The 143,023-nt window shown below is 43.9% G+C and overlaps 3 protein-coding genes across 3 annotated transcripts; 1 reads left to right on the top strand and 2 right to left on the bottom strand.

Moving 5' to 3' along the window:
• The first annotated feature begins 23,842 nt into the window (after window positions 1-23,842).
• Window positions 23,843-74,169, top strand: TBC1D8 (TBC1 domain family member 8). The gene is made up of 20 exons (XM_075135873.1): window positions 23,843-23,969; window positions 38,116-38,226; window positions 42,678-42,796; window positions 44,652-44,880; window positions 48,515-48,755; window positions 56,072-56,279; window positions 57,465-57,659; window positions 58,927-59,103; window positions 59,514-59,664; window positions 60,537-60,751; window positions 61,624-61,741; window positions 66,029-66,314; window positions 66,828-66,957; window positions 67,256-67,354; window positions 67,916-67,984; window positions 69,342-69,582; window positions 70,850-70,915; window positions 71,537-71,626; window positions 71,769-71,869; window positions 73,174-74,169. The coding sequence occupies exons 1-20, from the start codon at window positions 23,843-23,845 to the stop codon at window positions 73,645-73,647; spliced, it is 3,447 nt and encodes a 1,148-aa protein (XP_074991974.1). The 3' UTR covers window positions 73,648-74,169.
• A 609-nt stretch (window positions 74,170-74,778) lies between these two features.
• On the bottom strand, window positions 74,779-80,310 carry RPL31 (ribosomal protein L31). The gene is made up of 5 exons (XM_075135862.1): window positions 80,195-80,310; window positions 79,361-79,477; window positions 77,597-77,722; window positions 75,377-75,489; window positions 74,779-74,850 (listed from the first exon to the last, which is right to left on the bottom strand). Exons 2-5 carry the CDS (start codon window positions 79,465-79,467, stop codon window positions 74,819-74,821), a joined length of 378 nt encoding a protein of 125 aa, XP_074991963.1. The 5' UTR covers window positions 79,468-79,477; window positions 80,195-80,310; the 3' UTR covers window positions 74,779-74,818.
• A 2,499-nt stretch (window positions 80,311-82,809) lies between these two features.
• NPAS2 (neuronal PAS domain protein 2) lies at window positions 82,810-136,897 on the bottom strand. Its single transcript, XM_075135851.1, has 20 exons — window positions 136,851-136,897; window positions 131,459-131,607; window positions 128,199-128,290; window positions 124,840-124,929; window positions 118,942-119,062; window positions 117,811-117,924; window positions 108,542-108,660; window positions 106,374-106,456; window positions 105,373-105,479; window positions 104,019-104,166; window positions 103,334-103,415; window positions 102,500-102,641; window positions 101,661-101,767; window positions 101,410-101,502; window positions 95,396-95,542; window positions 89,250-89,444; window positions 87,870-88,054; window positions 87,181-87,273; window positions 85,344-85,530; window positions 82,810-84,171 (listed from the first exon to the last, which is right to left on the bottom strand). The coding sequence occupies exons 1-20, from the start codon at window positions 136,880-136,882 to the stop codon at window positions 83,989-83,991; spliced, it is 2,469 nt and encodes an 822-aa protein (XP_074991952.1). The 5' UTR covers window positions 136,883-136,897; the 3' UTR covers window positions 82,810-83,988.
• Window positions 136,898-143,023: the final 6,126 nt, after the last annotated feature.

The raw sequence follows: 143,023 nt of genomic DNA, 5'->3' as shown, positions 1-143,023 counted from the left end.
AAGGAGGGCTTGGAAAGTCCTGAGAGCAGACACTGCTTCTGCTGTCTGATTCTTCTAGTACCAGCACTCCTCCCAAGTCACCCAGCCCAGAAGACCTTGGCTTTCTAGTTAGCCGTGCTGGTGTAAGAGATGGGATTCAGTTTCTAAAATAATACCAGTTGAAAGCTAGTGTTCTGAATATAGACCAATAGATGCATTCTTTAATTCACATTGATGGGAAAGAAACCAAGATATAAGAGGTGCAAAGTCTTCACGTAGATGTACACATGTTAAAAAATGACGACTTTGGGGAAAAAACAGGGTCTGCAGCCATGTGAGGTGTGATCTGAAAGCCTTGTTGATAGAACAGCTACTCACCAGCTGACTAGATCACAGTGAGAGGTCTGCTTGCAAGATACGCAGCTAGAATAGTAAAGCAGATGGAAGAGGATGCCAGTGAGCTTCCTGCCATGGCCAGCGGATTCAAGGAAACAAAGGAGTCCTTGGAAGTTTGGGCCAATTTAGAATTTACTAACAACTACAGCAAAGACTTTTAACTGTAAGATTTAGGAAGAAGATCAAAGGATTGCAAATTCCTGAGGAAGTAATCTGTGTAGGTGTACAGTAGGGCTAGCTGGAGAACTTGGGAAGGCATGAACATGAACAAGCGCTTTCCACCCTTGTGTTGCATAGAGAGAAGTTGAATATCCTCAGTCAAATAATGTGAAAACTCAGTAGTTTAGAGAGGAAGACTCTTTGGGAGAAGAAGGTTCCTCATAACTCATATGGATTTCTCTATACATAGGTAGAAAGATGAACTTCGTCAGCTGACTTGAACGCTCAGTCTATGAGAAGACATTTCAGTTTACAGAGGAGCTGAGGATATACAGAACAGGCCAACTTTGTCTTCCTCTTTGTCTTGCTGACCTGTGGAGAAATTGTAGTTCTCTGTTCCTGTCAGAGGCTTGGTTCTGTGGGGTTGAAGAACCATTGCAATAGATTGGGAAGGTGAAACCATGTCAGTTGTCTGCAGAGTGGAAAAGGCCTAAGTGGCTGTTTCTGGGTCTCTTTTAAACCTGCTAGAGAGACTAGGAGACATGGTTCAATACAGAAGACTTGAGCGAGTGACAGCTTATTGAAGTGAAACTAAGTTTTCCTGATAGGAGTGACTGGTCTAAATGAAAGAAACTCGTGTGAGTAGCTGTGGCTATAAACATCCATAACTGTACACAAAAACATAAGGGTGATGTTCATCTAGCTCAGCATCTTGTCCATGACTGCTAGCAGAAGCCTCTAGTGTACACTTGGCTTCTGGCCATCTGCCATTTAGGTACTTCCTGAGTTGAAGGTTGAATGCTCATTGTTGTGATTCCCAGCCCGGGTGAAATTTTCTTCCTTGAGCTCAACTTAAGTGCTCTGTGAACCCATTTATATTTTTGGCGTGCAATGAGTTCTGCAGTTTAAGAACCATATTGTGCAAACCAGTACTTCCTTCCTCACTCTGTTCATTGCTCATCAGTCTGTGCCTCTCTTATCATGTGTTACCTCGGTTGTTCCTCTCTAAGGTCATGTCCCCTTCTGTGGCATCCTCGTTCTGCCATCCTTGTTGCCCTTCTCTTTCTTTTTTACTTCTGCTGTATCCTTTTTGAGGAGGAGGGACCAAACCCGCATCCAGTGTTCAAGCTGTGTGTCCCATAGATTTATACACCTTGATAGTGTGAGTCCTGTTTATTTCTCTTTTCCTTTTTCATGTTGTTTGCTCATTTGAGCTGTGAACCTGACACTAAAAGAACTGTCCTCGATGACTTGCTCAGCAGGAATAGATAGGTAGCACCCACCACTACCAAAGGGAAGGATTCCTTCCCTTTCCACCCCACCCTCATTGCGGTATTTTACTTTGCATTTATCAAATACTTGCTTTAACTGCCATTTCAATTCAGTCATTTAATATTACGAAAATCTCCTGCAGTTTTTGTTTTTACAGTCCTGAATGATTTTTTCTTACCACAAAACTTAGCATATACCCGGGAAGACTGCATTATCCGTCCCTTTATGCACACACAGGGGGGTTACTCCTCAGTCTCGCCTTTGTGCACACAAGTTCTGGGCATTGCTGTAGTTTCATGCAATTTTCTCAGTACGTAAATTGGACTTGGTGCTTTATAATTTGTTGGATTATCTCCACGGCCTTTTTAAAGATTGGTTTCAGACTTGCCATCCTTATTTCCTTCATACTGAGACCATTTTGGTGAGCAGGTTGCACATAGCAGTTCATAGTTTAGCATCTTCACCCTTTAGCTGATAAAAATCTCTTGGGTGAATCCCATCTGATCCTGGTGATGAACAGTGACTCATTTTATGCATTTCATTTCACATCTCTTACTAACACTTCACTGTGAGACAGTTCTCTTCAGTTGTACCCCATCAGTAAAGGTTCTTGTCTGGGAATGTCTCCAAGACCCCATGTAGAGATGCAAAGAATTAATTTAGCTTTTCTCCTATAGCCTCCTTCCTTGAGGCTTTTGTATGTTGTGCTCATCTGTTGACCTCAGACTGACCAGCAGATTTTCTGTTTATGGTGTGCTGGCAAAAGTTGTATTTGTTCATTTTTGGAATGAAGTTTATTGTTAGAAATTATCACACCTAAAATTGTGCCTTAAATTGAGGATTGCTGGGTCAATCCACAGTCAAATAGACCTGTCCAGGTGGTCTTTTTTGTACAGCCTGCTCCTAATAACAAACTGTGCTGAAGACAGCAGAGCAAAAAGAAGAAACATGGTTAGAAAAAGAAAGCTGCCTCTCCTTTTCCTATAAATTTCAGAAATGTAAACTGGACTCTTGGATAATGTACTTACTGGAATAATGGATGTAGAATTGCAAAAACGGACTTCAGAGCAATAAAAAGTTTCCCCAATGACTGAGATAGCAAAAAAATTGTCTGACTCATATGTGGCTAATGCAGCCCTCTGAAATTATTCTATCCAAATTAAAAGGTTTCTGGTCAGAGCAGGAAAGCTAACAGTTTAGAAGATGGAGTACTTTATAGGAAGTGGGATGGGCACAAGCATCAGTTGACAAAGGGGATTCTGAAGTCATGATTTTAAAACAGATTGCCATTTCAGGGTAGCAAAAAATTTAATCTAAGAAAAAGATGGGGGTAAAATACTCCTGGGGCAGGAAGTGTAGTAAATGTGCTGCAAAATAGGGTTTCTGTAACTGCACAGGGTGCTATGTTTCGTGGGCATCTGACTGTGTTGGATATTCTTGGGCTCAAAACTTGTGTAATGAGGAAGGGAGAGTATGTGATACTAGTGCAGACTCAAATACATGAGTTCTCAGCCCGATTTGGTTTCTGAAATGGATCACATTACACTCGAGGAGGAAGGTTGGGGCCCAGCTACCTCAGTGGGTCTGGGGGAGTCGGATTCCACAGGAGGTACATCACTGCAGCACAGTCTCGCGGTGTAAGGGGAAGGGTTCAGTTTTCTGCCTTTGCAGAACAGCTCCTCTGGGACCAGGCTGAGCATATTCCATTTCTTTTAGATGGCTTATAGAATAGCTATTTAATGGTCAATAAAAGCATAAAATATAGCCATCATTCTTTGTGTTTGGGTTTGAGTAAGAACCTCAGTAAAAATCCTGCTTTGAGTTCCTAAAGAGGGATAGAGGGATTGGGGCTATACTTAAATTACTGACTCTCCGTCTCTTTGTCTAACTCTGTCCTGTTGGCTCATAAATGCTAATACAGATGTACAGATTCCAAACTGAAAGTGACACAAACAATCTAGCTTGGCAGGTAACCCTTTGCAAATACAAATAAACCTTTACAAATTATTGAGTGTTAGTATGCAATTGTTTTAGTATTTAAATGAACACCAGCCTTTGATAAATTGTAATTGTTACTGGAGAATTAGATCCATGACCAAAGGAGCAGATTCAGTTTGATTTGATTTGATTTCCTGAGCTAAGGGAAAGGCCGTGTAATTTAACTGTAGAACTTGTTTTTCCTTCTTTCCTTATTAAAATTGATTATGTTATTGTTTGCTATTGTATTTCAGATGACAGCCAAGGAACACAAACTGCATTGTGGGCACTAGGAAAAAAACCACTAATGAAGGAGCAATAGAAAAAGACAGCATTTGGAAGGAGAAAGAAAAAGTGGCAAAGATGTATTAAATTGACTTGCTGTGCAGCAAGTATTTGAGTTTCTTCTAGCAAAGAGGCTGAATACTTAGGAAACAACTCCCACCAGCATATCTTTTATCCCACATTTCATTTGGGAAGGACACAGTGGGAAGGAATTAAATCACACCTTAAAGTCAAAGGGGAAATTAAAGCACTTCCAGATTGTTCTGTTTATTCTCATGAGACTTCTCTCTTGTACACAAATTCCTTTCTATAATAATTTAAGTGACCCATCCCATCTACAGTGTATTCTAAATAGCAACAGAGCAGACAGAGGAAGGAGTAGGTGCGTTTTGTATGCATGTCTTCATGTGTATCTTTCTAGCGAGTATTGCGTGTTTTTCTTTCTAGTTCATTTCTTCAATTCAAAACACAAGATGGGACCACCAATGCAGGAACAGATTTTGTTATTCCTGGAGAAATCAACAATATTGGCACATTAACAATGCCTAAAATCCTTCCTGAGTAGCTGCATGAGAACGCATCTTCACTTGTTAGTCAGATCTCAAAGATGCCAAGGGATTCTTGGATACAGCTTGAAGAGCACTTAAGAAACACCAAAAATATCATAGCATGAATGGCTTCATAAGTGTTGAACACTGGGTGGCTTAGAAATAAACATCTTTTTTGCTGAATTCTTTAACTATTGTGAATTTTAGTGATACCTCTGCATTTTAAGTCAGTTTTCAAATGGTGGATGCTCACACATATAAATTAATGTTAGTCCACTCACTTGGTTTCTTGAATGTTGACACTTCCAGAAGAGATGGTGCTTTGACCCCAGTTAAAATCAATGGTGAAACTCCAGCAGGGTCATATTGGCACGTAAAAGGGCCATACAGTGTGACTATTTGCCTATATATCTTTACGTAGACCCTTCTTCTGACTAGGAAACCCTTCCCTGATAAGTCAGAAATATTTTTTCCTCAAAAAATTATTTGAAGCAAAATGATATTTTCATTTGTCCTTTTTTCTTACTGTTTAATCAGACAGGGATTTTTTAAAAATCCATCTGTAATTCTAAAATAGCTGAGCACATGTTTTGTATAAAAACAGTATATGCATTGCTCGGGAACTCTTCACTGTGAACTTTAATTTGAGCACTCAGCATTTATAATTTGAGCTATACAATTGCACATCTGACTCAAATAGCACTATTTCCATTCCCGGGCTCGATGACTTGATTTATGCTTTATGTTTCTGTTTTAATCCAAAATCAATTTCCGTTGAATCTTTACCTATGCAGATGAAATTGCAGGAGGAAGGACTTTATGCTTAAGCTACAAATTCGAAATCCACCTTCTGAAAGAGTATTCAATAATTCAGAGCTGGTTAGAGAGCTCTTGTCCAGGAAATGGGAGATTCAGGTTCTCTTTCTTCCTCTGCCCATAGAGTTTTAGACTCCAGCCCAGGCTATGGCTATTAGGAGCAGAGGGGAGGGTTCATCTCCTCTGGCTGAAGTTACTGTGCTTTGTTTACAGGGATTAGAGATTCACTGCAAGGGAAAAGGAGCAAAAGCAGGGTCTGATGGTTTTAGTGAGAGTGTGCTTGGTGAGATGCAGGATGGTGGTCTGTTTTCTAGTCCTGCTCCGGGAACAAGGCAAGCGTGTGCTCAATGACAATCAATCAGGTATAAAAGCATAAAATTACGTGTGTGTAGGGACTGGAAATCTGTTGTCCCTCTTGCCCATTTAAACTCCCAGCCATTGGGAGAGTCACTTCTTCCCATTCTTTCCCTTTGGAAAGAAAATTTCAGAAATTTAGTAAGGAAGCTCTCTTTCTCTCATATGTATTTAATTGTATATGTACATACTTATTCATGTATAAACATACACACTCATATTTAAATATTAAACCAAAAGTTTCTCATTAGAAATCTATTTCAGATAGGGAAGAAGTAGGTTAGAGTATCTGATGACGTGACACTTTTCTGCATGGCATTTGACCAGAAAGATGCTTGGAAAAGCTGATTTTTAAATGTGCTTTTAGGACCTGATACAATCCTTTTTGTGCAAGAAGGCAAAATGTCAGTAGTATTTTTAGGGGCATTACTGAGCATTGTGGTATAGTGATATATATAGACAAGACAAAGAGAGAACCTCAAACTACAAAGACCCATTTATAAAATAAAAATATTTGATGATTTTGTTTTCCTCCAGCAGTGGTGCAGCTCCACTGATTTGTATCCTCAGAGTTCTGCGTCATTCATTTTCTCGTGTTCCCGTATGTTTCAAACACCCAGTGAGCTCTTGGCTTTCCAACTGCCCTGAAAGTTTCTCTTGTGCCTGACTCTTTATTGCCTTCAAGTATGCTGCACATCCTCAAAGTGTCTTGTTATTCATCCCATCTCCTGTTTTATGCTGAAAGCTTTTAAATACATTTTAATGATGCATAACAGCAATATAATCAGCCTAATAGCATGCTATTGATTTTCATTTGAAACACTGACATTTGAACATTTCAATAGCCTTTTAACAGCGTGTATATTTAATGTGATTCAAAGACAAGGCAAATGCAACACAATATCTGTCTACTAAAAAAACTCCACAATCTCCATCTACTGAACGTCTCCCCACCTTGCCTGCAATCTGTTTGTTGCAATCAGCTGCCTTAGAAGTGCATAATTTTCAGTGTCTTAAAACAAGCAAGCCATAATCCTTGGTACAAGGAAATAAAAAGGAAAAACACAAAATCGCTGTATCCAGACACAGCTTTGCTTATCTGCTCAGGTCACGATGAAGATATTAATGATCCAGATCCAGTCAGCACTGTCAGAGAATGCAACGTGTTAGCGCCATAGCAAAGTGAACTGCCCAAGGATGCCCTCTAGATAGGAGACAGCTGAGTTATGGGGCACCCTAACTCAGGCTAAGTGGGTGGACTAAGAAACACAGAAAAGAAGGATGAAACCGGCAAACATACGCATCAATGTAAAATAAGATAACAGTTCCCTTTTGATAAGTAACTCAGTAGTTGCAGTTGGAGAGTACTGTTTTCAGGAGAGGTTTCTGAGAAGTCAATGAGCAAGATGTGAAGCAGCCATACAGTGCCCTGACTAGCCTGCGTGTGTGACTACTTGGACATAAATCTAACAGCAGCGTTGCCAGGCTGCACCAGCCATATATTTTCCTTGTGTTATAAGTTAAAGGTTCAACAAGGCCAAGTGCTGGGTCCTGCACTTCGGCCACAACAACCCCAGGCAACGCTACAGGCTTGGGGAAGAGTGGCTGGAAAGCTGCCCAGAGGAAAAGGACCTGGGGGTGCTGATTGACAGGTGGCTGAACATGAGCCGGCAGTGTGCCCAGGTGGCCAAGAAGGCCAATGGCATCCTGGCCTGTATTAGGAATAGTGTGGCCAGCAGGAGTAGGGAGGTGATCGTGCCCCTGTACTCGGCACTGATGAGGCCGCACCTCGAATACTGTGTTCAGTTTTGGGCCCCTCACTACAAGAAGGACATGGAGGTGCTGGAGCGTGTCCAGAGAAGGGCAACGAAGCTGGTGAAGGGCCTGGAGCACAAGCCTTATGAGGAGCGGCTGAGGGAACTGGGGTTGTTTAGTCTGGAGAAGAGGAGGCTGAGGGGAGACCTCATCGCGCTCTACAGCTACCTGAAAGGAGGTTGTAGCGAGGTGGGTGTTGGTCTCTTCTGCCAAGTAACTAGCGATAGGATGAGAGGAAATGGCCCCAAGTTGCGCCAAGGGAGGTTTAGATTGGATATTAGGAGAAATTTCTTTACTGAAAGAGTGGTCAGGCGTTGGAACAGGCTGCCCAGGGAAGTGGTGGAGTCACCATCCCTGGAGGTATTTAAAAGACGTGTAGGTGAGGCCCTTAGGGACATGGTTTAGTGGACATGGTGTGTTGGGTTGATGGTTGGACTCGGTGATCTTAGAGGTCTTTTCCAACCTGTATGATTCTATGATTCTATGATTCTAAAGACCTTCTTTTTCTGGTGTTGTGACATGTTTTTTCAGGGAGTGTTTATAACAAACGAACACAAGTCAAGTTGGCATCAAGTATTAACCTTACCCTTCTGGCTTTTCACAGCATCACTCATATTCTTTACACATCAGTTATCTGTACGGCAACATAAATGTGCATGACACTATCAAGATATTAGGAAACACAGTTTCTGTCCTATGGCAGAACATTGAACATAAGGTTGATTGAACATAAGGTAATACGGAGAGAGAGAGAAAAGCAAAGGACTGGGGAAACAAGGAAGACTTACGCTTTTGTAAGGTCTTCAGTTTGCTTGCTTTCCCAATGTGCAGCTGTTGGTTTGTAACCACATCAACCAAGGGGATCATCTGACAAGTCATGACTCAGACTTTATTGCAGTTGAGTATAATTAGACAGGGTTTTTGCTTTTGAGCTTAAAAAAAAATCAGCTGCTTTGAGTACCATTTTGTTCATTTTTCCAATCTCTGTGCTTTGCCTTCAAGATCATGAGACTATTTCTAAGAACATGTAAGTGATTTTGAAGTCTAAGATGCTTTTTGAATTAGTAGTAGTTCCCAGTATGCAAGTTAGGCTAAAATTAAGGTACACGATTCTCAGAGGTTGCCTAAGAAATTCAAAACTATTTAACAAATGAGGTGCCTAAGACAGGCATAGGCACATGTTTTGGGATTAAAATTTAAGTAAAGTTCTATTTCTTCCCATACCAGAGACACTGACTTCTAACTAGTGACAGAGATGATGAAGACGACCATCTTCATTTGGTTGACAAATCTGGAAATGGGGAAAAATAGATAGTGGTAGTAATGAGTATCTTTGCTGAAAGCAGTAGAGTGGACATGGGTTTTAAACCAGTCTGAGAAGAAATCTCAGATGCATATAATTGTAGGCAGAAGAAATGGCTGTTATTTTATTTAAGATAGGACACATGAACAGTCTCCTGGAAGTACCTAATTCTCTGACTGCGGAGGGATTGTAGAATGATTAGCTCAGATGTCTCATTTTTGACCTCTAAGTTAGGACAGATCAATCCCATCCCTAAAGTCGTGCTGAATACCCTGGGGAAGTGAGATCAAGTCTGAATCTGAGTTGAGGCTAAGTCCTGGTAAAAGCCCCAGTTATACTTGCAGGCAAGATATATGTTCCTTTTCTTATTTTCTAATGGTGTATTGCATCCCTTTTTCCCAGACTGTGCTGGTCTTCCGTATTTTAAACTTAAATTCTTCAGGGCAAGGACTGCCTCTAGTGACATGTTTACATAGTCCTCAGTACAGTGATTGCTGGGACTGCAAAGTGTCCCCGTAATGGAAATTCTAGCATGTCTCAGGAAGAAGGGGCTTCCGTGCATAGGCCACTGAAGCAAAAACTAAAAGGTAGTGCAAAAGCAAAGGAGATGGACGATACAACCCCTTCTGTTCCCGCTATGAGGGAAGTCCCCCTCGGCTCCTGCTGTACGAACCTTTCTCCTGTTAAGTATTTCTATAAAAGCCCAAGTGCACAATGCTGCCAGTTCAATGAAACCGAAAGGTAGTAAATTCAAATCTTGTAAACAAAAAGCAATTTATATACAGCGTGCATAAAAAAACCTTACTGCCACAGACTATCGCCAAGGCCAAGGTTGTAAGGAGGCATACGACATTTTCAAAGATAACAAAAATGTCTAGTATAAGTGCTTCTTCAGCTTACACAATCTATTAATGATGGATGAGACCTTTTTGTGGAGTATTTCCTCTGAAGTAGCTAGTCTTGGTCACCATCAGACAGGAATCTCTGGACCATAAATCCAATCAAATGCAGCAATTTCTGTGTTGCTCACTTACACCTGTGAGAGTCTGCTGACTTCAAAGTGCACAAAGGATTTGGTCTAAAGCACAGCATCCATCATCGGTGCAGAAGTGCATTCATTCTGTGGTGGTGTGAAAAATTGCCCAACGGGTAGTTGGTTTGCAGGCCAACAATGTATACACACGGGTAACGTGGCGTTGGTGTACAAGACCCTGCATTCGTTGCTGTGCTGTCGTATGTCTAAAAGGATCCCAGGTTTTGAAATTCATGCACCTCCTGCTCTTCCTTTTAATTCTTTGCTGAAAATCCAGTGCAAACTTCCTCTCCCATCCTGACTATTTATAAGTATACATAGAAACAAATGTTTTGTAAAGATGTGAGAGACATTCTGCTTTATTCCCAGGGGCAAATAAAGCCTTTTATTTTTAGCCCAGTTTCCTAAGGAAATGAGACTGATGCAATCACATTGTCTGTCTGTCTGTCTGTCAAATCAGCCGCCTTCCCCCCTTCTCTCCCCCCATCAACTTCTGACCATTAATCTTTCAGCCAGATCTGACAGAGAGGCAAAATTCTTTCAAAAATGTTAAATGCACAGAAGTTTTATGAAAATCAGTGGCTGGGCCAGAGGAGAGACGTTACCAGTTCCCTCACTGGAGAAGTAAGTACTGGTTGAATTCAGCGGGTCGGCAGCGACACACTGGGAAGTCACCTTGTGCGTGGCTGTAACGCTGCCATGATGCGTGTTGTCTCCCGAAGGTGGAAGAACGAGAGGGGCTGGGGTGGCAGTTCAGAGGTACTTCTGGAGGGGCCCTCCTGGGTATTTGGCAGTATTTTAGGGGTGGGGAGAGAGAGGTGGCCCAGGGGAAAGGAAGAGACAGGGCTGTTGGACCTGTGGGGGCAAGGGTCAGAGCACACCTGGGGTTTTTCTTTGTATCCCAAAGTGACTGAATGTTAAGGTCATGTTCTGGGGAGCTTCTCAGTGGTGGCTCAAGGAAGAGGGTGGAAAAGAAATGCAAAGCCAGTGCTAGAGGAGTGGTCATCACTGGCTTTGTCATTACCTGACAAGTCTTACCCAGGTAGTTCCTGTCATGGAGAATTAATATGCACTGGAGAAATAGGGACAGGTTCACATCTAACCAGTCATTTGATAAACCCCTTGCAAGTGCATGTGCTGCCCCAAATGGAGAGCGCAGATTTGCCCACATATTAAGTTGTGGGCAGTCTCTGAGTTTTCCCAGTGTCACGAACATAGCAAGTATATTCAGACCAAGGCAGAAGCCCATCCTGTCCCCTGGCTGCCTGACCACTTGCCTGTTCCACTGTCAGATGTGGTCCTGAGCAGCGTGTGTGTTTCTGTGTTGTAGGGAAGTATATAAATATACATAAGTATGTATTTACTCTACCTGTGTTTGCAGTGATGTCTGGAAAATAGTCTTAGATAAAGCTAAGATTATAAGGCTAGTGAACATGAGTTCATGTTTCCACTGTGAAATACATATTCTCTTATATTTCAGCATCACAGCGTTGTCCCCAGTGACCTGTATTTTTAAGTCTCGGTGGCAATGGAAGTGTGTAAACACCTTGGAGATGTGTAGCATGATGCCACGTTACGGGAGAAGGGCACACAGCTAAAAGGAAAAGCAATTTTGGTTTTTAAAAAGCTTGTCCAACTTCGTTCGACATCTGCTAATGCCTTCCAAACCCCCTTATTGTGATGTTTGAGCATTATTTTTATTATGGAGAAATTGGTAAGATCATTTAAGAGACTAAGCTTCCTTTAGTTCCTCCCTATTCAACAATATGCTGGTCAGCAGACAATGTTTAAACATCTTTTTAGCAAAGACATAAAGTCTCTTGTCACAGCTCTGGGAAGCAGCTGCTTCTGTTAGGGAGCTCCAACAAATCAGTAACCTAAAAATCTATTTAAACCAGTGTTGGTAACATGGCTTTTCTTCAATTGCCCTACCCTTTCTCACTAAACCTGAGCTACTTGTTTCTTAAATTCTTTCAAGCCTAAATCTGAAGTATCTCCGAGTGTCTGGAAACTGCTGTCTTGCAAGGGATTCGGAACAGGCTAATGGGTAGAGATGAGATAAAAGAGATACCACAAAAGCAGTGACCCTGTTGTGATGATCAATGTAAATCTCCCCCACACCCTTAACAAAAAAAGAAGCTTTCTTAGTAGAGGGAGTAGAATACAGTTTTCTTCTTAGATAAGATGACAGGGCAGGAATCTGTTGGGGGGGAATGAAGGTTCCCCATTCTCCTGCAAATGCTTAGTGATCTTGGACACAGATGCAAATTATTTCGAATGTGGGTGGCCTTGGAGTGCATGGGAAAGAAGGAAGAGTCAAGAAATACCTACAGCGTGAAACTCTTCCTCTCACATACACAAGCTGCGATGCACACAAGTGCACAAGCATGCCACTTGCAGTACAGAGATACGAGACTGTGGCACCCCTGATTTCTCTTGCTGTCCCTGCCTATCACAGAAGACTGGCGTCCTTAACTGACACCCTCACAGAACCTGTGAAGGTGCAGAGTGCTGTGTTAACACAAATGGCACGGAGCACACTGGCATCCAAACAAGTTTGAAGGCTGGGCCATTTTGCCTTCAGCAATTGAAACCATTCTGCAAGTATTTAATATATAATTAAACCTTCTTTTCCCAGCAGGTGATCTGACCTCAGCATATCACTTTGTGTGCCAGGACAGAAGATGGTGAGGTGGGTCAAATAATGTCATAATGGGCAGAAACATTCTATTATTGGAAATAAACTGAGTCCCTTCTCCAAAGGGGAAACCCTAGCTTTCCTCGGGATCCTTGTTTCATGCACTATGCATCCCGTGCTTGTGTCCATAAATGTTTCCCTGTGATCAGCCACCATCTGCAGATCTGTGTCCCTGACTGCCAGTCATTCCTGTGTTTCTTGCAGAGATCACACCAAGGACACACGCATGCAGTCAGCGTAGCTGGAAACGTGCGCTCTCCCTCAGCCAGCTACTATTTCATGTGTATTAGCCACCGGAGCCTGTGGTTTGGCATCAGCAACCACAGCACAAACATCTTACTCTCACAGCGTTAGAAGTTGTCTAATCAACATGAGAATGGTTACCTAAGCCCGGTGCAGCCAACCCCCGGTTAGTAGTGATGGTGCACTGGCCCCCTTCCCTGGTTTATTACAGCACCTGTGGGTCAGAGCAAGCTCTTCGCAGGGCTCCATGCAGGTGGCTTTCCCTATGCAATAACTCTGTAGCTGCTGCTCATCACCCCTATCTAGATCTTGATGCAATTTCACAACCCTGTGGCACCAGAGACCTCAGCTGGCAAGGGCTGAGGCAAACAAACAGCTGTCTCCCTTCTGCTACGTCAGCAGCACCATTTCTTTGCCAAGAACTATCACCGTCAAGTAAGGGTTAAAAAAAAACACTGCTGAAATGCCCTTCATGGCCAGAGCCTTCTGTGTGCATCCTTCTGAAATAACATCACAGTCCAAAACAGGAACAGCCCATTCACTGGTGCAGGATCCATGTCTGGGCAGCAGCTGGAGAGGACACAAGGGAGAAAATGCTGCATCAGAAATATTTTATTTTTGGTAGTTTAATAATGGACTAGGAACGTCTGTGAGCAGGAGTTGAGGAAAGACAAACACGTCTCTCCGCAGCACGCAGTGAAACAGTTCCTTAGGTAGTTCATACCAGTGATGCTTTGAAGTCCTAGCCACCCTCCCAAAACTCCTGGCGTGGACTTGCATATAGACCTTCGAAACAAATGTGTGCTTTCGGGCAAGTTTGGTTTGTCTGGGTATCCACACCCATCTATGTAAGCCAGGGTAAAGCCTACAGCGAGAAGCGGGCAGAGGTCTAACTTGCCAGAGCTGCCAATGTGCGGCAGGACTGAAAACGTCAGGTCTTCTGAGTTCTAGGGCTGCTTCTCAGCCAAAAAAGGGCAAAGCACTAACACGACTAGCTTAATGTTGGTTCCCCCGTTAGCTCCCTGCTTTCTCTATGTAGCTATACAAAGTGGCTTTACGGATGTACATGTTCCTGTATTTTTGCAGATATGTTCTTTGTCTTTAGAAGATGGCATGCCCCAGCAAGCTCCTCGGTTTACAACATCCTTCCTCTGGCCAGAAGGAGTTACTGCAGCTTCCACAAGCCATGCTGGGGCCAAGTAAACTTCATGTCACGTTGGCACAAGGTAGGTGGGCTGAGAGCTACTATAGGATAGTTTGATAGCATGAAAATGCTTCTGAAAATGCTTTTTTGTTAAGGTCCTGAGTCTTGTTCCTGGAGAATATAGCCCTTCTGAGACAAGCCACTGTGTCCTTCAGAAGCCTTAATCTGTGCCAGGAACGGATCAACTCACATACACCTACCACTGCGAGTACAACCTTGTAAAAAGGAGCACAGAGAAATGTCAATACTGTACTTAAATAAATGGTTTCAACAGGAAAAAGTGAGTTTGCTCAGTGCGGTTTATTTATGATCTGAAGATTCAGAGCATTTCAAATGTCTACTTGATCAACATTCAGAGCATTTCAAACGTCTACTCGATCAACAAAGGAAGAAACCAAATCTGTATTTACACAGTCTTGTACCAACCTCCCTGTTCCCAGTAACTCTTAAACCTGTGGCTAATTTCAGCCAAAGGAGGGAGAGGGGCAGAGGCCTGGAAGAGATGGAGCTGTACAAGCTCCGTAGCTGGAAGCTTGGCAGGGGAGTCTGCCCTCATTTTTGCTCTTCGGACTCTCGAGTCTGACCAATTTTCCTGCTCTCACTTCTTGGCCACTCTGCAGCTGTCTCGGACCAGCCAGGCCTCAGCACAGAGGAGTCCGGGACCACGCTGGAAGGAGGGGAGACAGGAGGCATTGCTGGGAGGGGTGACTGAAGGTGTAAAGGCAACGTGGGGGCTACGGGGAGACTATTGCAGTGAGGGAAGGCAGAGAGGAGAGCGGAGGCTGTTACAGGTTTTGCTGGTTCTGCTGCCCGCAAAATCCTCTTCTTTGACATGTGAAAGGAATTAATAAATAATCAGTAATACTCGGTGCTTTTCAGTTCCAAGTGTTTTATAAACATTAATGAACCTTCATGAGCTGTTGGAGAGGTATTTAAGCCGTATTCCATTTTCATAGATAAGGAGATGAAAGCTCTGGCTTAAGTCCAGGGTTTTCAAAAGCAGAAACTACTTTTAAGAGCTCCCCTTGACGCTCAGCACCAGAACTCCAAAGGGATTGATTTCACAGTTGCCATCATTGTCAACTATATGCCGATTACTTCTGCAAAGCTAGGTCTAAACCTGCACATTCAAAAGCAGCAATAGCTTCTGAAAATTCAGGCTCTGTTGGCTTTTTGGGTTTTCCCAAAGTATATAAGGAGAGACTGGTTTATGAGAGAAATAGATATGTAAAAACAGTTTAATTTGTTACTACTTCACCATGACAAGAATGGAAACAAAGACTTTGTGGGCTTAAAACGCTTACAAAGAGGGAAAATAAAACAAAGATTAAAAGAAAAGACTTCCAAGTAAACGCATTCATCTATGCAAATGGGAAGGGAAGCAGAGCATGTTTTCAAATCTTTCCACATCTTCCGTAAAGACTAGGCAGATGGTTTGGGTACATTTCTGTAAGTGTGTGATGAATATTTTATTCCTGAAAGGAATAGAAAACATGGATGTGTATGTAGTCACCAGCTTTGCTGAAGTGAGGGAGAAACAACGCAGGACTTCATTAGAAACCATGTGAATTGGTAGTCCAGAGAAGAAAAAAAATATATTTTGTTTATAGGAGTATAATAAAAAGAAGAAGAGAGAGTTATAGTTATTTTCTTTGGAGTGATGCATTCTCAATTTTAATTGTTCTGTGGCCATGTTTGTTTCAAAGACTAACGTCTTGTTTGCCTACCTGCAAAAACACAGGTGGTGAAAAAGCCTCCAAATTCTGTAGAATTGGAGGGTGTCACATTTAAATTTAGCCAGCAGCCAAAACAGGAGGAAATCACAGAGCTTTCACACAGATTATAGCAGTCAGGTAGAAGCAGAAATGCAGTACCGATCAAAGAGAGCAGATACAAACCCAGTCCTAGGCATGTGCAGCACGGAAAGTGGAAATTCTGCCAGCTTTCTAGGCTGTACTTCTAGCGAAGGCGGATTGTACCTAGATCCAGCAAAAGACAGCTGAAATCCCACTGCCCATCTTCATACAGAAACAAGACGGGGCACTATGAACAATGCTGGAACAACTTTTGGAAGTGGTTTGGGTTTGGGTTTGGGTTTTTTTCCTAAAATCACCTAACTATTGCTGAACTCCTGAAGACTTTTTGATCTTGGAAGATGAATTAGAATAAGGATTTTGGATCAGGAAACAGCCCTGGAGGAAGTTGCTGCTAACACTGGCCGCTCCACTTCAGGCTTCCTTTGAGACTGCCTAGCACGAGTGAATGCCAGCAGCTATGCTTTCAGTAGCGTGTTAGTGCAGCAATAGCTTTTTCCTATCAAGGTCATTTGCTTTTGCTGGTGAAACACCACTGCCCTACAGAAAATTGCAGTTAGAAAATGGGCAGGTCAAAACCTCTGTTTAGGAAGTTTTGTCATCTCTGCTCTGGGCTTTTCACCTTGTCACAGGTTGCGGAGCCTTTGCATCTTTACCTCTGATTCTGCCACCTTTGTTCTTAGCACTGCTAATTTGTGCGGTTGTTCAAGATCCCGTATCATCGAGTTTAACTCATTACATTCCAAAAGGTATCAAACCCACTGGCTGCTTCCTTCCTTCTCCTTAAAGAGTTCCAATGCATTTTAGGAGGCCAGCTCTTCCATTCCCACTACATCGTAGTGACTATGCCATGCCAAAAATAAATGGTATTCTTGGAATGCAGTTTCTTATATAGGGCTGGGCATTCTTCTCCTTTTATAATTTCATAGTGTCTCATTTCAATGTCATAGAATCATAGAATCATAGAATCATAGAATAGTTGGGTTGGAAGGGACCTTTCAAGGTCATCTAGTCCAACCCCCCTGCAATGAGCAGGGACATCTTCAACTAGATCAGGTTGCTCAGAGCCCCATCTAACCTGACTTTGAACGTTTCCAGGGATGGGGCATCTACCACCTCTCTGGGCAACCTGTTCCAGTGTTTCACCACCCTCATCCTTATATCTAGTCTGAGTCTACACTCCTTTAGTTTAAAACCGTTACTCCTTGTCGTATCGCAAGAGGCCCTATTAAAAAGTCGGTCCCCATCTTTCTTATAAGCCCCCTTTAAGTACTGAAAGGCTGCAATAAGGTCTCCCCGGAGCCTTCTCTTCTCCAGGCTGAACAACCCCAACTCTCTCAGCCTGTCCTCATAGGAGAGGTGTTCCATCCCCCTGATCATTTTCGTGGCTCTCCTCTGGACCTGCTGCAACAGGTCCATGTCTTTCTTGTGCTGAGGGCCCCAGAGCTGGACGCAGGACTCCAGGTGGGGTCTCACCAGAGCAGAGTAGAGGGACAGAATCACCTCCCTCGACCTGCTGGCCACGCTGCTTTTGATGCAGCCCAGGATACGGTTGGCCTTCTGGGCTGCGAGGGCACATTGTCGGCTCATGTCCGGCTTTTCATCCACCAGTACCCCCAAGTCCTTCTCGGCAGGGCTGCTCTCAATCCCTTCATCCCCCAGTCTGTATTGATACCCGGGGTTGCCCCAACTTGGCCTTGTTGAACCTCATGTCAAACTGGGTGATACATAAAAGTCCTGAATGGATGGGGTCTATCCATAGCTATGTCTTTGAGAATGAAAATGCCTGTGAGACAAGGGGTCAGGCCCCTGGAGGATGTACAGGGAGGGTAATAGGAGAAGTACTTTCTTCTTTCCATGATACTAGCATTCATCAACAGCATCTCCTCTCAGCTTCCTGGGGTCATCACCAATGGGGTTGGACAAACTGTGATGAAGAGAGGTCTTCTGCATCTACTACAGGTGGAGAGGAAAGCAGGCGTGACTCAATTCTGGTAGAGTGCAGGAGTATTATTAAGCATTGGAGGGGGATGTCAAGTGATTGGCAGGGCAAATCATGGTCACAGTCCTCTGCTGTCCTTTGCAGAAACAGTGGCCGTGAAGCCCTTGCCTGGGTTTCCCCTCTATCACCTGCGTGTTCTGCAGGGATTTACTGTATGAGTACAGGGCTAAGGGACTTTTTTCCTCCAGTGTTTTGGAGAACTGGAAGTTGAGGGAGACAAGAAAAAAGCTGGAGAATTACTGCCTTAAACCACATGCATGTATTATTTTAATTACGTGTCCTGAGAGGAGCTGTCTTCTTAGGAAATATTTGTCAAACACCTTGAAATGCGATAGTCCTTCCAGTGTCACAGTAACTGTGTGGTTCCCAGAAGGGGTTTGGCAGTCCTAAATGCAGAAGTGGGTTTTGCAGCTGGAAGTCAGAGAGTGATGCTGGAAGTAAAACAAGAAGTGGAATCAGCAGCACAAACATTTTGGATGTTGCTGTCCTAAGTAGTTCATCAAAAGACCTAGTACTGAATGAGTTTGGCCAGCTGAAATATAAAAATGCACATTATAATGTTGTTGATGGGGAAAAAGCCGTGAAATATTATTGCATAAAACTGTGAGTCAAGACCTCTAATCTGTTTTTACAGTGTTGCCTGTAGCTTGATTGCACTTGGTCCTGATAGTGTATTAGATCTTCTTATACCTTCATTATTACACAGGCATTAATTTAATCAGAGATAAGAAATGAAACCTCTGGAATTAATTACAGGTCGTAAGAGTTTTGTTACTTTACTAGAGCAGGAGGGAAGACAAAAACATGTGGACCCATAAACATTAACTGGCTTTTGCAATCCAGTCATTACAGGACGAAGGTGGTGAAGATGAAATAACTTGGAAATGTAGCTGAGAATGCTCAGGCACTTCCACAGCTTCCTCAGTGTGGAAGACCTCGAGTACCTTTGCCATCTCCTGGATCCTTTCAAACCTAAATGCATCTTGTGTTTGCATCTATTTAAAAGATCTAAGCTTAAGAATTGCTTTTGCAGATTACTGGGATCTGATATGTCTGCAGGAGGGGTCTTTGCAGCGTGGTTTCAATGGAGGCATGCTGCCAGGAGTTGGGAGCTGCGTGTGGATTACTGTGATTTCCCTTTGGGCCTTCTCGTTTCTGCCAAATTTGAAGTGGACTTCTTGCAAGTGAGAAGCAAACGTGGCCCCTTTCCAACAGGACAATGTCTGGGAGGGTGTCTGACCTGAAAAACCTTGCAAAAGAGCCTTTCAAAGCATCTTAAAAAATCCCCTCTTGTAGGGGATTCCTTGTAGTGAAGAAAGTAATTAGCTGGGCATAGGAGGCAGAGGGCATCTTACTTGGTTGCCTAATCTTTCTGATCCTAGAGTTACATTAGAAAGTAACTCCACCTTATATGAAATGATCCATCTTATACTGTTTCTAAAATGGCTCTAGTTCCTTGCTACACTATTCAGCACAGTGGAAAACTTCCTGGTCAGTAGGATTTGCTTAGTATTTAATCTAACCTTTCCTTTTTGAAAAAAAAAATCTCTTACTGTTTTTAATGAATTGCTTTTTAAATGCAATAAATACATCGTCTTCTTTGTGTTTAACACACCGATACTTGTAGGCAGCTACTTTGTGCTCCACTTCAGTTGTCACTTTCAGCCAAGGTACACATATATCAGACCCATCCAATCTGAGCTCGCAAGTCAGCTTTAAACCCTTAATCATTTCTGTTGCTCTTTTCTTAAACTGTCTCTGCTAGATCTGCATCGTTCAAGCACTGCAGTACTCTGAAATTAATATGATATATCAAGAATGGTCCCTTCGGACTTTTGTAGAGCAGTACTGTTATCTACCTGGTCTGTGATGTGAATTTGTCTCCACAATGCAAGAAATATAATTCTATGTTACACAGAAAGCCTGGCAGTCTTAGCAGTGGGGGATTTTGGATTTTGAGGGTCCTTTCAAGGGTGACCCTGTGCCTGGAGCAGTGTGCTGAGGGCTTAAGGCTGCTGCTGGGTGCTGACCAAGTGTGTCACCACATCTGCTCCTTAGTTCGGTGTAGGTGGGAGATAAGGTCTTTTCAAAATCCAGCCATGTATCAATATGGAGTATCTGAAGACTTGTGGCTTCAGTTCTTCAGAAAAATCCCTTCCCTGCTGTCAGAGTTCTCCATGGTTTTCAGCCAGAGAGCTGCAGACCTCCACATTGGTGGGTGGCTTCAAGGGGACATGCCAGTAAGAAAAGCAAATGTGTTGATGCCTGCTGACAACTGGTCTACAGAAGGCTGAAGCCGTAGTGGAAAACTTTGGGGGCTGCAGAAAACAAAGGGTTGAAAACAGCAGCAGCTGTTGATTAATTTCTGTGAGGCTTTTTTTTTTTGTCCCCTGGAATAAGTATATTTTAGTTATTTTTCCCTAGATGTATTAGCCAGCAGTTTGAATTTCCAATGTTATATTCGCTAATGTGTATTATTTCCGTGGCACCCTACACATTATTTCTCTGCACTCACTTCTGCCTCTAGTATGTCCAAACTTGGGATCATCTGGGAATTTCATCAACTGTGTCTCTGGAATTGAATTAGCTCACTGATTAGGGCTTTTTCAGACACTAATAAAGACACAAGATAAAGACTCAAAACTGGAAACATGGAGATGATTGGACTGTGCACCTGCAGAATGCTAGCCAAATTCCATCTAATTTGTTGCTATAAGTATAAATAAATTAAGCTCCATCTTTAGGCTCTCATTTCATGGTACACGCAAATGAATCTCCCTATGGTCTCCTGTCTGAAGGATCAGCCTGTTTCTTTCCCCCAGCCCAGGCAGGACATGCATTTTCATCCCAGTTTTCCTACAGTCACAACATGACTGAAGAACTAACCTATCCAAAACACTTCAATGAAAGTTAGTTTTCAACTGGTTTAGTTAATGCAATTCACTACAGGAGGTCTGGTTGGCGGAGGAGCATGGACAACCTGTTTTGGTGGCAGCCCAAACGTGTATCAGCTTCAGCCACGGAACTGCAAGCCTCGGAGCCTATCCTACAGCACTGCACAGTCTCCCGGCCGCGTTAAAGCGTTGCCAGCCCCCCCTGATGTAGGCTCAGAGGGTTCGGTACCCGCCACAGGGCCAGGCAGGCAGGAGGCCCGGACCACCGCGGCTGCCTGTTTCCTGCCCATGGAGGCATCATTCATTTTATGCACACGAGGAATCCGCCTTCCCCAAGCATCTCGGTAACATCCAGAATAAAAATTATATATGTGCTTGATGGATGAAAAAGACGAAGCCGTGTGAAGTTAAAGGGCATGGCCACGGTTGAGAGGGCAGTCAGTGACAAAAGCAAGAAGGGAAAGCAAAGCTTTCCCCGTGCCTCCCCCCTGTGCCCCGTGCAGTCTGGATGCAGACTCCGTCTCACGGATGCTCAGGGTCTCTGCAGTTTATGACACTCTCCACGAAACTGCTGTTTATTCCAGGTACGACGGATGCTATGCTCTGACGTAGTCTGAACGGCTGACTCCCTGCCTTGTGCTGTTTGGGAATGATACATAAATAACCCAAACACAGTCATTTCAGAGTGCAGGTTAAGGGTGGCATAAGGCCAGAAACCTCATTTTCTTTCAGTTCTTTCCTTTCAAATACATCTTCATTTTTTCTAAAGCTATTTTTGTCCTGCCTACTAACCTTAAGTACCTCCAGGCAATTGAGTAAGATAGTCCTATCTTTTCTAGACTATATCAGAGAACATATAAAAAGGTGTATAACTTCTCACAGCACCCTGTTTTTTGTCTAGTCATCTACGGGATTCCTGTCCTCCATGGTTTTATTTACCTCTCTAGACACTAGCATTATAAAACTATTGCCTGAAAGGAGATTTCAGAAGATCCTCAGGTCATCCAAATCCTGTTCAGATACTGGCTGTGGAAATAGCCGGTACATCACTGCAGGACTTTCTCCATGAATGTAAACTTTTCGTTAGCTATTCCAAAGGACTATACAGTTAGCAGGTAGAAGCTGTGCCATTTGGTGATGAGACATATACATGTGGGGTCTTTTTTCCTTGCTGGCTTTTGGTTAAATAATATAATAAGCATGTTCAGCTTCTTTCTGAAACCAACTGCTTTACTCTTTCGCTAAATCTCAAGCTCAAAAGCACTTCAAAGGTCAGCAATCTGCTTGGTTCTCTTCTCAATTACATCTCAAATCAGTGTGCCCGAAAACCACGGTAGAATGTAAAAAAACGCTCCAAAAACAATAACAGAAATTAATATTCCAATATCTGAAAAGGGAAGAAATGTTCACCATCTCACTTCATCGAGCATTTAAACTTTCAAGACTTACATGTCTTCAGGATGTTTTGGGGGCAGGGGAAACCTCTGAGCTATTCTTATCCTGAAAGAGCATTTTAAATAACTCCTTCTTACACTCTCATTAATTTTTAAATACATTGTTGTGTGGTTGTCCATCATATCCTCCTTTAAACAGCTTTTATTTTTATATCAGACAAGTAGTATGCTTCCATTCTGTGTATGGAAATGAAATCACTGCTTTACACTGAAATTGTAAAGAACACGGATCACACAGTGTTGACTAGATTGCAGCTGAGTACAGAATTTTGCCTGCTAAATGTTCCCACTGGCAGCTGGAAACCAGTCCACATGGTCACCTTCCAAATCCCAGTTAATAATTACCGCTGGCTGTGCTAAGTAGCACACTGCGGCATCAGTCCCTTTCAAAGAGTTGGGAAGTTCACAACTCGCATAACAATAGCTTCAGCTTGGTCAAGTGAAGCTCAGGTCCATTTCCATAATTGAAATTCTCTACTAAGAGGGATCTTTGCCCAAATTATGAGGATGTGATTTAACCCACGGTGACTGGGGTCTTTAATCCAGATGAAGAGTGTGTGAGGTTTAGCTGCCTGCTATTGCAGTCGTTATAAAGAAATTATTTAATATTTGCTGTTAATCGGAAGCGGAACATGACTGAGAGAAAGTACACTGGTCGTGTTGTAATGGCAACCTGCAAATGTAAAATACCGTGTCAGAGGATTACCAATGTAAGGTGCTGCAGCAGTCACCATTTGTGCAGGTTCAAAAACGATCCTACCCACAGCTCAGCCACAAGCGGTGCCTGATTACTTCTTAAATGAAAAAAAAACCCCTCTAAAATTAAGATTCTGATTTTTCAGTTGAGATTTGAAGTTTCAAGCACTTGGCGTTCAAACATCCAAGTAAATGGCTGCGGGCTCACACTTTAAGCCGTGATCTAGAAGAAAACAGGAAAGCGGAGCTCCCCCCCGCCGAGGCATCCTTTCCTTCCCGCCCTCCCTGACCGCTCCCCGCGGCGGGGGCCGTGAGACGCCGACCCACGGGTGGGGCTGTGCACCTATGGGGCCATGCCGAGTGTGCCTGCACAAGCTGGGGGTGACCCGGGGGCCTGATCCAGACGCTACCCGCTGTAAAGGCTGCTGAACGCCAGGCTGCCCTGCCGCTGGCAGGGGACACGCCAGGACCCCGGGGTGCCGTGGGAGCCCCGATGTGCTGTGTGTGGAGCTCGGGGCGCCATGAGACCCCCGAGAGGGAGAACTGGGACCTCTTCCCCGCTCCTCCTCCCTCCGTCCGGACTGCCCCCCCATCCCCCTCCGCCCGTGACTGCCCGCCGGCACGGAGCGGCGCGGACCGCGGGGGCCGCTGCCGCACAAAGCCCCCGGCTCCGCGGGAAGGGCGGCCCGCACCCGGGCTCCGCCTTCAGCCCCTCCCCGGCGGCCGGGCCCGCGCGGAGGGAGCCGGAGCCGGAGCCGGCGCCGCGCAGCCCGCGGGGGGCGATGTGACCCGGGAAGCCGCGGTGCGGTGCGGTGCGGTGCGGTGCGGTGCGGTGCGGTAGGCAGGCGGGCTCGGGGGGCGGGAGGGGGGGAGAGAGAGAGACACTCCAGCCGGGGAAAGATGTGGCTGAAGCCCGAGGAGGTGCTGCTGAAAAACGCCCTCAAGCTGTGGGTCACGCAGAAGAGCAGCGGCTACTTCATCCTGCAGCGGCGTCGGGGCCACGGAGACGGCGGCGGCCGCTTCACGGGTACCTGGGGGCGCGGGGGGCTCGGCGGGGCGCCGGGCCGGGCCGGGCCGGGCGGCGGGTCCCCTCCCCGCTCTGCTCTGGCCCACGGGAACTTGGCCGCGGCGGGGGGACCCGCCGGCGGGGCGGGAGGCGGGAGCGGCCTCTTTGTTCGGCCCGCGGCGGGGCCCCTCGCCGGGCCGTCACGGCTCGGCTCGGCTCGGCACGGCTCGGGGTGTAGGGCGAAGCGGAGAGGGCGGGGGCGTGGGGCGGGCGAGGGGCGCCGCCGGCCCGGGGCATCGCGGCTCCCCCGCCGCGGGCGGTGCGGAGGCTGCTGTGGGGGCGACCCCGGCTCCCCCCGAGTTGCCTCGGTAGCAGCTTCGTGCTTCTGTAGCCTTGAGCGCCGCTAAACCCACTTTTATTTCCCCTCTCTCCTCTCCCGGTGGCTTTCTTAAACGTGACTAAGGGCAAGCTCGGAGCCCGTAAGCCGCGGTGCGGTGCAGCCGCGCCGGTGCCCGGGGCCGGTGGAGTTGGCCGGGGGTCGGGGGCGGCCCCGCTCCGCGCAGGGCTAGCTGCAGCCCGCGGAAGCCCGAGCGGGCACCGGGCGGAGGTGCCTGGGCTCGGCGGTGGGAGGTGGAGGGATGCCGGGGGGCTGCTGGTGGCGGGCTGTGCCCCCCCTAACCCCCGTAGACCGGCCGCCACCCGCGCTGAGGCTCGAACCCCCCGTTTATATATTGGGAGTTGTATAAATGCATATAGGACTTTTGGCCGAGACATACATTGAGGGGAGGGGGTTGTTAATTCAGTGTTGTGGAAAAGTCGATTCTGACTTGGTTTTGCATCAATTATACTACGGCTTATGTGGCTGTAGGTAAGGCACGTTATATCCATGTGCCATTCTAGGTACGTGTAGTGAAGGATATATATGAAGAACAAGGGTCACGCTCTACCCTCGCAAACAGTATCGATCTGTGAATCGCTCCAGCGAGAACATTGCGTTAGGCTGCGTTGACATCCTAGAGTTAACCGAGTAAGGAATCTGGGCCAAACTTTTGGTTCAAAGACAATCAGCAACTGAATACAAACAAACAAACAATACTTTGGAGAAATGATACCGTTTAACAGTGTAATTCTTACTTAAAAGCAGATGAGGCTGTTTTGTACCTTTTAAAAATCAGAATTTTTAATGGTGGTTTGTATATTTGAAAGAGTAGTCAGGTATTTTCAAAATCAGTATTTTCTAGGCAGCTTAAGAAGCTACATTATCAGGTTTGATATTTATTTTATTAAAACCTTTGCTGCTGAACCATTGACCCTTGCCAGTCAATAATACTGCTTTCCACCTTTTTTTTTTTTTTTTTTTAAAATCAGAGCTTGTCCTAGCTGTGGAGTCACAAAACTTAATTGTGGCTTGGTGGATCCCATGTTATCAATGTATTACTAATGAAATGCTAGCTGTGATAGGGTTAATGGAAGTTTTGCCATCGAGTTAAAAAACGGTCTACCCTCAGTATTTTCCCCTGCCCCCTGCGTGGAAGTCATAGGCCACTCTTTTGTGATTGTAAGGACGATGTGGATTAACTTTCAGAGTTAAAAATAGCTGTTTACAGCTGCTTGATTTAGGTCCAGGACAATCATGAGGTTCAGATCCACAAATGTTAACTGCTCGCGCCTGAGCTTTCCGTGGCAGAAATTTGCAAGCTTAAACCAAACAAACTGCTTTTCTCTCTGGTTAAGTTTCAGGTGAATCATTTTGCTGAATCTACAGTGCACGGGCTTGCATAAATCTCTTTTGGCTGGCAAAAGAAAGCTGCTCCTGTCTCAGACAACGTTTTCCAAGGGAACTGTAAATTCTGTCAGTCTCTTAAACCATTTGGAAATGTTTGTATTTAAAAGGGCTTAGAAATTAGAGTCCTATAAACAAAAAGCAAGTGTGGGGGAGCATTAAGCATAGCTGGAGTTAGACGGATAGCTCTAATTTTTTTTTCACAATTTTCACTTGGGACGAGCAAAATGGAGATCTGTACTGAGAAACAGTTGGGCTTTGCTGGTAATTCTGCTTTCGGTGCAAAGCTTACCTCCTGATTCTCGCTTTACATGACTATAGAGACACTTTATTAGTACCTGCCTTTTCCAAACTGACAGATACAAAGGGCAATTAAGCAGTACCATATTTCAGAGTATGGTCTACCAAGCTGTAGAGCTGTAAGTTAGAAGATTTTGTTTGTTTTACTGGGAAAGCAAAGCTTAAGTGAGAACAATATCCATATCTGTTTTCTTTTCCATTTAGTAACTTGAGCCCTGGCCAATTGCAGTTAAGTTTGATGGAAAGGTAAAAGTTTCAAAGATGTGAAGATCCTGTACATGAAAGTAGGTGCCATGATAAAAGAGAATCTCATAGCTCCTCCGGTGAGGAGGAGGAGGAGGCTGCGTATCCTCAGGCTGTGTTAGACCCATGTGGGATCAGCAGAACAAAACCCCCAGAAGACTAGATTTCATAAGTAAAGAGTGCAGATGGGGCAGCGGACCACCCATGACGTAATTTGCCTTAAACAGAGTGGAAGGGTGCGATGCCTGAGCTGCCCTTGTGCGTGTTACAACAACACGGGATTTGCACTGAACCTGTGTGAGGACATCTGTTTTATGGCCCTATTCTCATACTTGCATGGTTTTTTTTCTTCTAGGACACTTCTCGCTCCTCACCAGGGCATTTTATCCATTACGTAAGAGTAACTTAGCACAGCTGGAGGGTATATTTTTTGTGGATTTAATTCCTGAAGGATGGACTAGAAAAGTCCCACACAAAAGCGCTTTTCTTCCGTATCCATGTTTCTTTCTTTGAGTACTGTGTTTCAGTCAGACTCTGAGCAGATGTTTGTAAGAGAGAAACTATATTTACTGCTGTTATTTAATTTGCATCCTAGGGCAGTTATTGAGTGCATGCTGGGCTTGCAAGCAGTGGGTACCAAAAAATGATGGAGGCTGTGTTTAACTCTTTATTACCTGACCAGTGTCATTCTGGTTTCTGTCTTCCTGAGGGATATGCTTTTCAAGTAAATGTTTAACTTGCCACTTTACCTGGGTCTCTCCTTGAGAGCTCTGTTGGATCAGAGACTTAGGAGGGAAACTGGTAATGTTTTAGAAATAATTTACAGAAGTGGAATTATAATTTTTTAACTAATAACTAATTTTAAAACTAATTTTAAGTTATATATTTTTTAAAATTATTTAGCTCAGCAATTTCTGTTGGTTCTGGGTTTTTTTTTTTTTTTTGCCTAATTGGAGACCTCCCTAGCTATCCCTACAAAAAGACTTGTGATGTCGCCATGATTAACAGGTCAAAGTTAGTTGGATTTGGTACTTGCTGGTATCTTTGGTTCTGAGGTTACATATTAACGATAAGCTTGAGATAGCTTGAGTAGTCAAAAATACTGTCAAATCCCTTATGGTAGAATAGTGCAAGATGGTTTAGCCTGTAAGTGAATTGCTACTTTCATTTTTATTAGGGGATGTTGAAAGCTTCATTCACCTTCCTGTTTGGTTAGATTGGTGGTGTGCATTTTGACAGCAAAACTGCTTGTTCTGGGAGGTGTTTGGAACGATTTCATCATGGGCACCGGACTGAGAGTAGGTTTTCACTCTTCCCAAGGAGGTAGCTCTGCAGTTGCTGTTTAGACAGTACTTCACATTGCACACTCTTAGTATATAAAAACCCACTTAGGATTCTTCTAAATACTTGTGAATTTTTCCATTTATAAGTAAGGTTAAATAAAACTTTAAAATGAACTCTTGTTTCAAGCAGCTTTTTGTCTTTACGAGATACAGTGCTGCTTTAACTTCTTGCTTGAAGTAGATCAGTAAAAGGTTATGTTTTGTTCCTGTTTTACCTGTGTTTTTAATTTGGTTATGATATTTCCCCCTACTGTTCTTCCAGCCTCCATTTTTAGCTCAGGGCACTTTCCAAGTTGGATGTGGTCGTACATCATTTGCAACTCACAGAGGATGAACATCTTGAAAAGAAATTAATTTCTCCTTCACCTCATGTAGACCTTTACGGTTCACAACTTTAAATATAAGATAATACACTGGCAAAAAGAAGCATCTTCTGTATATGAATTTGAACCTTGTTATTCCTTTAATAAAAATAAATGTGGTAGGCACAATAAATACACTTCCTTGAGCTATATGCCAGCAATTGAAGTAAACTCCCATCTTAGGATTTTATTTTTTTCTTTTAAATAAAATTCTTGCAGGGGTGATAGCTTTCAAACTGATCTGTAGAGCACCTTTTGATTGTGAATGGAGATTTGACTAGTTAATGATAAGAACTCTCTTCCTTATTTTCCCTTTGCCTGGATTTTAATTTTTTGATGCATACAGAAAAATGGGTATTGATAAGCTCTATGGAAAATTAAGATTTGGAATTTAAAAAAGAAATGGAAATTAAAAAAGCTGCTCTTTCATACTCTCAAACAGTACTGTAATCATCGTAAATACATCAGCTTTTAGTAGCCCTGTGCCATCTCCCAAGGTCTGAGTAAATAATTTTATAACGGAGTCTATTTCAGAGAAAGGCAGCGAGGGGACTACAAGGGCTGAGGGTTCCCGCGACTCAGATGGGGAATCCATCTAGATTGCCCCTGTTCATTACATTGTAGCAGGAGAGGGTCAAAAATATGGTGAAGACTTGGATTTTTGGTAGAGAGTGCAAATGGGTATCCCCGTAAACTTTTTTACCTTTTGGGGGGGTGAAAGGCAAAATGAGTAGCATATTAAAAGATCTGTCCCAAAACAGTCGTCAAAACAGCTTGCCTTTTGGTCTTAAAATATGTCCAAGATACCAAAACAAATTACTGATAGAGCAACGCTCAATCTGAGCTCTAATTTAAAAAAAAAAGCGCTGTTAAATGCAGCAGATTGAGAAGAGGAAGACGCCACAATAATGATGTTAATAAAGGATATTGGTAGTGCTCGCTGTCTGTATTCATGGGTTTGTTTTCTTAAGGAAGAGCTCTCTCTGAAGGCTTGCACAAGGAGAGGGGGAAATCCAAATACTTTACTGAAAGCTTGGACTCTTGTCAAAATGTTATCTAGCCTTGCCCACAGCTGGAATTCAGATCGGCAGGTTTTTTTTCTCCTTTTGTTTTTTTTCTCTTTATTTTACTGTAACCTTTTTTTTTTTAAGGAGAGTGCATGCTTATACGCTTTTTCCTAAGAGGGTGGCTTCTCCGTCAGAGCGTTTGGCCGGGAGGCATGAGCTGGAAGGAGGGATGGCAGCGGGGGGTCAGGCTCCTTCCTGCAAAGCCGGGCGCCCCGATTCCTGACCCCGGAGCCTCCTGAAGTGTGCGTGCTGCTCTGGCTCCCTCTGCTTGCCTTTCTGGGGTGGGTTTCCCGCTCCTGAGGCACGGCTGAGATGGGTGAGGTGAAATGCAGGTGCTTGCGTTGAAATGCTAACGTTCTGTTAAATACTAATATTAAAGGCGAGGGTGTACCTGTGCATGGAGAGGTGGGGGTGGGTTGCGTCTACTTGGAGACTGACCACCAGCCTGCGCAACACTGTAATCCAGTGAACAGCTGCGATGGCTTTTTATTTTCCTGCTGTGGAGGCCAAATGGCACAGAAAAAGGCAGGAAAATCACAGAATGGTTTGGGTTGGAAGTGACCTTCAAAGATCATCTAGTCCAAGCCCTCTGCTGTGGGCAGGGACATCTTCTGCTGGGTCAGGTTGCTCAGAGCCTCCTCCAACCTGACCTTGAACACTTCCAGGGATGGGGCATCCACATCTGGGCAACCTGTTCCAGTGTCTCACCACCCTCATAGGAAAACACGTCTTCCTTATAAAATAATTGAGCACATCTGTGCTGGCAAAGTTTAAGTAATGCTAGATCGGTCTCTTCAGCGTTATTTACAGCACCCACCAAAAATGAGAGAGACTTTTTTTATATTGCCCCAAGTAGTGCCCCGTGTCCGGGAAATTTACAGGACTGCAGCAGCAGCTTGTGTGTCCCACCTTCTTGTCCATTTTCAGGTGGAAAACAGTGTCAGGTATTTTCACTTGTAACGTGAGAGTTGAAGCATTTGGCTCTGCAGCCTTCGGGGCTATAAAAATAGGCTCGGCCTGACCTGGGTTGATGGCAGAGGACTGAGATAAGCAGCTGCGAGAGCCCTGCCACGGCAGCGCACCCGCCGGGGGAAACGGCCCGCGGGGAAGCGGGGGCAAGGAGAAACAGCCAGTGTCCCAGGGCTGCGGTGCTGTTTCTGCCATCCCGGGAGAGCGGGTGCACCGTTCCGCTCACTTCCCTTTCCCCGGTGTGGCCGTTCCCTCCCCAGGCGGAGGTCCGATGCCGGAGCAAGATGTCAGCATCACACCCAGGGATAAGGGAGTCACGGGGACCACGGGACACCGACTTCCGAAGTGAAATGCCCATATTCCCCTCATTTCTCATGTCCAGCTTCCCAGGAGCGCTGGGATTGAGCAATAACAAGAAAACAATTTGTTTCAATTTGTTTCTACATGCCAGATTGGGGAAAAAAAAAAACAAAACAAAAAACCCAACCCAAACCAAAAAAACCAAACAAATGAACAAAACCCAATTTACCTAGTGGCAATGCTTGATCTGGCAAAGCCCATGTTGGAAGCAATGTAAGGGTTTGAATGTTGATATTTCCCCAGGTGAATAAATGCTTGGAGCATTAGGTCTTTATGCTGAAATGTAATGTTGTCTGTGCTTATCTTCAAGTGTGGTGAGCCCTTATCGTTACAAAGGAAACACAGCCATCCTACAGCCCTTCGAGGAGTCCTCCTTCATCCTTTTTTCTTACGTACTTGCCCAACTAAGTTCTGCCACTTTTGTTCTTGGTGGGGGAAGCCTAATAAGAAATACTCTCTCATGGATGCTCTGTTGTATCAAAACCTGTTTATATAGTTTTGCAGAATTCAGCAAAGACAGTGGCTGGTGTAAAGCCAAGACGCTGAGCTGCTGTCGTTAGTGGCCTTGCATAACTGATGGTGCCCTTATCCAGCAAAAACTTGGATTTTAGGGAGGCCTGAGTGAAAGTAACAACCTGTTAAACATCTGAGTTTTAGAGAAATCAAATCAACATGGTATGAAAGACCTAGAGACGTCCCCAAACATTTATGCTAGGGGCCATCACTGACCAGCAGTAGCTTCATGCTCACTGTCCTGGGCTGAATCCTACCTCGGTGCATCTTGAAAGCCTCCACCCTACAAGCCTACAATGCCAGTGCCCGTGGGATGAGCAGTGCTCTCTGGCTGGGCTGTAAGAGGTGAGGATGAAGGCAGCGGTGGTCCTCAGTACATCTCAGCTCCGGGTCTCGCCTTGGGCCAGCGCCGGGGTTGTGGTCAACAGTTAGGGCTCCTGTGTGGGGGGTGGTTGAGGCCAGGTGGGAGCCAGCTTCGTAACCCCCCCATCCCTCTCATGCCTTGCAGAGCCAGGCAAGTAACCCCTGCTATTCGGTGCCGTCCCGGGAGTGCCCTTTGGGCAGGCTGAGATTATCCTGGTTGATGTGAAAACCACTTTTCTGCTGCAGCTGGAGCACAGGGATGGTGAGGGGGTGGGGAATGGGGACATCCACGTACCCTTCCCGGTTCTGCTGCCTGGTGGTGGGCTGCTCGTTCGGCTGCCCCATTGCTGCCCGCCATGGCTATTGTGAGAGTAATTGTTTGCAAATCATTGCGAGATGGCAGAAACTATGTGCAGAAGTGTAATTAGGATTCAGGGTGTGGAGTTCTTCTCTGCCTCAAAGAGCTGAGATTAATTCTACTTTATTGAAGCTGTTAGTTCAATTTCACTGTTCTAAAAAAACCCCAACTTTATTTTTATGATCATCTGAATTGTTTGATTTGCTCTTTTCTCCCAATTTGCATGCCTGAACAGCTTAGAGTGCCTCTTGCCGCTATAAACTCTCGTTGTGAAACTGCATCCTCTGGGAAGCAACCTGTACGGTTAGCTCCTTCCACTTCCCGGGAAGAGCTTTCTCCTTTCGGGTATGCGTTTTGTCAGGCTGCTGCTTTTGCTTCCTGGGCTTGTTTTTCTTTCAGCCCCCGGCTTTCTGATGGAGGAGCAGAAGTAGTGAGCAGCGGTGAAAAGCAGCGGTGAGCTCCCGAGGGTGAATTCAGAGGCATGCTTTGCGCTTCGTGGCTTTGTACTGGAGCGGGAGCCTGGCGGGATGCTGGACTGTGGCTGTAATCGTAAATCCCTCAGTTTGGTGGGTTTGTCTTACAAAAATAACCTAGTCTGATTGGAAAAAAAAGGGTATGAGTATTTAAAATGGGAATTTTAGCGTGATACAGGTGAGCATAGCCACCAACTGCCCTTCTGCACGCCCCTGCAGAGCAGCCACCGAGCAGTCACTGCAGTCCCTAGAGACCGCCCGGTGCCACCACTTTTCTGACCTTCAGAAGTGGCAGGTGCCTGCGGCCGAGAGCAGCCTCAGCTCTGGAGGAGCTGAGCATCTTGGCAAATTGGGTCCAGGTACTGGGGTGGTGGTCCCCTGCCTGTTTTCTCGGAAGGGCTCGGCAGCCCTTAAGGCAGGCCTTGTTGCACATCTGTCCAGCTGTGCTGGTCTCAGGTGCAATGGAAACCTCCAGTCTTTTTTGGTTTTTTGAGTAGCCCAAGGAGAAGTGGAAAGGCAGTTTTCTCTCTGCTTCAAACTTCTGCAGTAGTCGGTTTGCTTGTGCAGTGGTTAAAGCTGTTCCCCAGGATGCTGGAGACACAGGGTGGACTCTCTCTTCTGTCTGCAGAGTGGGTGTAAGCGCTTTGTTTGGGAGGTTCAGGGCTGCGGCACGTGGGTGGGCAGAGGTGCCTCCTTGTGCCTCGCGTCCGGCCTGCTGCCTCCCAGCTTTTAAAAGTGCTGTCAAAATTTCTTACCAACTAATTGCAGATACCACATGTTATTGCTTCTTTGAACTACATTGACCTTCACTGCCTGCTTTGTAATGAATTTATGAGTTTGCATTAAACAAAAGATCCTGGCTGTGGGGACCAGATGTCTTATTTAAAAACAAAGTAAAACTATAAGGGTAACGTTGCTCAGTATTGTGATACTGCAGGCTTCCTTATCACTTAGCCTTAGATCTAGCTCTTTTTTTTCTTTCTTCCCCCATGCCCCCAACCCCCCTCACCCCCCCCCCCCCCAGGAAAAACAATAGCAGCTTTGTCTTTTTGCCTTTTTGTTTTATTTTTTGAGGATTTTATTAATTTATTGGTCCCAGACTCCTAAGTGATCAGTCGAAGTCCCTCTGCCTTGCAGCATGGCTTAGCTGCTGAAGTGACCACCCCATTTATGGGAAGGCATTTGAATAGTTCTGAAAAAATTCCCTTTAAGGTCTTTAAAATATGATGGAGGTAAGCAGAAATCGTTTTGGTCTATGTAGAGGGTGCCTTAATTCACGTGCTGTTGAGCCAGGCATAATTGTTAGCACCTTGGACTGTCTCTTAAGTATTGTCCTAAAAGATGGAAATATAATAGATAGTTTTTCAGTTCCAGTTTTTAGTTTGAGTTCAGCTTTAATCACCCTTTGCCCGGTGTCTCAGAAGTTTAAAAGAATTTTCGAAATACGACGTGGATAATTAACACCGATCTGGGAAAGGAGCCTGCATTCTTTAGTTTGTATGTTTCGTAGAAATTGGTGTGAGATTAACTTAGTGTAAACATGTTCCTTTTTCTAGGTTAGTTATGAGCATGACACAGGATGACTTGTAATGGGATCTTTTATCTTTCTGGGGACGTATAAGGAACCACGTGTTTAAAGGTGAAGAGTGGTGCACTTGTGATAGTTTGTTTGAGAACCCGATCGTTATAAAATATTCTTGACTTTTTTTTTTCTGTGAAGAAATGCTCAACAAGTTCATTGTGCATGATGTCCTGTTTGCGTCCCATTTGGTGACAGATTGACCTCTGTAAAAGGGAGACGCTCCCTACCTGTTGCAGAATTTGAAATGATTCCATCCTAATTTTATACTTGAGTTTATTTGTGGTATTGTATCCATAATACACATGTAAATTTGATAAAAATCAATTTGCAATTAGAAGTACAACACTCTTGTTTTACTTTGAGATATTCCAATTTCCAGTATTGAAGCAATAAAATACGCACAAAAGTAGACGTTTCAGTGAAACAAAAACTACCAAGTAAGGTGTGGGATTTGTAGCGAGTTTTCCAGATTTGTTTTATAGACTTATTTCTGAAAAAATATAGATAGATGTTCCCTCTACCTGAAATCCACCTTACAGCTTGATCAGATTTATTGAGGAGAAGCATATAACTTCAGAAGTAGTGTGTCCTTTTCCACTTCTGTCCTCTCCTCCATATTTGTCAGCAGTATGCAGTAAACCTGAAACTTAAGTAGGAATTTTAGCCTGGAAAGATTCTTTCTGCATGAAGAAACATGTACCTTTTGAGGAATCTGCGATGTTCTGTCAGCGGTCTTTAGCAGAAGGCTTTGCAAACCTTCTGCAGCTTTCCTTAGTGCAGTTACTGTACAGTTAACTGCTTTCCTGAAACACTTCTGCATCTTGGGAGGTCAAAAAGCAGACGAGAAGTTGGTGGAGTGGCTTGTTAAAGGGAAAGAGGTACTCCGGATTTTAAGGTCCTCCCAAAAATCTTGTCCCACATAGAGTAAAAAAACCCAAAACACAAAACTATGAGAATTTTGGGAAGGAAACCAGTGTAGCAATTCTTCTCTCTTTTCCCCTTCTGCTTCCTTTTTAATTTTTGATTGTCCTGTGGGTATAAATGATTTCACTGTTGCCTGTGATACAGAAGAGGTCTGCTGCATCCTAACTGAAGGCATGCTAATGCATCAACGTGTGAGCCAGAGACCCTTTTTATAATTTATATGTACCTGTGAGCCAGAAACTTTTATTTTATAAACAGTACCTATTTTATAAGAGACCCTTCCACGGAACAAGCTCTTAGGACATTTTATTAGAAAGGTGCTTGCTCACAAGCTACATATTTTCAAAGCGTGTTTCAAAATCAGTGTACTGTGTAAAGTTTCTTGTTTGTTTGTTTGTTCAGAAATTTTTAGGTTGTTTGTTTTTCAGTGCTTCAGTGAGAAGTGTAACACAAGTGTTACGATTCAAAAGTTACCCCAAATGAGTACGAGGCAACTCACACTGGAAAAATTTTGCCTCTAGTTTTAGTAATTTCCATGCTACTTCAGTTTCAACTAAATTATCATATTAGTAATAAATACAGATGTTGGGGTGTATTTATTAGTGTTGAATCCTTTTTGTGCTCCTGAAAATGCACTCTTAGTAATTCCCTTCCCCCCCACCCCCCGCCTCTGTCAGTCTCTCCCTTATTTTTCGGCACTTAAAGCATCAACTTCACGTGCAGCTGAACCACCGCAGGAGTACAGGTGCTCAACCGCAGTCGTGGGGTCCTGCCAAACAAGGTTGCTGCTCTGTGTTCGGCAGGCTTGGCTTTAGCAGTGCTCGCTTTTATTTCCCCCCCACTGCTGTCCTTATGGCCCTTCTGGAGCGACCCCACCGCAAGCCCCCCCAGCAGAGGACAGGGTGGGACCCCCGTCAGCCGCAGCGCTGGCTCCGGGTGGTCGAGGCGTGGGGTGCAGCGCCCTTGTGAAGCCCTCGCAGGGACTCCCGGCCGGGATGCTTGGGCTTTATTCTGGCAGGTATCCTGATGCCCATGCTCTTGTTTTCTTCTCTTTGATTCGTAGTTCTGGCTCCCCTTTGTCGTCCTGAGTTAATATTTTAGCTCTGGGTAGTTTAGACAAGGGAGGTGATTTTTTTTTCTTTGCACAGTTGAAGGAGGAAACTTTTTAATAGATGGTAAGCAAAATGGAAATTGTAAGCAGAAGTAAACAATGAGAAGAGGAATTGGTTTTTCTGGTCAGTTATTCAGGAACAGAAAAAGGAATTAATTTTGCACAGGCTAAGAAGTAAAAACAAAATTTGGCAGCTACTTCTGTGCTTTTGTGTGTTTTTTTTTCCCATAATTTCTGAAAAAAAAGTATTTCATAAATCAGATGTTCATTAGGCGTTCTCTCTCATTTTGGTAGCACTAATTGTTAGTTGACGTTTTTCCATGACTTTAGTGAAATGAAAAAGAAATCTTTCTCCTAGATCTGTCATCAGGGGGAAGCATGCACAGCACTTCATAAGTTTCTTCTTCTTTCTCTTTCTTGTAATGTCTCAAGTCTTTTGAAATTTGGAAGTTAAACCCTACTTTTGTTCTCTGCATCGTTTGATGCTATCTTACTGGCTTTAATCCAGTGGTTTTGAAGACTGCACACTGAAGTTGGTGCTCTGTTTTCTGTGAGCACAGATAATTTGCTACCTTTTATACGTGGATGAATTTTTGTGTCTTTCTTGCAGTTACAGGAGAGCATTTAGCATTTTCTGCTATTGTACATATTATTGGTCTCCAAATTCAGGTCTCCATTTTAAATAGATGAGTGTGATATCTGAACATGTATTTAGCTGAGAAGCAAACTGGTGCTGAATAATATCTCACCCTACAGTTTTAAAACATATTGTGTCCAACTTCTGCTTGGCTTTGAAAGCATCATCAACGGTGTGTGTGAATGCAAGGAGGAAGTACTTGATGTAATTTTCTTTGCTCTCGCAAGGTTTTTGATGCTGTTCCACATGAGCTTCTTGCACCTCCTAGACCAGAAAGTGGTTACGCTGCTGCTTTGTTGTGCTGTACTCAAATTAATTAGCCATGGTTTGTTGTCCACGTGAGAAGGCATTTCAAATGAGGGCTTTGTAGGTCTCATTTTATTGTTTCCATTAATCACTTAGGTGATGGACTGGAGAACGCAATTATAAAAACTGCACGTGGTGCCAAGGGCTGGCAAAAACTTCTGGAGGCTGAGAATAGCTCCTTTTATGTTGGGTTAATGGTGAAGGAACAAAATAGAGCAGGTTGGAAAAATTATATGTGCAAAGGGAAAATGTAGTATTGCAGAAAACTTCTTAGATACTCCAGTGGCTTAAGCAAACATGGTAAGGCCATTCCTTGCTGTCTGCCATCCCTCTCCATAGGAGGTCGTGTCTCTGCAGGACATACAGTATAGGGGAACTGGATGTAAAGCTACTCCTGAATTGCTATTTGTAGGTGACACAAACCACTTCTGAGTTACTTGAATATGCCAGCTTGCAAATCATGGCATCTGAATAACTTTTTCATGAATAGCTTGGTTCTGCCTGCTGGGGGAAGGTAACAGGAAAGGCCAGCAGCTCCTGCTGGCCTCCATACTGGAAAGTCTTTTTTGGGGGCAGCAATTGCTCCAGCTCTCCAAAATGAGTTTGCCTGTATTTATGTCAAGTGCCGATTTACAGTGGGATACTGCTGCAAGCTTTCTTGGATATGGTGGTGTGTACACAAGATACAGGAGGTGATTTTCCACTCTCCTTATGGCTGAGACCTTACTGGTAGTGAGCATCATGTCCAGTTTGGAGTGTCACACTTAAAGATTAGCTGGGGAGATTCCAGTTTAAGCTCAAGAACAATGAGCTGTTTGAAAAATATGACCCATAAGGATGAGATGAGGCAATTGGGGTTTCTTTAGAAAAAAGAGAAATCATTAAAAGGTGGGCAACTATGATGATACTTTTTCAATATGTCAAGCACTAACATAAAAAATGCTTGTGGCCAATTACTCTCCGTGTTCCAGGGAGCAGGATTAATTTCCAGCAAGAAAGTTTAAGATTGTGGTGGTTGGCTTGTTTGTTTGGGTTTTTTTTTTTGCTGTAAGAATACTTAATGAAAATAGTGGAAGAGGCTAGCCGGGGAAGTCGTTGCATCTTGGTTGTGGGAGGTTTGAAGAACAGGTTAGACAAATGCCACTTATGGCATAGGTGTATTTATCCAGCTTCAGAGCGGGGCTGGAACAGTAACTTCCCAAGGGGCCCTCAGGTCTCTCCACTTCAATTCTGTGATTATATACATATATATGAGGCAAAACCAGAAACGCAAAGAACTCTATATGCTTTTGATCTTCTAATCTGGTTTGCCTTTCGCATTTTGAGCATCTGTACATCGCAGCATAAAACAGGGGAAGAATTGTTATCGTTACGTTCTGTATTTTAATTTTATGGCTTCAGATGTGAAAAGGCTTGCAGGCTACAGAAGTGAAAGTTGGTGCTAATTCTCTTTCCCTTCCTTTTTCTTTGCAGGTCGCTTGGTTGGTGCCCTGGACGCCGTGTTAGACTCTAACGCACGCGTTGCTCCGTTTCGAATTTTACTCCAAGTTCCAGGCTCACAGGTTTACTCTGCCATTGCATGTGGTGAGTTATTGAACGGATCAGAAGTTTACTGGGCCGTAGCTATTGGTGAGTCACAGACAAAAACCCCCAAACCGATTCTGAGCATGGTCAGTGTCTGCATGTCCAAGAAGCTCAAGGTAACCCCAGCTAGTAGGGTGTGTGTGGAAAGCTATTGCCTATAGCTTGTTTAACAACCAAATTAACCTCTGGTTAAAATCTCAGATAAGAATTATGAAAAAGTGTTAACTAGGAACATTAAGTTTCTATAGAAAGCTTGTTTAGCTGAGGGTGTGTTAATTTTAATTTTGTGTTAATTTTCTGTCTCTTGCAAAGTACTGTGGTTCTGTTCATATGCATATCTTTTCCTACAGTAGTAATAGTTCCTTACAGTTAGTCTAGGCTTTCACCAGTCCAGTCTTTTGCTTGCTTACTGTGAAATGTCTTACCACACTTGGTTATAATGAAATACAACTGGAACATTTGGAAGATGCTGCGTGATTTAGGAGGTAAAGTTGTCAGGCGGGAATGTCTAATTGCCTGGTCTGTTGTGCACTAATCCCTTTTGCGGTGTTTCTGCAACCTCTGAAGGTCGAGCTCATCTTCAGGAAGGTGGTACCGATGTGAATTGCAGCAACCTGGCCATGGCACACTGAAGGCCGTCTGAATGCACTTGTTCCATTCATCCTGTTCTTGCTTGGCCAGTCTGCAGGGCTGTTCTCATCCCTTCTTCTCCAGTCTATAAAATCCTAGCATTGAAATTTACAGCAGGTTTTCCTTTGGGAATGGTTCAAAGCTACATCAGGGGAGGTTCAGACTTGATACTAGGAAATTTTTTTTACCGAGAGGGTAGTCAAACACTGGAACAGGCTTCCTAGAGGGGTGGTCTATGCCCCAAGCCTGTCAGTGTTTAAGAGGCATTTGGACAATGCCTTAACAATAGGTTTTACCTTCTGGTCAGCCCTGAAGTGGTCAGGCAGTTGGACTTGATGATCGTTGTACGTCCCTTCCAACTGGACTATTCTACTCCTATGCTATTCTATGCTATTCTATTCTATGCTATTCTATTCTATGCTATTCTATTCTATGCTATTCTATTCTATGCTATTCTTTCCTTTCTTATACGGATCAAGCCATGAAATAGTTAGCTAATGTAAGTTTTGACATGTCGTTGATGGTGTTTGACACAGTAGTCCTTTAAATGGAAGGGGCAATCTGTATATTTGCCCCCTTCCTCTGTACAAGCTCATTCAGCATTTCTTCCTTGGTTCAGCAGAGACCCCTCTGCATGTTTCCCATTAATACTGGGAATTTTTCCATGTGCCAGATGTGTGTGAAGAAGCTTGCGTAAAGTCTATTTGTGCTATTTTCGTTGTGGCTAGGTTTTCTTGGTTTTGCAATTGCTCTGTGTTTTATATCCCTACCCCCTTCCTTTTTATATTTAAATAATGCCATCTCATGGAGAAATTTAAGAGCTTCACGCTGTTAGAGTCCTCTCATGAAGCCAGGTAGCTTTCACTGGAAAAGCAAGCTCAGGTTTGCTGTCATGGGCTTCTTGATCATTTGAATCTAAGTAATACTCCTTTCTGGGGCTGGTCCTTGCCCTAGCCACACTCTTATTCCCACAGTTTTTTTGTTTTTGTTTTTGTTTGGTGGGGTTTTTTTTATATATATATATATTAAGGAAACTATAAATCAAAAACTTGCCAGGTTGGAATGGTTAAGGATTTTGCTGAGATAAACTTATTTGATTAATGTTTTCTAGAATTCTCTTTGGCTCTTCTGAATGGATGCTCAGCCCTGAGAAAATGAGATTTATAGTAACAGAGTGGAAAGCAGAGGGCTCTGTTTTGTATGCTGCGTGGGTAGGACATGCGCGGTTGCCAGAGCTGCACAGAAATGAAGAGCCATGGTAGCAGAAGCTGTTTCTGAATAATATCTCTTCTGTGAAACCCTGACGTGAGTGTCCAGGGGAGAGCTGGCGCTGGCAACAGGAGTCAGAGGAACAGCATCACCCGACCCTTTTCTTAGAAAGCTGGAGGACTTTCCCTGCGCAGAAGTGGCCGTTGCTGCTTGCCCAGCTCTGCCCCGTCTGAGCGAGGTGCTTCATGCAAACATGGCATTAGGAGTTTTGTTACTGGATTTGGAAGGAGCAGTGAGTCAAGTTAAGGTTCCTGCTGTATAGCAAGGACAAGGAGCAGCTCCAGGAGCTCCTTCCAGTCTCCTGGTGTAACTTCATTAGGCATAGCCATCATGTCATTAGGCAGTTAATTAAAATGACGTTTTTTAACTGTATGTTGGCAGTCCTCTGTTCCAGGAGCTGTATGCTTAAATGATAATATATGCCTGAGGGTCATATCTGCGTTACAGACTTCTGCAAATCTCCGAGGGCTGCTAGGAAGCCTGGTCCCTGCCCAGCACGGCTGTTCTGGCAGAGATGTTTTAATCCAGATGGTTAATCATGTTACACCAGTACAGGGAAAAAAGAAAAGCCTAACCTCAGCCCCAGTGTAGAGCCACTTAGGACTTTCTTTTCAGAAGGCTTTTGGGCAAAACAGAAACCCAAGTCACAGTTAAGTGAAGTAGCTTTTGGGAGAGGGAGAGCAAAAGGGTCTGGTGAGAAGTGGGTTTAAAGAAGAGGTTGTGAGGAGTGAGGCTGTGGTTAGACTAAGCATACATTTGGCACAGGCACATAAAGAAGGTGAGTAAAAGGTGGAATAAAATGCTGTGCAGAGCATCAGCGCAGGAAGAGGAATAAGGAAGAGATTGGCAATGCTTGGGTCAAATCACAGGATGACTTTAAGCCATGAAATGGAAATGAGAAATCAAGAAGGGATCCGAAAAGCTGAGGAGTTGGCCTGACCGAATGAAGGGGGCAAAGAGATCTTTCCGTATTTGAGCAGAATCCCTGGAGATCCCTAAAGGCGGGCAGGAAAGATTGCAGTAGCCCCCGTGGGAGACAGCCGCTGCCAGAGCCCAGGCTCAGAGCAGTCCGAGCCACGTGGATGCTGCTGTGAAAGGCGTCTTGCTCACGGCTCGTTTCACAAGAGGCAGCCCACCAGCTCTCCCATACAGTTGGTATCTTTTAGGTTGCTCAGAAATAAAAATTCAACTCAGTATTTGCTTTGTGCAGCCATTTCAATATAAAATGACTGTATTTGTGGTGTTCTTAACCATTGATACAACTTGTTTTCTTTACCTAAAGGGCATTTAAGTGTCCCTTCTTTCATGATTTTTTTTTTTTTTATTTAATCTTGATATTTATGAAGTTCCATCACAAGACCTTCCTGTTAAGGAAGTTAAAGCTTGGAAAGTTTCCCTGCCAGTTGGCATTCTGCATGGAAAACAGAGCAGAGGAAAGTGGAAAATCCTTAGCTAAATTTATCATTTTTTTGTTGTGAGGCAACATGATGCGTCTCTAATGTACACACAAATCAAATCTTGAGATAATGGGTCTTCTATTGGAGATTCATTTTATTATATTCATCTGTGATTTGTATGTTTCTTACGTCCAGGTACTTCTCTCCTTTCTTCCACTAGCAAGGCCTTAGGAAAAGCAACTTTTGCTGCCTTTACTTTTTTACCTATAGCGTTTAATCACTGACCAGTAAGATCTGAGGGGTCAGATTTTCCCCTGATTGCCCTGTATGTTGCCCGTCTTGCTCTGACTTTTCTGTCATCGCGTGATGCAGTGACAGTTCAGTTTCGAGCAGAAACAGCCAAAGCAAATAGATGGTGACTGAAATGTTATTTCTGGAGTTAGTGTGAACACATTACATGTAGCACAACAACAGCAAGACCCTCAAATAAATCCTTAGAGAAGGAAGCCTTAAAGATTTGAAAATCTGTATTTGTCAAAGATTTTCTGTTCGCTGTATTTCTTCCCTGCAGAAATGTGCTCTTGTAGACCTTTTAGGTGTTGCTGAACCAAACTCTTTCATTTTTAGATACCATAATTATTCCAGAGAGTTTTTCAAATAGGATGCGGGTTATGACCTGTATATTCCTCTCAAAGGGTGTGCATGTGGGGGGGGGGGGGTGTGTGTATGCATGTGCGTACCGAGGGAGGACGAAAGGAAGATTGGGGACTTTCGGGAACAGGACATAAATCAAAGGTTTCCAGTGGCCGCTTAAGGAACGTCGTGTCAAAATAAGCTGCAGTCTAGCAGCTCAGGGTGAAGTTTTGCTGTTTTTTCTGCTTTGACTTTTAATGCAGCGTTTGCTGGCTGAGGGCGTTTGAGAAGATAAAACTAAAAGCACTAAAACTAATTCTTTAAAACAATGAGGTTTTTGTTTTTCTCTAACTATACCGCTACAAACAAGACCCTTTTGACCTGTTTTCTACCAAGAATTTTGAGGTTGAAAGTTCAGTTTCTCATAAGGAATTTATGAAATAATGCGTTTTATTACTTCTTTCCTTCCTTTCCATTTATTTTGTAGGATGAGTTTCAGTATGCTACTTTTTGCTTTTCTAGGTGCCACTGCAGAGGAGATAAACCAGCACTGGGAATGGCTGGAACAAAACTTGCTCCATACTTTGTCTGTGTTTGACAATAAAGAAGATATTGTTAATTTTGTCAAAGGGAAAGTGAAGGTAAGGAAACTGTCTTACTTTCACCCTTCCCTGCCCGATTACATGTGGTTTATAAGAAATAATGTCATGAAGTTGTCATTCATATTTGGTTTTGTCCATCTAAACGTTATTTATTGGTTGTCTGTGTGGCACTTGCACCTGATGTGGCCAGCATCTGTGCATCTTTACTCACATTTCCTTGGAAACATCTCAGAACCAAAGTATCTAATTTGATCTTTATCCCACCCCTCCCTTTCCAGCTTCACCCTTCTTCTCTTCCCTGTGATGTGCAGCTGAGCTTTCTTCAGCATCTGCTTTCAGTTCCTCTGCCTCTCCAGAACATTATGTTAAATACCTTCCCTTTCTATATCTCAGCTTTTCCTCCTTACTATGTTTCTTCTCCTATCTCCTGTGCTTTTCCTAGCTTTATCCCGTCAGTTTCTCCTGCCCGTTTCTGCCCATTTCCATACTCCTGTCCCTCTTGATGGGGCTCAGAGGTGTCAGCAGGTGATGGCCACACTGCCCGGATCTGCTGGCAGCACCCCCGTGCGGATGATGATGCAGTCCCCGCAGCACAGGGACAGGGGCCAAGGCCCTTGCACAACGTCACCTGCGTTGTAAGAGTCGGGCATGGAAACTGCCGGTGGCTTTGCAGGATGCGAGAGTCGTGGCCGGGCACTGCAGTGAAGCTGCTGGCTGGCCGCAGGGTTGCAGAAATGAGCATCCTTTTGGAAGGCTAAAGAATTGTAGAAGTAGGGGGATTTGGTGACTGAAGACCAGATTTAAGATAATAACGGCACGTGTGGTAAAACTTGGAAAGCCAGGCGCCCTGTGCTCTGCTTCTAGTAAAATACACGCTCCACGAGGAGCTTGGTGATGGCTGGCGGGGGTGCGGGTCTGCTGGTGACTGATGTACCTCGGGTCCTGCTGCAAGCTTTTCCTTGCTAAGAGTTTTAGTGAGATGCTTTTCCCCCCATACCCTCTTTTTTGGTCTGGAAAATTTGTAGGAACATAATGGTTTTGGTGAATTTCAACCCTGCTGCTGTGATCTCAGTGGGCTCTGAAGTTGGGGAAGAAGGGAACAGAGAGGCAAAAGATCACCATGTAAATCTTAGTTTTTATTCCGCTTTCTTAAAAAAACAACTTTGTCCAAGTGCACTGAAAGGCTCGAATAAAATTAATCTCTCTTGATAATGCTGTGGCAGCCTGTTACCTAGCACAGCACATATTTAAAATTCTTCAGGTATCATTAGTTAATGTTAAGTCTAGGTTTTGGACCCTCGCCTCTGCTGTAGACTTTTGGCATATTAGGACTGCTTGGTAATTGCAAATTATACCAGGTGCTGTAACATACAGATTATTTGTCTGAATGGTGCAATACATACTTAACTCCTTTGTTGTAATACCGCTATTAAAATTCTCAACACTTAATTATATTTACATAGATGTTCTTGAAACCATGTTTTTAATGGTTCCAAGCATGTTACAAGTTACTGACACATCTTACTGCATTCCTCTTCATAGGAAAATAGTGCTGGTCAGTATACGCAATTGTTACTCTACCTTTGCTCTGTGTACACCAAGTAACAGCAATCATAAGCTGTAGTGAAACTGTAAATATATGGTTCTGCCAGACTCATTGAAAAAATAAACAAATAAAAAAAAGCCCCCAGCAGTCTTGATTTGGAAGCATTCAAAATGTGTGAGAGAGACAAACACTGCAGAAATGTCTCTGTTTGTGAAAACTGCAAGTCAGCTTGAATTTCTTTGTAAGAAAGGGTTGCGTTATTAAAATTCGAATGGGGAGCTTGTAGCAACTTGCTCGAGTGTGAATGCCGCGGCTTTATCCTGATATATTATCTCGTTGTGGGCTCAGGCGCTGATTGCGGAGGAAACGAGCAGCAAGCTCGCCGAGCAGGAGGAAGACCCCGAGAAGTTCCGAGAAGCCCTGGTGAAATTTGAATCCAGATTTAATTTTCCTGAAGCCGAGAAGTTGATCACCTATTATTCCTGTTGCTGTTGGAAAGGAAAAGTTCCTCGGCAAGGCTGGCTTTATTTGAGCATCAATCATCTCTGTTTTTATTCCTTCTTCCTGGGCAAAGAATGTAAGTGTAAATGCGTAAGAAACCTAATGCTGGGGAGAGATATGAATATCACTGTTTTTAAAAGCAAGAACAGCTAGAATTTTTATGAAAAGCCTAGTTCGCCTCTGAAGTTTAGTTCCTGAATTTTTTGTTGTTCAGCTGAAAGATCCTGTTTAATTTAGTTTTCACTTCAGCCTTTATGTTTATATTTTAGTATTAATCCCGTAATAAAAACGAGACTATAAAGTATGCAGACACAGTTGTTATCTGGTTCTTTTTCTTGCCCTGCTGAAGCAGCCTTAAAATGTACCAGACCTCCTACAGAATCTGAAATAGAGACTTTTAGTGCCGAAAAGCGTGAGTGAGGACGGGTCCCTCCCGCAGGTGGGGAGGCACCGTGATCACCAAGGGCTGGTGGGGCCAGGGGTGCCGGTGTCCAGCTGCCTGCCTGGAAATAGCCCAGGAAACATAACAGGGCTGTGCCCTGGAGAAGCAGGTGAAAATTCAGAGTTTTTAAGGGAAAACTCTGAATTTAGGGATTCCTTTGCGTTTTGAATGGCAGTGCAGGGACGTCACGAGAAGCGTGTCCTGGGGCTTTTAGACCTTCAGACGGTGGCACATTTGTGCGTGATAGTGGCTGTAACAAATGTACATTTTTAAGAAGCGAGTTGTAAGACTTTGGTCATGGTGTTCCTCTACAGAGGAAGGGCCATGGGATTATGAAAAGCCTGTCAGAATAGATATTAGAAAGGAAAAATGGATGTAATAGATATTAGAAGGTAAAAATGAATGTAGCCATTTAAACTCTATAGCATTTCTTTGTTGAGTAATGAACTGATAGCATTTTAAGTCCTGTTTATTCTGCTGCAACAGGACAGTAATATAAACCTCTACTGCTATAAATATAGCAAGAATTGTCAGTTATAACGATTAGGAAAACTTTACCATTTACTGTCTGGATTTAATATTGGGATGGCTAGTCAAATAAAACTGTAGATTTAAAAATGAAGTACATTAATGTAATAATAAGAAATATAGTAATTGGTGATTTCTAAGACTTAAAACATACAGAGACGTGCTTGAGTTAGAAGTCGTTTTTTGTCTTATATTATTGCAGGCCGATTATTTTGTCATATCTGCAAAAGGTGGCAGAGTTAGATTTAAAATGCTGGTGTAAAAACAAAAATTGAATTTTGCTGGGAAGACTGTGATGGAGTTTCTTGATGCATAGGAGATAGCTGAGTTCTTGTTTAATCTCTTTGTTTTCTGTTTAATATCAAATAATATCCTTTGTGAATTATTACTTCTTGCTATCATTGTATGCTTTCTCTCATTAAATCTGAGATATCCAGTCTGCCAAAGCACACAAAGCAAAAATGATACTTATTAATGATAGATAATGGGGGAAGGAGGAGGGAGAGAGAAAATCCTTCATATTGTTGCGAATGTTTTGTTTATGCAACACCTCGGAGCATTAAATGATACTGGAAGTACAACATCACACCTTATTATTTAAGAAGAAATCGTTTCTCATCTCTTTTAATAATAATTCCTTATGAAAATGCAAAAAACTCCCAAACAACTACATGTTTGCAACTTTTCATTTTGACCATGGAAAATATGCTGTTCATTCACTGTTACAGTCGGTTGCATTGCCTTTGTGTTCCCATGCATTTGCATGGAAATGTGAAATGAAAACCTGAATTTTCTTTTGGTTAAACAAAACTGCCCTAGCTCAATGGGAAGCATTATATGTTGAAATGCTTCCCATCTCCCTGATTCTGATAAAGCAGATTGCTTCTGTTTCAAAGCTAGTGTTTTGTCACATTTATGAAATACTTGTATTACATTGAATAATCCAGATGTACTGTAGTTCTACTTGTTACTCTTGGAGAAGCTGATGCTGATTATATGTAAAACAAGTCATTCATTGTCTTTATTTTTTTCAGGTAGTAATCACAAATCTTGTTAAATCTGGTCTAGAAAATATTGCTAAGAAGTCACATTTATTGCATTCTTCAGTACAGCACGGGGGAAAAAACAATATATCATTTGCAATAAAAATAGTTCTTGTATGTGTTTTTAACTTTATAAAAATCCCCCCAAGTTGTAGACTGAAATCTCTTTCTAGGCAAAGCATTAAGTCTTCTGCTTCTGGCAAGACTCTTCCCTTCCCCTTGTTTTATTTTATGTTGAAATGACCTGGAATGCAATATTGGAACCTGTTTTCAGCTTCTCATAAAATTAACTTACGGCTTATGTGAGCATAAACTCCGTGGAACATTTTTTCCAGGACAAGTCCCCTTTTATCTAAGCCTCGAAGTATTTGCAGAATTTCAGAGGCTTAGAACGTCAGATTTCTTGAAAGGATGTGCCAGGGTTTCTTCACAATTTTTAATTAAACTTGTGTTTTCCTAAAACTTTGAAGACTTGGTACCTTTCATCAGAAGTTTGGGCCCCTTACAGTCTGCTGGGCTGTTTCTACAACCAACACTGTAGAGCCTGTGTGATTACGACCTGCGTGAACAATAGAGCTATTGCTACGGCGCTGTTTAATCTTTCTTCCCTTGGCTGTGCCCGTACAGATGATTTTATGACCATTCGCAACAGTTTGTGCGTGTTGACGCAGCTGTGCTTTATTTAAGTAAGAAAAAATGTAATCTGCAAATAATCTTGACAGCTGTGGTTCATGTAGTACAGAGAACTTGCTGAGGGTAGCTCCTTAGGTAATTAATGATCATGGATAAGTGTCATATATATATGACAATGTTTGTTATTACTGCCTTTTTATTGCTTTATTGGCATCAGGAGACCAGCTAGGGATGTTAGGGGGTGTATTCGCGATGTTATTGGCACAGAGAACCCTGGGAAGCTTCCAGCAGTTGTTAAGTAGAAATTTAATCTATTGTAAAGTCCTTTCCAGCCTAATTTCTACCCAGAGATTTGTATGAGAGAGGCAAGTAACATCCTGCAGTGGTTATATAAAATAATCTGATGCTGTTTACCATTTGTATTTATATGATTCAGCATGTTTAAGTATAGAGAACAGTGTCCTATACTTTTTCTTTTCTATAAACAAGTCTGACTACAGCTGATGTTTAGGGCAAGATTTGCCTGTGCACCTTTTAAGTAAAAAGTAACCAAAATGGGAAGATCCCAATGCCTAGGCAGCTTTTTTTTTTTTGTGAACGCCCTGTTTATAGTAACACTTAAACTTTATAAAAATGTCCATGTGCCAAAGCTTCCTTGTGTATGGGAGTTAGCTTTATTTTAAAAGTTTAAATTACTGTGCATGTGATTGGGTTTCCACCTGCCTACAGTTTTATTTCTGGGAGATTACAAAGCCTTTCCTTATTTTCTTCTTACTCTTGAAATGAACCATTTCTTCTGGTAGTAATGAAGCTGGCTGCAGAAATGTCTTGTAAAGGAGTTAGGAGCACAGCATACGGCAGGTTTTCTGCAAAGGCAGAACACCCCAGTCCAGCACTTCGTATGAAAATAGGTAAAATTTTGAGAGAGAGATTCTGAGAAAGAGAGTCTTTTGGAGGGGGGAGTCTTCAGTTGTTTGCATTTCATTCTGAATTTGCTTATTTCCCAAATCTGAAAAAATGTAAGCAGAGTTTCCAACCCACTTTTTTTTTTTCTCCGATGGCAGTGAAACTTATCATTCCTTGGGTTGAGGTCCAGAAGCTGGAAAGAACCTCCAACGTCTTCATGACCGACACGGTCCGCGTCACCACTCCAAACAAAGAGCGCGACTTCTCTACGTTCCTCAATATCGCCGAGGCTTTCAGGATCATGGAGCAACTGGCAGATGTGACGCTCCGAAGGCTACTGGATAATGAGATCTTTGAACTGGATCCAGGCCTACAGGATCCTACTCAGATTACTAAAAGGTAAAAAGCTAAATTGTTCTCCCTTGTGTGAGCAGAGGTTCAGTGGTGGGCTTCATGGTTTGCTTTGTTAGCTGGGTAAGATTTCAAAGGTTTACTTGATTGGGCAAAAAAGAGATTTTATGATGTATCAAATAGGTGCCTTTTAACTTGTGTGCAAGATACTTTTTTCCATTTTATATTCTTCCCTTAAACATCGCTGTGGTTTTTTGTTCATTTGTTTTAAAAGTACCATTCCCTGTAGAAGGGTAGATTACAGCAAGGGATATTTTCCATCTTCCCTGAAGAGCAAGATTATTTTATTTATAATTTTGGCATGTGTAGGCTTTCCTAGTGCCGTCAATTCTGACTGCTTTTGATCGTATTTGAAACATGGAATTTCCCACTAGTGTGATTGCCATAGCCAACTTAGCGAGCAGTTATAGGAGTTAAAAAACCCACAGGCAGTTGCAACGGATTAATACGCTATTGTCAGCTCTACCCCATGCATCCCTGAAATGCATCTCTGCATTCCTCTCCCACTACAGAAATGCATTGGGTCCTCAGGGAGAAGGTTGATAACTATTTCTCTGCCAGTAGCGCAACACACAGCTTCGTGTTTTATTTGCTGCCCAGAGGAATTTTAGGTGGGCAGGGTGGAATAGCCCAAACTGGAATTTGCCTGGAGTGTCAGGGTTAACTGGTTTACAATACTTCTTTTCTGAATGGGGTGTGAGTGGAGCGCTTATCCCCTCCTGAATCATACCCTTTCCTGCTCTTCCTTCCTCTCCCTCCGCCTGAGCTTTGAAGGGAATGACTCGGGTCTTGCTTTCTGGCTAAAATATAAGGAATGTGTGGTATCGTTTCCCAAAAAATAGAGACATGTCCATGGCCGTTTTATTGTTTCTGAGGGGCGTTTTTGCAGTGGTGTTGGATATACGTCTCGGCTAAGCACTTCTACAAAGTTTCATAATGAGTTTAAAACAATAAAATGCACTTTCTCTGCAATTTCATATGTACACATGATAAGGAAAATCACTGACGCCAGGATTTCATCCATGATATCATCAAGGAATCCATTTGAGGTGATACAGTGGTGAGCAGCCATGAACATCTTGCAGGCTTTTTTTTTTCATAGCCAGGCTTCCTTTAAGCACAAGAGTGACCGTTGTTTTTACAATGCATGTGTAACTGGATGTTGTTAACATCGTAGGCTTTTGGCCCAAGAAATGTAGGATATATACTTTGACTAATGTAGGATATGGCTTTGAGTGATAGGTTGTATCTAAGCCCCCTTCCATGCTTTACCATTCCACCCTCCTCCCGCTTTTGGACTGAAAGGTTAGATGCACGAAGCAAGGAAAGTAAATCCAGAGGAGATGTAACAAAAAACTGGGGGGAGATATTTTCAGCATCTAAGGATTTTTAACTCATCATTGTCACTTCCCGAAAGTGTTTGAATCAGGGGTATTGACTGAATGGAAAAGAAACTAAAATTACAGTTGCAAAGAAAAGTATAAGCTTAGTAATATGCTGTAATAAGGAGGCTCTCAGGGAATCAACCTGTGAGTACCTTGTGGCATTTTTGAAAAGTAGTACGTCTATTAGCAAATAAGCAACAGAAACCATCCCACACATTTATTCAAACAGTTTTTTTCCTCTCCTTCCTTCCAACTTAAAAAAAAAAAAAAAGTTGGGGGGGGCAGAGGAGGAGGAAGGATAAAAATATGTTTACTGGAGAGTTCCTGGGCAAGATGTTCTCTAACCTGCGCTGATGTTGATGTGTTCTAACTTGAGGTGGCAGAAAGGAAAACATGGAAGATGCCAAAATCCCATTTCCTCTGCATGAATTAGGTAGTGATTGGATAAGTTGCTGTTTCTGGTGCCCTTTGTCACACTTCAGCAACCACTCTGATGTAGCGTCATTAAACAAGACTGTAGTTTGAATAGTGGATAAACTGGTTTTTAATGCTAATGTGTTTTGGGGGGGGTTGAACTTTTTTGGTGTGTGAAGTTTTTGTTGCTGCTTTTTTTTCCTGAAGCCATTGTAGTACTACAAGAACAACTGTTTGTCACTTGACAGTTTTTCCCTAATAATTGTCTCTGTTAATTCTTGTGCATGATTTGGAAGCAAATGTTATTGTATCAAAATGAAAGCAATAATCCACACATCATTAAAACTATTCCAGCTGTGTCAAATGAATGAAGTTGCTGTAGATTTCGTTTGTTTGTTAGACTTTCTTTTGCAAGAAGCTCATCTCAATATCTTTATTTTTAAAAAATACATTTTTAATGTCATCATGGTCTGTATATTCTACATTCTGAAAACCAGAAACCTTTGCTGCTGTTCCTGAGGCTCTTGGGGTCATCCTGCTGAGCAGTGGGATGTCGGGACTCGGAGAGGCTGTGGGATTAGGCCCACAGTCAGTGACACAAATTATGTCATGGCCAGAGTCAAACAAGTTAATATACAAGTTTCTGTGCTGCTTAATGAGAGGATAAGACTTGGAACAATGGATTACAAAAGATTAATGGCAATTAAGTTAATTGCCATAAAAAGCAAAGTAAAGCTGAGGTGTTTGATAACTAGAAATGCCACTTCTTGCACATATATTTATGTGCCATACAATTTTACTGGAACATTCGGTAACTATTTTTTCTTTTCTAATAGGAAGGTCGCTAAAATCTCTGGTATAGGTTTCTTGTACTTCTTATTTCCATCTCTTTCAGGATGCAGTGAGGAAATTGGCCAGAGCTTTAGTGCTGGTGTCAGTAAGATTTCAAAAGTATGATACGTTTCTCCAGGCTCTAACCAGCTTGGTTTCTTTTCTTCATGTCTTAACTGTGAATTGCCAGTGAGGATGGCTTTGCTTCATGTGAAGGCAAAGAAGGTTTTAAACACTGATCTAAGCTGAACAGAAACTGTTCTTGAATCATAAACGTCACTTCAGTCCGCATTAATTCCTTCAGAGAGGGAATCCGAGAACGCCGTAAACCTTGAGCAACAAGGAGGATGTGACTCGAAAGAACCTCCTTTTATTGCATCTGCCTGGCAAAAGGCAGGGTTTGGATTATCCCTGTGTGTGACAGATGATGGCCTAACCTGTTTTTAAGGATCTCCATTAATGGGAATATCAGGATCCATACCGGTACTTCACTGTCCTATCATTGAAGTGTCTTTCTGAAGTCTAACTTGAATCTGTCGTGCTGCTTTTTGAGTCTCATACTTCTTGTCCCGCCCAGTACCATTGAAGAGATCAGATGTTCTCTCTCTCTTTAGAGCAACCATTTGTGTATTTGGAGATTGGTGTGCATCTCCTTTCTCTTTTCTTCTTTAGACTGCACTGCCCTAGTTCAGCCAGGTTTTTCTTATCAGTCCTGATTTTAGCCCTTCTGGTTGCTCTTCTCTAGACATTCATCGCTTATCCCATGCTGCTGCAGGGGTGGGGTGGTGGGATGCAGGATTGCCCCCGACGCCTCGCCAGTGCTGACCAGGGCCAGAGCAGCATGACTCTCGCTGCAGCAACTCCAGGACTGTCGTGCTGCATGTTGGTGGCCGTGCACTTCTGCAGCCCAGCGCGCTGCTCCTCTTCCTCCTGTGAGCGCGAGGCTGTTGGCTCGTGCTCAGCTTGTGAGCCCGTGTAACCCCTAGGTCTTTTCTTCTTACTGAATGGCTGCTGGTGGAGTTATCTCCATGCTGCGTTTGTGCACCTTATGATGTACAGCTGAAAATACTTGTAATGCTTTTTTCCACACCATCCCTTAAGTTTATGAATATCAATCTGAATCTGATCCTGTTCTTCCGCTCATTAGCCTCTACCAGCCTCACGCCATGTGCAAGTTTAATAACAACAATCTCTTAATTCATCGTGCAGATTGCTGATGAAGACATTGAACAGAAGCTAGTCCAGGACAGGGCTCCAAGGAGCTCCTCTCAATAGAGCCTTCCAATTTACCCAGGAGCCTTTGAGGGCTGCTTTTTGGGCTATTCTTTTTCAACTGGGGTACAACAGCTTTTCACTTCCATTCAGTTTTATTAGTTCCCATGTGAGGCATATCAAGACTTTCATAAAGTCTGGCTCAAATATCCGTTGCATCTCCTCCCCCTATAAGTCCAGTGTTCCTGCTACGTAAGGGAATTATGTTGGGTTTACATTTGTCCTGACAAGTCCATATTGTCTCTTCTCAGATAACTTCTCCTGGCTTGCTTACAAGAAGCCTTTCTCGCCAGGCAAATTTAACAGTTCTTCCAATAAACAAGACGTATATCATTGGATGTGTTATTTCCAAAATCTGTAACTTTCTGGAGTCTGAATAGCAAGAAGAGTCTAGTAATCGGTCCCAAAAAGCAAGAGGTCAACCAGCCTGTTTAGATTTTAGATAGGCAGCAAGTGACTCAGCAGAACTAAAATCTTGCCAAGTTGACTTGTGTTAGATTTAAAGCAGAGAAAAACATTTGACAGTGAGGACATAATTTTAAGTGTCCTGATACTTTTAGGCATTTTGTTAGTCTTGTGAGTTTTTTCCTTTAATTTAAAACTCTTGGAAGGTAACGCAGGGGTCACACACAGGGAGTTATCGCAGTTCAGACTTGCCGTTCACTTTGAAGTGCTGGAGTTGGAGGCAGCCCAGGATCCTGTAACGTGCAAGTCGGGAACTGCGCTTGGAAAGAACTGCTGAGTTTTCTGAAAAGTAGGGAACAAGCCAATTGCATCTTCTCCCCTTTTATTCTTCTGATGCATGTGTAAACACTTGATAAACATTATTTTTAATAACGATAGCATTCCTTCTTTTTCTTGGGTACAGCTCAGTACGCTGCATTTGCTTAAAAACCAAACCACCATGGAAATTGTTAAGCTAGAGAAGAAAATTCCGAACAGATTGGGCCGCAGGTAGAAAGGTTGTGTTTCTGTTCAGCATTGGAGGTACTGTGAAACTCAAAAGGGAAGCTGTGGGACCTGGGCCGGTCGCTGCATCTTTAACATGTTTAAACAATTGCCTGTCTTGTTTTAGGAGCTAATTTTGTTTGTGGGTTTTTTTGAAGAGTTACAGGGTTTGGGTTTTTTTAACCAGCTCTAATTCTGTTTGGCTCTATTTATGAAGGGAAGCAATTGCTTTAAGCCCTAGAGTTTGCCTGCCTAACAGGAAATATTTTCATGGTGTGCCACTTTCTAATAAAGCCTCTTATTTGAGCCCACAGCGGTAGGTGCTGACAGCATTTCATCCCCACGCTACCATTTTTCCTTTCCGGGATCCCTCCTGCCAGCAGGCTGGCCCCTGTTTCGGCACTTGTCTCTGGGGCAGCTCCGGCTGCAGCGTGGTCTCCGCGGTGGCCCTGGGTGACCCTGTGTCGTGAGTCACGGGGGACAGGCAGTTCAGGGACGTTGGGGTTGGCAGCCTTCCCCCGGTACGGGGTGAGGGGGCCGGACGCAGTGCTTGGTGAATTTACTTAGTTTCAGGTATGGGAAATGTCATTCTTCAGCTTAAAGACCTGTGGCTTCCGGTCTGAAAGGCCCCGCACCTGCAGCCCCAAGAGATGCAGCAAAATCCTGAAAACTCAGAAACTGCAGATTTTAGAGCATTAGAAACAGTCATCTCTTAAATAACAGACAATCTCTGCCTCAACAGAGGTCCCACTCTCCCATATAACGCCTCTTTTCACATAAAGGTATAGAAATTTTCACAGCCGAGTCGATCCAGGGAGGGTCTTACCTTCTCAGCACAATAGCAGGAGAGCACAGCTCACTGCGGATGCTATCAGCAGCATTCATCTGTGCTGTGCAGAAATGGAAAATATTTTAGTGGTGAGTTAACTAGGAGGCATATCCTGATCCAGCTTTGTCACAATAGCAGATCGCTGTGGGCACTTATCAGAGTTGCTCTCGCTGTGGAATTTTAACTCGGGAGCAAACTTTTTGTCTTCCTTCGCAAAGAGGCTTTCTCTTTGTTCTTTGTGAAAAAACAGGAGACGATTTGTCTGTTTTCCTTGGATAATCTTATTAAGAAAGATAATGCTTGAGGAGGAAACAGCAGCCGAACACTGGTCGAGCGCATTCTGTCTTTTCTGTTGGTCGCAGATACAGATCCACCCTTCTCAGGTCTCGGTTTGTTCTCTATTGTCTTCCTCCCTGTTTCACATGACCTTAGGTTTCTCTATGGATTAAACTGAAATGATTTATTTACTTACTGAAGCAGGGGCTTCATCTGTCTTGATTTATTTTTAAAGATGGGGTAGGGGGAAGGTGTCTGCAGAGGAGGAGGGTGAAGGAAGGAGTGGAGAGGGGATTTACAGCACCAAGGTACCACTCCCTGTTATGCTTCAGCCCACGCTTTAAATTCTTTCAATGGAACAAAGTCAAACGTTTTTTTCTTTTTTTTCTTTTTTTTTTTCCCCTAAGGTGAATCATGTTTGGAAAAATTTACATGTAGTAAAGACAATGATAGAATTTAAGCCCTGATGTTTCTGGAGCTGCTGTTAGTAAGCTAATAGCCGTAGCCTGTTTATAATGTAATTGCATAGCTCTCTGAATGACTGCAGAATTCTTCATTAAAAAAGGAGGAGGGAAAAAACCATAGCTCAGTAATGAAAGCTTCGTTTATTTAAACTTCTTCTCTCCACATAAACGTGGATGGGTGACTGGAAGGAAGCCAAGTCCAAACTGAATGTAGCTGGTGCTGTTATTCCCAACTGAGTCTGTAAGTGACCTGAAACTGTTCTGCGTTTTGCAACTGTTCTGAGGGCTCTCAGAGGCTGATACCGCTGCAAGTCAAGGATGCGATGATGTAAATGCCACCATCATTAACTCTTCTATTACTGACCACTTCAGAAGTACTCATCGAGCAAATGCATTACTTTTGGGTGCAGGTGCAAGTCCCTGGGGTGATGTTGGTAATGCTACTGGGAAGGGAAACAAGGAACAATCTCTGTTGCTCAACGTATGTTCATCAGATGAAAGATTTAGTTATCTCCCAGGCATTGAAACCTGTAACTCTTTGAGGCTGGAAAGTGGTACAGCAGCCATAGAAAATGCATGGTTAAATAATAATTAAAAAAACCCCCAACAAACCAGCTGATTTAAATTAGTGTCCTTTCCTTTCCTAGTCACTATAGTAGTGGCTTTTGATCTTATTGTTAAACAAGCAAGTGTTGATAATGATTCTTTTTTGTGTTTCAAAGTCAGTCTTTTATCGATCTGTTCACATAGGCAGTGAAGATTGCTGTGCACGGTGCATTTATTCTGTATCCCTCGCTCTCGGTGAGGCTAACAAGAAAACAAACCTTGCGCTGGATGTCCTGGCTTTCAGGGTCTTGTGATTCGCTCTTACTGCTTTCTCTTAAGGGATCTTGAAGCCAGAGCACAGAATGAATTCTTTCGGGCCTTCTTCAGATTGCCCAGGAAGGAGAAGCTGCATGAAGTTGTAGACTGTTCTCTCTGGACGCCGTTTAGTCGCTGTCACACAGCGGGAAGGATGTATACTTCAGACAGTTATATCTGTTTTGCCAGCAAAGAAGATGGCTGCTGCAATGTTATCATCCCACTTAGAGAGGTAGAGTTAGTTGTTTGTTTCATTTCGGGTCTCTATTTGCCTTTTTCTGCCGTAAGCATCCACTGTCACTTGACTTACCTGCAAACTGTCGTTTGATGAAAAAGAGTAGGATGTTTGTGTGTATTGTGCCTTACAGGATTGTTGTAAAGCTTGTTCTGGGACTCATTAGGACGTGAGTTCCTAAAAATCTGGGTGATTCAACATGATCCTCAAAGTGGAGTATGGACGGGTAATGCAGCAGGCAGAGCACTGCCAAACCAGAGTCTGATCGGTCCAAGCCTCGGACAGTGCTCCCCTCCCAGTTCCACAAACGCATACGTCCAGCTTGATGTTGATGGAGACTTCAGCTTGGACCCATTCTAGCAATATAAAAGCATCCTTGCTTGGGATCAACACTTAGAAGTGTTGAAGTTCTCCCTCCATAGACAAACTCCAGCGAACCTGTGGGTACTTCGCAAACCTGTAGGGCAGAGAGAAAAGGGGGATGTTCTGGAGGCAGTGACGAGCTGCCACATTTCCCTGAAATCAGAGACTTATTTAAATGGAATGAAGGATGCATGGGAAGGTGGTGGGAGTAGAAGAGGAGAAGGAAGCTGTCAGCAAACACCTGCCTGATCTGCTGTGGATACAAGGCTGTTACGATCTTTTAATTAAAGCTTTCCTTTCATCCTCGACTAATAACAGAGTAACATCAAAATATCCTAACTGTAGCAATTTATCTTCCACTGTTACAGAAATAGAAAACAATAAGAGAACAATGTTATATACTTAATCAGAAACAACAAAACAGCTGTTTTCCCCTGTCCTCAGGAGTGTGAAAGTAAATTTCCTCCTCCATTCCCCAGAATTTGATCAAGTTGATCCTTTTCTAAATCTTGTTTTAATCATCACTCCCCTTTCTTTCTTTCCCCTCAGTCCACTCTCCCGAAGTGGGCCTCAAAGCCATTTAAAAAAAGGAAAAAAAACAGCTGGGATACTTTTTGGTGCCTGCTTTGAGCTTCTAAAGAGACCATAAACTTCAGGTGGTAGGATGTGTCTGATCAAGGAAAGCCAATATGAATAACCATATTTAAAGCATGCGTGTAAATGAATGCTGTGTTTGTGCATTTTGGTACATATAGAATATTTGAAGATGTTTCTGTGGATGTGGTGCATAATGTGTTTTCTATAATGTTTCTGGAAAAGGTAATCAGTATAGAGAAGATGGAGGACACAAGCCTTCTCCCTAATCCCATCATTGTTAGCATAAGGAGCAAGATGGCCTTTCAGTTCATTGAGCTGAAGGACCGGGATACTTTGGTGGAGAACCTGCTCCAGAGGCTCAAAGAAGTGAACTCCAGTAATCCAGTGCACTGTAACAACCTGCAAAATAAGAACCAGGTACTGAACTTCTGGGGTTTTTTGGATTATGAATCCAATGTGTTTATCCATTGGTCGGTTGTCCTGCCTTCCTCAGGGGGTTGATCTTTGGCCAGTGCTGTCTGATGCTTTCTTTAATGACCTGCCTGATGGGATGAAGCGCACCCGCAGCATGCTTGTGATTGACACACTGGGGGGAGCAGTGAAGATGCTAGGGCACAGGGCTGCCCTTCACAGAACCTCAACGATCTGGCGGAATGGGCTGATAGAGACCTCGTGAAGTTCAACAAAAGCAAATGTGGAGCCTGGCAGAGTAACCCCGTGCAACAAGAGGGTCTGGGGGCTGGCTGGCTGGAGAGCAGCCATGTGGAAAAGGCAGGGGAGTCATGGTGGACAACAGGTTGAGCTTATAAGTCAGCAGTGTGCTCTCACAGTGAAGAGGGCCAGCAGCGTATGGGGTTGTACTAGCAGGAGTGTAACGAGCAGGTCAAGGGATGTTACTCTTCCTTTTTATTCAGCACTTCTGGGGCTGATCACGAGTACTGTGTCCAGTTTTGACTCCACCCCACCACGCAAGAAAAGCATTGACAAATTGGAGTAGGTCTAGTGGAGGGCCACAAGATGTCAGGGGCTGGAGCACATGCTTTATGAGGAGAGGTTGATGGAGCAGGGCTCGTTCAGCCTGTCTTCCACTAGCTAATGGGGAGTTACAGAGAGAAGATGGAGCCAGACTCCTCTTGGAGGTTCCAGCTAAAAGATGAGCGGCAACAGTCACAAATTGCAGCAAGGGAAAATCCAAATAGATAAAAAGAGAAAGATCTCCCCTCAAGGGTGGGCAGAGCAGGACCAGGCTGCCCAGAGAGACTGTGGACTCCCCTTCCTTGGAGCTACTCAACTTGACTGGACACAGCCCTCAGCAGCCTGGTCTGGGGGGCCCTGCTTTGAGCAGGGGATTGAGAAAGATGGTCCCCTCCAACCTAAATTGTTCTCTGATTCTGTTTTTCAAACCCTAACCAAAGCAGAAGATTGTTTGGTAGTTTTTCATCAAGGACACATAGAATTATTTATTTATTGTTTAACAACTTCTGTTTTAAAGTAACAACCCTTTTTCTGACATACAAATGAATGACAATTTGAATGAAGTCTTGAGTAAGGCCTTTCCTTCTGAAAAGTGTGAAACGTTTTGATGCAAAAGGCAAAGGCTAACCCAGCTCTGTGTCTTGAAGACAGTTGAGGACGTAGTTCTTAGCCTCTTCTCGGTCTTTACCACTTTGATTCTGCGTTGCAGAATACTCCTGCCTTTGGATCCACGTGCGTGCTCAGGGACGGTGAGCCTGCGTGTCTCGGAACAGAGGCTTCACAAAGCAAGGAGAGAAGCGGAAAGGAGAGCAGTTATTTGCTCAATGCAGAAGCACTAAGGTCGGACTTTCATCAGTCAGGAATGGCAGGCCTTGATTTTGGAAAGGTGTGTAAAATTTGGGGGAAGTTGTAAGAGGTTGGTTTTTTTTATTAAAAAAAAAAAGCTGGGGTGACATTCAAACAGGTACTCATAGTAAAATGAACTCTGTATTGGCTAGAGAAGTTAGATATGGGATAACAGTTTTTCTATTTGCTTGGAGTTTTTTCTTCTCCCTCCCCCCCATTTCTTTCTGGTGAATATTTATAATTTTTCTCCCTGTCTGATCAGTTCTGCGCTGCCCCTGTGAGGTGAATTCCATATGCAAAATGGGGAAAGTTGTGGTCCTTAGAGCAGACTCTCCATATCCGTTGGTAATGGAAATACCTTGCAGAATTTCTAATATGTAAAATGTTTCTGTTTACCAGTTCTCACATGCACACGATTTGTTCTTTTAAAATATATCCTCTTATTCCCAGTCTAGGGAGCAAATCAAGGAGAGTCTGTGGGATGACCATTTTGTAGAATACGGCAGAACCGTGTGCATGTTTCGCACAGAGAAGATCAGAAAACTTGTTGCAATGGGAATCCCTGAATCCTTAAGAGGCAAACTCTGGCTGCTTTTCTCAGGTGAGCACTCTTTGAAATGTTGGCTGTAGCATCATCTGATTCTGACCATGGCAAAACATTTAGGCAAGAAATCTCCCAAGGGCAATTAAATGTTGTTTACATGGAGCTTGTGATAGTGCTTACAGAAGAGAGATGATCAGCTACTGAACTAATAAGTGCAAGGATGTACCTAGGTAGAGCTGTTGAACTTTCATCTCAGGATAATATGACATGATGTGCAGAAGAATTGAAATAACATCTGCTTCATCTGTGTAATTTAAAATTAACGTCATGTTTTCATAAAATAATGTTCGTCTTCAAGCAATAATTAGATTGTAGCATAAATATTGACTTAACCCTAGACAAATCAAATTATTGCAAAATAATGACATCTTGAAGTCAGCAGTCCTACTCCTGCTTCTTGTTGAATGTTGGCAGGGGTAACAGAAACTGGAGATGGAAAAAACAACTCATTTCATCCACAGATCTGGCAGAGAATGTGCTTACAAATATGATCTCAAGTTTAATCCTTAATCCAGTATACAACGTGTTCAAACATTTGTAAAAAGTATTCCTTCACGTGGAGTTTTTTCTCCTTGGAGGGTGTGAACAGCACTGAGTACATTTCTCCCAGTAATACTTTCTGCTGGGGAAGTTTTCTGCTCGATGTCAATATTAAGGTGTTTTGAATGATGTTGCGTCATACAAGGTTTGCTAATACTGATTTTGTTTTCAAGACACGTGTTCTGCTAGGACTTTATTTCTTTTAGGTCCGGACCTTGGGGAAAACCATCTTGCTTACATCCTTTCGAGCAGTAATAGCCACAAAACTAAGTTTAGCGTCATCCTAATCCACTTGCGTCTTCCTCTTTCTCTTTCCCTGCTGCCTTCAGACGCCGTGACGGATCTCGCCTCGCATCCCGGTTACTACATACATTTGGTGGAGGCCTCCATGGGCAAGTGCTGTATGGCGACGGAGGAGATCGAGCGTGACCTCCACCGCTCGCTGCCCGAGCACCCTGCCTTCCAGAGCGAGACGGGGATAGCCGCCCTGAGAAGGGTGCTCACGGCGTACGCGCACAGGAACCCCAAAATAGGATACTGCCAGGTGAAAAACCCCCAGCGGGGTAATGCTGTTTCTTTCCTCTTTATGCTCTCTCAGTTCTATCCTTCTCTGGGGAGTATTTTTAATGGTGGTTTTGATAAATAATGTCTTTTTAGTTACGAAAAATACATAATTTTAGACATTATATGTGATTTACTCTGGAAAACAAGTGCATAGGCTGGTACTCCGGCTTAACAAAAGTCTTTGCTCAGCATTTTGCAAACTGCAATTAGAGTTAAAGGAGGGGAAAAAAAATGTTTCTGATGCTTCTGTTTGTTCGAAAGTGCATTTCTTACCCAACACTTGGAGACAGTGCAAGTAAGCTGGCCTGCACAGATTAGATTCATGTAGAACACTGGGGCAGAGGTTTAGTGAACTAAAGTTCTGCTCCCTTCTGCAAAAATTGATGACAAATTATGAAATAGTTTACCCAGCTGGCCAGCTAAAATAATAACTTTACCTTCTGTGCAGCAACCTGAATTCTGATTAACATCAGACCGGTTCCAGATCCCTTATCTTCTTTCGAAATACAAATACAGAGAGAGGGAAAAAGCAGCCCCAAAACATCTTGCACTATCAGTTACCTACTTTGTACCTGGGCAAATCCAGTACTGTGCTTTTCTCCATTGTTTCCTATTGCTCTCAGGAAATATACAGTATACATAATGCAGTATACATAAGCTTGAAAAACTTGTTATGCCTTTGGGTTGCAATTATGTATTCACTGTCTATTACCTTTCTCTTGCTGGTTGTTTTTTTAGTTGTTTACATCACGTAAGGCTACTTTTCTTTCTTTAAAAATACCCACAATTTAGCTTTTGTTAGTAGGATTCGCTGTCACTAACAAATCCCATTTTCTTCTTTGCCCTTGTAAGTCTATGAATATTTTGACCTCCGTGTTGCTGTTGTACGCCAAAGAGGAAGAAGCCTTTTGGCTGCTGGTTGCTGTGTGCGAGCGAATGCTGCCGGATTACTTCAATCACCGAGTGATAGGTGAGCTCGTGCCTCTCTTCTTGCTAACTGGGAAGGGGCAGCCGAATGGCATTGGGGTGAGTAAAACGCTCAGGGTCTTCTGAGGTCCAGACCCCACGGGTGAGGTGGTCTGTCGACTTGTGCGGTGTGCTGGGACAGCAGCAGTGGCTGCTCAGGTTCCAGCTAGGGTTGGTTTCAGTTTGAAGGTTTTGAACTGCAAGAACTATAAATATAAGCTCGGCTTTTACTTTTTTTTTTCCTTTTTTTTTCTTGTTGATCAGAAGGCTGTGGTGCTTTTGCCTGTTAGGTAAAAACAGAAGAGCTTGCGTGTCTTGGTTAGGAGTGTTGAGTGTTAGAGACTTGAGCTGTTTAAAATGGACCTAGGAAAGATCTGCGAGGGTAGCTATTTCTGATCCGACCTGTCTGCATGGCCTGGCTGCTGGAGTAATACAGGCTTGCATCTAAACTGGCCCTTTGTAATGAGGGCTGATACAAAACCCTCTGAACGGGAGATGCTGAATAAGAAATAAGCCCAGTCCCTCTGCAGTGTGTGCCTTGTACTGCATGTGCTATGTCTCCTGTTCTTTGCAATGCAGCTATTTTTAAGACTGTTGTGCAAATGTCTGCCTACTGCACAGAAAGAGAGGGGCTGAGCAGCTTGACGCAGTAATTGCAGGTATGCATACAAGAAAAAGTACTTGTTCTTTGCAGTCCTCATACAGAAATGTTTGATAGCTTTTCCCTCTTTAATGCTAACCTTACTCTTTAGTTACAGTGTCTGCTGTTACACCATCACCGTAGCAAAGGGAGGGATGGGGGTCAATTGTGAGGAGGTGGGGATAGGAGGAAATCCCTGGCAGTAGTGGTTCTGGGAGCTTGAAATGGTGCGGGCAATTGTGTACTGCCTGGGGAGCAGGAGGAGATGTCTGAGAAGATTTCTGATCTTTTGCTTGGAGGATGGGATTGTCATACCTCCCTCCTGACACTGTGCCGCTGCAGTACTGTCTTGTCACTGAACTGGCAGGTAAGGTAAATTAAAGCAGAGTTATTCCAAAGTTAGCTGGATGCTTGGGATGTTTTGTGGTGCTTTGAATGCCATTGGTATTTTCAACTAGTGGGTTGGGCACTGTAAGAAGTTTGGTTCTTGTCTCCAAAAGTGACTTTAAACTGCCATCTCAATGACTTACTCCCATGTTTGCCTGTCTCCTTCCTTGATTAAAAAAGAAACACAGCTTTATCTATCCTTGTGCATTTCTAGATATCATCAGCCTAGGGACTGCCTTGAGTTACTGATGATTTTGGTGCTTGCTGGGTTATTGCCCATAAGTAGCATGTTCTTCACACCCAAACAAACCTCGGTGGTCCCACGTGGCTGGCCATATCGCTGCCCTGAGTTGTACTTAATTTTGGGTTTCTATCTTGCCTGTCACTCGCCATGGCCTCAGCCTACACTGCTTGAGTGCTGATAGTCTTGGTTGTCCTGTCTCTCTGTTTTCCTGTCCTCTGTACCCAAAGGAAAGGGCGAGTAGTACCATGACTATAGAAGAGGTACTGCTATGGCTCACCACAGTGCAAAGAGCCAGGGGCTTCAGCTCAGAAGTTCCCCTGCTCCCCTTAATCGAACGGCAGCAATGTAGTTTTGCAGCATGATTGCTTCACTGAGCAGTTACTTCTGCAGCTTTGATTTACCCTAGACCGTAGCGTGGCCAAATCGGTGCTACTGATCTTCTCCACCCTGCTCCTCCTCTGGTTCCTGTTGCTTGAGTTAGTGTTCTTGGCTTCACATTCCAGTTGACCTTCTTTTTTGATTTGCAACCAGCTCTTGTCTAAACTTTGTATTGTTTCTTCCTGCATAACACTTCCGAGACCCAACTCTTCCTCTTTGTCCGCACTGCCAACACTGCTGTCCAAATTTTGATCTCTCTACAACTTTGGTGATCTCTGACCTTGGTACCCGTCACTATGCTTTTCCTCTTCAGTGTCAGCCAGTAATCTCTACAATTAAAACAGCTACTGAATTAATGACCTTGGTAATAACAGGCCTTCTTAGCTCCGTCTTCTCTTGGGCCTTTTCTTTATGACATCAAAATCTTTTATTTATTTATTTATTTATAATTTCTGCTTTCAAAACTTAGGCGATTCAGTCCTACTCAACCTTTTTATTTTTATCACATGACCATCTCCCTCCTTCAGCCTTGCCAGCAATGACCGCTCTGTCTTTTAACAAGCCTTTTCATCGTTTCACTGCTTGCAAATGGGAAAAGCCTGCAGGCAGGGCTGGCCCCCATTATTTCCTACTTCAGGAACTCCCTCTGTTCGTCTCCCTTCTGCGCTGCATAGAGAAAATTATAAGCAGGTAGCTGGCAGATAGAAACAAGTTGTACTTGGGTCAAGAGTGGTGGCAAGGGTCACGCAAATCCTATCCTCAGGTTAGCGTGACTTTTCCATCCTCTCCATAAAACAGCAGGCCATCTCACCCCACTTCATTGGTTAGACTGTCATCATCTTGCTATTATAATTCTTGAAACAGTGAAAACCTCACTTTATTTCTCTGATTTGCCCTCTCAGTCTTGGAGATGTCATTTAGTTTGCATCTTGGGTCATCATTTTCTAAATGGATACTCTGGTATTCTCCTACCTCATTATGGTTTCATGCTATAATAAATTAGGGATTCAGTTGCTCAGGTATTGTGGTTTCTGGGAGCCTAATGAAAACGTGGGCATAGAAGTAACTTTGAATACACCTGCTTGACTTTTGTCTATGCTGTCAACACTTAATTATATGATCTTCTGCAAAAGATCTGGGTAGCATTGCACATTTCTTTTAAACCTCTGCTTTTGCCAATCTCTCCCATGCTGCCTATGAGCCTGGAATGATCTTTTTATATGTGTCTGCCTATCTGTCTCTGGCTTCCTTCAAATACCCGTAAAACCGGCTCTGTTTTTTTTTGGTCTATGTTAACTATGGCTATTAAATTGTTTGTATTAAGCTTGTTAAAAAACCAAACAAAAACCTGCTCTCTGTTGAGTAACCCCAGTCCGTTTTCTCCTCTGTTTTCTTCACCCTTCTTATTTATGATCATCTGACGTGAAAAGGCTCTCTCTTCAAAGCAAAGCACCATGCTTGATGTGTTCTCAAAAGCTCTTTGCATGTCCCTGGGCACTTATTTTTGATTTGTGGTGTTGTAATGTTTGTTCAGCCACCAGCAGAAGCTCTTTGTGGCTTGATGTGAGAAGTTCTAAAGACAGAGAAATGTCATATCTGTTTTTTTATGATTTGGATGCAAAGCCAAAAGATGCTGGCTCTCTGCCACAAATTGTCCAGGTTATGTTCTGCTTTTGGCCAACAGAAGTTTTAAGTGCTAAGGGTATAGATGTCTCCGGAATTTCATAGCAATTAAAGTTGTCTCCTAATATTAGCAGAATATCGACTATGAGAAAGAAATGAAATAACTTGAAAAGCAAAATAATTGAAAAGCTAACTGCATTTTCTATTCAGGCACATTTTTAACTTCTAGCATCTTCGGTTAAAGCTCCTGATGTGGCAGAACTGGTTTGTAAACAGAGGCCACTTCAATGATATGAAACTATATTGATTCTACAATAGCTGCTGACAAAGCAGGGCTAAGGTAGTAGCTAAAACAGAAGGAACGGAGCCCAAATCTGCTCCTTTTGGAAAGACTGGTCGGGACAGTTAGGAAAGCTTATATCTGGGCATTGCAGAAATCTTTTGTTCTTAAAATATACATATATGTATATATGCATGCAAGTATATATTTATATCTGTGCATATATTTATGTGTAAATATTTTTCTTCCTGCTTACTGTGTGTAGCCATATCTGGATTTCCATCTTATATTTTCTCACTTAGAATGAAAGCTCTACTGCCCGCTTGCTTGAGTGTGTACACTGGAGAGGAATTGTGTACTGTCTTATTTTCATTGCATAGATCCCAAGTCGAACAGTAAAATGCTTTAAGATTGCTTTCGCTAGCACTTAATTGTTATGTGCTCTTTTAGCCAAAAACAACAGCTGCTGCCATTACTATTTCATTGCACCCTGAAGGCCCGTAGCAGAATCAACACGGTCTTTTTGCAGAAAGTTGTGCAGTAAGGATTACGGACATGAGGGTTAGAGCTGAGATCACAGCAGGAAGATAATGGGATTTTTCATTGTAGGGGTGTGCGTATCTTGTCAGTTTAAATTTTAAGAAAGTCTTGCAGTTGATAGTTGACAGCGATCATTAGCTTTAAAGAATATTTTTTCCTATGTCAGTCCTGGCTAATACTGTTTCTTTATGACTTGCAGGTGCTCAAGTAGACCAGTCGGTGTTCGAGGAGCTTATAAAAGAGCAACTTCCAGAGCTGGCTGAACATATGAAGGATCTGACAACCTTAGCTTCCATCTCTCTTTCGTGGTTCCTTACCCTTTTCCTTAGCATCATGCCCCTGGAAAGTGCTGTGAATGTTGTGGACTGCTTCTTCTATGACGGGATCAAAGCCATTTTCCAGCTGGGCTTGGCCATACTGGAAGCCAACGCCGTGGATCTGTGTAACAGCAAGGACGACGGGCAGGCCCTGATGATCCTGAGCAGGTATGGCCACGCAGGAGTGCTCCTTCCATCGCGGGCCGTTCTGCTGTAAAACAAAGGCATTTGGGTGCCGTTGTGGTATCGACAGCGCTCTGTAGGCACTGGCGGGACCCTCCGTGTTACCTTGCTGCTGCTGCTTTCGCAGTGCCTGCCTTAAACAATGGGCTTTGTACGTGGGACAAGTAGATGTCCTGTGAAATTTCCTGGCAGTGCCGAGACTTGCATCGACTGCGTCAACATGCAATATTTACTGCTGCTCTTCGTGCCTTCCCTAGAGTGACGGGCTTCCTGCTCCAGACTTCAAGGAGACAGAAGCTTTCTTCCTTGGGCAGCATTTAGTCATTTGGCTGGCTTGCCGTTCCTCGGATGAGTAATCGTGAAGGCATTTTTAAAAAGCGTAGCAGCCCAAAAACCAATTTATTTCTCAGTCTGAGCCATAAGACTTGTTTGCTTATTTATATTGAGAGGACCACAGTGCAGAGTAATATCTGTGTTGCTTATATTTCTTCCCTTCAGGTTTTTAGAGCATGTCAAAAATGAGGAAAGCCCTCTGCCACCTATTGGTAATCACCACGCGTTCTTCAGCGACGACCAGGAAGCCTCTCCAGTGACTGAAATAGCTAACTTAATTCATGACTCCTACGAGGTAAAATACAGCTCCGTGTCTACTGATCAGTTAAGTTACAATTTTTAAAAAGAAAAAGGTTAAATTTAACATGGATGTTTTGAAAGTTAATACATATCTTTACAGATTCCTTGAGTAAGTGCTCAAATGCACAATGCTAGGTGTAGTATAAATACCTATGCTGACAGATCTGTTAGAGACTGGGTATGCTTTTTCTTCAAGGACTCACAATACTTCAAAAGTCGTGTTTCCAGTAAATAAGAAATACAAATGTCATAAAATACTATAAAAATAATAAACTTCTGCTCCTCCCTTGTAGAAATTTGGAGACCACTCTGTGGCGCAGATAGAGCACATGCGCTACAAACACCGAATCCGTGTCCTGCAAAGCCACGAAGACACAACAAAGCAAAATGTGGTGAGTAGGGTATTGTTTCGACTGAGGCAGCTTAACATCTCCTGTCTGGAGGCAGACGGCTTTCGTTTTTTAAAAGGCACCGCCAGATCTTCAAAAAAAGAAGAATCATTACTGACTCTGGAAAAAGCTCTTTCCTGGGATGCTGATGGGTTTGGTTTTTCTATTGCGGCCACGTGCATTATTTTCTAGGGTGGCTTTAACGTTAAGAACAACTGCAGGACTGTCCAGCCCAGTGCCTTGCCTCTGGCCGTGGCCCTAGGCAGATGCCCGGGGAAGAGCGTAAGAAGAGAGCGAGCGCGATGCGATGCTTCCCTGGCCTCCTGTGACCCGTAGCTTAGGGACTTCCTGTCTTTGTTTCTAATAGCCCTTGAGGGATTTCTCTTTTCACGGATCTGTCCAACCACTGAACCTAAAGAAGGGGGAAAAATTGCAAAGACTTTTCAATACTGCGATTTTCAGCTGTACCATGTAAATACAGTCCCTGCGGGGCTTGTGGGCCTGCCCGTGTCAGTGATGATGGGAGAAAAGATTGTCACTAACATGATTTTCTTTCTTTTTAAGCTCCGAGTTGTCATCCCAGATGTTTCGATTCTTCCTGAAGATCTAGAGGAATTGTACGACTTGTTCAAGGTTGGTCTCCCTGAAAAGTAGGGGATGCACCTATTTGAGGCTTCTGGGCGTAGCTTGAGCTGTCGCTGTGCAGTGCCGCCTCAGACCTCCTGTCCTGTGCCTGGGTGGTACTATTCGGATGGGATCTTGTCATTTTGTCCTTTCTGTGGTTGCCCAGTTGTTAAAGAGGAATAGTAATGTACTGATCCTTCAAAGGAGAATTGCTTCAGAGTTTCCTTTCTAACTTGCTGCTTGGAAATGGTCCACGAGAAATTAGGTTCTGGTAACTTTCATATGCAGAGTAAATTAAATAATACATAGCTCTGCTCACTGGGAGCTCTGCAGTACTTTTAAGTCCTGGTCTCTTAATGCTCTTTAAAGGCAGACTCTGTTCTCCATGGGGGAAAAAATCACCACAAACTTGTGTCCTTGCTATTTGTTCCCAATTTCCTAATAGTTTTCATTTTGTTTTTTAGAACTAAAAGCAGTTTCAACTTCAGTTCCTTTCTGTCAAGCTGATGTTTGAAAGAACTATTATAAGTTAAGGAGACAGGGATATCTAAGCTTATACAACTATACTTGATTTAGAGGTCCAAGCATGTAATTATCGCCCTTAAGGGACCATTTCTTTTGTGTATTGTTCATAGCCATAAATACTAGGTACTGAGAATATGACTGTGCTATGTTCTTAATGTTGCGTAGCTTTGTGGCTAAGAGCAGCTGTATCCTCCCTCCATTAGTGGTTGTAAGACGATGCTGCTGGGGCTTGCTCTGCAGCGCTGCCCTCCTGCTCCTTGCTGCTCTCTTTTTGAGCCTTGACTGGCTTGCACTCCTCCCCTTTCCTCATTTCGTTTCTTGGTGGTGTTTCCTTTTTCGTTAACTTCCTTGCTCCCCCGGGACAGCTCGTTTTGTTACGACTCTTTGTTTTGCATCAGCCTGTCCCTAAGGGAAGACTAATAGGTACAGATTCCAAATGGAGAGGTCTGAGAGAGAATAAATGAGCAGGTCAAGCATATATAACGCTTACCCTGAATTTTCTCCGACTCTGTCACTTTGGCTGGTTAGAGACATCCCGGGCCAGATGTGGCTAAGAGAATTTCAGTAGCCTGCAGTGAATTTCTTCTAAGGATCTGCCCAGTCTCCCTTCAAATTTATTAATTATCCATCGGAAATCATGAGAGTGCTTGGCTGCTCTAATTAAAGATTCATACTTCGCTTTTTCTCACAGGAATGGTCTTGGTATCGTTATAACACCTCGCGCAAAAAGAATTTTGAGCATTTCCAGCATACTTTGATGTGAATGCCTTTTTCTGCCGGTTGCACTCTCTCTGATACCACACACTGCAACCCCCCCTTTCCCGCCTCTGATTTCTCCTAGAAGGAACATTTAATAAGGTGTTACTGGGACACGACGAGTCCGGTCGTCGAGCGGCACGACCCCAGCAGACCGTACGCCGAGCAGTACCGCATCGATGCGCAGCAGTTCGCTAACCTGTACAGGCTGGTCTCCCCCTGGACCTGCGGGGAGCACACCGACGTCCTCGCCCAAAGGACCTTCCGGCTCCTGGATGAGAACATGGACCGGCTGATTGAATTCAAGGGGCTGGCCAGCTGCTTAGGTATCGCCTCCCCTGAGGGGTGGAAGGTGGGCAGAGGAGGGGGGAGGCATGTGGGTGAGACACAGATGTTAAAATGCCATGCAGCTGGCAGGGGAGGATGCGGACAGATGGTTTTCTTGGGCTTGTAATTAGCCTGACCAGTGACCTTTACTAATTCTTTGTGTTCAAATCACCTGAAGTCAATTAGATTTAAAAGACAGCCCAAGGACATGATCCAATATTGTATTAAAATATTTGATTTCTCGGACAATAGTGATTTTATTGAAAATATTTTATGAATTAAAATTATACTGGGGTCTGTGCGGAAGGCTAGGAAATCCTCTCTACCAGATTGTTGCTCTCAGTATGCCTTTGAAATCTCAGTATATCTCTTTGTAACTGCTTCTTGAAGACTTAATCTTAACACAACTGACTGCTGCATACCTTATATGTTGACAATAAGCAGAACAAAAAACAATCTGGCCAGCAGGGACCAAGAGCTGTGCTGGGTTGGTCTTGAGGCCACCAGCTGTTCTAATGAGATGAGGCTGCCTGTCCCAAAATCTGTGAAGAAGAGTGAGCCACATTTCAACTGTTGCCTGACCCCACGTGAAACAAATGAATCAACGTTCAAAGCTTCATTAAAAATCAGTATTCTCGCCACTTAAGCTTTCTGGATTTTTTTTATGTGAACCAAGCCAACCTGTATTATATTGTTATATGATTTTGAGTCTTAGAGGGATACAACTTTAAAAATTAAAAAGTTTTTCACTGTATTTCAGTGCATTTGGAAGTTTAGAATCTCATTTCTACTGGTCATTGAAAACATGAATTGTATTACATGTGAAGTAGTTACCTCTTCTGGGCTTATGCTACAGAACAGCAGTAAGAGCTGAAGGGCAGAAATATTAAGAACGTGATGGCCCCGAAGGGAGTTTTCTGTCTCTCTCCTCTCACAGTCCTGTTAATCTGTGGCAGCAAACAGCCTTTGCTAGATTGCCTGCCATTCTCCTTCATATTTTTAAATGATGCTGAAGCTCCAGAGGGCTAGGTACTCCCACTCTATTTGACAAGAACAAAGACCAAACCAGACGGCTCTCACCTGCTGTTCCTCATTGACAGGCACTACTTGAAATATTTCACTGTAATATACTGGCCATATGTTTTCATGTATTGTCCAATGCAAACAATTATCTTTTGTGCACAGAGAATGCCTGATTTATTTTAAACTGTGGAAGTAAATGCTCTGGTCCACTTCCTTCTTGTTCTTTTTTTTTTTTTCTTGCAGATGTTATGTATAATGGAGAAATGAATGAAAAGATAAAGTTACTATATAAGCTGCATATCCCACCTGGTAAGAAATTTGAAAGGGAGTGAATACCTCAGTTTGCTTCAAAACTCTTGCTTAAAGCTTTTGGGAAAAGGCTGCTTAATGAAGAATCCTATCTTGCTTCCTTCAGCTGGGAGCTTATAGGATTTGCATTTGTAGTTATGCTCACTGCATTTTGAAATTTACTCCAGTCAAAACCTTTTTGGGTGAAATTTATAGATACACAATGTCAAGGCTCACATCTGCTGCATTCAGAGATCTTTTGCAGCCAATTATATGGTTACTTCTAGACAAAATATTGAACTTGAATAACATTTCTGGATGGCTGGTACTCCATGCACAGTAGAAATCTCCTCATCACATCTTGATCCAGTTCTGATTAGGTGACAAAATTCTGTGGTAGTTTCTCTCTGCAAAGTTTTTAATTAAATGTGCCATTCTTGGCAGACTTCCAACTGTTTCACTGCAGCACCAGTCTTACTTACATTAACATAATTTTACAGTGTGACTTTAATGAAGTACTGTTTAAAAACATCTTTGCCCAATTATTTTGCTTTCTTCAAATATGTAAATTTTAAAAGCATAAATAACCATTATGTAGCATTGGAAGGATTCATCATTACATTTTTCACTTTTTTTGGCTAGCTCTCACAGAAAATGAGCGAGACAGCCAGTCACCATTAAAGAATCCTTTGCTGTCAACTTCAAGACCACTAGTCATTGGAAAAGCAAATGGTATGTCCGAAATGGTTCTCTAATGCGTGTGCATATGAGATAACCGACTCCATTATCTCTGCTCTCTGGGTTTTATTTGAAATGTCAATTTACTCCAGCGACTTGAAAACTAATTCTCCTTTTTGTATCTGCTCCAAAAAAGGTGACGCGGTAGATTACCAAAAGCAGTTGAAGCAGATGCTGAAGGATTTAGCCAAAGAAAAGGATACCAAAACTGAAAAAGAATTGCCAAAAATGAGCCAGGTATGTATACTAGGGGCTATAGTCTGTTTCTAAAGTGGAGAGTACTCAAAAATGAAATGACTAAATACAACAGTTTAGCTCTTTCTGAGCTTAGATTCAGTCCTTCAGATATCAAGGATTGGGCTATCTGATCCAGGCATCATGTTTAAAAACCCTCAACCACCTTTCTAGCAGCTCCCTGGCCTCAGACTGCCTGGTGAATAGAAAGAATTCCAGACTTACCCTCATCTGCAGCATAACAGGGTGGAAAACAGGCTCATTCAGGCTGGAAAAAGTCCTCCTGCCAAGCCCAGAGCATTTCTGAGAATGCATATTGCTGTTCTGTCTTCCCTGACCTCCTCTCCACCAAACTGGTGTCTTCCTTCTTAGTCCATCACCAACTGGGACTTGACCAAATAATGACTAGAACTGCATTAAGACAGCTGAAGGCTCTCATCATCTTAACATCTCCTCCCTAATGCCAGTAGAGCTTTGTGTATGTTGCTGGCATGAGGAAATCTACTGGAGAGAAAAGGGTCCTGTATTAGTAAAACAAATGTACGAACATGCAAAGAAAGATGGGACTACACCCAGAATCCCTTCTATGCTGGCGTTGCTAAATAAAGTTTTAAATTGTTGGGATATACCTAACCTTTCAGCTCAGCAGGGCCACATAATCTTTCATAAAGGTATCACTTGATGGAACTTCTGAGGTCCCTTCACCCTAAATTATCCATCCTGTGACTGTATGAAACTCGAGGGCTCACAAATTTCATAATAGGATACAGAAATGTCCTCTCATAACCTAATAATCATCTGTGATGGGTGAGTGAGGGAAGGAAGGAGAGAAAGAGGATGGGCAGGGGAGATGTCTGCATTTGATTATAAGAAGATGACTGGGGAAAGAGAGAGAGAAACGGCAGAAGGGAAGTTGCTTGCAAGCCTGTGGGTGGCTACTCTGGTTGCAGTTCGTTCTGTGTAACAGCCACCGGTTTCCCATCAGTAACAGATTGTATCTATCATCTCTTGCGTCCTATCTCACTTGCCCTTTGGTCATCTGAGAGGTCCTGATCTCCTTCATCAAGGCAGCAAAATACTTTTCTGCCCTGTTCCCTTTCTGATTTGCAGCACCAAGGTTTCCCATCATCAGTGGGGCTTGAAATCCCTTTGCTAACATCTTTTAAAATGCAGGCAGCAGTTACAAACGTTCAGGTCTGTACACAGCATTCTGCCTGCCTTTGCAGTACTGTGCCCTCGCCTGACTCCTACAGTTACCCATAGCGTGGCTGTTCAATAGTTTGATTTTGGTTTTTCATCCTTCACAGAGGGAATTCATTCAGTTCTGCAAAACCTTGTATAGCATGTTTCATGAAGATCCAGAGGAGAATGATTTGTATCAAGCCATTGCCACTGTGACCACACTGTTACTTCAGATTGGAGAAGTAGGACAAAGAAGCATCAGCCTGGGGAGCGGATCGGACGAGTTCACTGAGGATTTACAGCCCGAGGGCTCGCAGCCCGAGGCCTCTGCTTCAGACCAGGATGCTGTTTTTACTGACACTGTGAAGACCCCTCACAAAGACTCTCAACCTTCGCCTGTGACTGAAGGGGACTGGACTGTCTCTTTTGAACATATTTTAGCATCCCTCTTGACTGAACAGTCGTTAGTTAACTTCTTTGAAAAGCCCTTAGAACTGAAGCCAAAACTTGAGAATGCAAAGCTAAGTCAATATAGTCTCAAAACAAATGGAATGAGCTGCCAGTCACGGGGTGAACAGACAAAACTAAACACACAGTAGTAGCAGATCTGTCAAAAATGAAATGCACTGAAATTATGCCAAAGCACATAAAAGGCTTTCAGTTAGAGTGGACTTTTGATAAAAACAATTGTTGGTCTGTGGTTTTCAGTTTAAGAGCTTTAAAAGCTAAAGGGTGTGTAGGTTTGTTTTGTGCCATTGATTTATTAATTATGTTCTTGTTTTGAATGTAAAAGGAAACATCTGTCTACAGTGTGAAGACACTGAAGCCCTCTTCCGCACAGGGAGAGCAGAGGCTGGCTCCAGTTGTCCTTTTTTTATTTTTTTTTTTTTTTTAAAAAAACAGGGGAAAACACTTCTCAGCTACTGTCTGCAGTTTGTTTGGGTTGCCTTTTTTGCACTAATACTGAAAACTGTTTCAATGCTGGTAATTGAAACTATTTTAATATATTTGATCGTATTCCAATTTGTATGTCTTGCTGAAATGTTAAGTGTACATGGACTATGCTTCCGATGTTGGTCTGTGAAAACATGCACTTTTCAATAAACCCTTTTTGTACTAGACTTGCATTGACAGTATTTATTGATTTATGGAAGGTAAGTGCCTTTAGTCCCTACTTCATTACACAAATTCCGTGAGCCAGCACGCTCACAATTAATTCACTGGTCAGAACCCCATGGTTCAATTCAGTGTAGTGCACAGACTTGCTTGAGAGAAGTCTACTGGTTCTGCCTAGGAGACCAGCGGGGGACCAAATGCAGGGAGTTTACTTCATCCACCAAAGATTACGTATATGAAGAACTGATCTCACAGGAGTTGGTTTTTTGGGTGTTTTTTTAAATTTTTTTGGGGGGGGGAGGGTGGGGGTGGGGCAGTGCTTGTTTTGTTTTCTAAAACAAACTTAACTTAAAATACTTATGTAGTGAATCTTTATTCCCACAGGAACAAAACAAGAATGCTAGGACTTTGCCACCCACATAGGAACATTCGCATCCCTTCCTCATTCCATTCAGATCTAACAGAAGTCTACAGTATCTTTCATTAAGAAAATTACACCACTATGTACAAACCCAAAAAAAGCAAGATACTTTAAGAGTTTGTCACCTGTTCAACTCAACGCTTCACGGATGAGAGCTTGAAGAGACTGGACAATTAAAAAAACAACTTAGGAGTAAACTTTCTTTTTATCCTTTTATTGCAATGAAAATCAGTTTAATTTTCATCCACATTGACTGTCTGTAGACCTGCAAAACAAGAAATTTTATCACCACCTATTACTAGCACAATTTCCTTTATGTATATGCAATATACGTATATTCATAAATGCACCTACAGTTTCAAAACTGAGGTGAGCAAACTATATAGGCAAGTATTTTGCCAAATGTTAAAAACTTCATGTTAAATCAATTCTGCAAATAAGATACTTCCCAGATAACAAGCAGAAAAGGCTCAACCTGCTTGAGCTTTTGACATCAGAGGATGTACTTTACGTAGGAAAACGCAAACCTTAAACTACCTTAACAACTATGGCCACTGTTTTTTATTCTCTCAAAATTTACAGGATTATTTCACTGAATTCTGTATTTGCTTTTTAATGCTCATCAGGCAAGCTAGCAGCCCTGTTTCTACAGCAGAGCTAGTTTAAGCCAGCAGTTTGACCCCTTCAGCATGCTTTTCATCCGAATTTCGCATTGCAAAAGGAGCTGTCCCATTTTGCTACTTGTTCAGAAAAACATGGCACGGAGGAAGAGAGATGGCATGCAACCTTACCTTTGAATGTTGTGACTGGTACATAGGTAACCAGTGTGTATAGCTTGTTTGGTGAATCTTCATCCTCATTGCGCTTTCTGGACAAACGCACACGGATACGGTAAGGAACATTCCTAAAATAAAGACAACAGATTATTTTTCAATAAAATATGTACTGAAACCTGTTAATTCATAGAAAAGTTCTCTGCTCCATGGTTACTACCCACCCCCCCCAAATTCTAGAGCTTTGCCTATTTGTGCAAAGACATGATGAGTCAATGCTCTTCCTATCTCAGCATCATCATAAGAGCGAAATCCTGGACCTTAGAGATTGTACTGTTTGCCCTGGAGGAGCTTTTTGTTTTGTTTTTGTTAAAGTGAGCGGGAAAGATTTAACTGAGCCTTGAATAAGATGAATCCATAATCCAGTGGGAGCATAAAGTCAGAAGTGCATCATCAGTCCACTACTGATCCAGGAAATATATTATGAAGATGATCATGAAGCACAGCGTGAGTATGATCAGCAAGCAGCTGTTACCAACAAGCATTTCTTACTCGAATAGAAAATAGCGAGGAAAAAACCCAACAACAATCTGTTCTGAAAGCCTGAAGCCCCTGTCAACAGTCAGAGTACTGCCCAATCTGTATGCCAGAAGTCACGTGGAAATTCTAGTGAGCATTAGACCTGAACCAAGATCTTGTTTATGGGCATATAACTGATCAACATTTCTTCCTCACAAAGCCCATGGAACCACAACTAAATTGCTTAGATGATTTTGTTCTTAATAGGCGAGTCACAGCTTAGCATCCTCCCTAATACTGCCCAAAATACGCTGCTGAAGGAACGCACAAAATTATTTGTCCACACCGTTTTTGAAGGAACATCCCACCTCAAATGAACTCAGGATTTTGGGAAACTCTTGTTCAGAGTACTTTGTTCCACAGAACATGAGAAGGAACTTCCTCCTTGCTGTACGTTCTCAGAGCATACTTACTAAATCAGATGAATACAGTAATTAAGATTTGATTTACTCCCTTCTTGAAACAAATCAAAAGCATTTTTCACGCCTTAGATCACTGACTATCACACTAGCTGACGTGGTGATTTTAGCCTCTCCTGATCCTTCCAGAGGAAGATATTTTACTTTGCATACATTATCTATTCTAACTAGTGAAAACTGCAGTTAAACTCACACTGGAAAGACAGATGTCATGACTCCCTGCTCCACAGAACACACTTCTTCTAGTTAATATAAGGAAGTCTTGATTAGTAGCCTCATTACTAAGCTCTGAAGTTATGCTGTCACCTGGCTCAATTGCTCCTTCTTCATTGTGTATGAACTGGAATGGCTTAACAGGAAGGACAGAGAACCCCTGCCCAGAAGATCTGGTAACTTAGTTCCATCTTCCCACTCTGTTTTTGAAGGAAGGGTTGGCCTAAGCACACAACTCCAGGTAAAGGATTGTAAATATGTCATAGGCTAGACTCAGGAATCTAATTCCTAGAAGACGTGGTTTAAAACAAGGGTTCATGCATAGCCAGCGTATCACTCACAGTATTAATCCCTACCAGTTAACCTTTTGTTATGATTTAAGAGGTCCCACTCCTCACAGCAGACCCTTTGGACCATCTTCATGCATGCCAAATGAGCTGCCTCCCTAGCAGCGATTTAACAGAAGCTGTGATTTTTTGGCCCCCAAACTACTTGTACTTTCAAGACAAGATTAACGGCCCTATTTAAAACACACCTCATTATTTCTTTGTGTAGCATTTATCAACTCAGCATGCTTCGAAACCTAATCCTATTCAGACACTTTACACAAATCCCAGGTACTTAGCCTGGGACTGTAGGTAGCACTACAAAGCCATGTTCCTAAAAACTGTCTGCTATAATAGGTGTTGGGGTACTACAGTATTACAATAGCCCAATCCTGCCCTCCACCCCCAAACCTGCATTCCTTCTTTCCTTTGCTTTATTTTTATTAGAGGTAGAATGAAGTTCTTTCAATTCCAGAGTTTACTGAAGCCTTGCTACAAGTACACTTGAGGGAGCTGACCAGAACGCAGCGGTGACAGAAAGGTTAGCTTGGCATGCACATTGTAAGAAGGGAAGCATTTGCAAAGAAAATGCAAATACTGCAAGAAGGATACAAATTTTTCTACCCCTCCAAGTCCTGCACCTCCACATGCACAGTTAAAAGGTTCTTCCTCACCCAGTAAGGAAAGTTGCAGAAACTTACCTTATTCCTTTAGCCCAGACTGCTTTGTTCAATCTAGTGTCAATGCGAACATCAGGAGTACCCATTTCCTTCATCGCAAATTTACGGATTTCCTTGAGAGCACGCGGTGCTCGTTTCTTGAAGCCCCTAGGACAAACACAAGAGCAATTTCTTTAACTTCAGGAAACTGCCAGCATCGGACACTTGTTGCAGCACTCAACCACTGACGTTCTCTAAACATACAACTGAAAGAATTGTGTTCAACAGCAGTTCAATAGCTGCATCATAGGATGAACAGTCCTTTACTCTGGTAGGCAGCTGCTCAGCTTAATGTCTATGCCTAACAGAAACCACATACAGTTATGCCGAAGAATTTCTGTAAGATTTTGCAACTGCAAGATCTCCCAGATCTTAAGTCTTATTTATAACACATTGACATGAAAACTTCTTGCAGTATTACTGAAGAGATCAGAGCTTTCACAGATACTCTAAATGAAAGGCCTATGAAAACAGCAGTGCGACAATGGTAATACAAACTTGACAGAACTGTTCAGTATTGAAATAAACAGCAGAAGAACAAAACTGATGCTATTCTGAGTAACAGCTTCTGCTAAACGGTGTTTGATGGTTACTTTCTTCATGTCATCACGACTGGACCACCATCAGAACTGTTTTTTTACAAATATAGCTTGTCTCATGCCTATTATGGGCAGATTCTGCATGACTGGGCATTTACACTGAAAGTTACAGCTGCACCGCGAGTGCTTTGCTGTAGATATTATACCCACACTGTGACATGCGGCTATAGTGTCAGTAGGGTCTAACGTCCCACAGTGGGTTACGTTTAGTATTATTTGTACACTATTGTTGATATTAAGTGCTAGAAATCGGGGATGGGTGAGTGATTACAAGCAAGACAAGCATTAAACAAAAAGTATTTCCCCCCTAGTACTTCGTACCTAAAGAGAAAAGAGGATAACCCCAAAAGAAAAGAGGATAGCAGGATCGTCATCATTAAGAATAGACTGAATTGCCATGAACTATCAACAGGCAAGGCCAGAACATCTTATTGCCATTTAAAGGTACCACTGCCTTCCATCCTCACCCATAGTTTTGTAATAGTCCACTGTCTCATTTCCCTCCTACTCCAAGTTAACTTCCGCAATTTCACCAATTGTTTTGATTCAGATATAGTTTTGTTCCATGTGACTGCAGCCGCACGCATACAGAGAGAATCAAAGGGAGATCAGTTTCTCAACAAGTCCTCTCAAGCACTTCACTACTACATACTTGTATGAGGTTCGACATATTGTCAGGTAAAAAGTTACTCTCATCTACACACAACTAACATTGTTTAACATTTAACATTAAAATCATACCCCAATTTACACCTCACACAATTAGCGATAAGCACGGAACCAATCATTTGATTATAACAATATTTAATTTCTGAAACTTACTACAGTGGGCTAAATTTTAAACCGCGCTTGGGAAAGACTAACAACATGTGCACAGAGATAAAGAGCTCTAATTTCGTATTACGTCCAGGAACACTCACAAAAAAAATAAACAAGCTTGTTCCTGAAAGCCACCTGCAAGTATAAGTCTGTACAGGTACACAGCTGCTTCCTCAGGACACAGCTGTAGCACAAGGGACTCAAACATCATGCATTAGCATTGGTGCCGGTAAGGACTGTCGTTCTCTGCAGTTTAAAACCTACTGAACCCATTTCCAAACGCCACTTTACATACGGCCAATTTCACTGATAAAACCCAAGAACTTACACGCCATGGATCCGCTTGTGAATGTTGATGGTATATTCCCTAGTTACCACCTCATTGATGGCAGAGCGTCCCTTCTTCTTCTCGCCACCTTTCTTTGCAGGAGCCATTTGAGCAACGCTGAAAAGCATCCATGCACGCGTCAAAAGCAGACCCAACTTCCCTCAGACTTTTCCTGTCACCTTCCCTCCTCCCATCATCCCCAGCTCCTCACAAGGCACACAACTCCCACATTCAGAAACTTATTTAAGACCAATTCATCCCCGGGGTCGCACTAGTCGCAGATTTTCAGCGCCAACTTTTCAGCCTTACAGATGCTTTACTCCCATCTCCCTGACAAGAGCGTGAAACACATCTGAGGCTCTTCAGCCACTTCCCAAGACGACCGGGCGCTCCTGGCCAACCCCAAGCACCCTTAAAACCACCCCGTCCTGCTTCTGTATGTCCAAGCCCCCTCCTTCTTCAAGGCGACCCAGGAGGGCAGCTCGGCCCGTCCCGGAAAGGTGGTGACGGTGCCAGAGAGGCTCCTTCCAGGGACTGACGGTGGTCTACGGCTCCCTGCTCCCTCGCCAAGGCCCAGCACGGGCCGTAACCCACCCCCAAGTGCCCCGCAGGCCTCCCGGGGCCTGCGCCCTGCCCGGCTCAGCGCGGGCCTCGGGGAGCAGGGAGATAGGCCTCAGCCCCGCCGAACGCGGACCCGCCGAGAGGAACCACCCGGTGCCCCCCCGCGCCGGACCGCCCCCCGCGCCGGGCCAGGCCACGGATCCCCCCCGCCGCGGGGCCTGCCAGGCGGATGGAGGCGGATTCGGCAGGCCGGCCCCCCGAGCGGCCACTCACCCTGCCCGGGCACAGGCCGGAAAAGAGCGCGCAAAGGACTGTGGGAGCGAGGATCCTTTCCGGGATGCAGGTGGAGGCCGACTGCGCCGGCGCTTACCGGAGGCGCGCGCCGGGGGAGGGCGGGGCTCAGTCCGGCCGTGGGGCGCATGCGCGCGAGCCGCGGGCGGTGTGTCCGGTTTTGTGCGTTAGCGCGTTGTCCGTCTGTTGGTGGCGGGGAGCGGAGAGGGGGCGGACGGGCGGGGCCCTGCGGCCGCTTGCCCTGGGGGGGGCTGCTGGCCCTGGAGGGAGTGGCCCCCGCCTCTTCCGCCCCGACCGCCGGTCAGTCGTTGGGTCGCTTCTGGCGCAGCCTCGAGCCGAAGCCCTGAGGCAGGGCTCGCCAGCGGGGTGAGGGACTGGCCTTCCCTCGGGCAGCTGCCCACCTACCTACCTGCCTGCCCGCCCCCTATTTAGGAGTCTCTCTTGGTGCGGGGAGCTCGGCTCGGGGGTGGTTGTGCTTCTGGCAAGCGGACGGCCCTGGTCAGACCTGCGGCTCCCGTTCCTGAGGCAGAAACCGGGTATTCCAGCACGCGGCAGTGGTCTGCGGTTACCGCCCCGTCTGGCTGCCAGGCCAGAAAAATGACCCAGGCTGAGTGATCATCTTGGAGCAAGACGGATCTCGGCTATAATGAACTAGAACAGCCCTGCTCTGTGAAGAGGACTGGCGTTGCGTTGTGCGTGCAACAGGGAACAAGTGCAGTAATCCAAAACCAGAACGGGTGTACAGGGGAGAAATGAGACCGAGCATGAAAAACTAGGTATTGACGTAAATCTGTTCTTGCAAGTGCTCTGTATCTCGCCAAACAATATAATAAGCCAGTTTATCGGAAGGCAACCCCATGCTATTTACAGCTTCTCTCTGTTAACAACTTAGAGTACTGCTGGTTTTGGGAAGATGAGTGTTTGATCGGAGGCTGAGCTTGGTTTGGACATACCCACTGGCAATCAGGAGAGATGTGGGTGTATTATAACTATCCTTGAGAGTAAAACAAATTCTTAAAGTAATTTTCTCTTCCTGTTACTTCCATCATAGTAGCTGAGATCCATCAAGTGCTGCTTCCACAGGTATTTCATCTGAGGTGCTCACATTCCCTCATTACCTCTTTCCTACGTGAACTTTTTGGCCTACAAACAAACAAATTTCCCTTCCTGTTTCCCACAATAAGCCCTTACAGGAGTGGGTGGCATTTATGAAGTTAGTGTCTAACTTAGCTGACTGGCCTTTGCTAAGGTTTGTCTATAGTTAATGGAAAGAGAGAGGTTCCTTTAGACATCAAGTGAAAGCACTTAGAAAGATTTAGCTCTTTAATCTTCATCTGGTGGGGTCACTCTTGCTTCACTGAATGCAAGAATTTAAAGCGATGGGCAGGCTAACTCTGACTGGTACCTAAAGTTAGCAGTAAAAACACTTTCTTAGAGACCAGATCTGATCTCTAAACACTTTTTAGAGACCAGATACTTGATTCCCTCATCTTCCTTCAATGAAATAAAACAAAGGGATTGTATGGACTGAAATATGTATGCACCAATCAGTCCTACCAGCCAGTCTTGCTTTGGAAGCAGCAGGGCCATTTTGCCAGTGGGTTTTCTGCAGGAGATTTTTAGCTTTTTTAGAAGGTTTTTCAGAACTCGGGGCAGATGAACCTTTTTTATTTTTCTGAAAGTTTACTTTTAGCCTTTCCAGCTCCCAAACCAATTATCTCCATTGTTCCTCCATGGCATAGAAACCAGAGCTGAACATGTGGGCCCCTGTGACATGATCCTTGGTACTGAAGGGCAGGAAGGGCAGCATGGTTAGCACTCTCTTGAAGCTAATGCTGGCTCGGGCGGCTGCTAGCTGCCCTTTCAATCTTGCTGCGGTGAATGAAAACATTACTGTGCTCAGTTACCCACCTCGTTCTGTGTTGGAGGTTGCTGCTCCTGCAGCAGAGTCAGCAGAGGGAAAGCAGACCTATACCTTGGCTGCTCCATCTGTAGTCAATTTAAATTTAACGTGAAAAGGAGTCTGCACAAGGATGCCAAAGTGGGAACTAGACTGTCTACAGTGTGGGCATGGTAGCAATTCCAGCAGAGATGTATCGCAAAACTCAGGACAGCGATGTCTTAAAACACTGAAGCTGGACATGGGTCAAAGCCCTGGTATGTGCTGGGTCAAACCGTTATTTAAACCATCTGTTTTGTCCTAATCTAAAACTGGTTGGCTGGAAGTACAGAGCTGCCTGAGTTCTTTAAAGTTTTAAAGGAGCTTAAAACAAGCTGTCTTGGCTAGCAGCTAATATAACTTCCTATCATTCTTGTCTATGCCATAACAAAGATCCCATAGGGTAATACTTGTTTTGGCTAACCAGGTGCCAAACACCCAAACACCTTGCCAGGCTACGGCTAATATTAACAATCTGAAGTGAATGACATAGTCATTTGAACAGCCACAGGAAAATGTGTGCAAGTCCTGCAATAAAGCCTTTTGGCTATTTTATTTTATTCTACAAATAAAGACAACTGTCCATCATTAAAAGGAAAAAAATAATAGTTTGAGTTGTATATAGCATGAAACAGTAGTTCACTTCACAAAAACATTTCTAATTCATTAGTTTATTACAAAATATCCACTCACAAAAAAGCACAAGCACAATCTTTATACTTGTGAAATGAGTTGATATTTCATATACAAAATAATTTCCACATAATTCCATATAATTTTATTTTATATAGAAATAGGTCATTATTACAACAGCTGTACAATACACTACTTTTTATTTAATAATTACATAAAATCTTTCTTAGAAACATATCAACAGAAAACATACAAAAAAAGCGAAAAGTGCATTTCTTTTTTTCCCCCCAAAGGAAAATTCAATCCTAAATGTTATAATGAAAGAGATATGTAATAGTCTGCAGCATCCCGAGTCAGTGGGCCAAAACACAGTGCATATTTCTCAGAGACTTGCAGTGGGTGAGTTATTTAGTTTGAAGAAGGATCCGTGTTGTACTATTGGAGAGTTGCATGATTGTGCTTACAATTTGAGTTCTCCTTTGCAATCACTATTCATACAGAAAACAGTCCAGTGTGGGTTGTGGGGTTTTTTTGTTTGTTTGTTTTTTAGTAATGAAGAACAGTTAGGGTAAGCTGCATAATACTTTTCAGATTCTAAATCAAGGGTTATGAGCTGTAGACCATCTTCACCAATGACTGGGCTTTCTCCTCCATTGGATGTCCTAATTTGGCCACAAGAATAAGGAAACAAACTTCTCTTTACAGAAAGTGCCTAGGTTTTGTCCTCTGTGCAGTTGTGCAAAATAATAACAATAATCATAATAAAAATAATCTCTTGTTCTCTCCTCAATAGACCTTTGACGCAGTGCTTTTCATACACAAAAGAAGAACTAAAACAGTGAAGGCCAAGTACCTCACGAGTCTGTCGACAGTCTTTTGGAATTGCCAGATAGCTTTCAGAGTGACACGCCAAGATTGAACGCCTCCTCCTGTGCACCCATTGATGATGGAGGCTGCACAGGATAGCATTCCTTTTTATTTTGCTCTGTCAGTACATACTGTGCTCACGAGACAGCGCAAACTGAATCCAGCATGCCGTAAATGCACTGTCTGTGGCAGTCTGCACTTTGTGGCGTACTTCTGTCATAGAGCTTTGAAAGAAATGCTTGTGCAAAAGCCAAAACAGTAAGTACAAAGTCATTCTCTTCTGCCCCATGTGCCCATTGGTTAAAGCTAATCGTGCATTGATTGTGCTGGTGGGACTCTATCGCAGTGGCTGTGGTAAATTTGATGATTCTGATAAGCTATTGCTTCTTCTTGATGTTAGTTGTTGCTGCTGCTGCTGCTGCTGCGTCTGATGATACCCCATATTTCCTTGCTGTGGTGAGTAAGATGGCAGGAGCAAAGAATCGGGTTGCTCATTGTGCAAAGAACTTGGTGTTTGCACCTACAGATAAAATAAAATTCATCGTGGTGTTCGATTCTTTCATGTGTTAAAGCTCTCCGTCCTCAATGTACAGGGTGCTTAAAAATACTACTAGTTTACTGGTTTTTATTTCTGGGGCTGTTTGGCATGGGGTTAGCTTACCTAATGCTAGAAGGAATGGACATAAATCGCAACAAAGAACATTACAATTAGGCATTGAGAAAGGTTTTCTAATAGCAATGCACTGCCTAGGATTTGCAGGTTATCCTTAAAAGCCTGTTTAGGAACAGGGTGGCCGAATGTGTCAGAAATGACACAGATGGATGTTAGAAATGAAACAGGGGATCCTAGTGTACCTCATGCTGGACCTTCTAGCCCTTCCTTTTTGTGAGTTTACAGCAGGGTGTGACCTTGCAGTGGTGAAGTCAATGTGAATTTTGCACATGCTTTTATTGGGTATGGTATCTGCCATAGTTTTTTCATTAATTCTCAGCTATGATAAGGATTTAATTTCAATAACAAGAGTTCAATCATTTGAGGTTGATGATACTCTTTCAATGATGCCAGTGGATATGTGATCAGGTTTTATAGACTCAGTTCAGCTCCTTTTGAGTTAATACAGAGACACCTCATTTCCCCCTTTCCCCTTTACTTTAGTATGTGTTGAATTAGGTCAAAAAATAAGTATTTTTACATCTTCAAATCACCTGGTTCTTCCAGGCAATGTGTTCCAGTTTATCTTCTTTGCCTTGTGGAGTTGAGAAAATATGTTAATTTACTGAAGGGATCCAGATATCTGATCCAGATCTCATTTTATGTCGATGCTGGTAATTAAAAATCATCTTTTGACTTGTAAACTAAGCAAATCTTATACTGAATAAAGAGTGCAGAATAAATCCTAAGGCAGCAATTTTCTCCGTCTAGAAATATACTTTAAATATATCCAGGATAATCTGATTACGTTTCCAATGTACAGAATTAGTAATTTCCTTTTAAATATTCTCACTGCTCCCTTGCTGTACTGGAAGGGTACATGACACTGCATCGGTGTCTCGCACATTTCAGTATCTCTAAAATGGCCACTTCTGCCATGATCAGGCTCCCGCTGAAACCTGGGGCCCTGTTTGCACAGCCCCTTCGCCTTATTACTCTGCATCTGCATTTTATACATTGTCCTCTTTGTCCTACCCTACCTGCAGGTAGCGTTGTTGCTGATGCTGTTGGTGCTGGAGTTGCATAGGTGGCAGAGAGGATGGCTGGGAAGGAGGTGTAGTGGTGAACCCTTGGTTTAACACTGCTTGTCCCATCAGTACGATTGGAGAGCTGCTGCTGGAAGTCTGCACTTCCAAACTTTGAAACATTTGTTGGGTTTGAGGATACCTGTGGAAGAAAGAAGCAAAACAATCAAGAACAAACTGTTGGAAGCAAAGGTCTTCTCTTAGGATAGGGATGGAAGTCCCTAGTCTTCATAAATAATTCCTAATAAATTATTTCAGTGCATGGGACCTGCTAATATGAATGATGGCACTGTTGGCAGCACTGTTTTCCCTTACTCTGTGCATGAGCTGGACTTGGAAGGCAGAATACATCTCGCCTCAAAATCCAGACCACATTTTAGATTCATTAAAGATTCTGGTTTATGCATGTCTTCTCTTCAGCCACAGCATTCACATCCCAGGCTCATTAAACCAAATGGCCTTTGACTCTGTATTAATATGCTGAGCTCTGAACTGCAGCAAGAGAGAAGTAAATACTCCTGCCATTCTGCTGCCTGTGCTCCCCTGCGACTGCCTGTGGGGTGGTAATCTCTTGCAGAAAGATGGCTAGGGTTGATTACTTCTTAAGCTGCTCATATGCATATTGCCAAGTATGGTCAGCAGTTCCCATCGCTGTGAGCCACATTGTAGGAACAGAAGAAGCCTCTAGAAGTCCTCCGGAGTGAGGGATGGGACAGAAACAAAATACTCGGCTCCTCTTGCCAGGCTGCTTTTGCATAGCAAACTTAAATATGTGTTGTTTTGTGGAAGGCTGTGGGCAAAACCACAATGGAGCTATTGCCAACCCAGCCTAATTCTGTTTATCCTGTAATGGGTGATGAGATCATACTGTGGCCTGTGTTCGCTCAACAGCTGTTCAACATTAGGGGTTAGTCAGAAATGCTACGGTTTGGGTACTTGTACTAGGATGTGAACTCCTAAAAAAGGGTCCTGCAAGTCAGGAAGTCGACATGAACTGGGGCATGTATCTTTGCAAATCAGGCCTCTTTTATTTAGATGCTTAAAAGCAGATCTAAAATGCTGTATATTTAAAGTTGATAAATTTAACTCAAGATAATCTTAAGCAGCAATAGTGATGTTTAAAAAAAGAAGTACGGAATACCTACATTCCTGAGGTAACATACAGAATTACTTTTAGAGTAATGATGTGCAAAGAGTTGCCTATTATTTTAGCAGTTCACAATTAAGTACAGTGACAAAAAACAGCTAAGAAAAAAAAAAAAGGCATATTCTGACCGATGTTTTCTGCTTCCTTCACCCAAGTTTTGAGGAGACAAAAAACTGAGGTGGTTTGTTCAGAGAGCTCTTCTGAGAGCGCTCAGGTGCAGGGGCCCGTTGGTTCTTTCAGTTCTGCTGCTGTAGATTAGGCGTAGCTCCGCTGGCGTTACACCAGCGTCTCACTGCCCGCAGAGTGGGGGCTTTCTTGGCGCCAGTCATTTCAACCGGGCCAGTGCTGACTTTCTCTCTCACATTTACCTCGGTGGGTCAGAAGTTCCAGCAGTGAAGCAAGCATCATGTGAAGGAGAAAAATTCCCCCAGCCTTGGCTTGTTAAAACGCCACTGGTACATTATTGTGTTTCTCCTGTCATCCTTCCAGATGTGACCAGGCAGGGTAAGGCTGACCCTGGCACTGGAAAGCAGGCTCAACACAGTAACACGTTCCCGATATTTATAACTACTTCATCATCTTACTAAAGAAGGCTATTTCCCCTCAAAAGCAACTTTGATGTTTTATCTTTGACAAGTCACATACTTAGCCTGGGATCCCGCTATGCTGAGGTCTGAAGGGTGTCTTGCGTTGCAGGACCCAGGCATCATGGGCTGAATAGGCTGGCTGAGCAACAGTCTGGCGCATGGGAAAAAGAAAAAGTGACATTGCTGTAACAGAAGGACCACACAAATCCCACACTTTGAAAACAGAAACAGGCCGCTTTCGTAGGCACGGCACAAGGCTGAGTGTTAGGAGAGCTAACCTCAGCTCCTGGCTGTGGCAGGCGCGTCCTGGGCGCTGCCAGGCGGAGACTGGGGCCGCGCATGCTCTCTCTGGGAACGTGGGTGCCTTGCAGAGAGGCTGGGCGCTAGGATTTCAGGAAAGTGAGATTTCTTTTGCTCCTGCTGGTGGGAATGGCTTGTATTTGAGCTTCCTGAGCATCAGAATGTCATTTTTTTGGTTCACATGTCTAGTTGGATGCCATGGTCCTGGCCCCCCTCCACCGCCCACCCAGAGGAGCCTGAGGCAGCGAAGGAAAAGCGGGGACACCCCACCACCCCGGGGCTGGGAGGCCAGAGGAGGCGCGGCAGCCGAGACCGTGCACGCCGAATGCAAACCGAGTGCGGTTGGGGTCCTCATGCGCAGCGGCTGGGGCTAAAGCCCAGGCCAGGCGGGCGGGCAGGCCTGGCTCCGCATCGCCCCCGGCCGGGCGGGGCCGGGCCGAGCCGTACCTGAGCTGCTGGTCGTGGCTGCAGCCGGGGGCGGGCGGGCCGGGGGTGCCGCTCCGCGGCAGGCCGGCAGGGGGCGCCGCGGTGCCGCCGCCGCCGGCGGGGGCTGCGGCGAACGGCGGCGGCGCGCCGCGGGGGGGGCGGCCGCCGCCCGGCGCCAGCTCCGCGCTCCTCGCCGCCTTCGGGCCCTGGAAGAGAGGGGGGAGAGAGCGAAACTCGAGCACGGCCGTGACCGCTGCGTGGAGAAAGCCGAAAGACACGGACCGTGACGGTGCCGCGGGGGCGCAGTCGCCATTAATACCTGGCGATGCGTCCACCCGGCTGCTGTCAGGATGCAAGAAACGACAGCGTTCCTCTAGCCTGCCGCGGCTGTCCTACCCTCTGCTGCCCCAGGCTTTGCTCTACCGGCCTGCAAAACCCTTGGGACCAGAGCGCTGTGAAAGCAAAGCCGCCCCGGTCGTGCCGTCAAGCAGTTGAGGAGACAAACGACATCCCATGGAGACAAGAGCAAAGCTAGGTGTGATTAGCACTGCCGTAAAAGCCCAATGATGGGAATAAACCTTATTAAACTAAAAAATGGTGGTTTTTTTCTATTTATAATATGGATACACTTTTTATTTTAATAGAGTCATGATAATACAGGTATGTGGGAGTTTAAAAGCTACGGCTGAGGGGTCTGAAGATAATGACGCAGCTATGTTTGCCGCACGCTCAGGTAGCAGAAATAGGAGCTAAGTTTTCCGTGAAGGGAGGTACAACAGGTGGGTGGAAGAGCAAAAACTGGAAATGCCAAGAAACCAGCAGTAAGAAAAAAATCCTGTGCCAAACCTACTAGCTTTCACAGATCTCCGTTACTACTAACCGAGGCTGAACTTCATTTCCCCGTGCAGGAATCTGTTATTCTCACAACCTGGGGGTCTCACACAAATCTCAGTGTATTCCAGCTGTGTGCCACCACAGCAGACAGGCTTCGTTGTGTTGGTGGCATCCGAGTGGATTCCGGGAGCAAGCAGGGGTAAAGCTTATTTTGAGGGGTTGCACTGCCAGCACCACCATTGCTAGTTTCCAGTGTGGTCGGTCAGGTTTCTTTCAGGATCAACTGAAGAACAGTAAGTCATCCACATCTTTTGCATGCCCCCATGCTCAATTTTCAAGCTGAAACAGTTGCTCAAGTAACCCTCCTGGCTGAGGTCTTAGAAAAGGGATTTAAGGTAAAGTAAATGCTGTAGGGAGACCCTTTATATAGGCTGCCCTTATGTAGGAGAAAAGGGAAGGAAAGGCAAAGGCACACTTACAGGACTGACATGATTTTACTTGCTTGTTTAATAACAGCTCAGTGTCTTCTTTCTGTATAAATGCTTCTCTATTCAAAGAAATGATTACCTGGCTCGATATCACGCTTGGTTCTCTCAGTGCTTGCTGGTTTGCTGTTTGCGAAGATGCAATTTGCCCTTGAAGTTGAGGACTGGGGACAAGCTGCTGCTGAGAAATGGCCCCTGACCTCTGCTGTAGCTGTTGTGGCTCCGGCTGCTGAGTATTGCTAAAGCTCAGGGACACTGTCGGCTGCTGTAGGAACATCTGGAAAAGAAGGGGGGTGGGTTTATTTACATAGCCCAGCTGTCTTGGATAATGAAGGTGACAGAATTAAATCCAGAGATATATTCTAAAATAAAGATATCACATTTCTGGATTCACTACGCATTTACTGTTAGTTGGAAATCACCTGTCTTGCCTACATTAACAGTTCTGCTGTCTCTAGTTTCTTGATTTCTTGTTCTGCAAATGCACTCATTACTCGTGAAATGTGTCCTGAAGGTACAAGTCCTCTCTCCATAGGGCAGGCACAGCCCTTGTAAGAGCAGTTCCCTGTACATTCACCGTGTTCTGGGGCATTCTGACCAGAGAGAAGAGAGTAACTCCATGTCTTTTCAGTCCTTTCATTTCTCCTTTCAACAAAATCAGCCTGCCTTTCAGACAGGGCTGCTTTTGAATTTGTCTCTGGAAATTCAACACCTTACATACAGTTGGGATTCTCGAATGTTTTTAATGAGGCCACAGTCAGGCCAGAGCTGTCCGTGTTGAATGGCCGTGTCCTTATCATTGAGAAGATGTGTAAACAGACAGTCACTGTCATTTATCTGATTTTCCATCAGGTAACTGTCACCCGGTGTTCTTCCTAACCGTGCCATGCATTTGACTTGTGCAAAAGAGCTAGGAGCTTCCCTGTTAGTGCTTCGTAAGCGATATACTCTCCATGCCTGCATTGCAAGATGAGGCTTTCTTCTTTAAAAGTTGTAGGGCTTGGGAATTTTTGCTTTTCTAGGGGCTATTTCTTTTATTATAGCTGTACAGAGGAAAAAGGCATCTTTTAAAACTATGAATTATTAATGCTACAAGCTATCTTCGCAATATTTCAAACCTAGCCTCTCGCCACCAAGGACTGTACGGAGGTACGCATTCCAGGTAGTTGAAGGCATCTTTGGATACGATTCTGATTCCACACCACTGCTACATGTGTGGAACTCCATTAATTTAAGTGGAGCTACTTGGGGTTTAAATGAAATCAGGATCACAATTATTCTCTTCATTATTCATGCGTCAGTCTCATGCCTAGCAGTACATCTGAGGTACGCCCAGTAATTAGTACACCTTTCTGCAGCTCATTGCTATATTAACAATTCCCTAAACTATCACGTCCCCTCTAATTTTTCTTGGAAAAAACCCATACCTTTCTCCAAAGGACCGGCACAATGCATTGCTTTTCTTTGCATAAGTATGGGTTGATCCATCATATTTATACTTACTTATCTAGCTTTTAAAACATAGTTTTTATTTAAACATGATAAATTTTTAATGAATTTCTGTGTGCCAAGATTTTACTCAGAAAAAAGGTGCAGGCAAAGCTTACATTAATCAGCTGAGAGAGGGGGGCAATTAATGAAAATGTTAATGGACCTAAAGCAACGGCTTGTTTCAGGTGCTGTAGGCTAACCACATCTCAAAGATGTCTGATAGAAATAAATGGGTCAAGTAACAGAGTTGGGGCTGCTCACAGCAGGTCTGAAACTAGCTCCGAGTGTTTTCTTTTAAAAACACTGCTCACTGAGTTTGGAGCCATTACATATCAGAAAGACAGATGGTCTTGCAACTTCTGCCAAGTAAATAGGTCTTATTATGCATAAATCAAAGACAGAAATTATGAAAATTCATTTTCTTGTTTATTTTCTGTATATAGAAGCTAGACCTTGGACATGTTTGGTAAATGAACTCACTTGATTAGCTCTAGCAATGAAACTGGTCGCCATTGATATAAAATTTGATATAAAACATTTGATACAAAATTCAGAACAGGTAAAACAAGTGGTGTGTTTCAAAAATGTGATGGGGAGTGTGAGCCCACTGGTACTGGCCAGATCACTGCAAATTAAGACCTTGAGGAGGATTATCTTAAGTGACCTCCCTGCACGTGGCGCATGGTGCTGGAGAAGTACCAAGTTCATCCAATGCAAAGTCAACATCTATCGATGCGAATGTCAGGCAGGGTGTGAACTCGCGGCAAATGACTTACTCTGCCGGTGTGCATGCCTTACTTCCAGATGAAGGCCAAGGAGCTTATCCTTGAAAGAAAGCAGAGTATCCTACTTTGCAATTACCAGACTGTGCCACTGAGTAGGAATGTGCACGGTTAATGGTTGGCAGCTAACACGCTATAAATTTACAACCAAGTTTATCCCAGTAAACCAATTTTGTTTGTTGATGTGTTCATACCGAGAGGGCTCTGAGTGTTCCATATCTAGGGACCCTCTCTTGCATTATAACGGCCAAAGCAGCATTATCACCATCTGAACATAAATGTCCTGGAAAAAACAAGCTCAGGGCAGGAAGCGATGGTGCCATTTAACCTGTGTGCCCACAGAACTGGAAGACTCAAGATGCTACATCAAAACAAGAGTTAACCTGAGAGAGGATCAAAGCATGGAATTTCTACCTGCTAGTTAAGCCTAAAAGCAAGAACATGCTTCATTTGTACAAAACTTACCGGTGTTTTTTCATAATGTGCCTCTTTTATGATAGTCCTGCCTGAATTCCCCTGAAACACTGAAATACAGCAGCTTTAAATAACAACAGAAACCCCCTAATAAAGAATGAAATCTTCCCAGTCTGAGCAAATCCAAGTAGATAAATTAGCAGCCCCGTAACTGCACTGCTGCTAATGACATGTCTCGTGGCTGATTTTGCAGACTGCAAGGTCAGTGAAGCATCTTACAAATATTTTTTAATTGGCCAGCTTGTTAACATACGCAGCAAAGCAGCGAGGGAAGGGAGGGACCCTCTGACACTGCTGCCCCCTCATTCTAGAGGGATAGATGGTCCCTACAGCTAATGGATGAATCACATCGGCAAGACATCGTGAGGAAAACGGCTCTTTGACTCTACCTGTCCTTTGGATAATCAGGGGATTATAGCCTTCGGGCTCATCATTACAGACATCAAGACTCCTTCTTCATGTAAAATACGGAAAGATGAGAAGCACAGCCCTGGGAAGCTGAGATTCACTGACTTCGAACGGAGCCTGATTTGCAAATGATGGGTGGCTGTGGATGGTCTCGTTTGTAGTTCTTGCAGGCTGGTCAGGCTCAGCCCTTCTGTCTTCCTCCCCATCCGCAATTCATTAGCTAGACTGTGCAAATCTGGAGCACACATAGCATCCTTCAGACTTCTGAGGTTACTCTTGCTGGTCCTGTCCTTCCTACTTCCGTTTGTCAGGAAAAGCAGTAACAGGGATTTAATGGAGTTTTGAACACTTTTGTTCAGGGCCCACAACCCTCCTGCTAGTTTCATCTTTCATAGCACAAGGCTCTTGGAAATAGTTTCTAACGCAGACTACCGTGCTCAACATCTGTCCGGTTGGGAAAGCGTTTCTTGGCGGACTGCCGTACTGCAGTTTTGACGATCTCTGAAGAAAATGGAAATGGGGCTTAATTCTCTGCAGAGCTACCTGTACACTTCTGTGTGGAAGGCAGTGAACCAGTGGGGAAGATATGCTAATAAATCAGCTAACGAGGGAAAACCGGAGAACACTTTCCTCTTTTCAGACAGCCTATGGCACTCCCCCATGCTTACAGCTCTTCTACACGGAATATTAAAGAGACCAGAAATGTGCTTGATAGTAACGCTCACCTGTTTGCTACTATGCTTTGTAGCTCTGCTAATAGACACAGATCAATGTCTGCAGACATCCAGCTCTCTGAATGATGAAATCTGTGTGGCAAAGCACGTGGTTGGATTTCTGATTTAACAGTTTACTCATCGCTGCTTGCGAGTCACAAAAGTGCTGCATGCAAAAGCGTGAGGCTTTCTTTTAAGTTGTCCCTAGCCAAATAAGACAAAGCTAATTCCTGGTCTCACTCTCTCTATATAACAGCACAGTAATTTCTTTGGGTTTTTTTATCCTAGAGAAAGTGGGAGTAGGAAAAGGCCCTGGCCAAGAGTCAGCATGACCGCTCACATCTCATCGCCTTGTGAGATTGCTCTGAGGAGACTGAAAAGCACCCAAACTACAGGGGATGACCCTCCCCGTCCAGCATTGCCCCTTCAGGCAGATGCGCAGCCCCTGCATTTCCGAGCTGCCCTCCAGTCCCCCTGCCTCTCAGTTCTGCATCTGCAGTAAGCAGGGAAATGGTCAGCACTAACATCAGAGAACTTGTACTTGTCTGAAAATATATTCCTCTTGGTCCAACCTGGTACAGTCTTTGTCGGAGAGAGGATCACCCGAACGGTACAACTCAGGGCTACAAACTGGTATGGAGTGGGCAGTACAGAACTGGGCCTCCTCTTCTCTCTGCTTGAGCTCCCTATGAGCGTATCTGAGAATCTGTCCCAAATGCACCCTAGCACATATGGGAGACAGCTATGTAAAAATAAAATCCATTTCCTGCATATAAGAATGTGCTCTGATCTTCTATTTTTGCCTGAATTATGCAAAAAAAAAAAAAAAGGATGAGTGTATGTGACTATTGAAGACTTCACCAGGAGAGAGTAATGGTTTTCACCCAATTAAAAAGAAAGGAAGTGAGAATATCACGTCTCTCGATATTCATAATAACAATAATAGCTTTCAGACATATGACATGATTCTGAAGGCCAGTTAATTGCAGAGAGACTTTCCCTTCCCATTAATCAAAGTTGGTGCAGACCAATAGAAGAAACACACTGAAGTTAAACCTGGTCTACCTATAGGCTTATATAGGTACAGGAACAGAGAGTCCTGGTTTTGGGACCCACCATTGCTGTGCTGTCTTACAGCAGTGCTCATGCAGCAACTTAGGTGGCAAAGTTTCTGATTTGGCTTCACTGATCCCTTAATTGCCTAAACATACAATCCCAATTTGTTTTAATATGTGCAACTGCATTTCACAGATGCTGATCATGGGTGAGAGTCTATTTCTGTGGAAGTTGGGAGCAAAATTCCCACTGACTTCATCAGGTCCCAGGTTTTCATCCTGTGCTTAAAATGTTCTTTGAGACATTTGTTTCTGTGACAGAGCTTGTCTTCTAAAAAAATCTTGTTAGTACAATACTCATGTGGGTCCCCAGTGCAACATTTCTAGCAAGGGTCATTTAACCTGGCATTTACAGTTAAATTATGAAGAACATACATAGCAATAATCACCCCGCGTTCAGAAAACTTCCATAAAACTGGATGATTTGTCCATTTATCATTAAGTGAAACCTGCGATGTACTGAACTGCACTTGCTATTATTTCTGAGGTTTGGTAGACATAAGGCGCAGTACAAAGCAGCTACTGTACTTGGTGAATTAAAAGCAGATACTGTACTTAGTGCATTCTAGCTCTGTGTAGGAGGTATCAAAGAAGAGCAGGCTCAGTCAGCTTCGCCCCAAAGGCTTAAGCTGGTCCAGTGAAGAACAAATTCAGACACCTCCCAGGTGTGAACAAATGAACACCAGCAGAGGTTTGGGTTTTTTAACGTGACAAGGAAATTAATCTCTTGTGCTCTGTATCTGGGCTGGGGTAGGGTCAGGAAAATGGGGAGCAGATGAAAGAGATGAGCACTGCCTGAAGGAGGGCTGTTGGCTAAGGAAGAGCTGGACAGACAAGATACTGACCACAAGCGATGCCAACATGAAGCAAGCAGTGATGGGATGGAAGCTAATGAACTGGAGAGACATAATCATGGCCGAGTCTGAACTTGAACACTTTTCTATTACAGCTGCTCAGTCTGAAGACTCAGTAGATAAAGTATTAAAATGCTACTGTAAATGACTCAAATTCTTCTCCTCCTCCTAAGGTTGAGATATTTCTTCCTTCTCTTCTTCCAGAGAGCACTTAAATCTTTCTTGACATAGATTACTCAAAAGGCTTTCAGAGGGCAACATCCTCATTCAGGTGAGCTGGTTTCCACATGTCCAGATTTCCTGGACTCTTGAGCTAACTTTAAGTTGCCAACCCTAGCAACGGCCACACGAGAGAGGATGCTCTGCTCTGCCCCTCCCAGCAGAGACGCACCTGTACGCTGGAGTCCTGGACCAGGCAGAGCTGCTCCTGTATCTTCTGGAGCTCCTCCTGCTGCCACCGGATGTTGGCCTGCAGGATCCGGGTGCGCTGCTCTAGCTGGTCCTTGATGGTCTGGAACATACTGAACTGTGCCGAGAACTGAAAAGAAAAGGGGGAAAAATCAGTCATTATAATAAAAACAAGCCTCAATAGAATATTGTTCTGTAAGAAGTTATTGGTTTCTTGATTGTAAAGCACAGCCAAAGGAATAAAAGACGTGTTTGTAATATACTAACATCTAGGCGGAGATAAATCTTGTCTGCTTTCAATTTTATGCACATATATATTAAATTGCCTTGGTTAGAGCGATCTGCTTACAACTGACCCTGTTCTGTTAGGGAATTACCAGAAGGAGTGTTTTTGAGAGTATGCTACTTTAAAATACCAAAAGCATCTTAACTGGATGGCAAATGAATGCATTATTTTTATTAGCCTGTAGTTTGGAGCCCTTAGCGTGGCATAACCGTATATTCTGGATGTGTTTTACTAACGCTTTCCTTTTTCCGCACAGAAATAGCAGTGCTGCAATGGTTTATTCTCCTGGTGACTTACTATAGCATCATGCAACAGCTGACCACAATAAATGTTTTCTAGATTTCTACAGCTGAGCAGTAGTGAAGCTACAAGAAATACTCATTAATTTGTTTTTATACGTGATGTAAAATGAATAGCTCAGCTCAGTGGGAGAAAGGCTATTCTAAATAACAATATAAAATGGAGATCAGTAATCAGGGTCAAGAAGAAAGTGCAACCTCCAGTAGCAGCAATTCTTGGCACAAAGTGGAATTGTTCAACAAGCATGGAGGGGACTAACACAGCAATAAACTCCTAGTTTTATTTGGTGTTTTCAGGTATGATTCAAAGTCCATCAAAGTTAATTATTACTTTAATAGGCTTTGGAATAGTTGCTTTGCATGAGCTCATATTCCAAAAATAAAAAAGTCTTTGGAAAAAAAACACTTCAAAAAGTCTGTAAGCTTTTCTGTAATCAAGGCATCCGAGACTTCGCTGAAAACATGCGGTGCTGTGAGTGTCCAGGCAAAAGAAAAATAATAATTTTGCTGTGACTTGAAAATGGTGCCCTGTTCCTGTGGTTGTTCCAGTGGCTGTGTGCTAGCGGGTGAACTGATGCACGCTGCTGGAGCCTTCCTGCTCCATGGAGGTGCACCTGCTTACACCATTTTTGGCTTTTTAACAGGAAAACAAAAAGGGTAACAAGAAGGCAATTAAGGAGAGCTCTGGTGCTAGCAACACTGTACAGTTAAATGAAATTTCTGGCTACTCATAGAAATCTAAATGTGACAGGTCAGATTTGTATCAGCTAACTGCTTTGCCTTAAACCAGCTAAATACGTGAAATACCTTCGCGTTCCCTCCAGCAAAGCTGAAATCTCCAAGTAAATGGCCTTTAGGTGAGAAAGGACGAGAACTTCCGAGGGTTTATTTCTATTTACCAGGTGGAGGGTGGCTTTCCCACCTAATCTGGGAGGTCACCACTCGAAGCGTGGTGGCAAAGTGGAGGGGAGTTTCATGGCCAGCCCTGCCTGGGGTGGGGGGGAGGGCTGCTAAGGTGGCCCATGCAGTTGCTGCTGGCAGAGACCCTCAGAGCCCACGCTGGTGGCAGAGGCACCTGCGAGTGCTTGCAGCTTGCACCGCCTGCCCAAGGAGACAGTGTGAGCACTTGGCCTCCGGCGCTGCGATCCACAGCGCTTTCGCTTCAAACAGCAGCACTGTCATCTGCAGCCCCCAAGCAGCAAAATGGTGTCAAAGCTCCCGAAGGGAAGTTTGTGTTACTTCGAATTGGTGTTAAAGGGGAGAAGTCAGAGCGGGGTCTCTCTTCTTTCCTAGTCCATGTGTAAAGTATTAACCCAAGGAATGGACAATGTTTGGGAACAAGGACAAATGACTCAAAGGGGCGTCCGGTGCTGCTTGTGCTAGTCCGAATGCGGACCTGAAGAGTCCCAGGTGCCCTGATTTTAGGAGTGGAATGACGCCATGTAGCAACGGCTTGCTTAGATGAGATGCAGCTAATTCCTGCTTTAACCTGGGTCTGTATAGAAGGATTTTTTAAAAAGCCAAGTCTCGCAACTTAATTCTCTCTGTATGAACTCTGTTAGTAAGGACCACTCTTAAGTCTTTAAAAGGATCCTTATCAGAAAGGAATTAAAAACAATTTTAGCCAAAAGCTTCATTTTAACTGCCTGGCTTGCTGATGGCAGACTTTTCATTAATGTGCAAACTCCTTGAAGACACTTTGGGAAAGGAACCCGATTTTCTTCAACTAATAAATGTAAGGAAGTTTATAACAGATAATTTTATAATCATTTTATACTTCAATAAGAAACAAAATCCATTTCCAGACCTTAGTTTTGAATTTGAATTTGCTTTGCAAAGTTGCACGCAAAAATATATTGCTGTTGATTTTAAATTATTATTCCTTAATTTTTTTCCAACACCTTCTTATATTTAGCATATTCATCCAGTATTGTCTTTTTGTTCTCTTTTTCATGTGCTTTTTGTATTAATACACTTAACAACAACAAGTAGCTGGTCTACTAGAGTGAGAGCCATTACGGAAGAAGACAAGGAACTTTCTCTTTTGCTTTTTTCCCTTCCCCACTCAACCCCCCAAATTTGTTGATAACTCTGGCCATGACCCCTGTGATTACAGAGCTTCTATTGTTTTTGTACAATGAGACACTAGCAGCAATTGACCTGCACCAGAGAGTATTTATCTCAAGATCATTAGCCGCTCTACTAATTAGGGGAGAAATCTGTAATTGTATAATAAATTAAAAGAGCTTAACTCAAGATGTTTCACAGAAAACACTGCACAGCTTTAACTCTGCCGTTTGCATCAGGTGAAGTTGCTGTCTGTCTCACTTAGGTATTTACAAACTTCCGTAGGCTCCTCAGAAAAGTGCGTGTTATACACAGAAAAGTGCCAGCTTTCCACATGCAGTCAAACATGGAAGACTAAACCTGTGAGATCTCTATAATTGCAGAGGATCACCAGTCTAATCAAGGTTTGTTAACGCAGACAAAAAAACCACAGCAGTAATTTTAGTCTGGCTTTTTAAAAAAAAAAATGATGCTTTTGGGATTGTGTCTGCAGACGCTCGAGTAGGGATGGGCACAATCCACCGGGCTCGATGCACTGGGGCTGACGGTCCAGACAGGCTGTACAGGGAGAGGGACCGGCACTTCTGGGCTGGGACTCCTCTCCGCCAGCATGGACGTCTGAAAGAGGCCAGCTGGACCATGCCTGAGGAGGGGCATTTCTCTCCACCGGGTGCCACCGCAGAGTGCCAGGGTTAGTCCCTCTCTCTAGGTGCTGGGGGGCTGCAGCCAGGGGAGGGGACCTATGGCCCCTGTGTCTGTCCGCATGGTCCCCCATTCCAGATGTGATGAACAAAAAGATGGACACCTCAAAGACATTCTGTTCCTACAGGTTTTATGACAATAGGTAGCTGGGTAAAGAAAAGAGAACCTATTTATTTTTTAGCTCAGTTTCCTTTGAACCTTTCTTTTCTGCTTATCTTTCAACTTTCAATCCTTCTGGTCAATGCTAGAGACATGCAACAGAGTTGTGAGGGTCTCAAAAATACCAGGTTGCTGTAATTTCATGAAAGCTATAGCTGAGCAAAGGAGAGAGGGACCTGCTCGTTGCCCTCCTGCAGGGAAGGCTGGGTCCATGCGCCAGCCTCGCAGCCCCTGGGAAACCAGGTTTCATTAGTTTTGCAGCTCACCGAACAACTTGTTCGTTCTTTCTGTCTTCTGAATAACACCTGCGCAATCCCAAACGGATTATTAGGGCTAATTATTATTCAGTCATCAACATCCGCTGTGTTGTAGGGGATTTTAATTTATTACAATAAGGAAGGCAAACAAACAAAGATTCTAATAGGGAGCACTTGATTTAAAGTAAACCATTTACATTCAGGCGACATCTAGCACTGTGCTGTCTGTTCATTCAGAGAAGCAAGACAGAAGCTAAAACCGCATTTTGGCGGAGACAAAAACATCGCAGCCCTTGCTCAAAATGAAACTAATCAAAGTTCAAGCAGATGGCGCCTGAGGCGGGAGCTAGCTGCTCGCTGCAGAAGCAGTCGTGGCTGCTTAAAATGTCCTTCTCCCCTGGCTGCCGCCCCGTAGCCGAATGTTAGCCGCAAGGACGCCCGTCAGAGTGCCGGGGCCCTGCGTGGCCAGGCTCGGCAATCAGCCTTTCAGCTTCTGCCATCGGTCACCTTCAGCTGAGGGTGAGCGGCAGAAAGGCAGCAGGGAGCAACCTGTGCAGCTCCTCCTTGTCGGCTGGCAGTTCGGCCATGCTATTTCTAAAAGCGATGAGCTTGTGTTCTGCCGCCAAACCGCTGTGAAATGGTCAACTAGGAAACTGAAGAAATGTTCGTGGTGGGAAGCACGCGTACCTGGGTTTTGTCCCTCACTCGCTTCGCACCGCGGGCCCCTTGTCTTTTAAATAGTGGATTATCTTGCTGTAGGCTGACATGTTTATTATTTTAAGGTGGGAATAGTTTCATAATTTTCATAACGGTTTATGAAAATCACCCAAGTCTGTGAAGATTTGCTACTTTTCCCAGGAGTATCGCTATGGGGTGTGAGCCTCGGCAACCTGAGCTGCAGCATCCTGGTGCTGCTTCCCTGCTCCACATCCAGGGAGGCTCCATCTTGAGCTTCGCCAGGAGCATTGCTGTGACTTTGCTGCCAGTCGAGGAGAGGGCTGCCAGAGGGCTGCCCGTGTAGACAGACTCGAGTCAGCCCTCTTCCCTTCATCGAGATTTAGCCAGTTCAAAGAGGCTGAACCAGTGGCCGTGCGACTGGACGGCACTCTGATTTGGCGGAGAGGAGATGGAGCTGGTGTGCCAGTAAGGGCGTTTTACTGGGAAGGGGCAAGGCAACGAGGCTTTCAGTAAGTGACTGGAAAGCATCTCTCCACAAAGAGCTTTGATGGAGAAGAAAGGGAGGTAGAAAAGAGTCAAACAAAACATGCACAGGTTTATAATAAATAAACTGATTGATGTTTGGAAGTGCATTAATGAATAATGGAGAGAAATATCTGTAAAAGAAAATGAATGCTCAGAGCAGATAATTGATATGCTGTTTCTTCGCTGCATGCATGGAGTCATGAAAAGAATATTAAAGTTAGAAGATAAATGAGAATTTGTTATTTTAAAGCAGGGTTCCTCAGGACTTTATATGTTTTATATGCTACAGGAAGAAACTCTGGGATCTTGTGAGGGAGTACAGGGTACCAATAGTAGAAGCAGCCTAGGTCCAGGACTACTCTGTCATTTCTAAAATCAGAGGTTGATGGGGTGTATCATCACAGCATGACCACAGGAGAGAAACAATGCGATGGGAACATGGTACTCAAATGTACTCCTTCAAAATCCACTGCAAATGAAACACTGAGGTGGCTTTTTGGGCCATCACCCACTTTTGAGATATGGGTTAATAGATTTCACTGGAGGAATTTGTCTCCAGCGGCATCCTCACCATTACTGGCACACTCACAAAATGGGTTTTGTTGAACTTGCATATCCTTTACTGCTGGTTAGTTCTGCATCAGCACAGCCAAACAGGTGTTTTTAGGAGGACTGGGTGTCTTTGTAAGTTTTTGGTTTTAATTCTCATTGTGACCTTGATTTTGATGGGACCTGATTCTGTAGCAGCAAAGTTGAAAACACTTCTTCCATCTGTTTTTTGTCCTCCTGTGAAATAGATGTGTGTGTGCACCTGAACCTACATGCGTCTGGGCTTCTGCGCTGAATGCCTGTATGCAGATATATGTTTAAACACACAAGTGTACTTTCCCACGACATTTTAAGCGTTTGAGAGCTGGTGGATTTGGAGATTGTAGCTACTAAAGAGGTAACCTAAAAGCCCCCAAAGGAGAAAATATCAGGAGATAGGCAAGTGACCTATTCCACTTTCAACTTCCCAACTAACCTGTGCCAGAGGTGCAGGCTGATTTTGCAGAGTTGCCTGAGGCAGCAACTGCTGTGGGAGAAGCTCACATGAAGGCTGAGAAGGCAAAGAAACCTGGGTTAAAAACAAAACAAAACAAAACTTTATTTGTAAGTTTGGCTCCTTTAAATTTTAGATTTCTTCTAATGCCACGTCGTTTTTAATTGCTAAGCTGCGTATGTGGCACATGCTTTATACTGTCTGCCTATTTTGATGACTCTTTGTGAAGTTACCTGAAGAGCAGTAGGTTGACTGAGTCGATGCACGGATAAATCCTGCTGCGTGCTTGGTGTTCTTGGCAAGGGAGCGTTAGACTCTGCAATCAGCTTTGTTGGTGTAGCTGCAAGAAAAGTACCGGTGAGTTCTCACACGCTGGAAATCATCCCCGTTGGAAGTGGGAATTATAACGAGACCTGGCTAGAAATGATTATGGCCTGGCTAAATTCCAGCGGGAGTCAAGGCTGTTCTTGTTGACTTCAATGGCAGTAAAATTAAACTGATAAGGAGGGCCTGGGCAAAGATAAAAGTAAATGAGACAGATTATTATTCTGTGCTCCAATGAACGGAGCAAAAGGATCCAAGAGCTGTTCTAAAACAGCTGGAACTCCCTTCATATGGGCCGAATAACTATAAATCTAGGTTAGCTCATTGGCTTATCTTCCAGACCAGGGAGCAGGAGTGTATAAGGTGTGCCCAAGTCTTGGCTGGAGCATTCTGAATCTTGGCCGGAAGAGAATAACCCATGTTACTACTCATGTAAGTCTAAAGGGGCCTTGCATTGCTTATACTGATGCCCTCAAATCTGAAGAGAGAAGTCCTCATTTTCATAACAGATCGAAACAGCAGGCCTCATGGCTAGTCCTGCTACCCATTTTCCAGTGTATGGATGGTCGCACTAGAACCTTCCCTCTTGTACGTTACCATTTCAGATTATGCACCTCATTGTCAGTGACAAACACGTATCATCGATACCTCATAAATAACTGTTAAATTAGCAGCTGTGGTATATAGGCACACATTCTGTAACTTGGCTAAATTAAAAATATTGCAGTAACCCAGGAACGCCACTCACATGCTGGGTCTGACTTGGGTGTGTGGGAAGATTTTGGTGAGCTCCTGGATGATACTGAGGGTGTCCGACTAGCGCTGAGGATTGAGGCACCAATATCAAGTGCATTAAAGTGCTGTTCAGGATCCAAGCTGGTGCCGCTGTCCTAAAACAAACAAAAAAAAAAGGGAATAGCTATTGCATCTGCCAGGGTGAAAACATTCTGAAATGCATCTAGTAATGCTTGTACACCCAGCTTTTTGGCTGGCCTAAAATGACTTGAGCAGAATTAATCCCATGTAGGCCAGCAGAAGACCTGGGCACAGGTGTCAATGTCCTTTCCAAATAGCATCTAACATGCATTTTACAAAGAGCTGAGTTGGAAATAAATAGCAAGCTACTGCCATAGTCATTTTGTGCCTTCAGATGTTTTTCTGAGTCTTTCTTTTGTGTTCAGTTGGATGTGACAGCAACTGCAACCTCTCCGAGACACTCAGACGTGCACCGAGAAGGAGCTTTTCTTTCTTCCCTTAGCATATCACTAAGATGTAGCCAACAAGGCTGATTGCCAGAACACGTCCAAATGAATCTTTAAACTGTAGTACCTCACCAAGGAAAGGTGGAGATATCTCACGTTGCCCCTGTCCATATTCCATTTAATTTATGGCTGTTACTGATCTCCAGGTTTATCCTTTCATGAGCTTATCCAATTTACTTTAAAATTATTCAAGTGAGCAATGAATTCTGAAGTTGGGGAAATCCACCCAGAAAGACAATGCTGGAGTCTTCACTGATGTTAACATGGCAACAAGTTGTGATTACTACATATATTCATGAAAAAAGCTTTTCTCCTTGTACCTTTAGTGCTGAGGACACAACCTCTGAGGACACTTCTTCCAAGCCCATCTCCTGTCTCCTCTCCACCCGAACATCTGCATAACTGAATGGAAAATATAGTTCTATATATCAACATCGTACTGGTATATTTCGTAAAATGTGCTTTAAGCAAGTGGAGGAAGAAATTACTGTAACACTTTACAGGTTAAATGAACAGCTGAAAAATCACTTAAGTCAAATGTTACTGAATAACATTTGAGAGACTGTTTTCATTTTCAGTTTTTGCTCTGTACCTGTCTTCTTGAAGTCAAAAAGTATATTAAAAAAGTGTATATAAAGGTCAAGTTCACATCCTACAACCACTTTATAACTTCATTGGAAAGCTTCCACACGTCTCTTTAAAAGCAACGTAAGGATTAGAGGAAGTGAATAGTTAAGGGATCTGTCTATTTCCTATTTTTGCACAAAATGGAAAAATGCAACAGTTCATCTGCCCCTAAACTCATGATTGACAAATCAAGCTTAGCATAAAGTAAGGTTTAGTCTGATCATTTTTTAATAATGAATGTATTTCCTTCAGGAAGTTCAGGCTTCATTTTTGTTACATAAAAGACATCATGTTTCTAAGAGAAAATGTTGGCAGTCATGAGGATGCCCTTATCTTACTGTCCTTTATGTCCCCGCCGGTTGATAGGAGTTCCCATACCTTACCACCATGTGTGTGCACACAATGAACTCTGGCTTGGAGTTCCACTGGTGGTAGGTGATATAGTAATGGGTCTGGAGCCAGATCCACTGCTGTCCTTTGGTCAGAAACCGATAGCAGCACGACTTCCCCTTGCCAAACTGCATCACTGTCAGCAGAAAACACACACAGCTTGTAGCGCAAATTCCGATGTGAAAATGACACGAAATGTGAAGAGCGACAAAAATATCTGTGGCCCCATCAATTCCCAAGGGAGACGGGAGTCTAAGCACCTTTCGAGCTTAGTGGTCCTGTCAGGTGCGTGATAGAGCAAATATCATAAAGATCGGTAGGTATCTTCTTCTGACATTTTGAACGGTACATTCCTACACAGTACAATTAACCTTAACTTTGGACGCTAATGTATTAATGCTAAGTCTGCTACAACTTAAACACAGATCTTACCCTGGTTTATGTGCTGATCACATACTGCTTAATTAGGCATCTGGGATTAATTTCTAAGAGTCATCATCTTAAGTTCTATAGCAGAAAAGTACAGGACAAAATGCTTTAAAAGATTAATATTCTCTGCAGAAAGAAGTGAGTACAGGAGATAACATTGTGCAAAGACAAAAATCATTTGAAACTGAAAGAAAATTCCCAGACTGACAAGAATTCAAAGTGCAGTAAACTGGGGTGTATTCAAGGTTTTAAAGATTCGCTAACAAAATGAGTCTCTACTTTTTTCCCCCAGTGATTTCAAGGGGTCCCCAAATATGCACATATTTAGCCTTTCTGTATTTTAATGTCAATATACAAAAACTAATGTTGACGGGATATTTTCAGAACACCCAGAGGTGGTAAGCTGAGATGTTCCAGCCAGTTCTGTAAGCAAAAATTTGAAAAGCATTGCCTCATTTTCTTTACTTAGTGAAAGAGTTTTTCAATTAAATCTTAATAGAATATATTTACATAATCACAGGTAATCCCAAATACACGGTGAACAACATTAGGGTAGATAATCCGCCAGAATTTGAGAAAATAGGATCTCTGAGATTGCTTGAACTATTCCTGTGTATTCTTTACTAGTAGAGCAGGTGTCTGATCTGGTGTATTTTATCCATTCAGTGAGTCTCACTGACTGCTTCTGAGGATACAGAAGGTAAAATTGTATTTTTCAGAGCTTGATAAGTCTGGCCCAGACGCCAATCAGCTGCGGTGCCCCCAATCTGCTATAAATCCACTAAGACATACAGGCGTGAGGCAAGGGTCAAACCTCACCTTCCAAGTTTAAACCAATTTTAATTGAAACTACATTTCACTGAAAAGAGGTGTCCCAGTGACTCCACAGGAACCTGGGCTATGCGATACTTACAGTGTTCATGGCACCTTGCTAGCAGCTCTAGGTCATCTATATGGTAATAGTCGTAGCCAGAAGTACCCAGCACTTCAAAAGGCAAGTATCCTATAATCGGCGGTGCTCTGCGGTTAGGCACAATATGAGTGAATTCATAAACCACGAAAGAAACAGCAGTTCTGCATGTTGACATGGATATGCAAAAAGCCCAGATCTGCTCTCGCTCATCGGTGTACAGTCACCCTCCCCAGGGGACCAGATCCTGACTTTCCCCCGCCTTGCGCCTGGGGTGCCTGGCTGGGCACGGCACCTTCCCCCCAGGACAAGGTCATGACAACCCCATCTTTCCAGGGAAATTGTGGTTGTGGAAAGCAACTCAGCTTCTCAGGGACCTTCACACAAGAACCTGCTGTGAGGGAGCCGTTCCCTGGCTGTTCCTTGGTCAGGGGCTCTGCTGCGGCTCCTGCAATCCCTGCACGGGGAGAAACACATGGCGAGGTGGTAGGAGGCCATCATCTGCTGGGACTAAGGGGGGTAGGAGGGGAGATCATCTGTGCCGCTTCCCTCTGGGTGTCTGCAGAGCTCGTCCGTGGCGTGCTGAGGCAGTTGCTTTGTACCTTTGCCAGCATGGTTGCCTCAGGCCAGCGCAGACTTTCCCTCTGCAACTCGGTGGGAATTGCACACGCACAATCAATGGCTGGCTTTGGAAAGAATGATTTCCGCAGCTGTGTAACAATTAGATGATTTTACCGTGTGACAAACTTTGGTCCATTGATATTTTTAAAGCAAACAAGAATAAGCTAATCACAAATTCGGCCTGAGAAACAGAGTAGCTTTGTTTTAAAAGACTGATAAAAATAAATGCAGGGTAAAATAATAACGATCATCTTTTGTAGGAATTTCAGTGGTTGCCCTCCTGTTTAGATGTGAAATGTAACACTAACTGAGAGAATTGCACTTATGAAAATAGCAGTAGACAAGCACCGAACACAACCAGGAGTGCTTTTCTTGTCACGAACCTGTGATCCAGGAATAAAAATTTCCACTCCAGACTGTGTCTTGATGTGAATTCCTCTAGAGGTTCTTCCACGACGCACATCTCCTGTATGGTGAAGAAACCGACTTACTGAGAGTTGCGGCTTCACCCCTCTGCTTCATCTAGCTTTTGTTAGTTGTAAATACATCGTGCGTAAGAGGAGAAAACAGGGTTAACAGGTTTTCTGGCAATTCCAGAGAGCGACCTATTGTATTTATCAATGCCAACATTTTTGCAGGAGTTGGGGAGAAGAATTTGTGATGCACACGGACTTAAGAGCCATGACTGTTCCTTGGGGTGCCAAAGTTTTTACGGCTTTGAAGCAGTGGCCGGGGTGTGAGAGCTGTGCTCCCCACAGCCCTGAGGAGCAACGCCCCTTCCCAGCATCCAGCCTGTGCTTGGTCCCACCTGGGTTTGCCACGTCTTTCCTCGCTCTCTTTGTGTAACTAAAGATACCCACCACCCTCGCCCGGCCCTTTTGGACGTCTGCCCTCCAAGCACTCTTTGAGCAAGGGGGACACTCTCCTTCCCACTCCATAGCTGGGGGCACTACACGCTGTGGAGGGGTAAATGCCTTTTCAGGCAGGCAGCCCGCGCGGGGCCCGTCAGGCTCCCAGCCCGCTCGCCGCTCCCCTCTGCCAACCTCTCCTCTCCCAATGGAGGTTTGCAGGGGCAACTCCAGCTCCACGAGCTGTCAGCCTGGAGACCCCTGGATTTGCCAGCATCAGCGCTCAGGGTTCGGTGGCATCCAGGGTTACCGTGTCTCCCATGTCTTTCCTGCAGGAGGGTCTCCATTGTCACTGGTGAGGACAACCTGACCGCTGGCCCCCAATGCTGCTGTCCCCCTGCTCCCTGGTGCCACGTCCCCCCGTGCAAGCGACACCCTCTCATCGTCTCCTCTGCCACTTTCTCTCTCTGCTGTCACTCTCAGGGAGAGAAGTCTTTCAAGCCACAATGTTTTAAACCCTCTGGGGACCAGAGGAAAAGCTGAGGTGTGCTGCCATCAAGCATTTCTTTGATACATATCAATACTCACAAAGTTGATTAAAGCTGCTGACAGTACACTGGCAAAAGGCTTCACGCATACCTTAAATTCCTCTCTCCCCTCCTCCAGTTTACACCAAAAGCCATGCTGATGCCAAGAACATACCCTAAAATTCAAGGTGCAACATGCAAACATTGCTGTGTGCAACCAAAATGCTGATTCTGCTTTGCTTAGCCAGTCAGGTAAATATTTTTGCCTTCATTTTAGAGGAGGAAGTCAAAACCGGGGGTTAAATGAGTCACCCAGGTGAACCGAAGAGCTCGGTGCTCAGGGTTTCCTGGCAGCTAACACCTTCTCCCCCCTTGCACTGGGCAGCTCATTGCCATGTGCAGCCCATTTCGTTTCCCTGTTTATTTTGAGATGTTAGTAACCCAAAGACAAGGGAATTTCCTTTCACGGTTCCCAGAGAACTTTAACTCCAGCCTCTACTGCTAATATGGTTACTGTGGTTAAGAGTTAGGGGAAGTGTCCTCTCTCGCTTACCCAGAAGGGCCTCTACTTGCCTGCCGGGGCCACGAATCAGTCGAGAGTGCCCTGCAGGTCCCTGAGCAGTAATGAAGCCAGGCCAAGGGAGCAGTGGTTTCATACGGGCTAGGTCTCTATCAGACTTTTTAATCTCTTAACCTCTGAGGACAGGACGCCTGCTGCAGTAGCTCACATTTGTTAATTAGGGAACCACAGTACCAGGCACAAGGTTGGTGGTCTATCCTTATTTCCAGAAGCAATTATCTTACTACTAGGATTTGGGAGGAGGAAAACTAGCAGCAGTCACCTGAAGACACCGAGGGGCACAAATGAAAGCCTTGGTGGCCATCTGTACACTGTCCCATTGCAGGAACAGAAAGCAGCAACAAAGAACCCAATTTCAAAGTGACTTCGCAATTCCTAATGCAACGAGAGTTTCCATTTCCCGTGCAAGGGGGCAGAAGTGACACCGCTTCTGCAGATCCTGGCTCGCACTGATAATCCTCTTCACTGGATTTTTATGCATGAAATATGATATCTGTAATCCATTCAATTAGCAAAATTAAGAAATTTGCCCGTCACCCTGTCTGAAAGTATTTTGAGAAGTTCTGAAATGAATGGGATCCAGGGTATGCACTTACCTTTAAAAACTGAGGCGTTGCCAAACGAACAGTCGCAACGAAGCAGACCTGCTTTCCCGGGGATGTTCTGTAAGCCCTTGGGACAGCCTCATCAAAGCCATTGCAAGTGGAGTTAGGCACTAGGTAGGGTAAAAACCGGGACCCAGAGTCATGCCTCATATGAGATTTGCTGAATATTTTGCACACTTGAAGCGTACTAATACTAATTTTATTCAGAGAAGTGCTCTAAAAGCTTTTAAAGCTGATATGCATATATTTAAATCCAAGTCAGTCATGTTGGGCAGAAAGACATCAGAGCTTAACTTCAAGTATGAATCTTATAGGTTAATCCTGATAAAAATAAGGCCAAACCTTATTACAGAGCATAAACCAGCTTTCTGGAAAGTAACCCCATGCATCCAATTGCTCTTTTTCACCACTCGCAAGAAAAAAATATATGCTGCAGCATGCCTAGCGCGCTAACTTCCACGGGGCAGTGAAAAAAAGCGTTGGCAAGGGAGGTAGCTGAAGAGAGTTCGTCAAGTCATCAGCAGCAAAACAGCGGGGCTCACAGCCAGCGAGCCTTCATCGAGCTAGCAAGAGGCTGCGTGTGATTCTCGGCTGCTGAAGTGCACCTTCCCTTTCTGCATCTAAAGAGGACCATCCCCAGCACGCTCAAGTTCTTCTCAAGTTTTAAAGAAGAGCAGAGAGGACCCCCATGTATGGCACTGGCTTCCAGAGCAGGGCATTTCTGGTGAGTCTGCAGATGGCCTGCTGTCTCCTGAAACACCGGGCAGAAGGAAAAACTGGATGCGATGTGGCTACAGATTTTGTGCATGGTTTTTTATTTGTGTCTTTCATGATTGCATGGCTCTTGTGTTGCTTTGAGGGCCCACTAGCACCTCCTGCCACAGAGATGCGTTGCCAAAAGAACGTGTTGCCTTAAGCTAGCCCACAGTCCCATGTTAGAATGACATAATGCAAATTCTTCATCCAAATTCGAGCTGTTTAGAGATGGTAATCCTGCTCCCACAGCAGTGAAAGAAAACCGTATGCTAAGCTGCAGTGGGAACTGGCCCCATGGGCTCTTGCCCTGCCCAGCCGACTGTCTCCCATGGGGGCAGAGAAGGTCCCATCTAGCAGCCAGAGTTCCCCAAGATGGGTTACTCTAATGCTGATAGGGATTAATGCTAATATGAAACTATCTTTTCTTACCATTAGGCCCCTATACCCAACTTCATGAAGTTTCCTACAGTTTGTCCTTCTGCACAGGACAAAGCAAGGGTAACTATGTCCATTCCTGTGAAAATGAAGAGTTTTGGATCTATTTGGGGAGGAGATAACTAGCAATTTTTATTCTGGGGTGCTTCTGCACTGGGCTTTAGTTCACTAGCATAAATTGTAGAGATGGAAGAAGTCTCAGCTTATCACATATGGTTTTGGAACCCAGTTCAACCTATTAAAAACCTTAGAATAATGATACATAGCTGATAACAAGGATAACAGGATATGAGACAGAAAAATAAGTACTCTGAGGAGAATTCACACCTGTGATTAACTGGTTTAGGCCACTGTGTGCACAATATATATTGCGCCAAAAAGGGAAGGAAAGATTCCTCATCTGAGAAGGCAATGCAGATGTGAACACCGGAGAGATTACAGCCCTCTCTTGCAGTTGAGTCTGGAGGGCATGGCTGGCTGGCTATTAAGATAAAAAATATGGGCAAAATTCTCCTTTCACCAGTAAGGCACACTTGCTCTGGGGACTTCCTAGGAATATGTATTCCCATTCTGCTCCTGGGCATATGTGCATATACAAGGGCTTCTATGGGATTATTAATACAAGAAGCGGAAAAAAAGAAGAAAGAGTTAGGAGCTACAGGAAACAGGAGAAGCCTGAGTAAAGAGTTATTGATTCTTCTCTGATATGATTATTTTGTGCAAGTCTGTCGATTTCTGTAGTTAGTCAGTCCTGTTTAAAAATTAATTGCTATAAACCCACATTAAGGGCATTGTAAAAAGTTACTTCCAAGCTTATTATGTAATATGTTGTCACAGTTGAAGTCAATGGGCCTGTTTCTCTCTGTAATAGCCAAGTTCAGTAGTTCAAGTATCATCAGGCTAAGATATGAAAATAAGATAAGCATATTCAGCCTCCGAAGAACAGGTATGATAAGTTAACCTAGTTAGTTAACCCATGAAGCCCATGGCAAATGACACCAGTTGCAGAAGAAAGTGGAGACCGAGTGGAGACCGCACCAAAGAGAGCGGACGGCTTTTTTATGTCAGCTGTTTGATGTAAACAGCCATAAGCCTGAGATGTACTCCCAGAAGACAGCAGAATACATCCCTGAATATGGCATTTACAAAACAGGATTATATTTCCAAGAGGCAAATGCTAGAAGGGTAATAATTATTATGTATAGGACAGCTATGTAGTAAATTTGGGATTTCATCACAACATTTGGGAATGTTGAACTCAGTGGCAGTGAATGAATAAGTCCAAGGAGATGAGATAGAGCTGGCCTGGCTGAAAGTCACCTAGTCTTTGAACAGCTACTGTGCCATCTCCATACTCAGCTGCCCTTCACAAAGCCCAAAGCACTAAAAGCCTCGATGATGCAGGCGGGTAGTCACCACCTTGAAATGTACATCTTGATCTGAAAATAACAACTACAATAACTGAAAGAAAAAAATCCCACATTTCTTTCTTAATTACTTTGCTGCCTGACTTATTTTTTTGGTATTTGTTCTTTCCACAGTCTATCTGCACGGCCTGTTTTGCTCTGCTCTTGCAGCTGGTCAGCAAATTTCAACTTTTTTTGTTGATAAATTTTAAAGTGTAGTTAAAAAAAGAGATCATTACGTGAATTTAAAAAAAAAAATCCTGGTATAATCTTTTAAGCATGCCTTCTGAAAAATCATACTTTATAATTCTCCAAGTCTCTTTAAAAGAAACACACAACATCTTGAAGTAGCAAAGTTCAGCAGCGAACTTTCTGAGAGCACCACAGAAAAGTAGTGGAATGGAATATATAGGATGAAGTCTGAGTCTATGATGATATTAACATTTATAAGTCAAATACAGGTCTTGGAGTGCTTTTATCAGAAGGCGCCTGATGAAAATGTTAAGCTGGCTATAAACAGGTGGGCTCGGGTAAATGAGGGCATGTGTGTTTCATAATTAAATGATCTAGACGAAATATCCTGAGCAGGGAATTAGAAGGTCGTTTGACATAATCAGAAGGGTGAAACAGTTGTCTCGTATATATCAGTTAGCTGATGCTCCTTAGCATGAATTTTAATAGTTTTTCCGGTTACCTATCAGACCTGCTGCTCCTAGAGCTACCACAAAATTCTTTTGTAGAAGAAGTATTAAATTACTTGCAAGTATCATATAAGAAGACAGAAAGAAACTGATTTGCCTATATCCAGGGTTGTTTGTTGCTGTTGTTTGGTTTCTTTTTTAAAAAAAGACCCAGACTCTAAGGAAAAGATGTTAAAAATAAGTAATATGTATAAGGAACCAAGCCCTTAACTACCACAGACAAAAAGATTTTTATCCTTAGGGATACAAATCATGCCACATGAAATGAATGAAAACATGTTTAAAAAAACGCAGATGCCACATTATTCAGTTAATAATAGTACAGCAGTCAGTTGCTCGGTCATCTTATTTTAACTTAGGATGTTTATAACATATTCTTCCTATTACAGCAAACCTCTCATTTATGCAATTTGAAAGAAGAAATCCCTCCTTCCAATTTTGTCAGTAGATGTTAATGTTTAAAGAACCAGTCTTAGTGACTGTCAAACAAACTGAACAGTGATTTCAAAAAACACAAGCCAAACAGACCAGAATAAAATCAAGATTCATATAAAGTTTCATATAAATAAATTCAGACCACAGATAAACAGAATATTCAGCAATTAATATATATAATGAAGAAATCTAAAGTGCTAGTGGCAAGCCGGACTGCAATCAGTAGCTTCGAGTGAGTAACAGTGACAGTGTCCGTACATCACTTGTCTACTTTGATCTCCTCTCTCCTCTTTCCTCCTCTTGTTTCTCCCCTCGCCATCCGCTGTTGATATGAGTCCCAAGTAAATGGTGCCTTTTTTCTTAAGTGCCCATAGAGAGCCCGGCATAAGCGCTGCAGAGTGCTAGCTGCAGCTTGTACAATATTGTTAACAGTAAATAATAATATGCGGCTATCGGTTCTGATCAAAACATTCATTTCAGTTTGAGTTATTCTTGTTATCAGATGTTTCTGCATATGCTTATGGAGGCTCAAGATCAATGTATCTCCTGTATAAAACTGTTTATTTCTCTTAAAAAGGAATTCAGATTGAATTAATTGTTCTGGGAGTGAAAAGATTTTTTTCTCCCCAGCATAATAATTTTCTTGATGGTTATTCTTATCTCTAAGAGATATATCAGCTAACGGTAGAGTATCTGCTATTATTAGCATCCAGTAACCAGATACTTCCTGAGTTTCCATGTAATTGGGAACAAAAATGCACAATTTTAAATTCCACTCTAATATTTAATTATATTACTCAATCAGGAACTCTTTTCACATAATGGTTATGTCCTCCTTTAAGAGGAAAACTTCAGGCATTTTGGATGAAAGGATGGATCTGCTACTTTAAAGATGCTAGTGGTCCTTTTTTATATTGGTGAACACTTCGAAAGGCAGGACTCTGGTGTTGTCCCTTTCAGGAGTTTTTAAGCAAGTATGTTACCTCAGAAATAGGATACCAAAGCCAATATTTGGTTATATAATTAGGAGAGATCTTTTTCTGTTTACAAACGTACAAACAATTTTCACAGGAGGGATAAATTCAGCCTGCTTTATCTTTTCTTATCAGAGTGAGCTATTAAGCTGCTTTGTAAAATAATTTATTCTCACTTAATTTGACATTGTATACTGGGAGCTAAGCATTTCCTTGGATTTTTTGGAGGGTTATCTTTATCACTTGCCTCCCACCTCAGCCCTCAGGCAAAACTGGATGGGAGCCACTGCATTATGCATTGGTGGTGCTGACATGACTCTGCCCCTTATCAGGTACTACTGGTCAACAGGTACAGTGATGGCACTCAGCTCCCTCAGATATTTGCATATATTCATCTCTCATGTTAAAATCTGGACTACAGGACCAGAACCTGAAATATAGAAAATATTGGAAAGAGTTCCTATTTGCAAATTAAAAAAAAAACCCTTTTGCTCCGAGAACAAGTAGGCATTTCTCATAGAAGCGAAGAGGGAACTCCACCTTCCTCTTCTGAGTGGCCCATGGGCCACCTCCCCTCCTCTCAAGGGACTACTGAGTCTTTACGTCAGGTTACAGTCCTGCTTTTCTCATTGAAGCTTAATTAATGATGATTATATAATCCTCCCAAATGGAAAATCAAATCTCTTGTATTTGATTTAGCACAGCCAGTGACTCATGCAGTCACTCCGCACAGCTCGCATTGCTGTTTCGCTGGTCAGCCGCTCTCGCTTGGGTACAGCTAATTCGAGGGCGGTTCGCTCTTGTGCAGGCGGCTCATGTCACATCCCTGGTGTAGCTACAGCTGCAGAAATGTCCTTGCAGCAGGGGTTACAGAGTATGGCCTCCCGCACACCAGCCCACGCGTGGACCCTCCTGCTAACCCTGGCACTGGGCTGTGCAGCTCCTCTAGCCTCCAGCTACAGGTGAGCCCTAGGAGCTCTAGGGACGGTGATCTTCTGAAAGACTGAACACATGCTGTGAGCTAAGTGAACTTTCCTGGGTGATTTGTGGGGGTTGCACATGCATCTCCCTGCCCCTTCTGGGATGGGGGAAAGGTGCCAGTGACTGCTCCTCTGGGGGAGTAGCATGGGTTCGACGTAGGGTGTGCGTGATCTGGCTCCCTGATGGCAATCCTGGTGACAAGTCATCTTGGTAGATATCAGGTATTTGTTCTGCTTTAGCAGAAAAAAAAATCTTTTTGTCATCTCAGTGTTATAGTACAACAGCCTTTAAAGCCCCAGAACACCCACTGAAGTTAGGGAGAGCAGCTAAGCCCCTAACTGGCTTTCTAAGCTTCAGTCCTTCAAATTAATCCATTCAAACCTATGCCTTTATGATGTTCTCAGCCATAAGTTACAATGCGATTACGGAGAAGGTACAAGGGAGGAGGGAGAGGGGCAAGGTCACTGGAATCCCAGCACGCATGACCCCCTTCCCCAAGCACCACCATTATATAAGCAATGAACAATAATAAAATGAACCTAAGAAGATGATAATTCAAGGGAGGTTATGTAGAAGGTTCTGTGGAAATAGAATAAAGCTAGTGACATTTCTGTTCAAGAGGGCAAAAAAGGACCTACCAGTTCTTCGAAACATTAGTGAAGGTTAAGTGAGAAAGAAAGGTGCAAGATTCTTTAGGACTGTCACTGCCACGACCCTACATTAATGAGAACGGAATAGTTAAGTATCCTGATGGGATACAGCCGGCCCAGGAATAAAAGAGCTTCACCGGCCACAGGGGCTCTGGCGTCCCTGCGGCAGGAACGCGCAGGCAGGGCAGACTCAGAGTATGCTCAGCAACCCATTGGAAACAAAGCTAGGATTTGGCGTCGGGCGGCTAAAAAGGAATGGCAGAGATTTGTATTTAGAGAAGAACATCCTTTATCAGTCTCCCATGTGTAAAAACATGCTCACACTTCCACTGCTGTGAAAAGCTACAGGGAAAAGCATTCTTGAATACATTCATAAGGAACATCTCCTGCTAATTAGGCTTAATTTGCAATTTCTGCCTTTCTCCCCCCACAGTATGCTCAGCTAACTCCTTTCTTATCTTTAGCTTAGCCTCCTTCCTCCACAAACACCTCCGAAAAGCAGGATTTGGGGCCAACTGATCCTACGCACGTAGGACGAGTGCTGCCCTGCGAGTGATACGTCTCTCCCCCACCACCCTGCCCACGGCTGTCTTTCTCGCCCACTTGGCCTCACACCTGGAGGGGGGCTGGCTGGAGAACAAGTATTTATTTAATGGGAGGAAGAAGAGAGCAATTACTGGCAGGGCCGGCAGGTGACAGCCCCGGGGTGCGTGGGCTGGGGGCGGACGGTGCCCGATAACAGGGCGCCCTGGGGTGTGGGGGGCCAGGCAGAGGTGGGAACAGCTGCGCCCATCAGATCCTCAAAGGTGTCCATGCCGCAAGTTCCCATCCAAAGCACAGCTGCTTGCCCCCAGCCCCGGGGCTGGAAAGCTGCATTCATACGGTGCTTGCTTGAGCTGATGTCCCCCGTGCCTTGCCCAGGGTGCAGCCGGCTGACGCAAGAAGCCCGGTGGAGCTAACGACAGCCGCTTCGGAGGTCTGTGCCCTCCTCTGGCTGCTCGCTCTGTCCTTGCCCCAAGGTTATCGGCTCCCAAGCAAACAGTTCGCTGCTGCTACATCGCGAGTCCCGTGCACTTGCTTCTTTGCTGGGAGGTGGTTTTGTGGCTGGATTAGGAGCCAGGCTGGCAGGGGGGAGAGGGGGCGGGCAGAGGGGGCCATGGGGGCAACCCCCAGCCAAGGGGGGAGCAGTGCTGGGGACGCTTGTGTCTTGCACTGGTGAAGCAAGTATTTCCACCAGGCTCTGCACTGAACTGGGGAAACTAGTCAAGATGGGCAAGCTGCCGTCCTGCGATGGGGAGAGGGGAAGGGGGCCAGGAGGCACCATCTCACAGAGCGAGGGCAAGGGCCGTCCCCTCCCTATCCACTGGAGGGTCAGACTGCAGCAGAGACAGGAAGAAATTGGAAGAGACAAAATAAAGTGGAAGATTTAGAGAAAGAAAGAAAAAAATAATAAAAATATTAAAGTAGAAAGCACATGTCCTATTTGAAAGCTATAAGCTGGGGTCTTTAGAAAACAATCTGGTGTCTTCTGAAATCAATATGTTCCCATTTAGTTTATATGCATTAAGCTAGGGAAGATATTTGTAATACAAGTTTTATCTTTTTTCTGAGAAATAGCCACTGATACAAATGCTGGGATATGAAACCCTAATGGGTAAGAGGGCAGTATTAAGGTCACGCGAAAATAAAAGGCTGAAAATCCTTGAAGAAAATGGATCAGAAATTCCCCTGGTAGAAATGTATCCTTATGAGTCAGCACCTGAAATCCGGTTTCTGCTCTAGAAAACAGAACAGCTTGGTGCGTGCGTCTGTCAGGCAGCCGCATTTCGCTTCATTCAAACTAGAAAGCATACAGGCAGTTACATTTTTTTATACAAATAAAGCCTCAAATCAGATGGCACCAAACAAGAAATACATATCTCCATCCTGCACGTAGGTTTCTATTCTAGTCATGTGGAGCAAGAGCAGAAAGTTAAACGGGGACAGGGACATTTTTTTCACAGTGTGGTGTGCAGTTTTTGGAAAGCACGGTGGGGAATTTTTTGCTGAGGATGACCTATTTGGAACAATACCAGCAACTTTGGAAATGCCACTCTGGAGTTCAATCAGGCAAGTAACTAAAGCAAACTTGGGCAGGCAGGAGAAGGGAAAGTAATAAAAGAGTATTATTTCATTTCTGACACTAATGGCCGTGCAGCGATCTGTTTGTTAGGGAACGGGCGATGTGGAAATCTGCTCTTCATCCCTTGAAAGATGGTTTCCCTAGACTGACTGCGGTGCATGAGCGACTATGCTGACTGTATTTCTTTCCTTTTTTTTTGAGACAGTATTGGGTTCTGCAATGCTGGAGAGGAATGTAAAATGGCAGCTGGAGAGGGAGGCGGGTGGAAGTGTCCTCAGCCACTCCGATGGCAGCAGCAGGGGACCCCTCACCGCAGCGTAGGGCGCTGGGTGCAGGTACTCAAGTACGTGGCGCTGCTGCCTTTCCCCAAAATTTTCCGGAGAACGGTGAGAGGGCAGGTTTGGCCGATTATCAGTTCTGGCACAGAATTTGTGTTCAATGTAAGGCAGCAGATGAGGTAGCAAGCTTATTATTCAGCTAATAGGTACAGTCTTAGCACGCAGTATTAGTGAGCACAAACAAGCCCTCCTCTGAACCTGCCGTTATTTGCAAACTTACCCAGAGTCCAGGATCACTGCTAACAAGTGAAGGGCAGTAACAAAAGCAACTACCACAATCTCACTCTTCATAGGTATTCATCCAGCTTTTGCAAATCAGCTGCGAGATCCATGTGAAGCAAAATTTACCCCATAATGTTAAAAATAGTCCTTTCAGTTAAGAGCCTGTCTTGTTCAATGGAGCAACACTTATATTTTATTTTACACAGCTAAAGTAACATTTATACAACAATTAAAGCTTACCATTGCTGTAAGACCGAAAATTTCCTACAAATTTTATGTATTCATATGTTGGGAATTCCTTTGGGTTCAAACTTCCTCTCAGAAGATGACAATAAAACTCTAGTTCATTGTCAGCTGGATTGTTAAAAGAAGAAGAAGAAGAAATAAATATACTATTTAAGCTAAACACAACCAACGGTGTCTTCCAACCCCAATCTTGCAACTGGCAGCACGAGAGCAGCTTGTTACCACTCAGAGTCCTATACACCGATGTGCTATACCTTGCAGGATCAGAGCCTCTGCAAGGAAGCGCCTTGCAGGGATGCAGGTTGTTCAGCGCTGTGCACAGGTCTGCCCGCAGCTCAGGGACAGCCTCAAGACTAACTCGCCCGTCTCTTACACCACCTTCATCACGGCAATTACCCTGCCATAACATCGGTGTAGCGAAGGACAGAATTGCATCCTTCGTTTATAAGGGTTTTTTTTCTATTTAAGCTTTTCATGACTCACAGCTGTTCTACATCTTGTGTTGGAAAACTATGCCTAATTGCCTCAAAATATCTGTTAAATTAACTTTGGCATATTAGCTATCAGCTGCAGGTTTTGTATATATACGTAGATTAAGCAGCTGTACGTCTTATATTATCGTGTGTTTTCTGGTTTCCTACGCCTTACCTCCTGAGTGAGTAAGGGTGAGGCAAGTAAAAGATTTTTACAAAAAACAAAATTCAATTTGAAAAAGAATTACAATGATTTTACAGATACTTTTCAACCATAATGCAAACCAAAGATGTGCGACATTAACATATCTCTGAACAGCATCTTACTTGAACAGGCTGAAATATCAATTAAGATGTGATTTGTCTCAGGCGAACTCTCAGTTTCCATCGGCTAACCTATTTTCCTTAGCTGTCTCAAAAGATACGATATTTAATAATTAACATAACTGCAACTGGTCTTAGCCTAGTAAAATAAAGGGAGTGAGCTTCATTTAAAAATAGTACCAAAGGATCATTCCAGGTGGCAAGATCTTTTTAAAAGGCTATGAACCTAAGTTTCATATTGCACATCACATAAAAAACTCTTTATGAGAGAAATTTTTTATCCTGCCCGTGCTTTTTCATTTACTGGGAAAGATAAAATAAAACTTACTTTTTAGGTAATCCGATGAGGCAGAATCCGTCATAAGCATACAAGAAGATAACATCTTATAAATTTCTGAATGTTCTTGTTCTGGGAGGAAATTTAACAAATTCTGATCCAAGACATCACACTGCAAAGAAAAAGAACCTTTGAGAAAAATAAAAATACCACGACGAGCAACGCTTGCAGAGATGAGCAGCAATGCAGATACGAAGGCTGTGGCAGTCGACAGGAGTTTTCCCGCTAATTTCCAGGGTCTCCTGACAAAGCCTAAACCAGGGGGAACTGCTGGGCAAACTGAATGGCCACTTCTCCGTGAGCTGGTTCTCAGCTTAATTCTCAGCACTCAGCGATGCTCCTCTCGTGTTTCTCAGAGACCGTCAGATGTATCGGGTACGTCCATACAATTAAATGACGGGACCTGGGAGTGAGCTGGAAAATGGGCACCTGGCTCCCCATACTGCTCGCCAGCTCCGTGCACGGGGCTGTTGTGGATCATTGCAGTTTGCTTTCTCCTCGGCAAACCCCGACTAGCGGGAGCAGTGGGGCTAGGAGTCACCCTGAGCCACCGGACCCAAGAGCCGGGTCAGTCCCGGATCCAGCCCCTCCCTGGAGGGACCCCCTCGGCTCCTGGGAAGTGCCCTCGGGGCGGCAGCCGTTGCTCCCCCTTTCCTGCATCCTGGCAGGTGGGAGCAGGGAGGAGGGGACTCCCCAGTCTGGACATGGCTTTGCAGCAGCAGTAGTTAGTCCCCAGGGAGGGGGACTTCAAGGTGCCACCGGCAGAAGCCCTCTGGCCAGCCATGGGCTGAATGCCCAGGTGTCTCCAGCCCCACGGTCAGCTGGCATGAACCTGAAATCCATCCGAAATCTAGGTACTGAGATTTGGGAATAGAAAGAGGAGATGGATTTGTGCAAAACACGCTGACTGGGCCAGGGTGGAGAAGACAAGAGTCTGTCACAGGGTTACCAAGAGGAAGGTCTCACTGTGTTCAGCGTGGTGACTAACCCAACGCTAGAAGAGCGTATCTGAGAGGAAGCCCCGAGATAAAGTGACCCTCTAATGGCATTGACTTACATCCATCCTACTTGAGACTACCTCGGGCTGAGCTGGCATGCTGACACCGCTTCGTGTGTCGTCAGAGCAGCTGCTATCAGACTGTATAGTCATGTTGAAAATGTGTTAGCCCTGTATGAGACTGGCAAGTTATTAATCATCATCATTTATTTATGGATTTACTTAAGATTATGCTTTGGTTTCCCTCTGCTTTCCACCCATGCCTGCTGTTCTGTGCGGAATTCCTGTTTAGAGTAGTGAAATGCATCGAGTATACTTTGAAAATCAGAGTGCAATGCTTTATACACTTATCTTGATGCGATAATATATTACTTTAGATTATTCAATTATAAGTACTACATGTGCTCATTACTTGAATATTCCTTTTGTGACAAATACTTGAAAATTATTTTTGTGACTTTAGTATATACCTTATTAATATGCATCCTACTGATACTGTGTGTAATTCAATTTTTATATATATGTCTACAAACATTATATTTATATTTACACAAAATATAGTACATTGTTCATGGAATTTTGGGCATGTGAAGAAAGAGCACCTGATGGGAAACCGCAGTGGTGCAGTTTCTGTTTAAGGCTTATGGTACAATCTCAGAAAAGTAATTTTTCCTTCTCATTCCTTTTCTACCTGTATCCCCCAGTTTCACATAAGTCTCATGGGGGTTAATTAATCTCCCATCCACTCAGCAGTAGCTGCAGAAGGACTAGATGTGAGCTGTCACCACTCCTCAAACACATTATTGCTTCTTCGGTGACTTGAGGATGTACCACCTTTTGTCTCCATATTGTGACCAAGCTCTGATTCAAAACCTATTATCAGTTTTGCAGTGTCGTTTCCATTTAAGGAGATAGCTGCAGAGACCTGCCACTATGCGTATGGTAGGAGTTGCAAGACTTCTGTCCCACACACCCCTCAGAGCAACCTGCTGCCATGAGCACCAGCTATTCATTGATTTGCAAGTCCTGGCATTTATACTTCTTGCCGCCGTCATGTACCATATCCAGAATTTAATGTTTGGTTTGCATCTTTTCTGTTAGGGAATGCCATTTTTTTTAAAATGAGTAAGAAAAAAATGATAAGGTATCTACTTCTTCCTGCGTCTCGTAACTCTTGCCTCCTGCGGAGGTTAGGCACACCTGTAAAGCAGCACACGGAACAGAATTTCTGGATCTTGTACATATCAAGACTCCAATAATGTTCTTGAATCAATATGTCAATCAAAATATATGGACAGGTCAAATAGACAGAACGAAGCAAATATTCCACGGTCTCACTGGAGCTGTAGGAAATGCCAGGCAAGCTATTCAGAGCTAATTCTGCACTAGACCCAAAGAGCAGACATCTGGTGCCATGGGAAAAAGGTGACCAGAGAGATGGACAAAATTTGACCACAGACAATAATGTATTGGTTGGAGGGGAACGGTTTGCAGCTTTGTCTAATATTCTAATTATTCTGCAGTGGGCAGTTCTGCCCTGCTGGCAGACACAGCCACAAAGCATTGCTGAATGAAACAGGCAAAGCGGATAAAAAATAAATTACAGTGACTGTGGGTAGAGTGGTTTGATGAACTACATTAACGCGTTGGAATCTGATCTTGGAATCTACTCTGCACCTTGGAATCTGTGAATCCCGCTAACAGAAGCCTCTGAGTATTTACCCCTGGTAGCTATGGCAGACAAAGAAAGAACAGCTTTGCATACATGGATGCTGGTCCGTTCTAAAAACAATGCACAGTAAATCCACCCCAAGTTCTGCAATCATTTGATGTATAGCTTAAATATCTGTGCAGTTTCATCAAGACAGCTATACTTCAAAATGGAGGTCCTTCCTCACCTTTTCATCGCTTTTTTGGGGGGTGAGGAGGAAATATGATGAGTTATTCCTGCTGCAGAGAAAAAAAGCAGGGGAACTGAGGAACACGGTCAGGAACGGGAAGGTAGAGGGCTGCAAATGAGACAGGCTTCTTTCCCAGTAACCAAAAAAAATCAAGGTAGCTCTGCTCTTGTGTGCTGGGATTTGGCCCCTATATCAATCTGTACATCCTGCAGTGATGCCCATTGCTACCCTGCTACAGCAACACAGCATGCAAAACTGTTGTACGCTATAAGCTGCTACGTGCTGGATTTTCCCCCCTGACATTTAACTAAAGCACCCAACACAGCAGAGCAGCTGCCTGAGCTTCACCTGGGAGTCCCTGGGGAGAAAGAGCCCCCCCAGGAGAAGCTCAGCCCTGCCAGGGACCTCCGCTGACCCTCAAGGAGCCTCGCACGGGCAGGCACCGAGCACAGACCCCTCAGCTACAGGACTAAAGCTGGGTGAGATGGTGTTGTGGTTTAAATCCAAAACACAGCACAACACCAGTTACTAGGAAGAAAATTAACTCTATCCCAGCCGAAACCGGGACAGCTGGTCACCACTCTCCCAGTCCACGAGCAGGTGCAGCACCTTCTGCCTGAGTCCGTGGACAGGCAACGTCCATGAGAAACCTGTGTCTTCTCCTGGACGTTGGAAATAGTCACTCTGCCACCTGTGTTTAACTGTTTCACTCAGCAAAGCAGGCAAGAAGGGACAGGGAGGACCCTCCTCCAGAGACATGCATAGTCTTGGGGTTGTAGCGTACCATCTGAGTGGCAAATGCTATGAGTTGTGATCAGATTTCCAGGAGTTCACTTCAACTACAGTCAATCTTAGCATGTCAGCTAAACCTCTCTTTACATCAACCGACCCTAGGAGTAGCCTCCAGACGTTGTAATAACAAACTTAAATTTAAAATTACAACAGAGGAAGTTTGTGTTTGAAAATGCTCCGTGGAACTTAGGGAAGCTGTATTAAAGAGAATTGGATATACTTGTTCTCAGCACAGAGTCTTTCATGATTTTAATGAAAGAAAATACATCAGATTTCTTGATAGGGGCCCTCAGAGAGCCCTGCTCTGCATTCTGCCCAGTTTTGCTTCCCTTTCAGTGCTCAAAGCAGAAGATTTGCAGAGTATATTTTTCCCTGCAGTCACAGAGGAGAAAGAATTGGTATTTTGTCCCTCAAACAGTGACTGAATTTAGCTGACAATTAGATCCTGGAGGTAAACAAAATAAGCCACATAGATTGTCCAGATAGCACTCTGATCAGTTTTAAAACTTTAAAAGCCATATGGAAAGGGCAGCATGGGACTAAAATGCCCAGTGTGCACCTAACTGCACTCTCAGCTGGGCCCCTGCCCATGGCCAGCCTTGGGCAGGCAGAAGCCTTTACTGCTTGCCCAGTTGCAGTCTCTGAGATGCACCCAGTCACTCCGCCTGCGTGGGCTGGTGGGGCAGTTGTTAACCATTATCACTCCATCAGCTCTGAGAAGGTCTGTGGGAACTCCTGCTCCACCTCCAGTCCTGGTTGGTCCCTGACTGCTATGTGCTGCTTCTGTGCGAATAAAAAATAATGCCCATCTTTGTCCTCATTTAGGGCTGGATACTGTGCAAGATTATTACACAAGGTGTAACTTCGGGAGGGAAAACTGATTTAGTCTCTGATGGTCTAACTCAGGAATTATGAACTTGAATCCATCCATGTTGAGCCAGGGCTTAAGGTTTTAGGCACAGGGTCTGAAATGTGTCTTCCTGAAGAGCAATACTTTCCAGCAGCAGATGTACCATCTCCACTAAGAATCAGTATTTGGAAAGGATAGCAATGAGACCCCCAAACCATGAAAGACAAGGAAATTCCATGGAAATCAGTAAGTGTATGAAGACTCAACAGCCTGCAGGACAGGGCGCTCTCTGCATTTGAAGCAAAGGCAAATGTCAGAAAATAGTCAACTACTGGTTTTCTCAACTGTTGAGGATTAAAGAAAACTGAAATAGGTTCAGTTCAATCTGTTGTTGCATAGCAATATTCTTGCATTTACCAGGAGCTGCCACCTTTCATCAAGTGAAAGAAGAAGAAAATTTTTGTTCATATTACAGCAAGGTAGTGTGTGTGAAATACTTTTTTCTGGGTGGAAAACATAACACGTATTTGATGAATAAGTAAACGAGAGAAAAAGAATTGTAATTTTCCTAAGAACATGGCAGGGGGGTGGTACAATAATGATTTGGCAGCCTTTTTTTTCTCCTGGGCATGTATTTATTTGAGACCAAGCTACTAAAAATGAGTGTGAGGATTAATCCTTAATTATTGTGCCATTTCTCCTAGAGCAGCCTTAGCAACAGGAGCAGGGTTTGGAGCAGTCCTTTTCTTTGGAGCAGCCCAAGCCAGCGCACGCAGGAGCGTCTCCCACAGCAAGACCCAGCAGCCCCCAGATAAAACAAGCTGTATGTGCCAGACCCGAGCGCCGAGCATCGGCTCCAGCAGCACCTCCCGGGAGCGGGGTGCACTCCCCTTAGGAAAGCACAGCTGAGCTGTGGGGACAGCTCGGCAGCAGCCCCCAGCTAATTCTGAATTCAGTGGGGGTTTTGTCCTTTACCTCCCTGGAAGCAGAATAAGGCCCTTAACAAGCTCCTCACCGGCTGCCAGCAGCACTGGTACTATTCTCTGCTAGCTTAGAAATCAGAGATGGAAAAGATCAGCCAGGGCACCCTGTCCCTCCCCTGGCCAGAGTATTCCCGCAGAGCTTTTTCCATTCAAGCCGAAGGGCCTCATAGCAACAAAAACCTGAAGGGTATGAATCAGAAGGGGAGAGAACAGAGCTGATCAACAGCAGCGGCCAGGATAACGCAGGGACAAAGCCCCTCACCGCATTTTCAGGAAAACACCACCCCACCTTTTACATCTGTTTCTAAAAAAGCAGGGCACAATCCTACGATGTGTAGTAGAAAAGCCAGTGCCAGAATTACTCACCGGTAAATGCCCTAGAAGAGGTGTGATGCTGTCAGACACGTAGATGATGCTTCCACCTGTGGTTACTGCTATAATGAAGCCATCTAACGCCTAAGAAAAACAGACGAGTGGAGAGTGCTTTAATAGGAATGAGGGGTGTAAACAGGGCGTCTCATCGCATGTTGATCAAAACAGTTTGACTTCAGCACCATATTGTTATCGAGTTGTAGGAACGTTATCTCAAGTTGCAGAACAGTAATTCTCTGATTTTACAGTCTGATTTAACTTTTACAACACTCTTTGTAGTCTAGTAAAACCTACTATTGAAGCAACAAAGGGCTCACAGGAACATTTCATGTCTCAGTTTTTAAATTAATCACACATTTTAATAATGCAAAATGACTAAGACTGGATCCCTTGGAAGCTATTAAAATGAACATTTGAGCTCTGTGTAAATATCAAAGGACGATGAAAGGATGTGGTCCTATCTCAAAATGGTACTTCTCTGCAAACCCCATAAATCTCAGTTTGTATTAATGTAACGTTGTATATTACTGGGCTTTCATGTAAGTAAAAGCGATGCAAATGATCAAATAATCTTTAGCCTGAGTTTTAATTGAGTGATTTATTTTAAAGGTCATGGTATTGGATTACTCATTCCAAGCGGAATTCATCCTTCTGTAGAGTTTCTTCCTCACTTCGGTCCCACCTTGCGGTAAGCCCCTTCACTCCTAGGACTGAAGGGGAATGTCAGCCTTATCCCCTTCCTCTGCACAGGAGCAATTTCACCTTCAAAATTAGTTTCTTCTTTAGTCTGAGCTGCAAAGTTTTGAGCTAAATCTTGTTCAAAGTTAAATCTAGGTAGATTTCCAGACCTAAAGCAACCTACTCTGAGCAGAACCCTCCCAACGATGAAGAGACAATAGATGCTCAGAGACTATATTAAAACCTTCCCATTGTAATTAAGGAGTCACTGGTGGAGCTCCCAATGCCTTCAAGCGGAGCAGGTCTGCGTCTTTCCTGTCAGTTCACTGGTGATCTGGAGTCGGTGCTGCCTGCAGTGTTTGAGCAGTACGGGCACTGCAAGCATGACTGAATCGGAGCTGAGTTCAGCTATACTCCAGAGGCAATACCTGGTCAGGAGACAGGTGTACTGCAAACAGCCTGAGCATGGTGACACGGCGTTACAAAACCCTACTGCAACCCCAGGCATGCCTCCCAGCCAGACTAGCAGTTGATCCTGTGAGCTGCAGCACATCCTTCCCCCCTGCTGACTTCAATAAGGGAAAGAATTCTGAGAACACTGGAAAATGCTAATTGTTTTTCAAAAAAAAAAAAAAAGAAAACACAAAGCCTTGAATAAAGACACAAACATATGTTCCTTTTTCCAGAGAATGCTGAGCACCCACAACTATTTAAGTCAATGGGAAGCTGCTGGTGCTACAATCCTTTGAAAAGCAGGTCAATAACTTATACCCCAGTAGAAAAGCGTGTGTTTAGCATCTCTGAAAACCCTTCAGCTGCTATAGTTAGTTTGATTTTGTTAATCTAAGTGCAGAGAATATGTTTTTCTTTAGTGTAGTACATTCAAGCTGTTTTCTAAAATAGCTGTTAACCGTAGAAGAGAGCAGTGGTTTTACAAGGCAGCTGGATTGTGCATGTTACTATGGTGAAGGTTGTTGTTTTTTTTTTTTTTAAATCAAGTCTTTATTTCGTATCCAATGCAAATTATACAAAGTGACTCACATCAGAATTTTGTGGTAAAATCAAGTTAATGTATGCATACATAATTCTATTTTTATTTACTCGCATCTGGTCCTTCCAACATTAAGAGGGCAATATCCCTCTTCAAAGATTTCACTACTGCAACGGTCCTAGATGGGCAAACAGAGCCTAATACACACTCCTATGTAATTTGATGACAGCCTTTTCAATGGGATAAGAAAAGGCCATTTTCAGGAAAGCTGATGTATTACCGCAGTCAATTATGCTCTGTTTCTTTTGAATCAGTGCTTGAAAAAACCCTTCCATCTTTTAATAACAGGACGGGAAAAACTTCAAGCAGTCTTGTCCAAATGTTAATAAAATAAGATTAGTAGAAAGGCAAAAAAGAAGAGAATGATGAACAGCTGGCTCAACAGGACATCCCAATACCCAATGTTACCTTGAAGGGCATGGAAAATCACAGTAGCAAGAAGGTGATTTATAAGCTGGGAAACTAAAAGCAATTGTTTTAATCTAAAATTGTGTGGCATACAAGTAGAATCAACAAAGGCCCAGCCAGTCAAGACAACTGCCAATTTACTGCTATCTGAGGGCAATATTTCAGTGCAGACTGAAGGAGTTACGTATGTTAAGTTCCTGCGCACAGAGATGGGAATGGGCGGTTGTCAGTGCAATGGGAGCAAAGCGTCTCCTAACACTGGACCAGGGGAGTCTCATCACAACGAACTGCCATGGCTGAGGGACTGCCAGCCCCTGGGGGCCAGCAATGTGCCCCGGCTTTGTGCCACCCCTTGGAGGGTCAAGCTGCTCCCCAGCATCCCTCCCTGCCTGCTGCCAGAGCCTGGATCACGCCCCATGTTCACATCATTTGTGGGAGGGGGAGAAGCTTGTTCTCAAAGGACACTGCAGGGCCGTGCAACCTCCATGTGTTTTGTACGGGAGAAGATCCTTGCTAAAGAAGGTGCTAGCTGTTACTGAGAGAGAAAAATACGTTTTAGCAGCTTATTTGCATTTCATCTCGAACCTACATAAACACCGTTGAGTCACCTCCCTTCAAATCCCAGCTAGCGTTAAAAGCACCTATGGTATAATTTAAAGGTAATTTTAAAACTATCATTGCAAAATAACCCTGCTCCCTGTTAGAATAAAAAGTGTTTGATAAGGGCCTTGAAAATCCTTAGAGTGGAAGTATTAACTCTATCAAACGAAGAGGAGCTGTCAGGTTTTATCTGCTTGTACAGCACCTAGCACTAGAGGAATGTGACACGGTTGCTTTTTAGGTGCTAGTCTTGCATAAATATTAAACAATAATAATGCCTTCCAAGAACAGGATAAAAACTGCTGTGTGCCCTTTTCCTCACCTCTGTTTGTAAAAATAAAATGTAACCTGTGATTTGAGTTTCTCCCCTGGATTGCATTTCTTGGGAGTGCCTGCGCAGCTTTGCAGGCTGCGGCAGCGCAGCGCAACTTTTTGAGAGTGAAAAGCAACATGTGGGGACTCTGATCCTTTGTCCCAGTGACAGCTCTGCTTGACGGTCAAATACAGCAGTACCTGAAACCTCCTCTTTTGGAACTGCAGATGACATTTTATTCTAGATGCATGGGCATTTCCATGACTGCTAGACAAAATTAGGAAGGGTATATATGCATGTCACCTCCAACATCAGCTGGGTGAATTCTTCGTTGCTGAGAAATGAAGGCTTCCAGTCCTGCTGAATTTCAGAAATCTCCGTCTGTGCTGAGACTTCTAGACAAATAAAACATTTCATTTTATTAAATTCAAAAAAACTTGTATCTTGCAAGCCTATATATGAGTTGCTATGAAAAGATAAAAATCACTTTTATATTAAAAAATTGCAGTTTTCAAGCACGGGTTTTGCATGTAGAGACAATAACGATTATCTAAACTGGGCCCAATCCTGAAATGTTTTCCTCATTTTTTACTCAGCTCAGCTTGAGCTGACTTCAGTGGGAGACCGTATTCACATAGCTATCGGCCTCCATCAGTCTTACTTAGGTATTGATCAAAAGATAAAACCACTTTGCTTTAAATTAAAATCAAGACAAGGATTAGCACGTGTCAAATTGGTATTTACAATTTACAGCTTCAAAATTAGGACGCCAGAGAGCTAGGGTTAAGCCTACAGCTTCTGTGCCAAATAGAGAGCAGCAAGAAAACTCCGTCAGAGGAGCCCCGAAGGGCCGTGACCCCAAACAGCAGAGACATTGCTCTGTTCTCCAAAATGCAAGTGAAACAGGAGTGTTTGCACCAGCCTTGCACTGGAACACTGGCATCTCATCCCAAATCCTGTCAGAGGGGAGAGCCTCCTGTGCTGTCAGCCCATGAGATATCGGGGGGGGGGTTCCTCGCTGTTGGCCAGTCCCGGCCAGGAGCCTGAGGACCCTTGTTCCCCAAAGGGTTTCCGTGGAGGGGTGCAGGCACACCAGGGTAACAAGTCATGGCTTCGCACTGAAACTGGGGACCGTACTGGGGGGAGCTGGATGCACCATGGTGAGCTGTTCCCTTCAAAAAACAGCCACCCATGTTAGCTCTACCCTAGTAATACATTAATAAACTTGTCAGACAGTGTTATAGGGGTCAGATCTTATAATTTAGAGAGACTTGTGCTCGTTTTGTTCACTGCTCACTCTGCTTGTCTGAAAGTGCTCCCTCATTCAGCACTGTTGAGGGAGGGGATGCTGAGCCCAGCCTGTCTTCTCGTTTCGGTGCCGCCTGCTAATTAATCCTATTGATTAATACTTCCAGAGCATGTAATACCCAACACTCCCTATTTGGAGCACATAGGCAAACTGGCTAGAGAAATGCAAATGGCTAAATCATATTAAAGACAGTAAATTTATACCAGCGCCTGTGCATATTGTCACCTAGAAAGAAATCAAAGCTTCCGTTCAGGCTTTATTAGTGGAGATGCAGTCGTCTGCTTCTACCAGCTCGTTCGACTCACTTTCTGCACTGCTGGGGGCTGTCACTGATAGCACGGCGGCTCTCCACAGCCCCCATGGTCTTATAAAGAGATTTCAAAAACAGAGTAAGGAAAAAGAGAGATCAGCCCCAATCAGATTTTTATTATACAGTCTCAGAATATAGCATACTTTCAGCAGATCCGTAGCTTGGAAAAGCTGATATACACAAAACAAGAGACTATTCGAAGAATTACTTGAGATTTGGGAGATTCTCTGGATTATAAAGAAGGAGGCTGTTTATGAAGTAAAAAAGTCTGAAAATTGACCTCCTCCGTTACAACGAAAATCTTGGTTTAGCCTACTAAATGAAAGGGAAATACAACTGAATAAACTAGATCCAAAGTACGCTGAAGATAATCAACATTTTTAAACGCTGATGCTTTGTATTATATTGTGTGACTACTAATCTAGTTTAAAAATAGATAACATTTGCTTTTTTTAGCAAGCGCACAAAAACCAGTCACAGTTTGACCCAATTGCTGTGGAAGGATTTGTGACTGTTAGCTTTCTTTTACCTAGTTGTTCTTCCAGAAACGAAGTGCCTTTTGGAGGAAATTGTTTGGGCTATCAGCTACACTTGTCTACACTTATTCAAATCTCGTGTGATTGTTCTTTGCTTGCTTTATAATTGAGTATATTCACATCCTCCTTTACTCTGCCATGGGCAGCTAAAAAAAAAAATGTTATTACTGTCATTTTTTAATAGGTATATACAATTATTAAACTTTGAGATGTCCTAGTCGTGCCCTCCTGTATGAAATCATCTTGTCTGTGCCAAAAATTCATTTAAGGAGAAACTGCGCTCTAACAACAGAACCACTATAATTATTTCCTCAATAAGTTTGACATTTGTGATTCCATTATGTTGGGAGTCATGGTATAAGAGTTTTTATGGTCTTTTCCATTTCACCCAGAGCTCTCCAGGGAGCGAGGACAGGAGGTGCCGGATGAGCGAAGGCGAGCCTGGTGATGCGGTGCATCAGCTCGCGAGAGCCCTTTCTGCTTTGTGGGACCAGGGACGTTCCTCACGGTCACCCGCTGAAGCCTCTTCCTCACAGGGGCAGAGCAGGAGAGCCCCATTTTAAACCAGTGCCCTGATTTATAAGGAAGAAGTGTTTCAATTATCCGCTGCTGGTGGATGTCCATGCATCAGGGAGCTTGCAGTGCTCGTTCCTCTCACTCGACTGGGAACTAGACCAACCAGGCTAGATCAGCAGGGTCAGAAATCTCCTCTGCCCTCTGTGAGGGCACATGTCTAAGGGACTTAACTGTCACTGCTGTGTGCATTTTAAAAAATAAACTCTTGGCTTTCTGAGGCCAAACTTTACTATTGCAGCTGCATGCTGTGGAAATGTGATGTAGCTTCTGCTTGTGCAAACTGGGTGAAGCACGTCAGCTCTCTGTAGATGCAATTTGCTGAAACCGACTTCAAAAATTGGGGCCTTTTCTGGTCTGAGTTTTCTGCTCACTGTGGAAAATTGAGTCCTGCACAGTTCGCTGAGGAGCAGGGGGGCTGAACAGATTGCTTCGCTGCATTTTTCTGCAGAGAAGCTGGGGCAAATGCTTTGTTCTTCTGCTCAGAATACTGCAAATTTCAAGGAAGGCAATCTTCCCTCTGGCCCCAAATCTCTCTTGTTCAAAGCATCCCTCTTCTTCACATGTGCTGCAGGGCACTGCTGCCCACCTTCTCTCGCTTCCTGACTTTCACTCCCTTCTCTAGCAGGTTGAGAGTCATCCTCAACTAAAGAGCAGCCAAGGAGATGGATTTGGGCAGCACAGTGCCTGCAAATGATCTTTTTTGATGAGATAGGAAAAAAAAAACTTATGTTGGCACTTTTAGGCCCCTTGAGCCATTGTGATAATCACTGAAGGAAACAGGATATTGTAGTAACCATCTGACAAGTGCATGAAGAGCTGCAGTAAATCTTACCATTGTGTTTCTGCAGAAAGCCAATGACTTTTTCCAGCACAGTAGTTTTGTCCATTTTGCGAGTGTTGCCTGGAAGCATGGAGCTGAGCTCTTTGATGAGAACATTGAACTGATCGCGCCTCTTCTTCTCAGACTTGTTACGCGAAGCCCTGTAGACAGGGGAAAAATAAAAGGATGAGCAGACCAAGAGGAAAGATCATCCTGTACCTCCTCTTTGGAGTGTATATACACAGAAATTATCTTGCTATGTGCCTCAGTATGTGAGGATCGACACTGGCCTCCAACACAGCTCCAGAGACAAGTAGGAAGCGACTGTTCCTCCCTCCTGCTCTTGTCTTTGGGCCCCTTTTAAAGTCCAGCGGGGAGATGGAGGCTCTGCTCGCCCTTCTGTGCTGCCTCTGGACACTCTGATCGAGCCTATCAGGTTGGCATTAAGCCTGTAGGTGAAGGAGCTCTGTCCATCTCCTAGGCATGCGCAGGATCTTGAAAGTTCACGCAGCCTCTGAGGAGGCACTCAGAGCAAGAAGAAATAGAAATACTGTGACAACCGTAAAACCGTCCATAAAGGAGAAGAGTGAGGATGGTAAAACTACGGGACATATCCATCTGTGCAGTCTTAGCAGGAGAGAGGGACCCTGGTCCTGCAGCTTAGCCATTGCACTGCAGCTGGGTCGACCTAGAGGGACCTGCCCGCTTTGGTCACAGGTCCTCTGGCTACCTCCAAGCTGGCTTACGGAGAGGAATAGGGCTGTGGTCTTCCAGTCATTAAGATCAGGGACCTGAGCAGAGGTTGCTGCAGCTCCCATCTAGTTCATATGCCCCGTAGTTCAGTCTCCCTTCCAAGGTGACAAGGGCAAGCAGGAGGGAGGGCATCAGCACGTCTCGTCCCAGCATGGACCGGGTCTGAGGTTGGGATGTGTTCCCAGACCTGGGGTCTCAGAAGTGCTAGCAGGGGTCCCCTGCTTGCCCATAATCTCTGTGTGCCACTGGGCAAATTGCTTAAGATTACGGTGCCCCGACTCTTTAGGTGTAAAGTGGGGACTCTGCCAGTCTTGTCTGTTTAGCTTGCAGACTCCTCAGAGAGAGCCTGCTTCTGCTGCTGTATTTGAAGAGCTCATAGGAAGAAAGGACCTGATTCCATTTGGGGTGTTTTGGCACCATCATAATACTGTCATTAAGGCTGTTGATAATCTTTTCAGAGTGTGCACTTTATTTTTTTTTAAATTATATATCAACCTATACACAAGCAAGTGTTTTCTGAATTGTTCCCATGGATGTGACAATCATTCTACTTGGAGGGTGTCACCTGGACTTCTGTAGCCATGTGAAAATACAAATAAATATAACCCAGAACGATCGTCTGTTCTTCTGAAAGGTCCTCAAGCAGACAAGATTTGCCTTGTTAATTACGTAAAGATCTAAAAATCTGGTTCCATGTAGACAGGAAAGAAAAGCCAAGAGGCCGGTTCTCACTCAGAGTTCCTCAGTCCTAGCTAACTCTGCTGTACCTCATAAGCAGCTCTGGATGCACACTGCTGAAAATCAGAGCAAAATTTAGCCCAGCATCTGCATCCCCCCCAAGGACCAGGATGGCAATAAACGTTTTCAGCAGAGAAATCACTGCAGAGGCTTCTGGATGTTACTACTGACAGAGGGGTAATTTTTGTTTGTCTTGCTCTCAACCCTGAACACACTTGGAGATACACTGGATAGAAGCCAACACTTGATTATTTTACAGCTTTGAACACAAGAGATTGGGTGGATACTGCCTGACTGACTTCAGCCTGTTCTTATTACAGTGCAAAAGGCTGTCAGAACAAGATGTGAAAAGCTCCAGCCTTATCCTTTTTCTGTACAATTCAAGGGGACGTTAAAAACATCAACATTTTACTTCCTCATAATTCAATCCTCAGTTCATTTAAAGCTTAAAGGGTCTTGATCCCCCTGAAAATAAAATAAAACACCAACCGTCTTTAGGGAAAGTGTTGCTTTTTCCAAAAAAATAAAGATGCCTTGACAGAAATATAAAGTATCTATTTTTAACACTTGACATTTTATTCACAGAGGAAACATAAAAACTCCTCTAGTGGAAATAACTCTACCAAGATCTGAATCGATGATCACAGTAAATTCTTAAAAAGGAAAAAGATGAGAACCCCCCCACACAATTAGGTCATCTAAACTATCCCTGCATCATCGTAAATGCTTTGTTCAGTCCAGTTTTAAATGTCTTAAATAATGCAATTTTCATCACTTCCCTTGGAAGATTATTCCCTAGCCTTGCTTACTTCACTGCTAGGGCATATCATTTACAGTAAGCCAAAACAGTGTCTGTCTTAGTTCCACACTATTTGTCCCAGTTCTCCTCCCTCCTTGCTACTCCAAAAAAAATATAGCATATCCAAGGGGAAGAAGGACACACAATATGAATAAAATCTGGATTTTTAGTGAATACAGCTAAAGGCAATACAGGACAGCTTGAATTCAGAATAATCAAAATCACCCATTTAAAATGTGTTCTAAATAACCATTTTTATTCTCTTACATATTTGCTGCTTGTTGTCTTAAAGACAGACTGATACTTGCTGACTAGTAACAATTACACCATGCTGCCTGACAATGAAATGTGGCTTTACACTAAATTTTGTATTTCTTTTTGCTGTCCAGGTGGGATACATTATACATGCATCAAAGCAAGTAACCATAGCACATACTTCTAGTCAGATTCTTAAATTTACTTTTTATTGGAGTGGAAAATGGCAGGTGATAGTCCTTCTTTCTTAAGCGCTTACTTATGGTTCACTGCAAGCTGGTTTTGGCTGGAATTTGGAATTCAACTGAATTGCAAAAAAATTATTTTAAAATAATTTACTATTAAAGCAAACTAAAAGAAAAGCAGATAGAGAAAAAAGTGCACAAAGCACATTTTTTGTTTAAAATTAATAAATCTATAAAAGTAAGTTTCATCTAGCATCAAAGAACTGAAAATGAAATGATGGTTTCTGATCTCCAGAAGATCAGTAGACCTCAAAGAGTCTTCGATGCTCCCAAGTGTGGTGCCATCATATCCACATTTTAGTCCTCGGGTCTTTAGAGTGAAGTAGTGCCTTACGGAGCCAGAGGATGCTCAAAATAATCAGTGTGGTGAAGGAAGAGCTATGCATCTTGGCCAAATACTAAACACTTGGCCCAGGGGTGGGAGTGCAGGTGCCTCTCCTTGGGAGAGGATGGACCCTCGTCTCAGCACAGGTGGGATGACTGCGTAATACAACCTGTACGTGCCTAATAAATTGCAGCAGACAGTAAGTGGTGCGTGTGCGTTAGTCACACTTCCACCGTAGAGAAACCCAGCTCCTGGCTTGGGTCCATCCCCAAAGAGTCGGATCCAGAAAGTTCCAGTCTCACCTACTTTTTACTCAGAAAATGAAAGAAGAGAACAATTTTCTTGGCTTTTTCACCCCCTCTCGTGGTTCTCGGCACTGAGGGACCCAGTCCTTATACCAAATAGAAGAAAACAAAGGAAGTGTTTTCCCTGCGGCACGGGACAGATGAGTCCTCAGTTTGCAACACACAACAGCAAAATGTTCAGCCAATGGTTTCTCCCAAGTTTGACTCTCTTTAAAGCTTTGGAAGAAAACCTGTAGCTTTTAAATGAATCTGAATGGTTTTAGTATATTGTCGTAACTTTAGACCTTCATGAAGCCTCTCGTGATTTCAAACTGAATTTCAAATTTAGATAATTTAGATTTATTTCTAAAACGTACATTTCTAAATGTGCTCAAATTACAATTTAAAGAAGCAATTTCCTTTTCTCATTTTCAAAGTCATCATTTTTTTATCCACCTTGATAGAGGCCTGCCCCAGGGTATGACAAAATTTCCCTCCAGGAACAAACGGCATGAAAACCATACCAGATGGTGATGACAATCGCTGATAGTGAGGATACGTGTTATCCTTTTTTTGTCTTGTATGGATTCATTTAATGCATTTTTTTAAAAAACAAGTAGCACACAAATATCTTGAAGATAATCGGGCCATAAGCGTGTGAAGCGGCGACGCAAGGTGGGCTCCCTTCCCCGGCTGCCCCCTTCCCTGGCCCCGGGGCTCTGGGGAACGTGACACCTCCCGCCCTGCCACCCCCTCTCCGAAGAGCCGTCTCTTTCCGATGCGGCGTGGCGGCGGCAGGCATCCCTTCCCCAAACCCACCTCCTCCCCCGGCCCCAGGTGCAGGTGGTTGGGCAGAGCCGCACGCAGAGCCGTACCCCGTGTCGGCCCTCTCCCAGGCACGAAGCCCCCCGTGAGGAGCAGCCCCAGCACGGCTCCGGGGGCTGGCGGGCCCCTGGCCTCAGCGGATCACCCCTCGCGGGCCTAATGGAGGCAGTCAGGTCAGCGCTTTGCTCCCGGTATCAAAGGCAGGCCTTCTGCAGCCTGGGCGTGCACACGTTAAGAGGAGGGAGCAAAGGGGAACGGTTGAGCTCGGTTGCAGCCCGTGCTGACCTATATTGGTGAAAAAAAGCTGCGGGGAGGAAAGAAGCGGAGAAGGAATCAAAAGAGATGAAACTGGATCAACTAGTTGTGCCTGGACTGGAAATACTCTCATTAGAGGGAACCAAGGGGAAAAACGCAGGCAACCCACGGTTCCCTCTAAAGCAATTAAACTGCGGGCTGCGGTATTGATGGCGCGTCCAGAAAAAAAGCCCTCAAATGCTTCCAAACAGCTTTTCTGCAGGTGCCAGTCAGATCTGACAGTTATTAAGAGTTTTATTGCCAAGGGTCTTCTGCCTTCAAACACACCCTTCCCCTCCCCGCAAAGTGTTCACAACAATTTCCCGCCACCCAGGACTTGATGATGGAGCGCGGAATGTATGTGAATAAAGGTTCGTGGCAGTTTAGGGCTGACGCAGCACTTTTTGTCGTCTTTCTCTGCTCTGAAGGTAAGTTCTGGGTGTTTTCATTACTGTGAGATAGGCATTGATGAATAAATGACCATCAGAACAGGGAAAAACCCCCACTTTTTTAGTTCTTTTTCTTTTGCAAAATGTTTTTTGTAAAAAACCCCACATTTTTATATACTCGGGAAGCTTGGATGATGTACTATAGCGGCAGGAGTACATTGTTGGTTCTTCGGTTCTCGTGTTCTCCAGTAATGTGAAGAAAACGATCAATGCCTTGGCTTCTTTGACATTTTCCACAGGAAACATTGCTACGTTATTTTCTTCTTACAGGGTAGCCAAGCATAGGAATCTGTGAGATGGCAGGTTTTCTAGTTGTGTTTGGCTGTATTTTACTCTGTCTCTCTTTGATTAATTGATTATGGATAGATTCTACAGCAACAAACAGTATCAAGCTCATCACAAGTTAAACAGAGAGTTATAAAAGAAAAAGTGCTCACCTCTTTGCCCTGTCTTTCTCATCTTCATCCATTAGATTGTCTAAGCAGTTTTTTCTGTTGAAGGAATGCGAAAATCATTATGAAATGTCATTTTGTTAGCTCTACTTGCAGGTTAATCTCAGAGTCGCTCTATTTCATTTTAATAACAGAGTGATGATATCCAGGTCAGATAAATGTGTCAGCAGTGCTTTATGCCACAGTCCTTGATTTTAGGAAACATCCATTATGGATAATGTCATTCCTGAGCGTCACGCTAGCCTCAGGGGCTCCAGCCAGGGATCAAGGCTCGCAGGCACAATGTGGTGCACCAGCACAGTGCAAAACCAGTTGCTTCTCGGGGGATTTTTTTGGTGTGGAGGCTACTTTCTGCAAACTTGCAGGCTGGGGTCTGCCCGAGTTGAAAAGACGTTTTCAGTGCCCCCACCTTCCCCCAAAAACCATCCCCAGTGCAAGAGCTGGCATCACTGATGCCTCTGACTCCTCAGGTGGAGCTTCCTACTGGGAGGCTCTTCGTCCTCCTCCGTGGGCCCTGGCCTGAAGTCCAAAGAGACAGTCGTAACTATACTGAATTACAACCCAAATTCAAAGTGTCCTCATAAATCCCGCTGCCTAAGCTGCACTGTGAAAAAACCCTCACACAGCCAGCAGTGGCCGACAGACGCCTGCCTGGTGGTGCCAGCACCGAGCGTGGGGACCGTGCCATCCCCGTCACTCTTTTTGCTAATCTTCACCAAAACGTTGTGACCTGCCATCAGGTTTATAGTCCAATTGCTCTGGCAGTTTGAGCTGTAAGGAGAAAGAACTCTGAGCACAAGACGTGTTCATAAAGCCACAGAGTAAAAGGGGATTAATTGGGTAAATTAAGTAAATTTGCATAGGCAAGGCAAAGGGAAAAACAGAAGAGCAGTCCAGCTGAAGGCTGAGATCCTCAGAAACACTTGTCGCCAGCTCACTGCCCACCCTCCTTTGCTCCGTGGCCTACGAGAAAGCGATGCTTGAGACATAACCTGTGCTGCTGCAGCCTCTCACAGCACCTCGCGCCGGTGTCAGGCACAAAAGCTGCGTGCTGCTGCATCCCACACAAATATTTTCTGAACTGGAAGCACAATGCCGCTGCAAACCCTGGATATTGTCAAAGTGTCATTTTCAAAGCGGCAGTGTAATGACAGGCAGTGATAACACTCATTTTCAAAAATCAGTGTTTCTCATTTAATGACTCCTCAACATGTAAGACATTAATAAAATTGGAGGGGGGGGAGGAGGGAAGTTAATTGCTATGCATTATTTAAGCCCATGGTATTTTCCACATATGAGTCACACAGGAATTTGCCTGTTTAAAGAACATTTTATGAAAAAACAGGAGTGAAAACTTATTGATAGTAAAAACAATGGATAAATTCCCTCCTTCTGCTACTAGTTCTCTTACAGCAATATTCCACCTGCTCATTACTCAACAGTTGGCTAAGAGCATGAAACTACCCTGTAATTTTTTATCAAATATAAGAGTAATGAGGAATTAAAGCCACGGGTAACTGATTGGAGGGTAAAGCTTCTACTTCATGGCATTCATCTTATTGATGGAGAAGCATAAATAGGAAATATGAAGGCCGAGGGACTGGCTTTTCTGCTTGCAAAACAGCCAAGTCAGCCATATCACAATCCATATTTTAGACTAGGAAAATTTATATACCCAGTTAAATTTTATTTACCAGTATTTTACAAATACTTTAGGTGGTTATTCACCCAATCCCAGAATCAGGCTGCTAGTCCAACAAGTGCGTTTTCAAATAATTCAGGCTAAAATCTAGTGAGAAAATTCAGTGGTTTTAATTGTTATTTGCTCACATCGCAACCGAAATGTTCAACCATGTTATTTGAGAATAAAGAAGCCATCAGTAATATGGCAAGGGTTAGTGTTTAGGATTTTGCTGTCTTTCTTTGCTAGACCTGTGCTCAAAATGCTCTGTTGTGTGCACCTTTGTTGAATCTAGGATAGGACAAGTGAAATGGGGCAGTGTCAGCAGAAGAAGTTGCTTTCTCTGAATCCCTGAAGATCTTCCTCTACTGCACCAAGGCTTCCTCCGGCTGTAACAGATTCCCAGTAGAAAGCAGAAATATGGGGACGAAAGCTCTGGGTGGCTCTGAGGAAGGATGGGGGGGGATGGGGCAGTCAGCATCAGTGCTGCTCAGCCCCAGCTGTTTTTGAGAGGCAAAACACACCTAATGGAAAGGGGCTTCCTACAGCTGTACTCTATAAACCATCAAGGAATTACACTGCTGGGAAGCCTCTACCCTTACGAGAGAGCAACAGGTCTAACTGGTCTGTTCTGCCAAGGATTTGGCTAGATCTGTAAAGGAATTCATGGCCAGCTTCCAGTAAACAAGGTTTCTCACTGACTGACATGAAATTCTGGACCTGCTGTGCTGTTGCTAGTGTTAGACAATATCTAATTGTCATTTTGCTTCTGTTTGCTCACACGGCAAAATCTCTAGAGCATCGTAAGCATTGCTAACAGCGTTTGCCAGTACATATGTACCATATGAAATTAAAACTGTTATCAATAAAATAGATACAGCAGAGTATACAACTGCTGCGAACGGGTACTGCCATCCCTCTCCTGAGCCACACCAGATGCTGACTTACATCTGGAGGAGAAACCCATGGCATGGAGCTTAGGTATGCGCTTAGCGCAACCTGTTTGCGTTAGGTTATCCTCCCAGTACTTCAGCTGGGAGGGTCCCAAATAGCAAACTGGAAATCTGCTCTTTCATCCCCATCAGTGCCTGGTTTAGGAGGCAATTCTGGCTCGTTGCAATGACAGAGGCAGGCAGTAATTGCCATGGCTCTGTGCCACGGTTCCCCTGCAAAGAGATGACATAAAAACCAAGTAGCACAAGGATTTCTCAAAATTTGAACAATCCTTTCATGCTAACAAAGAGAATATGGAAACTTAAGGGTAACAACAATATGATGTAACTCCTGCCAATGGAATATTTAACACTGACAGTTACATTCAGAGCTTCATTAATATCATCATTATCAGCAAGGAGTGAAGAAGCTACCACTCAAAAAGATGGGAACCACCAGGAATAAGGAGGAAGAGCTCACGTACTCCCATCACGATTGTACTCAGACACACAGAAAGACGCATACCCACAAGCAGGGAAGAGCGGCATTTTGGAAACAAAAGACTGGCTAAAACTGTTAACCGTGTACCCCCGGCTTAGTTATCAGATGGAGAATTATAGCACAAACATCCCCCCCACATTCATTCATACAATGAATAGTTGCTTGGGAAAGAAGTAATTCAGGCAGAGCGCCAGCTCGCCCCAGGGACTCTCCAGAAGAAAGGTTGCACATGTTTATTTTGATACAGTCTATTCCCAGTGGACACAGAGCTTGCACTATAAAATTCATCTGGCACTGATCACCTTATCCTGCACTGGAAACATGTTTCTTAGCGAGTTAAACTACTACTCTTCTGTGTGGGTGAGGTTGGTTTCTCTCCTTCCTGCCCTACTGCTTGTAAGGATACACTATAAAATGACTGACACTCAAATGTACGCACTCAGCTGTTGATTTCCCACTAAGTTGCCACGTGGCCAGCTAATGTCAGTTCCTACAAATCAGCCTGACATTTAACAAGAATTTTTTAATCATATTGGTTTAACTCAGCTGAATTAAATCAGAGATGTAAATCTCCATTAGAGGTCCTGGGATGTGCTTGGGAAAGCCTGGTGAGAAATCACAGTGCTCGTGCTCCTCTGGCTCTATGTCGGGCAGCTGGGGGGAAAGACTTCTCCTCCCCTTCCCTCTCTGGCATGGTGGGGTGTCTGCCTCCACCGCCCCACAGGCCTGCTTGGGGTATTTAGCCACTTGTCCTGTATAGGGCATGCTCAGCCCTGGGGAGAGGGGTGCTGCCCGCCATACGCTGGTGTTCCTTCCCACCCACTACAGATATACCTGAGCCCTCCCTCGGACCTCACCCTCAGACCACTTAGGATGCTGGTACAATACCACCATCCTAAGTAAAGATGATGATATTGCACTTGGAGAATAATACCCTCACAGACAGGGGATGGGCAAGGGTTGTACGGAAAATTGGGATGCTGGGAAGAAACTACTTGAACTGCCTTCTGGCCTCTGGGCGGACCCTCCCCAACGACTGTTAACTTTGTGAGGAGGGAAGAAAAAGAGCAATAGGGTGGAGGGTAGACATGGCTCCGTGCCTTCCAGACACATCGCTCAGCCTCCAGTGCCCATCTCTGCCGAGTGTTACTTCTGCAAGACGCTGAGTGCTGCCTCAACAGGGAGTTACTCCCCAGTTCCCTCTTCGAAGGGGAGGAAAGAGGCTGTTAGCGAAGAGCTCGGCGTTACAAAGAAGGCATGCGAGTATGTTCGTTGGTTCAGGATTTAAAGAGCAGATGCACCCATGCACGGCATCCCGTGCATAGTGAGTAGGATCCAAGACATAGGAAGAAGGCATCGGAGGGGAGTAGAGGCTCTGGGCATGAGCCAGGGGAGACGGTTTCGGGCCACCCACTAGCACAGGGGACAGTGTGGCTGGGTTACTGCGCTGGCACTGCTGCCAGGTCCCTGCCCGGGGACAATGGACAAGGTCTGATGGGCGCTGTGGTCGGACAATGGCGTTGTCCCATGGGTGCTCCACAGTGTGGGTTAGATGGGCACTTGCCCACACTGGGGAGCACCACTGTGGCTTGGCTCTAGCATCTGTACCCCCTTCTTCTCAGCTAAGGCAGAGCTCTGAAATGAAGTAAACCACACTAACAAGTAAAGTATTTCCCTTCCAAGCCTTGCTGGGGGGCAAAAAGAAAGATTAGCAAATGGGAAGCGGCAGGAAAGGTCACAGGGTAACAGGCAAGAAGTGACCCTCCGACCACGTTAAACGCCTTGTTCTATGTTTCTCTGACGTGGATGAAGCACTCGGATATCTCACCATGAGGGCTATGGCACGAACACACATAGGAAGGATTTGTATAAACACAAATCAGAATAAATCAACAGATCATAGACACACCAGACTGAACTGCGTCCCTCCATCCTTATCTTTCAGATGTAAACCTATGAACTGTTACAAGAACATGCTGGAGTCCATAACTAAATACAGCGCAATCCCACCCATAGCAATCAAAATTGATTTATCAAAATGTAAACAGAGTAGCCTTAAGAAAACTTAAGAAAAGATAGTAAAAAATCACTTTCCTGATGATATACATTGTTATTTGAGAAGGGACTGTGACTTTTCATTGGGAGAATGGCAGTCTGCAGTTACCACGGGTCATGTAATGTCGCAATTGTTATGGGAGTTACTGTTTTTACGAGTAAAGGAAAAATCCAGTAGCATGGTAAGTGTCCAGCTTTAGAGTTATGACTATTTTTGCCTGATAGTGTGCAGCTTAGTCTTCCTGCATTCAGTAGATTACTACATTTTCTTTACACTAGAGAAGAGATTGTTTAGAGGTTTCCAAAAAAGAAAAGAAGAAAACTTTTTGAGAAAATATTGGACTTCATGAGCCTTGTGGGCTTCTCCATGTTTCATACATATGCATACAATGAATCTTTAGATGGTAACGGGCTTAAAGCAAAACAGACATGAAAAAATAATCCGAATGCGGACAATGAAAATGATGGCATTTGACATAAATTAATGCTCCACTCTTCTGAACTGGGGATGGCAGAGAGATGCTTACAGGTAATGCAGCTGAGTATTATGAGATTATGATGAAGATAAGTAAAGGCTCAGAGCATATTCTGATTTTATTCTTTACAGTATTCCCATTCAGTGGGAAGAGGTATTCTTGTCCGCATGTCAGAAACCTTGCACCTATTTCTTTGTGCTATTAGACAGCTTTCCCCCTCTACCTTGGTCCCGGTTGAATTTTAGGGTGTGCAGCCTGCGAACCCTCTATAGATGTGGTATGATTCGCATCAGTTTAGGTCAGGAGTGAGACGGCTGACGTCAGCAGCGCTGTGCTGGAGCGCGGCCAGGGTAAGTGAGAGGCATCGTTTATCTCTAGCTTGTGAGCAACGCGTAAAGTTTGTGCGGCGCTTGGGATCTCTGATGAAGATCAGTACATACATGCTCATTATCTTCCTTATTATTATTATTATTATTATTATTACTGAATGACTAAAGCCATTCAGACTTCCG

The sequence above is a fragment of the Calonectris borealis genome, chromosome 1 (genome assembly GCF_964195595.1).
Source record: "Calonectris borealis chromosome 1, bCalBor7.hap1.2, whole genome shotgun sequence".
NCBI lineage: Eukaryota > Metazoa > Chordata > Aves > Procellariiformes > Procellariidae > Calonectris > Calonectris borealis.
The sequence above is the reverse complement of the archived record's forward strand: the minus strand, read 5'-3'. Positions and strand labels throughout refer to the sequence as shown.

What these genes read in the sequence shown, in the direction of transcription:
- NPAS2 (XM_075135851.1), bottom strand. Translation starts at nt 136,882, where the DNA reads ATGGATGAAGATGAGAAAGACAGGGCAAAGAG. An exon ending in TTGTGTCCTCAGCACTAAAG is followed by an intron (nt 102,642 to 103,333) that starts GTACAAGGAGAA and finishes TGTTTGTTTTAG; the next exon opens with GACAGCGGCACCAGCTTGGA. An exon ending in AGCAACAACGCTACCTGCAG is followed by an intron (nt 84,172 to 85,343) that starts GTAGGGTAGGAC and finishes TTTTATCTGTAG; the next exon opens with GTGCAAACACCAAGTTCTTT.
- TBC1D8 (XM_075135873.1), top strand. Translation starts at nt 23,843, where the DNA reads ATGTGGCTGAAGCCCGAGGAGGTGCTGCTGAAAAACGCCCTCAAGCTG. An exon ending in TTATCATCCCACTTAGAGAG is followed by an intron (nt 56,280 to 57,464) that starts GTAGAGTTAGTT and finishes TTTCTGGAAAAG; the next exon opens with GTAATCAGTATAGAGAAGAT. An exon ending in GCCCTGATGATCCTGAGCAG is followed by an intron (nt 66,315 to 66,827) that starts GTATGGCCACGC and finishes TCTTCCCTTCAG; the next exon opens with GTTTTTAGAGCATGTCAAAA.
- RPL31 (XM_075135862.1), bottom strand. Translation starts at nt 79,467, where the DNA reads ATGGCTCCTGCAAAGAAAGGTGGCGAGAAGAAGAAGGGACGCTCTGCC. An exon ending in GTCTGGGCTAAAGGAATAAG is followed by an intron (nt 75,490 to 77,596) that starts GTAAGTTTCTGC and finishes TCTTTATTTTAG; the next exon opens with GAATGTTCCTTACCGTATCC. An exon ending in ACCAGTCACAACATTCAAAG is followed by an intron (nt 74,851 to 75,376) that starts GTAAGGTTGCAT and finishes CTTGTTTTGCAG; the next exon opens with GTCTACAGACAGTCAATGTG.